Source organism: Coregonus lavaretus (genome assembly GCF_964263955.1).
Source record: "Coregonus lavaretus genome assembly, chromosome: 2".
Lineage (NCBI taxonomy): Eukaryota > Metazoa > Chordata > Actinopteri > Salmoniformes > Salmonidae > Coregonus > Coregonus lavaretus.
Genome location: NC_139989.1, coordinates 58,060,158 through 58,204,336, shown reverse-complemented (window position 1 = coordinate 58,204,336; position 144,179 = coordinate 58,060,158). Strand labels below are relative to the sequence as shown.

The window sequence follows — 144,179 nt, the reverse complement described above, 5'->3', positions numbered from 1 at the left end:
ACGCGGCTGGGAATTTTGTTGATAGAAAATGTTGTGTAGAATTAGGGATTCCCCTTCTTCCTGTTGACGTCCCATTCCCCGTTCATGCCCTAGATAGCCGTCCGTTAGGATCGGGCTTGATCAGGGAAGTCACGGCACCACTTAGGATGTGTACGCAGGGGGGTCATGAGGAGATTATCCAGCTATTTCTGATCGACTCGCCTGCGTATCCGGTGGTGCTGGGAATGCCCTGGTTGAGTATCCATAATCTGTCTATTTCGTGGCAGGAGAGGGCTCTGATGGAGTGGTCTGCCCAGTGTGTGGGTCGATGTTTAGGTGTTTCCGTGGGGGCTACCTCGGTGGAGAGTCCAAACCAGGTGCCCGCATTGCACATTCCCCCCGAGTATGAGGATATGGCTATTGTGTTCAGTAAGTCGAGGGCGACGCAGTTACCTCCTCATAGGCAGGGAGATTGTGCGATAGACCTCCAGGCAGGAGCTGTGCTCCCACAGAGCCATGTGTATCCTCTGTCTCAAGAGGAGAAAAGAGCTATGGAGACTTACATAGACGAATCTCTGAGACAAGGATACATACGGCCATCCACTTCCCCTGCGTCCTCAAGTTTCTTTTTTGTGAAGAAGAAGGATGGAGGGTTACGCCCGTGCATTGATTACCGTAGTCTCAATCAGATCACGGTGAAGTACAGTTATCCACTTCCTCTGATTGCGACCATGACGGAGTCATTGCACGGGGCGTGTTTTTTCACAAAATTGGATCTCAGGAGCGCTTACAACTTGGTGCGCATTAGAGAGGGCGGTGAATGGAAGACAGCGTTTAGTACCACCTCGGGGCATTACGAGTATCTTGTCATGCCATACGGGTTGATGAACGCTCCTTCAGTGTTCCAATCATTCGTGGATGAGATATTCAGGGACATGCAGGGGCAGGGGGTGGTCGTGTACATAGATGACATTCTCGTGTACTCGTCTACCCGAGTCGAGCATGTGGCCCTGGTGCGCCGAGTGTTGAGGAGGCTGTTGGAGCACGACCTGTATGTCAAGGCAGAGAAATGTCTGTTTTTCCAGGAGTCGATCTCCTTTTTGGGTTATCAGTTGTCTGCTTCAGGGGTGAAGATGGAGGTTGACCGGGTGTCAGCCGTGCGTAATTGGCAAACTCCAACCACTGTTAAAGAGGTGCAGCAGTTCTTGGGGTTTGCAAATTACTACCGGAGGTTTATCCGGGGTTTTGGACAGGTGGCAGCTCCCATAACGTCTCTTTTGAAGGGGGGTTCGGTGCGTTTGCAGTGGTCAGCCGAGGCGGACAGGGCTTTTGGGAGGCTGAAGGACCTGTTTACTTCGGCTCCGGTGCTGGCGCATCCGGATCCCTCTTTACCATTTCAGGTAGAGGTGGACGCGTCAGAGGCCGGTATAGGAGCCGTGCTTTCGCAACGGTCCGGCACGCCACCTAAACTCCGCCCCTGTGCCTTTTATTCCAAAAAGCTCAGTCCGGCGGAGCGAAATTATGACGTAGGGGACAGGGAGCTGTTAGCCGTGGTACAGGCCCTAAAGGTGTGGAGGCATTGGCTTGAGGGGGCTCAACACCCTTTACTCATTTTGACTGACCACCGTAATCTGGAGTACATCCGGGCAGCTAGGAGACTGAACCCTCGCCAGGCGCGGTGGAACATGTTTTTGGCCCGGTTCGTATTTAAGATCACGTACATCCCTGGGTCACAGAACGGTAAGGCAGACGCACTGTCTCGGCGGTATGACACGGAGGAGAGGTCCGTGGAGCCCACTCCCATACTGCCGGAGTCTTGTCTGGTGGCACCGGTAGTGTGGGAGGTCGATGCTGAGATCGAGCGGGCGTTGCGCACCGACCCTAGTCCTCCTCAATGCCCGGAGGGTTGGACGTACGTCCCGCTCGAGGTTCGGGATCGATTGATCTATTGGGCTCACACGTCACCCTCTTCAGGACATCCTGGTATTGGCTGGACAGTGCACTGCCTTAGTGCTAAGTACTGGTGGCCCACGTTAGCGAGGGATGTGAGGGTTTATGTCTCCTCCTGCTCGGTGTGCGCCCAGTGTAAGGCGCCTAGACATCTGCCTAGGGGTAAGTTACAACCCCTGCCCGTTCCACAACGACCATGGTCTCACCTCTCGGTGGACTTCGTCACTGACCTTCCCCCCTCGCAGGGGAATACTACTATACTGGTCGTTGTGGACCGGTTCTCTAAGGCCTGTCGTTTGCTCCCTATGCCGGGCCTTCCTACTGCCCTACAGACCGCCGAAGCTCTATTCACCCACGTTTTCCGGCACTACGGGGTACCCGAGGATATTGTGTCTGATCGAGGTCCCCAGTTCACCTCCAGAGTCTGGAGAGCGTTTATGGAGCGTTTGGGGGTCTCGGTGAGCCTCACCTCGGGTTACCATCCTGAGAGTAATGGGCAGGTGGAACGTGTGAACCAGGATGTGGGTAGGTTTCTTAGATCATACTGCCAGGACCGGCCAGAGGAGTGGGCACGTTACGTTCCCTGGGCAGAAATGGCCCAGAATTCCCTACGCCATTCCTCAACTAACCTAACCCCTTTCCAATGTGTGTTAGGTTACCAGCCGGTTCTGGCACCATGGCAGCAGAGCCAGATCGAGGCTCCTGCGGTGGATGAGTGGGTGCGGCGCTCGGAGGAGACGTGGAACGCTGCACACGTCCACCTGCAGCGGGCCCTCCGTCGTCAGAAGGCGAGCGCCGATCTCCACCGCAGTGAGGGGCCGGTGTACGCACCTGGTGATCGAGTCTGGCTCTCTACCAGAAACCTGCCCCTCCGCCTGCCCTGCCGGAAACTGGGTCGGCGGTTTGTGGGGCCGTTTAAAGTCCTGAGAAGATTGAACGAGGTGTTTTACAGATTACAACTACCTATTGAGTATAAGAATATTAACCCCTCGTTCCATGTGTCTCTTCTCAGGCCGGTGGTAGCTGGTCCACTCCAGGAAAATGAAATCAGAGAGACTCCTCCGCCCCCATTGGACATCGAGGGGGCACCGGCGTACTCCGTGCGGTCCATCTTGGATTCGAGACGTCGGATGGGGGGTCTCCAATATCTCGTGGAGTGGGAGGGGTACGGCCCGGAGGAACGGTGCTGGGTGCCGAGGAGAGACATTTTGGACCCGTCTCTCCTGACAGAATTCCACCGTAGTCACCCGACGCGCCCTGCTCCGCGTCCTCCTGGTCGTCCCCGAGGCCGGAGTCGGTGCACGTCTGGAGCCGCGCGTCAAGGGGGGGGTACTGTCACGGTTTCGGCCGAGGCTGCCTCTCTTCCTTGTTCAGGCAGGCTTCGGCGGTCGTCGTCTCCGGAGTACTAGCTGCCACCGTTGTATGTTTCGATGTTCGTTTGGTTTTGTCTTGATGTTGTACACCTGTTTTCGTTTAGCGCTCATTAGTGTCCTATAAGTTCTCGTTGTGTTTGTCAGGTGTTGTGTGTGATTGTCCTCGCTGTCGTGTTTGTGCGCTACTGTTGGTCATCTGTACTTCGTTGTTTTCCTCCTCTGTTTTAGGAGGGTTCTCGCACATGTTTGTGCGCATTTTGGTTTACGCCTATGTGCGTATTCTCTCGTCTCCGGGCTTTTTGGCTCGTGTATTGAGTGAGTTTTCACTAAAGTCTTTTGGACTAAGTTTCTGCGTCCTGCGCCTGATTCCTGCACCACACCCACCTACAGCACCCACTGACAGCAAGTTCTCCCACTTAAAAAGATGAGAGAGGCCTGTAATTTTCCTCATAGGTACACGTCAACTATGACAAACATATTGAGAAAAAAAATCCAGAAAATCACATTGTAGGATTTTTTATGAATTTATTTGCAAATTATGGTGGAAAATAAGTATTTGGTCACCTACAAACAAGCACGATTTCTGGCTCTCACAGACCTGTAACTTCTTCTTTAAGAGGCTCCTCTGTCCTCCACTCGTTACCTGTATTAATGGCACCTGTTTGAACGTGCATTTGGATGATCCAGAAGAGGATTGGGAGAATGTCATATGGTCAGATGAAACCAAAATATAACTTTTTGGTAAAAACTCAACTTGTCGTGTTTGGAGGACAAAGAATGCTGAGTTGCATCCAAAGAACACCATACCTACTGTGAAGCATGGGGGTGGAAACATCATGCTTTGGGGCTGTTTTTCTGCAAAGGGACCAGGACGACTGATCCGTGTAAAGGAAAGAATGAATGGGGCCATGTATCGTGAGATTTTGAGTGAAAACCTCCTTCCATCAGCAAGGGCATTGAAGATGAAACGTGGCTGGGTCTTTCAGCATGACAATGATCCCAAACACACCGCCCGGGCAACGAAGGAGTGGCTTCGTAAGAAGCATTTCAAGGTCCTGGAGTGGCCTAGCCAGTCTCCAGATCTCAACCCCATAGAAAATCTTTGGAGGGAGTTGAAAGTCCGTGTTGCCCAGCGACAGCCCCAAAACATCACTGCTCTAGAGGAGATCTGCATGGAGGAATGGGCCAAAATACCAGCAACAGTGTGTGTAAACCTTGTGAAGACTTACAGAAAACGTTTGACCTGTGTCATTGCCAACAAAGGGTATATAACAAAGTATTGAGAAACTTTTGTTATTGACCAAATAGTCCACCATAATTTGCAAATAAATTCATTAAAAATCCTACAATGTGATTTTCTGGATTTCTTTTCCTCATTTTGTCTGTCATAGTTGACGTGTACCTATGATGAAAATTACAGGCCTCTCTCATCTTTTTAAGTGGGAGAACTTGCACAATTGGTGGCTGAATTGAATTGAATACTTTTTTCCCCCACTGTATATATAGTAACCCAAGAGGAATACAATAAAATACCCAAGAATGGAGCTATATACAGGGAGTACCAGTACCAGGTCAATGTGCAGAGGTACGAGGTAATTGGTAGAGGTAGATATGTACATGAAGGCAGGGTAAAGTGACTAGGCATCAGGATAGATTATAATTCCTCTGACACCGCCTGATATAGAGGTCCTGGATGGCAGGGAGCTCGGCCCCAGTGATGTACTGGGCTGTCAGCACCACCCTCTATAGCGCATTGCAGTCAAGGACGGTGCATTTGCCATACCAAGCGGTGATGCAGCCAGTCAAGATGCTCACGATGGTGCAGCTTTTGAACTTTTTGATGATCCAAATCCCATGCCAAATCTTTTTGCATCCTGAGGGGGAAGATGCGCTGCATGCCCTTTTCACGACTGTGTGGGTGTGTGTGGACTAGTAACCAGGATCCCGGGACTGTCCCGGGACCACTCTTCACATTTCCCGAAAATTAAAAAATTTCCCCCCAATGTCGCACTAATGGAATTCCACAAAATACACAACATGTGCAGCAACAGATTGAACAAATAGCACATTATCCAAACAGGTTGTCGCCTGGAAGCCTTTAACCTAGCGTATTTACTTCACGCAAAGTCGCCATGAAATCAAAGCACACACATAAATGACACTGCAGGACTGCACATGAGACCCGAATGCAGTTTAGAGTTCTCATCAGAACTGAAAATTCGATCCCGGTCCAACCCAAGCCTGGTGAGCTGAAGCCCGAGCCCAACATCACAGAAATCAAATGAGCCCGAACCCGGAAAAAATTGCCAGATTTCTTGAAAATAGCATATTGATTTAAACTCGTGTTGACAGCCATTGGGCCTAGAAAAAGCCCAGAGAGAGGAACGCTCACCTTAGTTATGATTAACTGAATGATGAAAATATAGGCTAATGCAATTGAAGGCATTAATCAAATTCTTGCTTATATTTAAACTCCCAAAGTCATATCCAACTGTTATACTAATTTAAAGCAATAGTTGTGTGAGGTCACCTAGATGATCATTTCAGCACCGTTTTGATTAGGACAGCGCCATAGCGATGCTTTGAGGCAAGCTTTGGGGACTCTTCTAGATAAATCAGTCAATGTCAGATTTGTATTTTAGCTACCATGATATACAAGTGGATTTTGCTCTTCACTCGCGTAGTAGTAGCCTGTCCTACTGCTGACCAAAAGCCTGTGACTTGTCTGATAATCAATGTTATGATGACATGTTATAGGTAGAGTTACGAGATAATTGGTTAGGGGCCACGGAGTCTACATTCCGTTATGTCAAAGGAGATTACTGATGTTTAGGATAGCATGATTGATGGACAGGATATACTGACTTGGGGCAAAGGGTAATAACATTAGAGAAAGGGAGTGCCCATGGAGGGTTACCAGATGTAGGTTAAGGAATGGTAACCAAGAGTATAAAAGATGTGAGATTTGTGTATGTGGGCAGTTCAACTGACAATGGGGCAGTGGTCTAAGGCACTGCATCGCAGTGCTAACTGTGCCACTAGATCCTGGTTTGAATCCAGGCTCTGTCGCAGCCGGCCGCGACCGGGAGACTCATGGGCGGCACACAATTGGCCCAGCGTCGTCCAGGGTAGGGGAGGGAATGGCCGGCGGGGATGTAGCTCAGTTGGTAGAGCATGGCATTTGCAACGCCAGGGTTGTGGGTTCGATTCCCATGGGGGGCCAGTATGAATAAAATAAAATAAAGTAATGTACTCACTAACTGTAAGTCGCTCTGGATAAGAGCGTCTGCTAAATGACTAAAATGTAAATGTAAATGTAAACAGATGCAGTTCAAAGCCAAACTAACAGGTAAGCAGACTTTCATTTTTTTGATTATGTCAAATTCTGCTTATCTGTGGTAAGGCTTAGCTGTAACGGACTTTTAAAATTCTATATTTTAAAAGGGGGACGATGAGTGGTATTGAGTTATGTAAGGGATGTAAGGAGAATATCAAATTGGACTATGACATGGTGTTATGATTCAAAAATAGTGTGTGTTTAAAGTACTGAGTAAAGGCAACAAGTGGACAAACTAATAGGCGCATGGCATCCATGATGTAATAAGTACATCATAAAGAGAGAGTCGATGAATACATTCATGTAAAACAGTACATTATAAAATGAGTGGGCTCAGGTAAACCCTTGATGTTAGCTAGGATTCATCATAAAATGAAATAGAGTGGGTTTTTAGTCCCGTAATGTGTAAAACATTATAAAATAATAGGTTACGGACCTTTTAGATGTGGGAGAACATCATCAAATGAAATAGATGGTGAAATACTCAAAACGGCCAGGAGAGGGAGCCGATGAAATGTAACATATTGAATCATAGCACCAAAATGACATTTAAAGGAAAACAAAATTTTAATACATATCAGGATGGAGATGTTATAAGTGTTTCATTACTAATCATTGCATGTACTAATAACAGTAATGAATGGCCAGCTTAGTAGACCGGTATATACATATTTAAAAAAAAGTAACCACTCTACTCAGTTGGTAGAGCATGGCGCTTGCAACGGCAGGGTTGTGGGTTCGTTTCCCACGGGGGGCCAGTATGAAAATGTATGCACTCACTAACTGTAAGTCGTTCTGGATTAGAGCGTCTGCTAAATGACTAAAATGTAAATGTAAATCAGAGCTTCATTTAATTCGAAGTGAGAGACAGGAAATTACGAAATTATTACAGGCAAATCCCCAGTCAGAATAAGTATTTTGTAAAAGTATTGTAAAGTTAAGTAATTGAATGGGACATAATTGGCTATCTTATGAACGAAGAGCAGAAGGTAATTTGAATCTGAAGGGTGCAAAATAAGTTCTAAAAATTGGTATAATAATTTGATATAAGTTTGGATAAAAGCGTCTGCTAAATGGCATATTATATTATATTATAAGACGTTACGATATACACTGCTCAAAAAAATAAAGGGAACACTTAAACAACACAATGTAACTCCAAGTCAATCACACTTCTGTGAAATCAAACTGTCCACTTAGGAAGCAACACTGATTGTAAGGGATCGGGGGTTGGCAGGGTCTAGACAGAGTCTGACACTTCCCCGATCTACAGAGAGGGGGAGTCATCAGATTCGATCTGGTTCACCTGAGTTCTGAGCACACCTGTCAGTAATTAGTGTAGGATTTAAGGTGTGCTCAGAAGCTCAGTCGGCGCGAGGTATTGTTCCATTGTGACTTGCTAAGCGTTTTGTTCCGAGAGAGAGAGAGAGAGAGAGAGAGTTTGTTGTTTTTGATTACCCGTGTATCCGACCTGTACCTTGTTGTTTGACTCCCCGAATTGCTTAATCCTCTGCTTGTCTACCCCAGTGATTACCGTCCTCTGATCCTGTGCCTGTGCCCTCGACTACGACTAAGCCCGCTCCATTGGTACCTCTGCCTGTCTATGCCTGGCCCGGTTTTGACCACAGCCCGCCCGACCACGATTAAGCTATTCCCTTGTCTGTACTCTAATAAAGCATCGCTATTCTGCGATTGGATCTTACCACTCTGTCCGAGTATTCATTACAGAATACCTCGCCAATACCATGGATCCAGCGGAATTACAGAGGCGATGGGCGATACAGGAGAAACGGATGGATGAACTCCTACAGCTACTCAACGCTGGTGCGGCTGAAGGCATCACCCCGAGCACGGTCAGTCCTCGTCATGCACCTCCGATTTCTCTACCTACAAGGTACGACGGGGAACCTGGCAAATGTCAGGGGTTTCTACTCCAGACGTCCCTGTATATGTCGTATAATCGTACTATGTTTTCCGATGACCGTAGCAGGGTGGATTTCATGATTTCTCTGCTAACGGGAAGAGCACTGGATTGGGCTACTGCGCTTTGGGCAGCTGAGGTCCCCGAGTTGAATGCGGAAGTTCAGTTCAAGAGACTGTTTCAAGAGGTGTTCGACCACCCAGTATCTGGGCGTAGTGTGGGAGACCAACTATGCGAACTTCAGCAGGGCCGTCGCACAGTAGCCGACTACGCTTTAGAGTTCCGTACTATAGCAGCCGGTAGCGGATGGAGCGAGACTGCTTTGCTCACAGTTTTCCGAAGAGGGCTGCGCAAAGAGGTACAGACTGAGTTGGCTTGTCGAGGAGATATCACTGCGCTACATGAGTTTATCAAAATAGCCATCTCTATTGATAATCTTATAGTGCAACACAAGGCATCCACAGTCCGGGAGTCCTCGATCACTGGTCCTATGCAATCGACAGAGCGGAGGAGAGAATCTGAGGAGGAACCTATGCAACTGGAACGGTCACCTCTACAAGGTTCGGTGAGACAACAACGTCGGCAAGACGGACTATGCCTGTATTGTGGTCAGTCGGGTCATTTCGTTCGTCAATGTCCGGTACGACCTAACCGTACACCAGGATATCGCCTCGGAACTGCCAAACCGGTGAGTGAGAATCAAGTTTTGAACATTACATCGAAACAAATGTATGTGCCAGTTACCTTATCTGTCGGAGAGAAAGTGCGCAGGTTGGAAGGACTTATTGATTCCGGAGCGGCTGCCAGCTTTCTGGATATGGGTCTTGCTGAGGAGTTGGGAGTTCAACTTATCCCAATTCAACCTCCCCTGCGAGTCAACGCGCTAGACGGTGAGCCCATGGGCACTGGGTTCATTACGCACCGTACAGAGGTAATCAAGTTACAAGTGGGCTCCATACACCAGGAGAACACGGGAGCCACTAGTTCTCGGCCACCCCTGGCTCGTCCTCCATGATCCGGTCATCTCCTGGAAATCTGGCGATATCACAGCTTGGAGTGAAGTATGTAGGGCAGAGTGCCTCAATTTACCGTGCAAAATGTCTACTGTGGAGGATGCGCAGGGTGCGGTGTCTACTGTGGTCCCTACAGAATACCAGGATTACGCGCAGGTGTTCTCCAAGGAGAGGGCTACCGTGTTACCACCTCATCGGGCCTGGGACTGCGGGATTGATCTGCTATCCGGAGCTACACCTCCTCGTGGAAGAATCTACCCGTTGTCACAGCCGGAACGAGAAGCGATGAGCCAGTATATTGATGAGGCGCTACAGCAAGGGGCCATTCGCCCATCGACGTCTCCCGCCGCATACAGTTTTTTCTTTGTGAAGAAAAAGGATGGCGGACTGCGTCCTTGTATAGACTATCGAGGGTTGAACGATATTACCATCAAAAATCGTTACCCTCTTCCTTTGATTCCAGCAGCCCTTGAACAGGTGGGACAGGCCTCCATGTACAGTAAACTGGACCTCAGGAGTGCGTACAATCTGGTGCGTATTAGAGAGGGGGATGAATGGAAGACCGCCTTCATCACACATCGAGGACACTACGAATATTGTGTCATGCCCTATGGACTTACCAACGCGCCCTCAGTATTCCAGGCGTTCATGAATGACATTTTCAGGGACATGATTGATCGATTTGTTATAGTGTACATTGATGACATCCTAATATATTCTAACTCTCTGAGTGAACATGTGTCCATGTACGACAGGTTCTGGATCGGCTCCTACAACATTCTCTGTTCGTGAAGGCAGAAAAGAGTGAATTCCATGTCACTACGATTTCCTTCCTTGGGGCCATACTCACTCCCGACGGGGTTAAACTGGATGAATCCAAGGTGCAAGCGGTACAAGACTGGCCTCAACCCCAGACGGTGAAGGAGCTCCAGAGGTTCTTAGGGTTTGCCAATTACTATAGACGGTTCGTGCGTAATTTCAGCACAACCGCAGCGCCCCTGTCGGCGATGACCAGCTACAAGGGTCGCGGTCTGAACTGGACGGAGGGGGCAGTACGTGCGTTTGAGACGTTGAAACAACGCTTTACCACCGCTCCTATTCTATGTCAGCCGGACCCTACCTTACCGTTTATCGTGGAAGTGGACGCTTCGGAGGTTGGAGTTGGAGCCGTGTTATCCCAACGCCAAGGTGAGCCGCCTAAATCATGACCCTGTGCTTTCTTTTCAAGGAAACTGAATTCTGCCGAGCAGAACTATGACGTGGGTAATCGGGAATTACTGGCGGTGAAGTTAGCACTGGAGGAGTGGAGACATTGGTTGGAGGGAGCAGAGCATCCGTTCCAAGTGCTCACGGACCACCGCAACCTGGAGTATCTTCACAGTGCCAAACGACTGAACTCCCGACAGGCAAGGTGGTCTTTATTCTTCAACCGTTTCCGATTCACTGTCTCTTATATCCCCGGGTCCAAGAATGGTAAGGCGGACGCGCTTTCCCGACGGTTCGAGCGCACGGAAAGACCCGTGGAGCCAGAACCTATTCTCCCCATGAGTTACCGTGCTGGTCCGGTGAGGTGGGCTATTGATGACACGATTCAGGAGAGCTTACAAGCGGAACCAGCCCCTCCAGAAACCCCGGGGTCTAAGGTGTTTGTGCCAGCTCCTCTTCGACCTCAACTGATGGAATGGTGCCACACGTCGCTGGGATCTGGTCATCCCGGAATCACTCGAACTACACGACTCATCAGCCGAAAATACTGGTGGGATTCCCTCACAGATGACGTCAGAGACTATGTCTTATCCTGTCCAGTATGTGCTCAGTCCAAGGTACCTCGTGCACTACCGGAGGGTAAGCTGATGCCATTGCTAACTCCTCAACGACCATGGTCGCACATTGCTATGGACTTTGTTACCGACCTACCAGAATCAGAGGGCCATACTGTAATTCTCGTGGTCATCGATCGTTTCTCCAAGATGTGCCGGTTAGTACCCATGACCCGTTTGCCTAACGCCACTCAGATGGCTGAGACTATGTTTAACCAGGTGTTCCGGCAGTTTGGTGTCCCGGAGGATATTGTTTCCGACCGGGGACCCCAGTTTGTATCCCGGGTATGGAAGGCCTTCTGCGAACGCTTGGGCATCTCGGTTAGCCTAACCTCCGGATATCATCCCCAGGCCAATGGGCAGACAGAACGGCTCAACCAGGAAATTGGGAAATATCTACGGCAACAATGTTCGCGGCAGCCGCAAGAGTGGAGTCGATTCCTTCCTTGGGTAGAGTATGCTCAGAACTCACTCATTCACACCTCCCTACGCTTAATGCCCTTCCAGTGTGTTCTAGGGTATCAACCCCCCCCTGTTCCCGTGGGATACCGCATCAGGGATGGTACCGGCGGTGGACGAGTGGTTCCGTCGGAGTGCGCAGGTCTGGGAGACGGCCCATCAACATCTCAGTCAAGCCTCACAACAGCAAAAGACCTACGCCGACCGACGCCGGAGACCTACTCCCACTTATCAACCCGGGCAACGAGTGTGGCTGTCTACCCGAGACCTGCGGTTCCGACGGAGCTGCAAGAAGCTCCAACCCAGGTACATTGGTCCTTTCAAAGTTCAGAGACGTATTAACCCTGTCACCTACCGTCTGTTACTCCCTCGACACTACAGGATAAACCCTACGTTCCACGTCTCCCTGTTGAAACCTGTCCATTATAGCCCGATGTATCCACCAATCGCTCAACAACCTACTACACCACCTTTGGAGGATGAACAGGACACCACCTATACAGTCCACGAGATACTGGAGTCAAGACGGAGACGAGGGGGCATCAAATATCTTGTGGACTGGGAGGGATATGGACCTGAGGAACGGTCCTGGGTTCCGGCTAAGGACATACTGGATCCCGCTCTCAAGGCCACTTTCCACGCTGAGCACCCAGATCATCCAAGACCCCGACCCAGAGGAAGACCACCCGGTAGAGGTAGAAGGCCGTCAGGAGCCGGCCCTGGGGAGGGGGATACTGTAAGGGATCGGGGGTTGGCAGGGTCTAGACAGAGTCTGACACTTCCCCGATCTACAGAGAGGGGGAGTCATCAGACTCGATCTGGTTCACCTGAGTTCTGAGCACACCTGTCAGTAATTAGTGTAGGATTTAAGGTGTGCTCAGTCGGCGCGAGGTATTGTTCCATTGTGACTTGCTAAGCGTTTTGTTCCGAGAGAGAGAGAGAGTTTGTTGTTTTTGATTACCCGTGTATCCGACCTGTGCCTTGTTGTTTGACTCCCCGAATTGCTTAATCCTCTGCTTGTCTACCCCAGTGATTACCGTCCTCTGATCCTGTGCCTGTGCCCTCGACTACGACTAAGCCCGCTCCATTGGTACCTCTGCCTGTCTATGCCTGGCCCGGTTTTGACCACAGCCCGCCCGACCACGATTAAGCTATTCCCTTGTCTGTACTCTAATAAAGCATCGCTATTCTGCGATTGGATCTTACCACTCTGTCCGAGTATTCATTACACTGATTGACAATACATTTCACATGCTGTTGTGCAAATGGAATAGACAACAGGTGGAAATTATAGGCAATTAGCAAGACACCCCCAATAAAGAAGTGGTTCTGCAGGTGGTGACCACAGACCACTTCTCAGTTCCTATGCTTCCTGGCTGATGTTTTGGTCACTTTTGAATGCTGGCGGTGCTTTCACTCTAGTGGTAGCATGAGATGGAGTCTACAACCCACACAAGTGGCTCAGGTAGTGCAGCTCGTCCAGGATGGCACATCAATGCGAGCTGTGGCAAGAAGGTTTGCTGTGTCTGTCAGCGTAGTGTCCAGAGCATGGAGGCGCTACCAGGAGACAGGCCAGTACATCAGGAGACGTGGAGGAGGCCGTAGGAGGGCAACAACCCAGCAGCAGGACTGCTACCTCCGCCTTTGTGCAAGGAGGAGCAGGAGGAGCACTGACAGAGCCCTGCAAAATGACCTCCAGCAGGCCACAAATGTGCATGTGTCTGCTCAAACGGTCAGAAACAGACTCCATGAGGGTGGTATGGGGGCCCGACGTCCACAGGTGGGGGTTGTGCTTACAGCCCAACACCGTGCAGGACGTTTGGCATTTGCCAGAGAACACCAAGATTGGCAAATTCGCCACTGGCGCCCTGTGCTCTTCACAGATGAAAGCAGGTTCACACTGAGCACATGTGACAGACGTGACAGAGTCTGGAGACGCCGTAGAGAACGTTCTGCTGCCTGCAACATCCTTCAGCATGACCGGTTTGGCAGTGGGTCAGTCATGGTGTGGGGTGGCATTTCTTTGGGGGGCCGCACAGCCCTCCATGTGCTCGCCAGAGGTAGCCTGATTGCCATTAGGTACCGAGATGAGATCCTCAGACCCCTTGTGAGACCATATGCTGGTGCGGTTGGCCCTGGGTTCCTCCTAATGCAAGACAATGCTAGACCTCATATGGCTGGAGTGTGTCAGCAGTTCCTGCAAGAGGAAGGCATTGATGCTATGGACTGGCCTGCCCGTTCCCCAGACCTGAATCCAATTGAGCACATCTCGGACATCATGTCTCGCTCCATCCACGTTGCACCACAGACTGTCCAGGAGTTGGCGGATGCTTTAGTACAGGTCTGGGAGGAGATCCCTCAGGAGACCATCCACCACCTCATCAAGAGCATGCCCAGGCGTTGTAGGGAGGTCATACAGGCACGTGGAGGCCACACACACTACTGAGCCTCATTTTGACTTGTTTTAAGGACATTACATCAAAGTTGGATCAGCCTGTAGTGTGGTTTTCCACTTTAATTTTGAGGGTGACTCCAAATCCAGACCTCCATGGGTTGATAAATTTGATTTCCATTGATACTTTTTGTGTGATTTTGTTGTCAGCACATTCAACTATGTAAAGAAAAAAGTATTTAATAAGATTATTTCATTCCTTCAGATCTAGGATGTGTTGTTTAAGTGTTCCCTTTATTTTTTTGAGTAGTGTATAACATAACAAGGTCATAGAATATCAAGGAGTGGTAAATAGAGCTTTATGTTATTTTAGAGAGTAGTGGAAAGTCTGTGTTTCCTGGGACAGGCATGGCAGTGTCCTTGGAAATTACAGTCTGTTTTTTGGTTTCGCTGGGAGAATGATTGAGAGGCTGATTTGGGTTGAATGAGGATTGTTAAACTAACGAAAGTATTCTTTGATGTGAGTACCTAGAAGTTTCTAATGTTATATATGTATTAACTTGATCACCCAAACGTAGACGTACGTCATGGGTGGAAAATTAATTAATATGGGGTTTATACGTTTTTACCGTTGTTGGATCATATGATAGAGATAAGATTTAATGATTAAACTGACCATAAGTAATGTGGTTATAGACGTAATGTATAACATAGTACAAAACCAATATAGGGTTCCATTGAACTAATTATCAGGGTAGAGCTAACGTAGTGAAGTGATGGAACTTCATTATGTACCAGAAGTTAAGACTACAAACCATTGTAGTTGGGCTATTTGTGGGACTTATTGTCTTTTCAAAAGGCATCGGTTCCATAGTACTGACTAAAATCTGGGTTTTGGAGTGTAATTCATATGATGGTATGTGTTGCTTGAATGGATACTACAAAGTATTTGGTTTGGTAATGTTGAATGGAAGATTTGTAGCGTGGTGCGTGGTTTAAATAAAAAGACTCACTTATTTAACAGGAATAGCGGTAGTTATTTCTTTTTGGCCGTTGACTAAGGGTTTGCTAAAATAAACGATTGAGAATGGTGGCGTAATGTCTATAAATAAATTGGATATTGATCATATGGATATGCATTCAATATATGATGGTAAACTACAGCAAGTATTTGGTCTTACTTGTAGCCTACGTAGAAAGGATAGCTACCTACATCTGCTATATTCTGATAATGGAGGAGTGATGGTTTCATATGAGATGTGACTACGATCTTAGTTGATTAAATGGAAAATAGAATGTAGTTTACGACACACAGAGAAGTGAATGTCTTAGATTCAAGGGAAGTGAAGCAAGGGAACTTAGAGAATAATAGGAATATCAAACAAACACTAGGGATAATGTAGCTTTGTTAGAAGTATTATGGACATACTATCGTAATAGATAAACTGAACCAACATGAGTTACTACAGCAATTTAGGATGGTTAATGTTGTAGTTTTTAAACCCTATGATAGAGGTAAATGCAGAACGCTGTTTGAGAATGTGTTCTTTTGTGTACTAGTAAAACAAAACAAAATTGAAGAGTCCATGTTTTTTTTTGTCTGCGGGTGTTAATCATTGGGGCTCGCTTAAATGTGAGAAAGCTGTAAGGGTCATAATGGACAAAGATCAGTGGTTGCTGTGGAGAAGGAAGTCATAGGGGGTTGAATGTTTGGTGTGAAAGGGCTAGCTGGTTAGTGGTGCATACTAGTGACGTTTAGAGTGGTGACGTAATTTACTATGTGACTTGGAAGTAGTTGTTTAACTGGCTTTGCCAGGATAGCGGATTGTATGGAGCGACAGGTAATGGTGTTTCGATGATAAATGTCGTTGATATGTGTAGAGGGTCCCTGGTTCGAGCCCAGGTAGGGACAAAAAGCATAACTTTTACATTGATGTGGGTGACCTAGATTACTAGATGAATTGATAACATTATGTGAAAGGGATTGTTTTACCAACACATAGACGATAGTATAACATAGTAATTAAAGTTGCATATCTGTGAATAGATGTTTTGTTAGTTTTGACTATAACTTCACAATAATGTATATTCTGTTGAGGTACCGTTATATGGAAAGGTAGCTATAGCGAATAATAGATATTGTAGAGGGTTTACAAAGTAAGTAAGTTCATTGGGTGATGAGACATGTTGAATTAATGTTGAATTTAATTGTTTGAAAAAAGGTTAAGTAGGTTTATTGGGAGATGTGAAAGGTTGAATTGGATTGCTTAAGTAGCTTGGTATTAAAATAATTATTTCTAGCAAGGTCTATGAAAATATGTTATTAGGTAGTAGTGGTTTGTGGATACAGTTGACTAATGACATGATTTCATAAGAGGGTGACAGGAAGTAGTGATAGTTGGGTTATATTGACATATGTAGGAAGCATTGGGATGATATGAAGAACATGTCTAGATAGTTGAATATGGAACGTTATTTGATGATTGGTAATTATTATTATTACATTATATAGTTTGTTTTAACAACATTGAGTTATGCAGACAGTTCATTAATTCTAAAAACAATAATCTGTTTATGGTATGTTGAACAATGGGATATAGTTTTTACTATTAGGATGATGGATTAAATGATTTTTTTTTGTAAGTTATCAAGAAACAATAGGTTTATATTTTATAACATCAATGCAACAGGTTGCGAGGATTAAATTAATAGAAAGGGGTTATAGGTTTATATTAGAAGGTGTAGTGTACTTAAGGAAACGTGTTATTATCTAGTGTCTTCTAAGTGGGATTTTTTTTTACAGGATTGATGGAAGTCTCCTATAGTATTATGTTAAGGGTAAAGTAGGAGACAACGTATCAAACAATTTTTTTAATAGATGCCTGGGATAAAATATAATGTCTTACTTAAGCGGAGTATGTGATTGTATTGGCTAATGAATGAAATATGACATTTACAGGGGTGACAGGAACAATAGAAGGGGAAACAGATATTTCCTAGGTAGTTGATCAAGTAAACGATAATGGATCATTTAATATGGGATCACATGGAGCAGATTTAGGGGTTCAATGATCATTGTGAGAATTAAAGAGGACATGGTCTGAAGGGTAATCAATTAAACATAATCATTCAAGGAATTTTGAGTGGTTTTCATCTTTTGAGAGATTTTATATAATATTTTTATGGAGTAGTTATGAGGAATGAGATTGATACAAAGGATTATTGATGAGATAGGACTGTGTATACAGTGGGGGAAAAAAGTATTTAGTCAGCCACCAATTGTGCAAGTTCTCCCACTTAAAAAGATGAGAGAGGCCTGTAATTTTCATCATAGGTACACGTCAACTATGTCAGACAAAATGAGAATTTTTTTCTCCAGAAAATCACATTGTAGGATTTTTTTATGAATTTATTTGCAAATTATGGTGGAAAATAAGTATTTGGTCAATAACAAAAGTTTCTCAATACTTTGTTATATACCCTTTGCTGGCAATGACACAGGTCAAACGTTTTCTGTAAGTCTTCACAAGGTTTTCACACACTGTTGCTGGTATTTTGGCCCATTCCTCCATTCATATCTCCTCTAGAGCAGTGATGTTTTGGGGCTGTTGCTGGGCAACGTGGACTTTCAACTCCCTCCAAAGATTTTCTATGGGGTTGAGATCTGGAGACTGGCTAGGCCACTCCAGGACCTTGAAATGCTTCTTACGAAGCCACTCCTTCGTTGCCTGGGCGGTGTGTTTGGGATCATTGTCATGCTGAAAGACCCAGCCACGTTTCATCTTCAATGCCCTTGCTGATGGAAGGAGGTTTTCACTCAAAATCTCACGATACATGGCCCCATTCATTCTTTCCTTTACACGGATCAGTCGTCCTGGTCCCTTTGCAGAAAAACAGCCCCAAAGCATGATGTTTCCACCCCCATGCTTCACAGTAGGTATGGTGTTCTTTGGATGCAACTCAGCATTCTTTGTCCTCCAAACACGACGAGTTGAGTTTTTACCAAAAAGTTATATTTTGGTTTCATCTGACCATATGACATTCTCCCAATCCTCTTCTGGATCATCCAAATGCACTCTAGCAAACTTCAGACGGGTCTGGACATGTACTGGCTTAAGCAGGGGGACACGTCTGGCACTGCAGGATTTGAGTCCCTGGCGGCGTAGTGTGTTACTGATGGTAGGCTTTGTTACTTTGGTCCCAGCTCTCTGCAGGTCATTCACTAGGTCCCCCCGTGTGGTTCTGGGATTTTTGCTCACCGTTCTTGTGATCATTTTGACCCCACGGGGTGAGATCTTGCGTGGAGCCCCAGATCGAGGGAGATTATCAGTGGTCTTGTATGTCTTCCATTTCCTAATAATTGCTCCCACAGTTGATTTCTTCAAACCAAGCTGCTTACCTATTGCAGATTCAGTCTTCCCAGCCTGGTGCAGGTCTACAATTTTGTTTCTGGTGTCCTTTGACAGCTCTTTGGTCTTGGCCATAGTGGAGTTTGGAGTGTGACTGTTTGAGGTTGTGGACAGGTGTCTTTTATACTGATAACAAGTTCAAACAGGTGCCATTAATACAGGTAACGAATGGAGGACAGAGGAGCCTCTTAAAGAAGAAGTTACAGGTCTGTGAGAGCCAGAAATCTTGCTTGTTTGTAGGTGACCAAATACTTATTTTCCACCATAATTTGCAAATAAATTCATTAAAAATCCTACAATGTGATTTTCTGGATTTTTTTCCCTCAATTTGTCTGTCATAGTTGACGTGTACCTATGATGAAAATGACAGGCCTCTCTCATCTTTTTAAGTGGGATAACTTGCACAATTGGTGGCTGACTAAATACTTTTTTCCCCCACTGTATCTATATTATGTTTTGTGTGTAATTATTGGATTATTGATTGTAATTGAATGTTAACAAAATGTATAATTTCTCTTCCAGGAGAAAGGGGATTTCCTTATCTCATTGGAATGTTGCCTAGGGCTAGGGGGAGCAGTTTAGTGAAGTTAGGCAGTATTAGGTCGTAAAAGGGAGCTACCAAATGAAGTAAGGCCTGGCTATTTTTGTTTGTTGTTTTCAATTGGATTTTTCAAATAAAACACAACACACCTAGTATGGGGATCTATTTTCTTATAACTAGATGTGATGCCTAGCTTAGAAAGAATACATTAATGATTAAACATAATAGGTTTGTACTGTACTGATATAGATTGTTTAATATAACAAGCTGTGATTAATATGGGGAACTGTTAGGGGGTAGGATGAGATAAGACTTGTGTCTCACATACACACACACTGCCTCTTTGTTAAACCACTCAAGGACATGTGTTCTGCTACAAAGATGTCTGAGGTTGCTGACTCGAGACAAGTTGTGGAGATAACAACTAATGCCTGGCAACAGTGAAGCGCCAAGGGTCTGGGACCAGCCTGTGCGCCAACGATAGGCTGAGTAAGTCTAAACCACGCTCAGTCTCTACTCTGATAGGCCAGCAGGGAGCGGGAACTATCTCTGTCAGAGTATTTAAAGAAGAACTTATAACAATGGCTCAGTTCTCTGACTGCCCTGCGTGGTTTTTCAGTGGGCCCATATATACGAACATCATATTTACCAATTCAAGTGTTTGCATTAATTAAAATACTAGTCTATTTTAGAAGACGTGTATTGACCTCTTTTTGTTCCTATACCAGATTTGAATTGACGCAACTTAACAATTGGTGACCACCGACGTGATCTGGTAGAGGGACTTCGCTGGGTATTGTCCGGCCCATTGGACATCTCTGTCATTGAACGGTGTGTTTCACAAAGAGTCCGGACTACTAAAAACAGGTAAGCAGACACCTATTGTTATATAACTAAAGTTCTGCACATTTGGCTTTATCCAAATTAATTTTGTGAAACACCTGTCTGATGTAAGTGAACTAAATTATGAATTATTATACGAATTATTATGAGTAGATAAGCACCATATTGTGACATGCAAACCTTTGGTGAATGTGAATGTTAAACCATGGTATTATAGAGTATTGTTCTACCGGCAAGGTCCGTAATTAAGAGGGTACGGCTAGGATCGGGGAAAATACTGAAACCCTCAGGCTAGGACCACCAGGGGTGGGAACTGGGGGTATAGGGAATTATTGGATGAAAAGTGTTGCGCTACTGGCAAGGATCGTAACTACGAGGGTACGGCTAGGATCAGAGGGACACTTACAATTTTAGATAGTGTTGCGCTATCGGCAAGGTCCGTAACTAGTACGGCTAGGATCGTAGGAGCACTTTAAAGTACACTATAGTGTTGCGCTTCGGCAGGGAGTTGTACTTGGGGGTACGGCCCAGATCAGAGGAGCACTTTAAAGTATAGGGTGTCATATGAATGAGAGTGCGAATGATCCCAGTGTAATAAAAGAGTGAATGCGGGTTATTAAAATTAATAAACCTGTATACCTTGATAGAAAACTAATTAGGAGTTAAAGAAGTCTGTAGCTGCTTAAACCGTATAACCCATTAATAATAATTGGGAACATAAAGGTAAAATAATGAATAACTAGTATGACTAAACTGAAACGTTTGAACTGATATAATTGAACTGTAACGTTTGATGTTTGACATAGCATAATACTGGTTTTAAATAATTATGTTGAAGCAATTTGGTTTATTATTTGATTTAACGTTTGATGTTTGACATAGCATAATACTGGTTTTAAATCATTATGGTGAAGCAATTTGGTTTATTATTTGATTTAACGTTTAATGTTTGACATAGCATAATACTGGTTTTAAATAATTAAGTTGAAGCAATTTGGTTTATTATTTAATTTAACGTTTGATGTTTGACCCTGCAAAAATACTGGTTAAATAATTAGACTGAAATAATTTGGTTTATCGTTGAAATATAAATATGCACCGACTTTAACTAATTAGGTGGGAATAATTTGATTTAAATAAATAGATAGACATACTTTAAATAATTAAATAACGGACGAATATTACAAATTAAAATGAAAAACATGACTACCAGTGGAGAAGCGGAAAGAATATTGACGTATGAACTTGCTCACCCGAACGTAGACGTACATAATGGTTGAGAAAGTAGAGAATATTAACATTTGCATTTTTGGTCATTTAGCAGACGCTCTTGTCCAGAGCGACTTGCAGGAGCAATTTGGGTTGGGTGCCTTGCTCGGGGGCACATTGGCAGATTTTTCGTCTGGTCGGCTCGGGGATTGGAACCGGCGACCTCTCGGTTGCTGGCACGGTGCTCTTGGTTACTGGGCTACCTGCTGCCCCATATGAGCCTAAGGTTGTGCCGTTGTTTGATCATGTGATGGGGTTTGATGGGTGATCGGACCATGACTGGTGTGGTTATGGAAGTAATGTATAAATAGTGGAGAGCCAATAGGGGGTTCCATTGAACTATTATGTTTTGTTGGCCATTTCGGTGGCATGGGGTGGGGTCTGTGTGTATGAGTGAATTCAGCGGCTGGTATGGGTGGTGACCGGATACTACTGAGTATTTGGTTTGTTGATGTTGAATGGAAGATTTGTAGCATGGTTGGGGTTAAATAGAAAGACTCACTTATTCAATAGGGAATGGGTGAAGGGAGAGAGAGTTTTTGTGTTGCTGAATGAGGTGAGAGCTAGTGCGGTTTTCATTTGGTGACGTCACTTGCTCTATGAACTGGAAGTATTTACCTTCAAAGCATCGCGGAATGTGTGGGGTGACTGGCAATGTATGTAGAGGGTCCCTGGTTCGAACCCAGGTAGGGACAGTGGGTAAAGCTTTCGCATTGGGGCTATAGACCTAGATTACTACGTGGATTGAGAAATGTGAAAGGTTGAATTAGATAGCTTAAGTAGAAGTATTCTAGAAAGGTCTATGAAAATATGTCAAAAAAAGGTCCCCGCGCCTCCCCCGTTGTGTAGGAAGGAGCAAGGGGAGGGGTGAGAGATAGTTCAAATGATAGGAATATCATTAAATGTATGCTTATCAACGATAGCAAGTATTTGTTTTATTAATTAGGGCCTTATCAGAGAGAACAGTTAAAGAAATTGAATAGCGAACTGAAATGGCGATAGAGCTGTGAAAATTGAGTTGAGGACAAAGGAGAATAATTTATGGCTCTGGTTAGCGGGAGAGAGAAAAAAATAGACAGTCCAGCGAGTTAGATTGAGCTGTAAGATTTCAAGTAGAGGTCTAAATACTTGACTGAAAGGCAGTGCTTTGATAAATTATAATTGTTATTACTTTATTTGATAGGTTGCTTAACACCAGTGGTGTATGCAAATAGTTGGTGAATTCTAGAACAATAATTTATTTTCGTTACGGGGACCAGGGGATGCAAGTAGCTTTAGCTATTATGCTGAGGGAATAGCACCAACCTATAGTGGGTTCTAGATTTGTTAAATAAACAAACGTATATTTTAAACTAAAGTAATGCAATAGGCTACAATTATAACATTATCAGAAAAAGGCACAATTTAATGTGAAATAGTTATTACAATTATTATTAATAGTTATTACAGCTATTATCATTGATCCAGTAATGATAGAAGGATAGTAGAGGAAACGCAAGGGATTAAATCTCATTTAAGGAAAGAAGAAGAGTATGAAGATATATTAGGGAGAAAATACCATTAACTGAGGGATATAAAACATTTAGCTGAAAAAGACAACAGGAATAATTTACCTTACACCCTAATATAGACATTAGACCACACCAGAGGTAGAGATGGCAGGATCACCAGTAGCAATCATGAAGAGAAGGTTCCCAGAAAATAGTGAAGATATTGGTAATATCTCTAACAAATGAGAAAAAGGACCAGAAAGATAGTAACTAAATGGCCAAAGGAGGGAACGTTTGATGTAACTGTGATTATATTGGCTAAAAAATGAAATATGACATTTACAGGGGGGACAGGAACAATAGAAGGGGAGACAGATTTTCCTAGGGGGTTGATCAAATAATTGATAATGGATCATTTGAGATGAGATCACATGTAGCAGATTTAGGGTAATCAATTAAATAATCATTGTATACTCGAGGAATTTTGAGTGGTTTTATGGATTAGTTATGAGGAATTAGATTGATACAAACAATTATTGATGGGTTAGGACTGGGGATATCTGTATCATGTTTTGTGTGTACTACCATCTTTAGATTACTGATGGTAATTGAAGGTTAACAAAATGTATAACCAGGAGAAAGAGATTAGCTTATCTCATTGGAATTTTGCCCAGGGCGAGGGGGAGCAGTAGTGAAGTTAGGCAGTGAGCTACCAAATCAAGTGGGGCCTGGCTATTTGTGGTTGTTGTTTTTCAAATTGGGTTTTTCAAATAAAAAACAACACACCTAGTATGATTGTTATAAAGGGTTGTTATGTTAAAATTAGGCAGTATTTAAAAATAAGGGATGGCAATTGGATGATAAATTACCAATATTACCTAAGTGATTGTTTAGGTAGGTGGTAATATTGACACATGAGCAAAACATATGTCAAAAAGGGGGATGATAAGTAGATGGTAGGATTAAATAATAAATATATACAGTGAGGGAAAAAAGTATTTGATCCCCTGCTGATTTTGTACAATTGCCCACTGACAAAGACATTATCATTCTATAATTTTAATGGTAGGTTTATTTGAACAGTGAGAGACAGAATAACAACAAAAAAATCCAGAAAAATGCATGTCAAAAATGTTATAAATTGATTTGCATTTTAATGAGGGAAATAAGTATTTGACCCCTCTGCAAAACATGACTTAGTACTTGGTGGCAAAACCCTTGTTGGCAATCACAGAGGTCAGACGTTTCTTGTAGTTGGCCACCAGGTTTGCACACATCTCAGGAGGGATTTTGTTCCACTCCTCTTTGCAGATCTTCTCCAAGTCATTAAGGTTTCGAGGCTGACGTTTGGCAACTCGAACCTTCAGCTCCCTCCACATATTTTCTATGGGATTAAGGTCTGGAGACTGGCTAGGCCACTCCAGGACCTTAATGTGCTTCTTCTTGAGTCACTCCTTTGTTGCCTTGGCCGTGTGTTTTGGGTCATTGTCATGCTGGAATACCCATCCACGATCCATTTTCAATGCCCTGGCTGAGGGAAGGAGGTTCTCACCCAAGATTTGACGGTACATGGCCCCGTCCATCGTCCCTTTAATGCGGTGAAGTTGTCCTGTCCCCTTAGCAGAAAAACACCCCCAAAGCATAATGTTTCCACCTCCATGTTTGACGGTGGGGATGGTGTTCTTGTGGTCATAGGCAGCATTCCTCCTCCTCCAAACACGGCGAGTTGAGTTGATGGCAAAGAGCTCGATTTTGGTCTCATCTGACCACAACACTTTCACCCAGTTCTCCTCTGAATCATTCAGATGTTCATTGGCAAACTTCAGACGGGCCTGTATATGTGCTTTTTTGAGCAGGGGGACCTTGCGGGCGCTGCAGGATTTCAGTCCTTCACGGCGTAGTGTGTTACCAATTGTTTTCTTGGTGACTATGGTCCCAGCTGCCTTGAGATCATTGACAAGATCCTCCCGTGTAATTCTGGGCTAATTCCTCACCGTTCTCATGATCATTGCAACTCCACGAGGTGAGATCTTGCATGGAGCCCCAGGCCGAGGGAGATTGACAGGTCTTTTGTGTTTCTTCCATTTTCGAATAATCGCACCAACTGTTGTCACCTTCTCATCAAGCTGCTTGGCGATGGTCTTGTAGCCCATTCCAGCCTTGTATAGGTCTACAATCTTGTCCCTGACATCCTTGGAGAGCTCTTTGGTCTTGGCCATGGTGGAGAGTTTGGAATCTGATTGATTGATTGCTTCTGTGGACAGGTGTCTTTTATACAGGTAACAAGCTGAGATTAGGAGCACTCCCTTTAAGAGTGTGCTCCTAATCTCAGCTCGTTACCTGTATAAAAGACACCTGGGAGCCAGAAATCTTTCTGATTGAGAGGGGGTCAAATACTTATTTCCCTCATTAAAATGCAAATCAATTCATAACATTTTCGACATGCGTTTTTCTGGATTTTTTTGTTGTTATTTTGTCTCTCACTGTTCACATAAACCTACCACTAAAATTATAGACTGATCATGTCTTTGTCAGTGGGCAAACGTACAAAATCAGCAGGGGATCAAATACTTTTTTCCCTCACTGTACAAAGGAGAGGACAAAATACTTAAAAAAAAAAAGATAGATACAGTCTAGAAAAAGAATGCAGTCAGAAATAGAAATTGAGAGCTGAACACGTGTGAAGATAGTTTATTAACCACACCCGTATGTCAGAGGTTTTGTGCCCCAGAGGTAAACTAAAGGAGAAGGTGACCCACTCTATCTAACCACGTGACTCGTGAGCATCCAGTCCCTAAAGAAGAAAAACTGGAAGCAGGCCTGTTGGGAAGGGCCCTATCAGGTTATATTGGTCACTGCCTTTGCCATTAGGCTGCCTAATAGGCTGCCTAAGTATGGTCCCCAATCAGAGACAACGAGCTACAGCTGCCTCTGATTGGGAACCACCCCGGCCAACATAGATCTACACATACTAGATCTAAACATAGAAAATCAACATAGCAAAACACAACACAGAAAATACCCACCTTGCGAGGGGCAGGAACAGGCCGGGCCGGGCTGGCGACGCGCACCACTGGCTTGGTGCGAGGGACAGGAACAGGCCGGACCGGGCTGGCAACGCGCACCACTGGCTTGGTGCGAGGGACAGGAACAGGCCGGACCGGGCTGGCGACGCGCACCACTTGCTTGGTGCGAGGAGCGGGACTGGGTTACTTTATAACCCCCCGCTCCTTCTGCTGCCTAACCAGCTCCTCTCGCCGTGCCTCTACACCTTCCTTCTCTCCTGTAGCGCCTCCCTCTGACCTAATAACTCCTGCTCCCTCTGAACCAATAGCCCCCGTAACATGGTGGCCTCCTCTCCTAACCTGCAGATCCGCCCTGTCGCTGCCTCGTCGTCCACACCGTGTGCCCCCCCCTTGGGGTTGCCTCTCGGGTCTCCGTCGTCGGCACTCCTCTTCCCGTGAGGACTCCTCCGGGAGCCCCCACGAGTTAGGGAACAGACACTCGTCGTCATCCTCCGACTCCTCAGTGTAGTACTGTTCCCACTCCTCTTCCCAAGGTCGTAGGGATTCAATCCGAAACCCAACCGGGTGCAGTGGTCGGGGCTCTTCTCTATCGCCCCCCAACCACCCCTTTAGCCCCCCCCTTCTCGGGCCTCCTCCTCGGCCGGCTTCCGTGTTGCCGTCGTTCCTCTCCTGCCTGGGCATTTACCTTCGCCCATGGCCCTTTCCCCGTGAATATCTCCTCCCATGACCACCATTTGCCCACCTGTGACATCGCTACTCGCTCTTCCTGGGCACGCTGCTTGGTCCTCGTTTGGTGGGATCTTCTGTCACGATCGCTTATAGACGGGACGGACCCAGGCGCAGCGTGATAAGCATACATGTTTATTTAAAGGAATAAACACTCGACAAAACAACAAACGAAACGTGAAGTCCAAGGTAGCACACAAACATACCTAACACGGACCAAGATCCCACAACCCACTAGTGCCAATAGGCTGCCTATGGTCCCCAATCAGAGACAACGAGCTACAGCTGCCTCTGATTGGGAACCACTCCGGCCAACATAGATCTACACATACTAGATCTAAACATAGAAAATCAACATAGCAAAACACAACACAGAAAATACCCACCCTGACTCAACAAATACGAGTCCCCTGAGTCAGGGCGTGACACAAATGTTCACTAACAGGGATATAAACAAATTTGTGCACAAAATTTGAGAGAAATAAGCTTTGTGTATGGAACATTTCTGTTCAAATATTTTTTATTGAACACACACAAGAATGGTGTATAGGTATGAAAGACATGTGTACAGTTCTTATCTAAACATAAGAGAACAGACATGAACAACAAGACCCAGAGTTCTGGAAACAAAACAAATATTACAAAACACGACATACAGAACAGGGACAGGTAGAAAGAAAAAGGGTAGATGCAACCCCCCCACTTATACCCCCCTTTATCCCCCCCCCCTTTTTTCCACCCTATTCCCCTCCCGACTGCTCGAGGGTCGGGGCCAGCAGACGCTGCCCAAAGGTAGATTACAATATGACAATTGAGAGTGCGTTAAAAAGTACAAATTCACAGCGCCGACTGGTCCAAGTAAGAGTGAAAAGGCTGCCAGATTTGATCAAATGTTGATAATTTATTGTTCAGAATATATCTAACTCTTTCTAAGTGTACAGTGCCAATTCGCAGTGCCAATTCGCTGAGCCATAATTTGGTAGAGGGCGCTTCCCTCCTTTTCCAAAACAACAAGATTATTTTTTTTGCCCAAATGAGACTGTAAGAGATGAGTTGTTTTTGGGAGTTGGTTAATCCGTTTAGGGAATCGGACACTCCCAGGATTATCAGAAGCGGTCTATTGAAGTCTCCAGATCTTGAGAGAGGACCCCAAAAATTCCACACCAATAACCATACAGGCTAGAGCATAGGGCAAAGCAGTGGAGTAGTGTACCCTGCTCAGCCTGACATTTATCACACATAGGGGATGTATCAGGAAATATCCTATGCAGTTTAGTTTTGGAATAGTGTAATCTGTGTAATACCTTAAATTGTATGAGACGATGTCTGGAGTTAATGGAGCAGGTGTGGATATACTCCAAGCTATCCTCCCAGTCTGCCACCGAAATATCAGTCCCTAGTTCTTCCTCCCATTTTGCCTTAATGGCATCAGCAGAGGGTGCGCTAACAGTGTATGGAACATTTCTGTGTATGGAACATTTCTGGGATCTTTTATTTCAGCTCATGAAACATGGGACCAACACTTTACCTGTTGCATTTATATTTTTGTTCAGTGTTGTCACGCTCGTGGATAGACGGCTCGGACCAAGGTGCAGCGTGGTAAGCGAACGTTTTAATTCAAAAATGAACAAAGATCAAACAACAAAATACACACAAACGTAAAGTACTGCAGGCTACAAAGCCACTACAACAAACCAAGATCCCACAAACTAAGGTGGGCAAAAGGCTGCCTAAGTATGATCCCCAATCAGAGACAACGATAGACAGCTGCCTCTGATTGGGAACCATACCCGGCCAACAAAGAAATAGACAAACTAGAATGCCCACCCAAATCACACCCTGACCTAACCAAATAGAGAATAAAAGGGATCTCTAAGGTCAGGGCGTGACAGTACCCCCCCCAAAGGTGCGGACTTCGGCCGCAAAACCTGACTCATTAGGGGAGGGTCCGGGTGGGCATCTAGCCTCGGTGGCAGCTCCGGGTGGGCATCTAGCCTCGGTGGCGGCTCCGGTGCGGGACGTAGACCCCACTCCGCTCGCGGATCCGCCATCTTCGGTGGCGACTCTGGTGCAGGGATCGTCGCCGGAAGCTCCGGACCGTAGATCGTCGCCGGAAGCTCCGGACCGTGGATCGTCGCCGGAGGAACCGGACAGTGGATCGTCGCCGGAGGCTCCAGACCGCGGCTCGTCGCCGGAGGCTCCGGACCGCGGCTCGTCGCCGGAGGCTCCGGACCGCGGCTCGTCGCCGGAGGCTCTGGACTGCAGACCGTCGCTGGAGGCATCGGCCCATGGATCGTCACTAGAGGCTTCGTGCCATGGATCATCACTGGAGGCGTCGGGCCATGGATCATCACTGGAGGCGTCGGGCCATGGATCATCACTGGAGGCGTCGGGCCATGAATCATCACTGGAGCCCGGCAAGTGTGGGGCGCTGGCACAGGATGCACTGGGCTGTGAAGGCGCACTGGCGACACAGTGCGTAGAGCCGGCGCAGGATATACTGGGCCGTGGAGGTGCACTGGAGGTCTGGAGCGTAGAGCTGGCACAACCTGTCCTGGCTGGACGCTCACTTTAGCCCGGCAAGTGCGGGGCGCGGGCACAGGACGCACTGGGCTGTGAAGGCGCACTGGCGACACAGTGCGTAGAGGCGGCACAACCTGTCCTGGCTGGACGCTCACTTTAGCCCGGCAAGTACGGGGCGCGGGCACAGGACGCACTGGGCTGTGAAGGCGCACTGGCGACACAGTGCGTAGGACCGGCGCAGGATATACTGGACCGAGGAGGCGTACTGGAGACCAGGAGCGCTGAGCCGGCACAACCCGTCCTGGCTGGACGCTCACTTTAGCCCGGTAAGTGCGGGGCGCGGGCACCAAGCGCACCGGGCTGTGAATGCGCACTGGAGACACAGTGCGTATCACCGCATAACAGGGTGCCTGAACGGTCCCACGCTCCTTAAAGCGAGTGCGGGGAGTTGGCTCTGTTCTGAAACCTGGCTCTGCCAACCACCCCGTGTGCCCCCCCCCCAAAAAAATATATATATTTGGGGCTGCCTCTCGGGCTTCCGTCGTGGTCGTGACTTTCGGAGTCGCCGTTGATCCTCCCTCGCTGCCTCCGTCTGCTCCCATGGAAGGTGATCCCTTCCTGCCTTGGTCTCCTCCTTCGCCCAGGGTCCCTTTCCGACAAATATCTCCTCCCATGTCCAGAATGTCTTCCCCACCTGTGTCCAGGATGTCTGCTCCTCCTGGCCACGCTGCTTGGTCCGTTTGTGGTGGGATCTTCTGTCACGCTCGTGGATTGACGGCTCGGACCAAGGTGCAGCGTGGTAGGCGAACATATTTATTTAATCAAAGAACACCGACAAAACAACAAAATACACACAAACGTAAAGTCTGCAGGCTACAAAGCCACTACACCAAACCAAGATCCCACAAACTAAGGTGGGCAAAAGGCTGCCTAAGTATGATCCCCAATCAGAGACAACGATAGACAGCTGCCTCTGATGGGGAACCATACCCGGCCAACAAAGAAATAGACAAACTAGAATGCCCACCCAAATCACACCCTGACCTAACCAAAATAGAGAATAAAAGGGATCTCTAAGGTCAGGGCGTGACAAGTATAGTAATGATAGAGTAACTTTGATCGCCAATGACGTTGTTATGAATTGCGAAATAGGCCGTTCATAAATTCAAAGCATTATCATATTTAATTCAGCGCATTTCAGCAGAGCGCACTCACGATGTACAGATCGCACCCCATGAAGAATATAGTACAAAAATATAGTACAAAATATAGTACAAAAGTACAAAAAATATAGTTTTTTGTAATCCGTTAATCCATTACGCCCCAACCCTGTAACCATATACCATATATATGAATCATATTGGGTAGCTAATAACACAATAATAACACAATCATGTGGCTATGGATTTTTTTGGGACGATTTGTAATGGCCACATGATCTCTACTTAGCAACTCAACACGTGGACTCCTGATTATTTATTTTGTTTCTTCCATCCAGAGGGAGCGGGCGCGACGGACCACGTGACTAGGGACAAGAACTGTGACTTCCTTTGCTCTTGGGAGCAGGGCGCCTTTGAAAGGAGTGATAGTGGGGGTGGCATTAAGTGTTGCGGAAGATCAGACGAAATGGAAGATTCCTGGTGTCTGTGATGCCTGCTGTTTGGTGCGATGCAGACACGGTGGAGCACGTGGTGAAATGGAGAAGACATTGTCTGGCCTGCTGAGTTTTGATGCAGAGTCTTTTCCCAAAAAGGTCAAGTTCGGATGTGTTAGTTATCCCATGAGAGCTTTTTGTTCAGAAAATACTACGGTATTTTAGGTGCCAAGCTTATAGTCATGTTGCTGCAGTGTGTAGGAGAGAGATTCCTAGATGTGAGAAATGTGCAGGAGGGCATCAGATGAAGGAATGTGTAGTATCGGTGGAGAAAGTTGTGTGTGTAAGCTGTGGGTTGCCCATGGGGCTGGAGATTGGAGGTGTCTGGTGAGAGAAAGGCAGGTTGAGGTCAGAAAGTAGTACAGAAAATGTAATATGCTGAAGAAGTGAAGAGAGTGGTAGAGGAAGATGGGTACATGGTGAGGTTCCTGTGAGTAGGCAGAGACCAATAGAGAGGGATGGGAATAATTCCATTCACTGTGAGAAGTTGTCTGAAGTAGCTGACCTCTGTAGCGCCGACTGTGCTCTTCTCAGGGTTGAGCCGGACTCCTCTCTCGCGGGTCCTTTGCAGCATCGCGCTGAGGTTTCTGTCGTGTTCCTCTTTGGTTCGACCATAGACAAGGATGTCGTCCACAATTGTCACGACTCCGTCGAGGCCTTCATACACCTCGTCGATCTTTCGCTGAAATTCGTCTTGGGCTGAGATAATCCCAAAAGGCAGGCGACGGAACCTGTAGCGTCCAAACGGTGTGTTGAACGTTGTGAGCTTAGATGACTCTTCTGTGAGCTTGATAGCCCAGTAGCCTGATCTGGCGTCCATGACACTGAAGTAGCGTGCGCCCGCTAGCTTGTGTGTGATGCCATCTAGCGTCGGTAAGGGGTAATGGGGGCGTTTGATAGCCTTGTTCAAGTCTCTTGGGTCGAGACATACTCTGAGCTTGCCTGTGCGTGGTTTCTCCACCACCACTAACGCGCTGACCCAATCCGTCGGTTCTGTAACCTTGGTGACGATGTCAGATTGCTCCATGCTCTCCAACTCTTTCTTCAGACGGGCGGGGAGAGCAAGTGGAATCTTTCTCGGTGGGTAGACCACAGGGGTTGCGTCTGGGTCAAGGTGAATGGTACATTCTCCTGGGAATAGTCCTATTCCTGTAAAAACATCAGCAAACTCCTCCATGACATTCTCTATCTCTACTGGTGCTGTCACTGATAAAACTAGCTTGATAAGGTCCATGTCTAAACATGCTTTAAGACCTAGCACTGCAGGTGCTCGAGTGTCAACAACGTAAAAGTCCAACATCATGTCCCTTTCCTTGTATTTGCATTTGAGAGTGCATGTGCCTTTTACTGGGAGCTGTTCACCACCATAACCAGTCAGTCTGCTTGTGGTGGGCTGTAGCTCACACTCAGATGTCAAGCTTCTGTACTTACTCAGAGGAATAATGTTTACTTGTGCACCAGTGTCTAGTTTGAATTTTAGCTCTGTGCCTTGTCTTCCTATCTCAATGTCAGCAAAGGCTTGTTCTGTCTCTGATATCTGACTTTTCTGTGTCACTGAATCAATAAACAGTTCATCAGCATTTGACTCTTTGATTGACATTTCATCTTCACTCACTGTATGTACTGTTTCTCCAAGGTAAACTCTGCACACTTTTGCAAAGTGATTCCATTTCCCACATTTAGTACACTGTTTGCCTTTAGCTGGGCAATTCCCCTGTTCGCCATGCACTTTGTATCCACAATATCCACATGTTTTGGGGCGTTTGGAGTCTGTGTCGCACTGTTTTGGAGTTCTGTCTGTCTCCGTTCAGAAACATGCTCTCTGGGCACTGGAGGTGTGCTTTGATGTCTGCCTGACTGCGTGCACTGCTTGTTCACGTGATGCGCTCGTGCTGCCGCCTGAAATGGTTTTCATCTGAACCTGTGCTAGCTCGTGAGATCTGGCTATGTCGATAGCTTTGACCAGCGTTAGCTCTGATCCAACATTCAAAAGTTTCTCTCTCACTCGCGGTGAGTGTATTCCAAATACAATACGGTCCCTGACCATCTCATCCTTGTTTGCATAATCACAGTCTTTCACAAGCAGATGCAGCTCAGTGACAAACGGTTCAAACGATTCGCTAGCGCCTTGTACTTTCTCATGGAATTTGTACCTAGCGAAAATTGTATTGGTCTTTGGCACAACATATGCTTCAAAACGATCGTAGTATGTTTTCAGTACCTTTGATTCAGCCTCTGTAAGTGTCCATGTGTTGTAAATGTCTCTCCCTTTTTCACCGATCCAGAGGAGCAGGTAGCTGCACTTTTCCTCTTCTCCTCTTTCCTTCAGAGGACCCGTGAACATCAGCTCCACATGCTGTTTGAACTTACGCCATGCATCTGGTAGATTTGTAGACCCCCAATCCTTTCGAGGTGAAGGAACTCCAGCAAAATCCATCTTTTAGTACTTTTACTCTGACACCATGTCTTGTTTTGTATGCTTTGTACAAAATAATAAAATGCAGGACGACAGGATATTTATAAACGTAGCTCTTTATTAACTAGCTATGACTGGCATGTCCATGTGTCTCTGGCCATGATCATCTTTTAGAATGACCTCACCACCTGGGTGGTCTTAACCAATCATAGCACAGTATGATATGACAGTAGAATGCATCCAATTACAATTCTGTATGCTGACACATATGAATATTACAGTCAACTGTACTGCAGAAATGGAACGCAAATCACAGAAAATAGAGGTTGTGGTGGCAGCTGCGCAGAAGTACTTGGGAATTGTGAGGTTTTACTGCAGAAGACTTGCAGGGGGTGTTAAGTGGTAGTGTTCTGTCCTCTTAGACCGTTGGCCTGGAGTATGATTAGATAAGGTTAAATAGTGGAATGGGGTGTATTTTTTTGTTGTTGTGAGAGCTAATAGTTGGCAGGGTACTTTTCCTTTCCCCCCAATGTTGTATTACCGGAAGTTAATGTAGGAAGGATGTGACTGGCCTCACACTCCAGTACAGTAGGTGGAAGTGTATGCACCTAAAAGTTGGATGCGATCCGCCAACCCAGTCTCAAAGAAGAAGAATAAGCAACGCTGAAAAGAGCTCCGCAGAGTGCGCAGAGAAGGTAAGGTACTGTATGTTTATTCTCTGTACAATAGGGCCAGAGTAGGACGCTAGATAACCCTATGTGAGTTATTTAGCTTTCTACAGCATCAAAACAATAGATTAGGCTATTCTAAAATGATTGACACATTTTCATTCTGAAGTAATGCACGTATCAACTGTTTAGTTAGCTGGCGCTGTTTATAACACTTGTAAACTGTTTAATCAAAAGGCTAGCAGCTACATAACTAGCTAGCGTGCAACATGTCAAACAACTGCCAGTTCAGTGACTTGATGTCATGGGCTAAATTGTTGAACTAGCTAATGGCTCTGCTGGTGGTGGCTAGCTGGCATCTTTGTTACAACGTTAGCAAGACCAATCGACATTCTGACCTCAGTTGAGTCATGTTAGCTAGCTTGCCATATCCTCAAATGTATACAAATTAAGATGTAAGACGCATTAGATCAAATCCATGTAACTAGTGTTGGAACAATGTCATGGGTACAACCAGAACTACTGTTTGATACAGTTTACAGTTAGCTAGCTAGTAAACACTAGAATAACTGAACATCTAGCAATGTGTGTACTATGAACTCCATTGTCTGGCTCTCTCTATGTAATTCCAGGCCTCTTCATTGTTGACTTCCCTCTTTACTATGTGACGCGACTAGGGCCTCCTAATACTAGGCCCCTGCTATGTGGTGCCAGCTATTCACTGTGTTGTTACTTGTGTGTCAGTGCTGCCAAAGTCACACACACATTCCTTTATCTCTGGCACTCTGAATAAGGTCACAGCTGAATCAACTGTCAGAGGACTTTTGACCAGTGACCACCAACAGCCCAAGACGACGACGACAACAACAACAACAACAACAACAACAACACATCATTGGTAAGAAAAGAGCATTGTCACTGCTTCCCCTGCCTGCGTTGACCACTGGGTTGACGACTGCATCTCCCTACCTTATCTGGTAGGCATGATGCTCCTATTCATACTTGCTATGGGTTTATGTTTCTCATGTGGATTTTCTTCCCTAACCCGGACGACGCTGGGCCAATTGTGTGCCGCCCATGGGTCTCCTGGTCGCGGCCAGCTGTGACACAGCCCGGGAACGAACCCGGGTCTGTAGTGACGCCTCGCGCCACTCGGGAGGCCTCTCATGTGAACTTGAAGTGGATTGGACCTGATATCATAAGGCACAGAAGCTACGTATAATTGTAGTATTTATTGTAGTAGGCTGCTCCTGTTACTGAAGTGACACTGATCTGAAAAGTCTCTGGTGTTTCTGTAGAGTTTATTCTGTAGATCTAGCCTAACTTGTGTTGTGAGCTGATGTTCTGCTGGTCATAACTAGGTTACTTGTCAACAAGACATCGGATGGAGAGTCTGTGTATCAAATGCTGCCTTTCTGTTTAATCTTTCTTCTCCTAAATGTAGAGATATGTTTGAATTGGGTTTTACTTGTCCCTAGGATATTAACACGTTATATCATATACCCAATCCTTTGTTTACACCATGACGACAGGGTAGAATAATAATGAAGTAAATATTTTGGTCCACAGCAGAATAGAGTAGTAGACCCACCCACATTAGCCTGAGTGCTCTTTTGCCTCTTCCAAGAAACTCTTGCACAATCTTGGCACATGAGACATTTTCAGACCGCAATAACAAAGGGTACTGATTTATGTGGCCATATTTTCATTTCATGGACCCTTCTTGATGTTTTAATGAATGTAGCTTTAGCAAAGAGTTAGTTGAGGTCATTACATTGTCATAATAAGTCAAATAAATTGGCTAATTATGATGGGTTCTGTTGTCACCCTCAAAGATGTAGGCTATGCCTACTACTACGCTTAAACTCTACCATATTACGTTTATACAGGGATGAGCCGAGGATTCATCATAAAATCTATACGCTGTTTGCTATGTTGAAGTTGTATCTGATATGATATGTTGTGCTGGGTTTGCACTAATTTCTGGACTTCTGCTCCTATTAAAGGGATAGTTTGAGATTTAGGCAATTAAGCTATTTCTTCTACTTGCAGTGTCACGGACCCAATGTCTTTATTTGTAAATATAAACTGGGTGGTTCGAGCCCTCAATGCTGATTGTCTGAAAGCCGTGGTATATCAGACCGTATACCACAGATATGATATGACAAAACATCTTTACTGTTCTAATTACGTTGGTAACCAGTTTATAATCGCATTAAAGCACCTTGGGGGTTTGTGGCATATGGCCAATATACCACAGCTAAGGGCTGTATCCTGGCACGCCACGTTGCGTCGTTTGACCATATACCACACCCCTTTGTGCCTGACGATGAATATAATCAAACAGCTCTGTCAAACAGGGATCGCTAGCTAGCTAGCTAGCTACATTGTCAAAACAGCAATCATTACATTAGTTTATTTTCAGTTATCTGCATTTATGCCCTTTGCAAGCATAGTATTGTAAGTATCATAACAACGTCAGCTATTATACGATGAGAGAAATGTTTAAAGGTTGTGGCATAATTTTGTACACTTGTTATGAGCAAACTTACAACGCTAGCTAACTAACGTTACTGTTCTATAGTTCTGCTTTCTAACTTGGCTACTGTTATGTAACGTCTGTGTTTATTTCTACGTTGTTGTTCTTAAATGTTAGGTTTACCATGTTATTGTTCGGAGTTAAGAAATGTTTCCTTTCTGTATTTTCAGTTTAAGAAAAAAAAGCAACTCCTCTCTCTTATGGATTTATTGGGCAACTGTTTATGCTAGCTGTCAAACTGTACACCAGAACACAGTGGGGACAGCATACCCATAGTCAGATGAGCATGCTAGCTGATCCCATAGACTTTCAGTCATTGCACTCATGCTAGTTGGCAATTGCTCCATTAACACTCATTTCCTTCAACTTAATTCAAACTGCACGTAGAGACATACAAATGATATCCGTGAGTTCATCTGACTGGGTAAATTGAAAAATGGATTAGTTGCCAAAATCTCGAACTATAATAATAATATGCCATTTAGCAGACGCTTTTATCCAAAGCGACTTAGTCATGTGTGCATACATTTTTACGTATGGGTGGTCCCGGGGATCGAACCCACTACCCTGGCGTTACAAGCACCATGCTCTACCAATTGAGCTACAGAGAACTATCCCTTAAGACTATTGTCATTGAAATTTGGACTACTATTTACAAAAGCACTACTTCTATATCTATCTATGTGCACATACTGTATCTAGGCTATGTGCCTCTCATGTAGGCTACCCCACCCACTCAATAGTGAGTCAGTTTTGAATGTGTGGGTCTTGTTTTGGGGTTCTGTCTTTGGCAGAGACTGGCAAAGAGTGTCTGTCTGAGTGACATGACCAAGCTGTCTGCAGAAAAGATGGAGGACTCTGTAGATGCGGAGAGTGTCACCAATGGAGGAGGCCTGGTGAACGCAGAGAAAGAGCCAGAAGACACTCTCAGGTACAGAAATCTGGGATGGTCTAACTTCACTTCAATGCTATTTCTGAAACTGGATGGGGGCTGGGGAATTTCTGGAAGTGAGAGGTCTCCTCTCTCGTGTGTATGTTAAAGTGCCAGGGTGTGGGCAGGGTATGTTTCAGTTCTGTCAGATTTGGTCTGTCTTTATTTCTGAGGAGAGTCGAAAACACAATGGGCACGTTTCCCGGACACAGATTACGCCTTCTCCTGGAGTAAAAAGCATGCTCAATCGACAATAGGCTACATTGAAGGTTTTTTTGTTGTTGTGCAGAACTAAGATTAATCTGGGTTTGGGAAACCATCCCTATGGGTAATTTAGTTAGTGTGTGCCTCTAGTTGCCCATGCGTTGTCAGCCAATGTGCCCTCCCCACAGCCCCACAGACCTTTCTGAACTGCTGGCTGCTGGGACCAAAGAGGTTCACGAAAAGGCTGAGAACACCCAGTTTGTCAAGGACTTCCTCAGGGGGCGCATCCGCAAGGAGCTCTTCAAGGTCAGTCTGGAGAATAGAGCAGCCACATAAAAGGACTCCTCAGAGAAAAGTCTTTTCTGAGACTTAGTACAGCTGCATTCACTGTCTGATTTATCCACAGCAGTCCGTTTTAAGGGTTTAGGCATTTTGATCTAACTTTGACATCCTCACTTTGCAAACGCTTTGTAAGATAATACTGTCAAGAATCGTGATGGGTCTTTCAGAACCACTGGTAATGAACAACCACTGTACTGAACAACGATCTCCTGTAAAGCTTTAAAGAACATGAAGTGCTTTGACATACTCACTTTGTGAGTCTTTGCCAGGATGTTGACACACAGTATTTGAGGGACTGTCAAACATGGACTAATGAAAAATATTTGAAAATAAAATGTTTGTTTTGGGGTAAAATTGACCTTTTATTCTCTTCCTGTGTCCCTGCATCTCTCCTCCCCCTCAGCTGGGCGATGTGGCCCTCTACTACACCTACGAAGCCATGGAGGAGGAGATCGAGAGGAACAAGGATCATCCTGACTTCTCCCCGCTCTACTTCCCAGAGCTGAATAGACGTGACGCCCTGGCCCGCGACCTGGACTACTTCTATGGTGAGGACTGGCGGGAGCGGGTCAGCTGCTCGCCAGCCACGCAACGCTACGTGGAACGCATCCACCAGGTGGGTAACCCAGAGGTTAGAGAGGTGGACCGGAAACCGGAAGGTCGCTGGTTCAAGTCCCAGGCTGGACGATTAAAAAAGTGGGGACTGAACTGGCTACTGGAGGGCTGCTGGTTTCAGATTCACATTACCACCATCCACTACCGTTGTGCCTTTATGCAAGGCACTTAATGCCTAAAACTGCTTCATGGGTGCTGCACTGCGGCTGACCCTGTGCTGCTTCAATCCTCTGGTGTATGTGTGGAGTCCAGGGGAGGTTGAGAATAACAGAAGACAGCCAAAAGGCAAGAGCATTGGACAATGAAGTTGTATTTGTATTGTAGGTGGGTCAGGAAGAGCCGGTCTTGCTGGTCGCCCATGCCTACACTCGCTACATGGGCGACCTGTCCGGGGGCCAGGTGCTGAAGAAGGTGGCCCAGCGGGCGCTGAAGCTGCCAGTGACGGGCGAGGGCGTCTACTTCTACCAGTTTGACGGCATCCACAGCGCCAAGGCCTTCAAACAGCTGTACAGGAGCCGGATGAATGAGTTGGAGCTGGACATGGCAACCAAGGACAGGCTGGTGGCGGAGGCCGTGCTGGCCTTTCAGTTCAACATGGAGGTGAGGAAGGGAAGAGAGAGAGACCTTCTGGTGTGGTGGGTCTTCTAGTAAACAGAGACTGCTGCACCTTCTGGGGTGGTGGGTCTTCTAGTAAACAGAGACTGCTGCACCTTCTGGGGTGGTGGGTATTCTAGTAAACAGAGACTGCTGCACCTTCTGGTGTGGTGGGTCTTCTAGTAAACAGAGACTGCTGCACCTTCTGGTGTGGTGGGTCTTCTAGTAAACAGAGACTGCTGCACCTTCTGGGGTGGTGGGTCTTCTAGTAATTCCTTCTAGGTGATGGCTGGAAATATTGCCATCTCATATCTGTGGTTCCTTGAGTGGCGCAGCGGTCTAAGGCACTGCATCGCAGTGCTAGAGGCGTCACTACAGACCCGGGTTCGATCCCGGCTGTATCACAACCGGCCGTGATTGGGAGTACCATAGCGCGGTGCACAATTGGCCCAGCGTCGTCCGGGTTTGGCCGGTGTAGGCCGTCATTGTAAATAAGAATTTGTTCTTAACTGACTCGCCTATTTAAATAAAGGTTAAATAAAAAATTAATTAAAAAATAGACGTTAGCATTAGTTTAGTTTCAGAGGTAGGCCACAGTAGTTTAGTTTCAGAGGTAGGCCACAGTAGTTTAGTTTCAGAGGTAGGCCACAGTAGTTTAGTTTCAGAGGTAGGTCACAGTAGTTTAGTTTCAGAGGTAGGTCACAGTAGTTTAGTTTCAGTGTTAGTTTCATAGATGGACATTTTTCAGTATTGTATCATTAAATGATTACTTAAATCTCAGTAACCAGCCACTGTATTGATCCTGTCTTTGGAGATAAGAGTCTTGTGCCCAGGGAAAATTAGGGTCTTTGGCCAACAGCAGATGGTTGGATTTGTGCTTATCACCGTAACCACTGCCAACTGGTTCTGAGAGTGTAGCCAGACAATGCGCCATCTATTATATTTCAATTTCAGGTGTCCAGATATGATCATTAATTTACTTCCTCGCATCTGGCTTCTGATTACATTACATGGATGTCAGTTGTTGAACTTGATCATATTCTTGTTACGGTTCTGCATCATGGCAAATGGCCATTTATTTTACCAGTGGCACCTCCTTAAGTGAAATATCACTCCTTTGACTCTCCCACCTACCCACCCATAATGTGAAACTTTGTGGTAAATTCTGGGCCATCAGAATTCATCTTACTGTTTCAGTTCAGGGATTGTGTTCATCAGGACACACAATAGCAAACTGTTCCAAAGTGTTGTGCAAAAGAAAACGAAAATAAGCTTTCCTTATTGGACATTTTCAGATGGTACCTCTCTGTTTGACCTTTTTTTCTGTTTCGTGCTGAGTGAACACGAACCAGTTGTTATCCCCTGTCTTTTGTGTGTTTGGTGTCAGGTATTTGATGAGCTAGAGGAGATGGGTAAGGATATCCAGGAGGAGGTCATGGACGCAGGCATGCCCGTTCACGGGGCCCATGGGACCGGAGGAGACCTCAACAAATGCCCCTACTACGCCGCACAAATGGGTACGCTAACACACGACTCCTGTAGGCTCTGTCTGGAAACAGTTATTTGATCCAGAAAACCACCTGAAAGAAAGTTGTTGTGCCATGTTAGCAATACGTGGGCATTTAGAACCAATACCCTTTCCACACTGTCATGCTGGCTTGGATATTTGCTTTTCACATTGTCCTATCCAGCATGACTTCAGCAACTATGGTGGCTTCCTAACCAGGCCAGTGCAGTACAGCTTGGCTTGGCCTGGCTTAGTGGTGTTAAAACTGGTATAAGAGTGTTTCAGATGGTAATGTGGGAAGTTTGCTTACCGTGTTCTTTGTCCTCTGTCTATCTCAGTGGCCGGTGGGGGCTCGGCGTACGTTGGTCAGCTGGCCATGGCCGTCCTCAGACACCCCACAGGCCAGGTCCTATTCGCCGCCTGGGTCGCCGCCCTCGCCGGATTGGCTGCGTGGTACTTCATGTGATCCGACCCCACAGCCAATCGTTGGCTGTCCTGCAGGAAAGAAGTAGGGAAGACAGGAAGAATTGTTTTCTGAACGTTTGGATGAGAACCCATCCATACCCAGACCTTGTAACCCCTCCTCCTCTCCTCTCATTTTCCTCTCACTCTCCCTCCGTCCTGTATCCTCCCAGTATGGTTGGTCATATTTGTAGCTCTTAGTATCATATTAGAGCCATTTTTTTTATTCAATCCTGTTATAGGATTTATTTCTTCTTGAGTTGACATGAGGTGACAATTGATCTTACTTGATTAGATTATAGTGTGATTTGTTGTCAGGTTGAAGTCTCTTTTATAATCCCAAACAATTGTATTATCGAGTGATGCAGTAGAGTTAGAGTGAAAAAACAGCTACCCCGCTATGACAAAAAAGGTTTTGTGGATTTTGACACTTTTAGGTTGCCATGGGGACTTGAAGGACTATATTCTGTTGTCCCCTGGGTGGCCCCACAATCCGTCCATCAAACCAAAATGTCATCTTGAAAATATTAGAGCGGTGAGCCTCAGTGCTTGAAGTGGACTGAATTAGGTGCTGGTACTGAAGAAGTAGAACATTTGAGGTGCTGGCACTCCGTACCGGTGAGCACCAGCCCAACTCAAACACTGCTGAGCTGTATACAGTAAAAGTAACAAGTTCTATGCATATGTTAATATGCAGACCTGGCAAAGTGCAGGAGTGTTTCTGCAGGGCAGACTACTATGTCTTTGCGTGAGTAGGTTGAGAGGCATCTTTTTAAGTTTGTGTTAATGGTTATGGGGGCGATACTCTCTTAGAAGTAGTCCCAAGATTCGGTTACGGACAACACAGGCTAACTGACAGCAAGAGCACACTTTATACAAAGGTCTAGACTTTAAAATGTCTGTCAACGGTTGGCACACATCACAATGTATTATTTTTCTCTTCTCTCAAAATGAATGCAAGCAGAAAATTCCAACCTCCTGTGAAAAGCACACAGACAGTGAGTGAGTGACAGGATGGACACCTTTTAGCTCTCGTGTTTTAGGATGGACGAGCAATATTACTATTAATAATTTCTGAAGTGTATTTTTTGACATCGACGTTACATTCCTTGATTTGTTTGTAGTTTTAACATTGAAGACAACAATTTGCGTTGTATTCTATGCTTTCGCTTGAAGATGAAGAGGTTAAAGGTCAGAATGCTGAATACCAAAGGTCAAGTTGCTGACATCACATGACGTTATCTCGGTTCAATATTTAAACAGGTTCTATGCTGTGTGTTTTCAGGTCTGTGGTTCTCTCCTATCCATCTCTGGTGTATTTGGTAGTCATTGAATCCTTTGCAGGTGTTCGATGACATATTATGTGTTCAGTAGCCCTCCATCTGAGGCGTTGAAGGCCTTTACCAGGTCGTGTTCATTGGGTATCAACAAAACAGAATGAAACAGGGATTATCTGGATTTGTCCAATAAGAAATGTTTGATTTCCATGGCTTAACTTTGTAAAACGTTTTGCCCTAATGAACATGACCCAGGTGTAGTTATGGCTGTCCAGACCAGTCTAGAGCCTCATTACACAGTCATGTACCTGTTGGGTCTCAGGTTCTTAATGGTTTATGTTCATGCAATTATATACATAAGAAATACAATACTTGTCTTATTTGAGTTCAATGTAAATGCTATTTTATCTCTCAATTTTAGTATTTGTTTTCAGGGGATGGAACTGTTGCAATATTTAGAGCATTTTGGAGGAGTTCTGGAATGACCAGACCTGGGTTGTGTTCATTAGGCATTCAACTGAAGAAAATACAAAACAGGGAGGGACTAACTGGACTTGTCCATTTAAAAACACTTTGTTGAACAACTTTCTGAAATGTGTGTCCTAATGAACACGACCCATAATCTCAGGTGTGAGTGTTGTTGGCGATGGACTAACGGAAGTCTAGTGATCTCAGTGAGCGCTTGACAGGCACACGTTGCGTGGCTCTTTCTTGCCTTGTCGGTTGTAACAGAAAGCAAACAGTAACCGTATTATCGAACCCATTAGTCTTGTACAGTACACTGCAAACTCAAATGAACCTTTATCAGTGACTGATGATTTACTACAAATGTCAATGGTCTCATTGTGAAAGAAGAAAATCACAGGAATACATCGTATTGTCTGTAGTAAAATAAATGATTGAATTTCCTGTATACTTTTGTCGTCATTTCATGTGTTGGAGGGGAAGTTGAGACATTTGATCTGTTTGAATACTTCAAACGTTCATCTTTCATTCCTTGTGTCCTTAAGATAGCACAGATCTATTAGTGGTTGGATATGTGTAAGTAATGTTACTTGCACTGATCCAACCGATTCAGATCTGTTATTACTTCAAGGAAGGATGGATATCTTAAGTAATAGACCAGGGTCATTGGCCCGTTCTACAGCTGTACAGTAGTTGAGTATTTCTGTTCTGTGTTCTCCACATCTGGCAGCAATCAGACACTAACATCAAGTCATTAAGATTTCACTTTTATTATAGTATGTTATTATTTTCTCTAACATGTGACACATTGGTACGGTTGCAATATCAACAGCTGTCTATTTACATATGTAACGAGGCAGAATGGGGGTACATGAAAGTGTGTGCTGCTTCGAGTGAATACTCAGATTCAAGAGAGGGGGTTGACGAGGGGCAGAGTAGGAGGACAGAGCAGAGGTCCAGCCACATCTGATCCAACTGGTCCAGTCATACCTATCCTGGATGTCTGGGTTCTCACACACCAAAATGCATCTCCACACACATTACAATTTTTTTTTACCTTAAAATGTAATGGAGAAGGCTATCAGCCAGACAACTTCCTCTTTATCTCACCTTAGCTGTTTCACAGTACTAATGCGGTTATGAGGTTGGTACAACTCGCTGCTGTGGTTCACTAGACAGGAAGCATACAGATCATAGAGGAATCCGAACAAACAGCTGAGTTACTACACATTTCAAAAAATCAGGAGGATTTCAACCAAAACAAAGTTCCTTATTGCATCTGAGGCCTTTTAAATAAAATATTGATTTTCTATGCTTTAGGATTCTTATACACTAAGTGTACAAAACATTAGGAATAACTGCTCTTTCCATGACAGACTGACCAGGTGAAAGCTATTAATTAATGACACTTAAATCCACTCCAATCAGTGTAGATGAAGGGGAGGAGACAGGTTAAAGAAGGATTTTTAAGCATTGAGACATGGATTGTGTATGTGTGCCATTCAGAGGGTGAATGGACAAGACAAAAGATTTAAGTGCCTTTGAACGGTGTATGGTAGTAGGTGCCAGGCGCACCAGTTTGAGTGTGTCAAGAACTGCAGCACTGCTGGGTTTTTCACGCTCAACAGTTTCCCGTGTATATCAAGAATGGTCCACCATCCAAAGGACATCCAGCCAACTTGACACAACTGTGGGAAGCATTGGAGTCAACATGGGCCAGCATCCCTGTGGAATGCGTGACACATTGTAGAGTCCATGCCCGACGAATTGAGGATGTTCTGAGGGCAAAAGTGGGTGCAATTCAATATTAGGCAGGTGTTCCTAATGTTTTGTATATCCATGGGTTTTTTGGCAATCACTGGCAACAGTACATTCCTCAGAGAAGACAGCAGAAAGACCATACTTTATGAGTGACTGCTGCTGCTATCACACGGTTAGGAATCTGATGGACAAAAATCTATGGAATACCCTGTGAAAGTAGCCGCCCCTTTCGCTTTACTTCCGGATCATGTCCCCTAATCTTTTGAATGGGCTTCATGATTATATCGGCACATTTGTTAACAGGCGGTCATTTAAGATACATGTATAATTATATTTGCGTTTGTGGATTAATTTACTTCTAACAAATGCCTTTTATGAAATATTTGTGCTTGAAGACCATTGCGCAACATTTTTGCACAAAAAACTACAAGGCTAAGGGGCAATCACTTCCTGGTAACTTTCATAGCGTAGGCAGCAGGAGTGAGTTAGGACCACATTCTGTTTGAGTCTGTTTCATTCCATTGTCTTCCACTGCTAGGGAACTGATCAAGGACGAAGGTAGATCTGTGAAGGTAGATCTGTGAAAGTAGATCTGGGGTAACCAGTCTAGTCCAGTGCCAGAGTAGGATACAGTAGACATCATCCCTCCAACACTCCCCCATATCTGGTCTCTCCTTATGGCCATGTAGCGGTCTTCTTAGGGCATCCTCTCTCTACATTGGCCACTCGCCTCTCCAATATCTCCTCTCAGTTCCCAGTGGACCTTTTACCTTTCAGTAAAATTAAATAAAAAAGACAAAACAGAATTACTGCATGTGTTTGCAAAACAAGCATAGGACAAACTACTGTACCTCCACCCATTGAAATATAGTCACAGCAGAACATTGATTTGACTGGGGATGTCTTTTCTAGTAATTATATTTCTATGGTTAAACCATTGTGTGTAGGCATGTACACTACATGACCAAAAGTATGTGGACACCTGTTTGTGGAACATCTCATCTCAAAATCATGGGCATTAATATGGAGTTGGTCCCCCCTTTGCTGCTATAACAGCCTCCAGTCTTCTGGGAAAGCTTTCCACTAGATGTTGGAACATTGCTGCGGGGACTTGCTTCCATTCACCCACAAGAGCATTAATAAGGTCGGCAACTGATGTTGGGCGATTAGGCCTGGCTCGCAGTCGGCGTTCCAATTCATCACAAAGGTGTTCGATGGGGTTGAGGTCAGGGCTCTGTGCAAGCCAGTCAAGTTCTTCCACAACGATCTCAACAAACCATTTCTGTATGGACCTCGCTTTGTGCACGGGGGCATTGTCATTCTGAAACAGGACTGGGCCTTCCCCAAACTGTTGCCACAAAGTTGGAAGCACAGAATCATCTAGAATGTAATTGTATGCTGTAGCGTTAAGATTTCCCTTCACTGAAACTAAAAACAGCCCCAGACCATTATTCCTCCTCCACCAAACTTTATAGTTGACACTATGCAGTCGGGTAGGGAGCGTTCTCCTGGCATCCGCCAAATCCAGATTCGTCCGTTGGACTGCCAGATGGTGAAGCGTGATTCATCACTCCAAAGAACGCGTTTCCACTGCTCCAGAGTTCAATCGTGGCGAGCTTTACACCACTCCAGCCGACGCTTGGCATTGCGCATGGTGATCTTAGGCTTGTGTGCAGCTGCTCGGCCATGGAAACTCATTTCATGAAGCTCCTGACGAACAGTTCTTGTGCTGACGTTGCTTCCAGAGGCAGTTTGGAACTCAGTAGTGAATGTTGCAACCGAGGACAGACGATTTTTACACGCTACGCGCTTCAGCACTCGGCAGTCCCATTCTGTGAGCTTGTGTGGCCTACCCCTTCGCGGCTGAGCCGTTGTTGCTCCTAGACGTTTTCCACTTCACAATAACAGCACTTACAGTTGACCGGGGCAGCTCTGGCAGGGCAGAGATTTGACTAACTGACTTGTTGGAAAGGTGGCATCCTATGACGGTGCCACGTTGAAAGTCACTGAGCTCTTCAGTAAGGCCATTCTACTGCCAATGTTTGTCTATGGAGATCGCATGGCTGTGCGCTCTATTTTATACAGCTGTCAGCAACGGGTGTGGCTGAAATAACCGAATCCACTAATTTGAAGGGGTGTCCACATACTTTTGTATGTATGTATGCATGCACCTTTATACAGATGACAGCCACAAATCAGCTGACTGACAAATGGTGTGCCACGAACCAGTGTGTTCCAGAAACAAACTGTGTATCTCACATATGCATGTCCACAAGTGGCAAAGGAGACATCATGACTAGAGTGTCCTACCTGGTTTGTGACTGTCAGGTGGAGCTAAACCATTTTTTTTTTACTTGGTGAAGAAGCCCTACTAGCTGTCTCCTCCCTCCTCTTGCCCTGCCCCAGACTGCTTACCACTGCTGCCCCCACCTGGTCAGAAACATGTACTGCGTGAGCCAAGATTTCACTAATAAAAGCATTATCAGCCTTGATCAGCAGAGCTGGGACCTCAACTAATTGTAAACCAAATGAAGTGACGCAGGTAAGTGTGCAGTCAGTGTGTAGGAACCTAGCGCAGAAAAGTGTGTGTGTGCCACTACCTGCAGTGGTGCTGGTGACACCATTGACAGTCCCCTCCACTTCAGTCTCGTCCTCTGCGTAGCTCATGAGCAGAGCTTTCTGTCTGTCTGTCAGGGTCCTGCACACACACAAGAGTGGAGATGAGCATCTAACATTTGTCAGTAACTTACTACAGACATGTTATCTGAAGGTGTATTGTCAGTAACTTACTACAGAGATGTTATCTAAAGGTGTATTGTCAATAGCTTACTTGGGGACTCGGACTTTGACGTGGACGTAGTGATCTCCGTAACCATAGCCACTGATCCGTGCGATGCCCTTCCCAGAGAGGAGGATCCTCTGGTCGGTCTGGATCCCAGCAGGGATCTACAAGAGGATCCACCAATCACAGTTAGTTACTGGCCATCGATCCATCACTCCTATGTATGTACAGTTGAAGTCAGAAGTTTCCATCCACCTTAGCCAAATACATTTAAACTCAGTTTTTCACAATTCCTGACATTTAATCCTAGTAAAAATTCCCTGTCTTAGGTCAGTTAGGATCACCACTTTATTTTAAGAACGTGAAATGTCAGAATAATAGTGGAGAGTGATTTATTTCAGCTTTTATTTCTTTCATCACATTCCCAGTGGGTCAGGAGTTTACATTCACTCATTTAGTATTTGGTAGCATTGCCTTTAAATTGTTTAACATGGGTCAAACATTTCGGGTAGCCTTCCACAAGCTTCCCACAATAAGTTGGGTAAATTTTGGCCCATTCCTCCTGACAGAGCTGGTGTAACTGAGTCAGGTTTGTAGGCCTCCTTGCTCGCACACGCCTTTTCAGTTCTGCCCAAAAATGTTCTATAGGATTGAGGTCAGGGCTTTGTGATGGCCACTCCAATACCTTGACTTTGTTGTCCTTAAGCCATTTTGCCACAACTTTGGAAGTATGCTTGGGGTCATTGTCAATTTGGAAGACCCATTTGCGACCAAGCTTTAACTTCCTGACTGATGTCTTGAGATGTAGGGCCCCGTGTAGCTCAGTTGGTAGAGCATGGCGCTTGCAACGCCAGGGTTGTGGGTTCGATTCCCACGGGGGGCCAGTATGAAAAAAAATTTATGCACTCACTAACTGTAAGTCGCTCTGGATAAGAGCGTCTGCTAAATGACTAAAATGTAAATGTAATGTTGCTTCAATATATCCACATCATTTTCCTTCCTCATGATGCCCTCTATTTTGTGAAGTGCACCAGTCCCTCCTGCAGCAAAGCACCCCCACAGCATGATGCTGCCACCCCCGTGCTTCACGGTTGGGATGGTGTTCTTCGGCTTTCAAGCACCCCCCTTTTTCCTCCAAACATAACGATGGTCATTATGGCCAAACAGTTCTATTTTTGTTTCATCAGACCAGAGGACATTTCTCCAAAAAGTACGATCTTTGTCCCCATCAGGGACGGCTTGTTCAATAGGGCGATATGGGCGACGCACTGCCAAACGGGAAAAGGAAGGGATTTTTTTTCTAATCAATTATATCACGGCAACAGCAGTTATCAGTGTTCACGTCTGATCTGCCAGCCACTAAATGTCAAATCAGGCTAAAGTCGTGCTTCAAATGGCCCCGCCCGTTTTTGGGGCGATTTCAGTCAAGTTGAAAATCGCCCAGAAGTCTCTCATAGCCTGTCATGTAAAATCTATTTTTTTCACATTTCAAAGCTTTCAATACATTCTCTATGGGTGTCTGTGGGCTTGCACTTACGCGCTTTCGTCATACGTGACGTAACGTTGAACGTAACTAAGACAATGGCGGCTAGAAGCGTCTCTGTTGCGACCTGCAGTGCGGCGTTATTTTATGTTTTTAATTTGTAGACTTAGTTTACAAACATTCTGCCAACCATGGATTTCCAGTGGTTGGTTTTGGACTGATCTTGTTGATCGTGTACATACCCGCTACGAACGGACTAAATAATGAAAACGCTGCTGGCAGCTGAATCCCAATACAGCTGGGAGACTTGGCTGGATGAGTCCCGGACAGAGAAGTGGAGCCGGCCACCTTCACCCTGGTCAGAGCGGACCGCGATCCTGGTAAGAGAGCGACTCTGTACCCCGACATTGAACTGCTTTCTGTGTCATTGCGACCTTACTATCAATTCAATTCAATTTAAGGGCTTTATTGGCATGGGAAACGTGTGTTAACATTGCCAAAGCAAGGGAAGTAGATAGTAAACAAAAGTGAAATAAACAATAAATATTAACAGTAAACATTACACTCAGAAGTTTCAAAAGAATAAAGACATTTCAAATGTCATATTATGTATATATACAGTGTTGTTACAATGTGCAAATAGTTAAAGTACAAATGGGAAAATAAATAAACATAAATATGGGTTGTATTTACAATGGTGTTTGTTCTTCACTGGTTGCCCTTTTCTTGTGGCAACAGGTCACAAATCTTGCAGCTGTGATGGCACACTGTGGTTTTTCACCCAGTAGATAAGGGAGTTTATCAAAATTGGGTTTGTTTTCAAATTCTTTGTGGATCGCTGTAATCTGAGGGAAATATGTGTCTCTAATATGGTCATACATTTGGCAGGAGGTTAGGAAGTGCAGCTCAGTTTCCACCTCATTTTGTGGGCAGTGTGCACATAGCCTGTCTTCTCTTGAGAGCCAGGTCTGCCTACGGCGGCCTTTCTCAATAGCAAGGCTATGGTCACTGAGTCTGTACATAGTCAAAGCTTTCATTAAGTTTGGGTCAGTCACAGTGGTCAGGTATTCTGCCACGGTGTACTCTCTGTTTAGGGCCAAATAGCATTCTAGTTTGCTCTGTTTTTTTGTTTGTTCTTTCCAATGTGTCAAGTAATTCTCTTTTTGTTTTCTCATGATTTGGTTGGGTCTAATTGTGTTGTTGTTGTTGTTGTTGTTGTTGTCCTGGGGCTGTGTGGGGTCTGTTTGTGTTTGTGAACAGAGGCCCAGGACAAGCTTACTTAGGGGACTCTTCTCCAAGTTCATCTCTCTGTAGGTGATGGCTTTGTTATGGAAGGTTTGGGAATCGCTTCCTTTTAAGTGGTTACTATCTGCCCCGTGAGTTCCCCCAATTGTTTGTTACCGTTGTGTACTGTTGATAATCACAAGTTTACTGGAGAACTGAGACCAAGTAGAGACTTTGGACAGGGTGGATATGGTATAATAAAGGCAGTTTATTCAGAGGTAAAGATATCTGGAATCGCGTGCACGGACTCGTGCACGTGTGTAGGTCACCTAAATCATCAGAAAAATTGCCCCTCCTGAGAATTTTTTCAGGAGCCGCCACTGGTCCCCATGTGCAGTTGCAAATCGTAGTCTGGCTTTTTTATGGCGGTTTTGGAGCGGTGACTTCTTCCTTGCTGAGCGACCTTTCAGGTTATGTCGATATAGGACTCGTTTTATAGGGCTCTTATCCAGAGCGACTTACAGTTAGTGAGTGCATACATTTTTCATACTGGCCCCCCGTGGGAATTGAACCCAGGGTTGTGGGTTCAATTCCCACGGGGGGCCAGTATGAAAAATGTATGCACTCACTAACTGTAAGTCGCTCTGGATAAGAGCGTCTGCTAAATGACGTAAATGTAATGTAAATGTTTTACTGTGGATATAGACTTTTGTACCTGTTTCCTCCAGCATCTTCACAAGGTCCTTTGCTGTTGTTCTGGGATTGATTTGCACTTTTCGCACCAAAGTACGTTCATCTCTAGGAGACAGAACGCGTCTCCTTCCTGAGCGGTATGATGGCTGCGTGGTCCCATGGTGTTTATACTTGCGTACTATTGTTTGTACAGATGCACGTGGTACCTTCAGGCATTTGGAAATTGCTCCCAAGCATGAACCAGACTTGTGTAGGTCTACAATTTTATTTCTGAGGTCTTGGATGATTTCTTTTGATTTTCCCATGATGTCAAGCAAAGAGGCACTGAGTTTGAAGGTAGGCCTTGAAATACATCCACAGGTACACCTCCAATTGACTCAAATGATGTCAATTAGCCTATCAGAAGCTTCTAAAGCCATGACATCATTTTCTGGAATTTTCCAAGCTGTTTAAAGGCACAGTCGACTTAGTGTATGTAAACTTCTGACCCACTAGAATTGTGATACAGTGAATTATAAGTGAAATAATCTGTCTGTAAACAATTGTTGGAAAAATTACTTGTGTCATGCACAAAGTAGATGTTCTAACCGACTTGCCAAAACTATAGTTTAACAAGAAATTTGTGGAGCGGTTGAAAACAAGTTTTAATGACTCCAACCTTAGTGTATGTAAACTTCCGACTTCAACTGTATGTATGTATGTATGTACAGTGGGGAGAACAAGTATTTGATACACTGCCGACTTTGCAGGTTTTTCTACTTACAAAGCATGTAGAGGTCTGTAATTTTTATCATAGGTACACTTCAACTGGGAGAGACGGAATCTAAAACAAAAATCCAGAAAATCACATTGTATGATTTTTAAGTAATTAATTTGCATTTTATTGCATGACATAAGTATTTGATACATCAGAAAAGCAGAACTTAATATTTGGTACAGAAACCTTTGTTTGCAATTACAGAGATCATACGTTTCCTGTAGGTCTTGACCAGGTTTGCACACACTGCAGCAGGGATTTTGGCCCACTCCTCCATACAGACCATCTCCAGATCCTTCAGGTTTCGGGGCTGTCGCTGGGCAATACGGACTTTCAGCTCCCTCCAAAGATTTTCTATTGGGTTCAGGTCTGGAGACTGGCTAGGCCACTCCAGGACCTTGAGATGCTTCTTACGGAGCCACTCCTTAGTTGCCCTGGCTGTGTGTTTCGGGTCGTTGTCATGCTGGAAGACCCAGCCACGACCCATCTTCAATGCTCTTACTGAGGGAAGGAGGTTGTTGGCCAAGATCTCGCGATACATGGCCCCATCCATCCTCCCCTCAATACGGTGCAGTCGTCCTGCCCACTTTGCAGAAAAGCATCCCCAAAGAATGATGTTTCCACCTCCATGCTTCACGGTTGGGATGGTGTTCTTGGGGTTGCACTCATCCTTCTTCTTCCTCCAAACACGGCGAGTGGAGTTTAGACTAAAAAGCTCTATATTGTCTCATCAGACCACATGACCTTCTCCCATTCCTCCTCTGGATCATCCAGATAGTCATTGGCAAACTTCAGACGGGCCTGGACATGCGCTGGCTTGAGCAGGGGGACCTTGCGTGCGCTGCAGGATTTTAATCCATGACGGCGTAGTGTGTTACTAATGGTTTTCTTTGAGACTGTGGTCCCAGCTCTCTTCAGGTCATTGACCAGGTCCTGCCGTGTAGTTCTGGGCTGATCCCTCACCTTCCTCATGATCATTGATGCCCCACGAGGTGAGATCTTGCATGGAGCCCCAGACCGAGGGTGATTGACAGTCATCTTGAACTTCTTCCATTTTCTAATAATTGCGCCAACAGTTGTTGCCTTCTCACCAAGCTGCTTGCCTATTGTCCTGTAGCCCATCCCAGCCTTGTGCAGGTCTACAATTGTATCCCTGATGTCCTTACACAGCTCTCTGGTCTTGGCCATTGTGGAGAGATTGGAGTCTGTTTGATTGAGTGTGTGGACAGGTGCAGTTAATACAGGTAATGAGTAGAGAACAGGAGGGCTTCTTAAAGAAAAACAAACAGGTCTGTGAGAGCCGGAATTCTTACTGGTTGGTAGGTGATCAAATACTTATGTCATGCAATAAAATGCAAATTAATTACTTAAAAATCATGCAATGTGATTTTCTGGATTTTTGTTTTAGATTCCGTCTCTCACAGTTGAAGTGTACCTATGATAAAAATTACAGACCTCTACGTGCTTTGTAAGTCGAAATCGGCAGTGTATCAAATACTTGTTCTCCCCACTGTATGTGTGTGTGTCACAGAAAGGTTGGTATGTCTGTGTGACTCTCACCGAGAGGTTGACTGTCTCGTAGAGGCCCTGTGCCCGGGCCGTGCCCCCCAGTACAGCCTGGGCCACAGAGACCATCACATCAGAGTGGATGTCTGCTCCGTCCCGTCTGAACACTGGGCTCTTCTGGACCCGGAACGTGATGAACACCTCCTTCTTCCCCACAGGCATCCTGACCGTCTGACCGTCCTCAACACCTGCAAAGAGACAACACAGCCAGTTAAGCCGGGCGTGCACTACACGACTTTCAATATCCTAACATCGCTGAGCCTCTCACATTAAACCACCGTCTTTCTTACGTAGTGGTGCACACACTACACGATGTGGCACAGACGGGGTCACACACTACAAGATTCTTCACTTGGTCGTGAGGATTCTTCATACCACCACGCTGTCTCACCCCAGAAAATGATGCAATTAGATTGTTAACGTAGCTAGAACAAATCAGCCTCAAACATTTTCAGTCAGACATTCACACCTGCCACACAGAGTTGAAATATCTAGCCAACATTTTGAATTGAATAACATTGCTTGTGAACTTCAGAGCTGTAACGATTTGACACTTTGGTTAAAGGCAAGTACAAACATATACTAGTAGTAGTCATCGCTCCTGCTTGAGAGTCCACACACATTCTGGATGATGCGAAACATCATCATCATCATCTCCTCACTGGCTTCTTATCTGGCGAGCTCACATTGGCTATTGCTGATCACCGTTCTCAAAACATGTCGTTGCACATCTAACACTAGAAGAGTGTTGCCGATAAAATCAAACATGTTTGAAAATATCAGGACGTCTGGGACTGCTTAAAGACGGGATCGGTAGCTCTCATATTGAGTCTCTGACCCGCTCACATTAAACGTGCGTAGGTGATGGCCGCGCGCCCCGAGTAGTCAACGACATGGGGATTTTGTCTCGGATCTCAAAAACTTGTCTGGGACAGCTAAATCAAGGCCAAAATTGTGTAGTGTACACCCGGTTTCAGAGACTGCTTCATCCAGCATTATAGAGTTTTATAGAAGGTTCAACCAGTAGGGACTGCTTCATGCAGCATTATAGAGTTTTATAGAAGTTTCAAACAGTAGGGACTGCTTCATGCAGCATTAGAGTTTTATAGAAGTTTCAAACAGTAGGGACTGCTTCATGCAGCATTATAGAGTTTTATAGAACTTTCAAACAGTATAAGAGCATTATACAAAAGGTCAGTGATCTTATTGAGAAAAGGAAGTGTTCATGTGAGAGATTCAGGATGAGAAGGCTGCTGCTGGGTCTCTCTGTGTGTGTAAGAAAAGGCATACTATTTTTAGATCAAGTATTGTTTTGAAAGATTCAACATACGACTGGGTAGGTATAGGAGTGAGTGAGAGTCAGTGTGTGGGTGTACGTGTCTCTCACCTGCTGGCACAGGCACCGTAACTGTCTTTTTCTGTCTGGTCTGTCCGGTCCCGTGACAGGAGTTACAAGGGGTGGAGATCACAGTGCCTTTCCCACTACAGCGACGGCATGTCGACCGCATCACAAAGGGGCCCGTGTTCACCGTCTCCTGCACAGCGCAAAACACACAAGCACGTGAGACAAGCGCGTGAGACACGAACACATCACGTCACACATCATGTCACCTACCATGCCAGAGCCGTTGCAGTAGTGGCAGTGCACAACCTTGGTGCCCGGCTCGCTCCCTTTGCCTTCACAGCGCTGGCAGCTGGCCTCAGTGTTGAACGCCATCTCTTTGTTGACCCCCTTGGCAGCTTGGGTGAATGTCAGCTCCATGATAAACTGGGAGGAAAGCAGGAACAAGAGATTAATTTTGGATGTCCTTAACAAAAGGTTTACACTCCTAAAAAAAGAATTACTTCCTGCTTTTACTTCCTGGCATGGGCTCACTCAATATGGCCTCACTGAACATTGACTTGATTGAGGAGTCATAACTTCTGTTTGTGCTGTATAGCCAACTCATATGGTCGTTGTCATGCACAGACAGATCTGGGATTAGGCTAGTCGTAACGCCCTCTCCAAACCCCCTGGTTCTAAAAGCAGTAAGGCGTCCCAACAACGTACCTCCTGGGGCTGATCAAATATGGCGTTGAAGTCACCGAAGCCACGGCTTCCGGAGAACTCCCCAAAGATCTTGCGGAACAGTTCCTCTGGGTCCACGCTGCTGGTCTGTCCGCTCCAGTACTGCTGGTGTCCACCACCACCCGCCTGGCTGGCGTCGAACCCTGCCGCCCCGTACGTGTCGTACTGCTTCCTCTTCACCTCGTCACTCAGCACCTGGGGGAGGACAAAGCAGGAAAAAAGATGCACAGTCCTCCAGTAAGATCAGGTAGTTCCATCATGAAGTCAAGTGGTTCTGATGTTTTGTTTATTTGATTAACAGACACTTCAAGAGTGACATCAAATAGTACCAAGAAACCAGTTAGGCAAGTAACTAACTAGTGATTCCACATCAGCTACACAAGTCACAGAAATATTGCTATCCCTTTCACCGCTATCCCTTTAATCTCATTTTAGTTTCTTAAAGGGGAAGCCGGTTTTGAAGAAGAACTTGAGCCAAACCTCATAAGCTTCAGCCAGCTGAGCAAATTTCTCCTTGGCCTTAGGGTCTTCCTTGTTGGTGTCAGGGTGATACTTCTTGGCCATCTGAAGAGAGACAACAACAAACATTCTCCTTCAACAACTGTGGTGACAAAGGATCAATACAGTAAGTCAACACTACACAGGAAGTGGTCACACACACCTGGTAATATGCTTTCTTGATCTCTTTTTGGGTGGCAGTGCGTGGTACCCCCAGCACCGTGTAGAAGTCCTGTTTGTTGGAGGCCGGGGCACTTGTGTGGAAGGACAGTGTGCAGATGACATGGGGAGATTTGACACCTGGAACTACAAAGAAAGGGCATGTGAGTAGATTACACCTGGTGACTTGATTGTGGATTATATATCTATTTTCAAGGTATCTACAGGCCTGTACACTCACACAATTCATCTATAACACTATGCAGGCCTCTATCGATATATCTGGGGACTCAAACTAAATACATTACAAAGATAGCTGCTGTCTGTTATGATCAGCTCTTGGGCCAAGAAGTTTCTAGTTAACGCCAGTTGGCATCTGTAACTACCTAATCAGGGACCATGCAGATACAGCTAGTTCAACGCACTGTGTTTGACTGTACAGTACAGTAGCCATTCCTGACAGTCCGTTCAAGATCATTAGTGCTGTGACCTGACATGACTTTCAATGCAATGGCTATGCAGCTGCAGGCTAGCTACAGTACCAAACACCCCCAGTAATTTGAATGCGTACAAGCTAACTGCTAGCTAGCTATGGGATTACATCCCTCTTCCATGGTATGTCATCATCATCCATGAGCTAACGTTAGTCTGTCTTTCAGTTGCATCGTTAGGAACGTTACCGTGGTGTCAAAAAAACTGATTGCAGACTGTCAGTTGTGTCCAAAAAGGTGCATGGAAACTACGAGAAACGCTAGCATCAAGCTAGCCTAGCTTGCTAGCTAGGCCGTCTATGTGCACCCCCTACCTGACAGCCCTCTCAATGTCAACGCATTCCCCGTGCCCCCACGCATTGCATTGTCTCCCGGCCACATCTTCTGTGCTCCTAAAGTCGACAGACTTCTGGCACCTCCATTAGAAGAAGGGACCAGAGCACAGCAAGCACGACGGTGACCGGAGAACACAGCAACTGTTATCCAGCGTGTGGAGCACCGAGCCGCTGAGGACGCCATCATTACTCCACTGCTGTTACTCAGCAGGGACTGCGCATGTGCAAGTGAAGCGGTGTCACGGACATGCGCAGAAGCGTTGACTGCAATAAATATATTTTTGTTTCAAGATTGATGATTGCCAATTTGAGAGCAAACTAACTTTCACTCTGTTGCAATATCTGCACTTGAGAAACTGTGGATGAGTATTTAAACATTTGTATCCCATGCAGTCCGCTTCTTACTCACGATTAAACATTTAAAACAGAAATATTTGTATTTTACCGTGGTCAATCACAATTGATGTAGCTAAACAGGGATCTGAGTCGATCGTCGATAGTCGCTCACATAGTACAGCGAGTTGTGACAGTGCTGAACTCGAGAACTGTCATCTGAAAAGGAGCGTGCTGCTGAGTGCTCGCGCTGTTAGGAGAGTATCAACAAGACAGAGATACCCGGAAGGCACGAAAGTTAATTTAGGTGACTAGAATGAATCGTTTCAAGACCTCCAAATTCAAAAACACCACCCCGAAGATCGTCAAGAAAGATGTAAGTAATGAGCGTTGAAAGAAAGCCTCGCCAGCATTGGTTCTTAGCAACGGTGAAGAAGACGGAGTGGTGTTTTGGGGAACGTCTGAAAATGTATGGAGGAAATTGAACTTCCTGCATATCTGCAGAAGGCTAAACAATAGTCTACGAAAATCAAGCGCAAACCGCGAAGGCTGCTACAGTGTTAACCATGTGGTTATTGTTATCTAGCTAGCTTTCAGCAGTCTATGCAAATTCCACGTTTGAAATTGACAGTGGTTAGTATTGGGCAGGATTGTCGGATGTTACAGATAGGCTGTGATGCTCATCATCACTGAATGGCCACATTGTTGCGAATTCTTGCTCTCATTGTAACCGGTCACCATTCTACAATGTAGCAGCAATGCTCAGATTTGAGATGTAAAGTGCGCTGTACATACAATACGTATCCCTACGCCATTTAACAAAGCTCCTCTCTGTCAACCAATGACTGTAGGCTGTGAATAAGATACACCGTGGTGGTGTCATGCCGTCAGTCCTGGTGTTCGATACCTGGGAGTGCCTCGCATACCGGTTTTAAAAAACAGGTAGATTGAGTTACACACGTTTGGGCTGTGCTCCAATTTGCACAGACAGCCATTTTTTATTTTATTTTATTTCACCTTTATTTAACCAGGTAACCATTACTACTCTTCCTGTGGACGATTATGTAACCTCCCATTTACATTTACGTCATTTAGCAGACGCTCTTATCCAGAGCGATTTACAAATTGGTGCATTCACATTATAGCCAGTGGGATAACCACTTTACAAAAAAACAAATCTTTTTTTTTTTTTGGGGGGGGGGGGGGTAGAAGGATTACTTTATCATATCCCAGGTATTCCTTAAAGAGGTGGGGTTTCAAATGTCTCCGGAAGGTGGTGAGTGACTCCGCTGTCCTGGCGTCGTGAGGGAGCTTGTTCCACCATTGGGGTGCCAGAGCAGCGAACAGTTTTGACTGGGCTGAGCGGGAACTATGCTTCCGCAGAGGAAGGGGAGCCAGCAGGCCAGAGGTGGATGAACGCAATGCCCTTGTTTGGGTGTAGGGACTGATCAGAGCCTGAAGGTACGGAGGTGCCGTTCCCCTCACAGCTCCATAGGCAAGCACCATGGTCTTGTAACAGATGCGAGCTTCAACTGGAAGCCAGTGGAGTGTGTGGAGGAGCGGGGTGACGTGAGAGAACTTGGGAAGGTTGAACACCAGACGGGCTGCGGCATTCTGGATGAGTTGTAGGGGTTTAATGGCACAGGCAGGGAGCCCAGCCAACAGCGAGTTGCAGTAATCCAGACGGGAGATGACAAGTGCCTGGATTAGGACCTGTGCCGCTTCCTGTGTAAGGCAGGGTCGTACTCTCCGAGTACGGCAGGGTCGTACTCTCCCCACTGCTGTCTTGTGATGACTGGCTGAGACAGTGGAAATGTCTGACATTCTTAATATCAAGTGCATGATTTAGGCATTGTGGAGGATTTCATTTTATAACCTAGTAGATCCTGATGATGCAAGTTGATCTCTGGACTTGCTGTAGCTAAGCCCCTTGATGAAAAATAGTTCTGCCTTGAGGGCTTCTCATGATATCAGCCAGTCACCTCCTACATGCTGTCAGATATAGGCTACCACCTGAACAGCCTTGAGGACTTCTCATGATGCCAGCTAGTCACCTCGTACATGCTGTCAGATGTAGGCTACCACCTGAACAGCCTTGAGGACTTCTCATGATGCCAGCTAGTCACCTCGTACATGCTGTCAGATGTAGGCTACCACCTGAACAATCCCTCTTATTTAGAACCATGGCTTGCCTTTTTTAGCCTGGGCTTTGTCTCTTTATATGTATATATTTATTCAGGTTTAGCCTGGGCTTTGTCACACATTATTGTGTGGGGGGATAGAGAGAAAGAGGAAAATGGGAAATACCCAAGGGCTTGGGCAAGGCTACTGGGGCCGGGGCCTTGGCTGTGGCAGGTCCTGGGACTCAAGTGCAGTCACAGCAGGACTGGGGATTAGTCCAGTCAGCTGTTCAGTCCTCTGCTAAAGCCCCAGAGGCCCTTAGATGTATCTGATGGTGAAGCCACACACCGCTGCTACCAGGTGCTCAGAGCATGTGTGACACCCAACTGCAGTCTCCTCAGAGCTGTATGTGCATGATGACCTACAGTGGTTAGGCCTACAGTGTAAACTACAGTACACTGCTGCACGGTCAAGCAATAGCTGAAGTTCATGACTGGTTTGGCATTGATGAGAGTTAAGTTCCCTTTTATAACAGGCCTACATCATGAGTGACCCCTCTCTGGCTAAAATACAGCTTGAAAAGGGTGCTCTTATAAATAGGTTATGAAAAAGACCATTACTTGGATGATTATTCTCAATGTAGCAAGCCTCCACACAGTCTCACAGTGTGAGTGAGTTTCAGCTGCAGAGTGGATCTCTGATCCTGTTACGAGGACTGCCTCAGAAAAGCAACGCTCAAAGCACCACTTCAAATGGGGAGAGAGAGAAAGCGAGAGTGAGAGAGCTAGAGGGAGAGAGAGGGGTAGAGAGGGAGGGAGAACTCCAAGGAGTGAGTGAGTGTGAATGGGCACCTGGTTCTCTTTATGCCTGGCTGCCTGTGGAGCAGTAATGTGTGTTTCCTGAGAGAGAGAAACTAGCTGTTTTGCTGGGCTGTCAGACGCTGTCTGGGCTGGAAAGTGCTCTCTGTACCTTCCCTGCCGGTGCCCGCAACTGTGTTTAGGCCTATTGTCTGACATGGTTAGTCCATAACGGTTTTGGCAGCAGTGGTATTCAAACACACAGCCCTCCTGCCTCTGCCCTGTTGTTACTGTTGTGAAAATAGGTTTTAGAATAAACATCGCAGGGAGTCGCTTCCACTTCCTTAACATTCTGCTGATTCAACAGGCACGGCAGAGGGTGTGTGTATAAAAACACACCCTCTGATACCGACTTCCTTATTATGACAGTTAGTCTTAATCTTGGGTGTTTGGAGAAGCAGTGTGTGTGTGCTCTGCCTCTGCGTTTAAGGTATCCACAGTTTATTTGGGGATGACTATGAACTGCATTGCACTTCAGCAGTGTGTGTCTGAAAGAGTGTGAGCTGCTGTTCTCTTGTGTGGACTTGTCAAGGGAACGCTTAGGATCCCACTCAGTTGGACAGACTTGCATTTTAAGTGAACAGACAACAACTGAAACATTCTAATGGTTTTCTTGTCATGTATAACAACAATTATGTTCGGCCCTACTCTATTGTATTAGCATAGGTCAGAAATAGCCTACTCATAATGTCCGTTAGACAGTCATCTTTTAGACCACAGTGATCACCTTTGTTTTATCTGATGGCCAGTTCCATCAGTCAGCTTCCTAATGATAGCTCCAGTGTCCCACCACACGTACCCTTAATGCACTGTTAATTACCCCTCTGTGTCCAGGGCTGGATCAGTAATATCCGGGCAGGATCCTTCACCTCTCAGGGGAACCACATCAAATCCAGCCCCAGGCTTGTGGCCTTCAACACTGACCAGGCCGGTAAGGATGAGACTCAGTCGGGACAACTATAGGGCCGACCGGAACCGTACTGTGCTGGCTTGGACATTTTCTTTTCAAAATGTCCGTTCATGCATGGTTCTAGCAACTATGGTGGATGTGGTATCCGTTGGCCCTATAGTGTGATTCAGGCAACAGTGGTATGCGGTTGGGGTTCAACTAAGAATGTTCTGTCTGGTCTCTTATGAGGAGTCATGCTGTCTGTCTCTCTGGTATGTTTACTTGTCTGTCTCTGGTAAGTTTACCTGTCTGTTGAAGCGTGTGTGAGCAGGTATTACCATCACAGAGCAGATATCTCCCATATCTCCCATATCTTGATTCCCATCTGTTTTGTATGAGCAGGCCATATCAGTATGAAAGAGAGACTGTATAGATCACACTGTCTGTGTCTCTCTGTGTGTGTGTGTGTGTGTGTCTCTTTCTCTGTCACCAGGTGGAGGAATGCTCGGCCTCACCTCTGTGGAACCAGGATCTGATGGCAAGTGGACAGTGACTCTGATCCCATGTCATGCTGGTAAGATCCCTCTATCCACTTTTCATCCCTCCTTCACAAGCGCCAGACACTATCCACTCATCACAACGCTCTCATTTCTCTCTCTGTTGTTTTACATTTCTTAAAGCTGCAATATGTAACTTTTTGGGCGACCTGACCAAATCCATATAGAAATGTGTGTTATAGATCTGTCATCTGCATCGAAAGCAAGTCTTAAGAAGCGGTAGATCTGTTCTATGTGCACTATTTCTATGCTTCCCGTTAAGTTTTGTTTTTGCGTCTTTTGCTTCAAACAGCTGAAAATACAATATTTTTGGTTATGTAAAATATATTTCACAGTGGTTTAGATGGTACAATGACTCTGTACACTACACTTGTTTGTTTTGTCACATAATCTGCAATTAAGCAAACTATTAGTATTTTAGCCACCAGGAAATGGCAGAGCGATTTCTGCATAGTGCATCTTTAATGTTTCAAATTCTTACCATGAGTACGTTTCACATAGTCCAGTCCCAGATCAATGAATGTGCTGTCTGTCTTGCCAACTGCTATGTCACGACTTCCGACCGAAGGAGTTAGATAGACAGTACAACCAGATATGGAACTAGGTGTAGCGAACATGAGTCGGGTACATGGTTGCTCATGGTCTCCTGATGAGCTAGCCCTGCCTGCGACTTCAGAAATCATTGTCCCAAAAGGGTTTAACGTGGTTTCTAACGTGAGAGACCAGGGTTCAGATTCCTCCCGTGACACAGGCTATGTTTCAACCTCAACCTTTTTCTAACTCACTCCCTTTTGTCCGTTTTTTTACAAGACCAGTTTCTTAAAAGCCCAGTGCAGTCAAAAATGTGATTTTCCTGTGTTTTATATATATTTCCACACTATGAGGTTGGAATAATACTGTGAAATTATGAAAATTTAGTTTTTAGTGTAAGAGCTGTTTGGAAAGACCACCTGAAATTTCAGCCTGTTTTGGTGGGATGGAGTTTTGTCCTGCCTGGTGACATCACCAGGCGGTAAATTAGTTAATTGACCAATTAGAAAAAGGGTTCCAAACATCTCTGCCAATAACCACTAGTTTTCAGTTTTCCCCTCCTCACATAGACCACTCCCAGACATTCCTAGCAAAATTATTGCTTGAGAAATTGCTATTTGTTTAGAAGCTATTGTTGTTGTTTTTTGTCCATTTTAATTGAACACAATCACAGTAAGGTACTTAATTGTTCCCCAGAAATGATTTGATATTGAGATAAATACTGCTGCATTGGACCTTTTAACTTACAAATTATACTCCTTGTTCCTAAGTGATCACAAGAGGAATGCAAATGCCATTGTTCTGAAATAAACCCTTACACTTGTGACCTAAATCTCTTGTTTGTCCTCCTCTCTCTCTGTCTCTGTCTCTCTCACTCTCTCTCAGATCTGATAACTGATTTGGACTTCTCTCCGTTTGATGATAATCTCCTGGTTACCTGTTCTGCAGATGAAACGGTGAGGCCCTCTCCAACCTCATTCCTCTAAGGCCCTGTCTCTCTGTCCTCATTCCTCTAAGGCCCTGTCTCTCTGTCCTCATTCCTCTGAGGCCCTGTCTCTCTGTCCTCATTCCTCTAAGGCCCTGTCTCTCTGTCCTCATTCCTCTAAGGCCCTGTCTCTCTGTCCTCATTCCTCTAAGGCCCTGTCTCTCTGTCCTCATTCCTCTAAGGCCCTGTCTTCATTTTTTTTAAACGTCCTTCATTCTTTCCTTCCTTCCTCTTGGCCCTTCTCCTAACTATAAGATGAGTGATTGCTTTCTGGAAGGAAAGAGGATCTTGTTATGGTCTCACACTCTCTTGCAGACCGTCTGTTGTATTTTTCCATGGTACATGCACATGAACAGTTGTTTGTGTCTTTAGGCCGGGAACGAGGGCTATGACAGATCTGGATGAAAAAATTAATTGCATTGACTGTTGTTATTATGTGGAAAGAAACCTTTGAAGTCACTCAGAGTCCATCTTACCTCAGAGCTGCTTCCCCACAGGTGCTCAGCCTTAAGAATGTGCTGAGTGTGTGAGTGTGTGTGTGTGCAGACTCAGCAGCAGGGTCTGCCTCAGAGGGCTGAATAAACACATGTACAGCCGCACTGGGCCGTAAGCCTCAGTCCACAGTAAAGTACCCAACATCTGTAGAGGAGCCCTGAGCTCAGCTAGGATACTTTATATTCCCAGCTTTCATCTGCTGCCAAGAAGACATATTGTTTTAGTCACCTTGTTGTGCTGAATAACACACACAGATATCCACACCCACAAACACACATGTATGCGCACACACGCTGTTTTAAGACTTTGTCATCGCTTTAGATAAATCATAGCTAAAGTGGCATCGCTCTGCTTTAGCCATAGAGACAGAAACAGACGCACTCTCTGTGGCAGATGCTGACTTTCAGTTTGATGAACACGCATGCAAATACACACACACACACAGACACCCAGGATTTGAAGGCTCAGCACAGCACAGCCCTGAAACAACAGCATATTATTTATCCCACTAACAGGCCCCAGGTGGCATTTCAAAGCCGCCATTTTACCACCTTATTGCTGGATTAAATTCTGGATCTGCAGCTCTATACCACCTGGTTCTCCAGTCCAGTTGGTCCAGATGTCCATAGTCCTAGTAGTGAGAACATGGTCCAGGTGTCAGTAGTCCTAGTAGTGAGAACATGGTCCAGGTGTCAGTAGTCCTAGTAGTGAGAACATGGTCCAGGTGTCAGTAGTCCTAGTAGTGAGAACATGGTCCAGGTGTCCGTAGTCCTAGTAGTGAGAACATGGTCCAGGTGTCCGTAGTCCTAGTAGTGAGAACATGGTCCAGGTGTCCGTAGTCCTAGTAGTGAGAACATGGTCCAGGTGTCAGTAGTCCTAGTAGTGAGAACATGGTCCAGGTGTCCGTAGTCCTAGTAGTGAGAACATGGTCCAGGTGTCCGTAGTCCTAGTAGTGAGAACATGGTCCAGGTGTCCGTAGTCCTAGTAGTGAGAACATGGTCCAGGTGTCAGTAGTCCTAGTAGTGAGAACATGGTCCAGGTGTCCATAGTCCTAGTAGTGAGAACATGGTCCAGGTGTCAGTAGTCCTAGTAGTGAGAACATGGTCCAGGTGTCCGTAGTCCTAGTAGTGAGAACATGGTCCAGGTGTCAGTAGTCCTAGTAGTGAGAACATGGTCCAGGTGTCAGTAGTCCTAGTAGTGAGAACATGGTCCAGGTGTCAGTAGTCCTAGTAGTGAGAACATGGTCCAGGTGTCAGGAGTCCTAGTAGTAAGAACATGGTCCAGGTGTCCGTAGTCCTAGTAGTGAGAACATGGTCCAGGTGTCCATAGTCCTAGTAGTGAGAACATGGTCCAGGTGTCCATAGTCCTAGTAGTGAGAACATGGTCCAGGTGTCAGTAGTCCTCGTAGTGAGAACATGGTCCAGGTGTCAGTGGTCCTAGTAGTGAGAACATGGTCCAGGTGTCAGTAGTCCTAGTAGTGAGAACATGGTCCAGGTGTCCGTAGTCCTAGTAGTGAGAACATGGTCCAGGTGTCCGTAGTCCTAGTAGTGAGAACATGGTCCAGGTGTCAGTGGTCCTAGTAGTGAGAACATGGTCCAGGTGTCCATAGTCCTAGTAGTGAGAACATGGTCCAGGTGTCAGTGGTCCTAGTAGTGAGAACATGGTCCAGGTGTCAGTAGTCCTAGTAGTGAGAACATGGTCCAGGTGTCAGTGGTCCTAGTAGTGAGAACATGGTCCAGGTGTCAGTAGTCCTAGTAGTGAGAACATGGTCCAGGTGTCAGTGGTCCTAGTAGTGAGAACATGGTCCAGGTGTCCATAGTCCTAGTAGTGAGAACATGGTCCAGGTGTCCATAGTCCTAGTAGTGAGAACATGGTCCAGGTGTCAGTGGTCCTAGTAGTGAGAACATGGTCCAGGTATCAGTGGTCCTAGTAGTGAGAACATGGTCCAGGTGTCAGTGGTCCTAGTAGTGAGAACATGGTCCAGGTGTCAGTGGTCCTAGTAGTGAGAACATGGTCCAGGTGTCCATAGTCCTAGTAGTGAAAGCTCCAATGTTTAACAGTAGGTGGTTGGGTATGGGCATACTGAGTCGGCTGCGGTGGGTTTTAGGGCAAGGCCAGCTGTTTGAAATGAACTCACTGTTCATAAACAATGGGGTTGGGGCTAATAGCATGTCTATACTCTGCCTTTGAATGTTCAGTGTAGCTGGGGTTTGAACGTTCATTGAGTGTAGCTGGGGTTTGAACGTTCATTGAGTGTAGCTGGGGTTTGAACGTTCATTGAGTGTAGCTGGGGTTTGAACGTTCATTCGGTGTAGCTGGGGTGAAGGGATTAGTTTAGGTCATTTCCTTCAATGACCTACTGACATGGAGCAAGATACAAACCTCAAAAGCTTCTCTCTAACATTAGATAGACGTATGCATATGTAACATTTACATGTGTATAATACTGTATTTATATGCATATGTAACATACACTTGCTTCCATTCAGCCACAAGAGCATTAGTGAGGTCGGGCACTGATGTTGGATTATTAGGCCTGGCTCGCAGTCGGTGTTCCAATTCCTCCCAAAGGTGTTCGATGGGGTTGAGGTCAGGGCTCTGTGCAGGCCATTGAAGTTCCACACCGATCTCGACAAACCATTTCTGTATGGACCTCGCTTTGTGTACGGGGGCATTGTCATGCTGAAACAGGAAACGGCCTTCCCCAAACTGTTGCCACAAAGTTGGAAGCACAGAATTGTCTAGAATGTAATTGTATGCTGTAGCATTAAGATTTCCCTTCACTGGAACTAAGGGGCCTAGCCCGAACCATGAAAAACAGCCCCAGACCATTATTCCTCCTCCACCAAACTTTACAGTTGGCACTATGCATTGGGGCATGTAGCGTTCTCCTGGCATCCGCCAAACCCGGATTTGTCCGTCAGACTGCCAGATGGTGAAGCGTGATTCATCACTCCAGAGAACGCGTTTCCACTGCTCCAGAGTCCAATGGCGGCGAGCTTAACACCACTCCAGCCGACGCTTGGCATTGCAGATGGTGATCTTAGGCTTGTGTGCAGCTGCTCGACCATGGAAACCCATTTCTTGAAGCTCCCGATGAACAGTTCTTGTGCTGACGTTTCTTCGAGGCAGTTTGGAACTCGGTAGTGAATGTTGCAAACGAGGACAGACGATTTTTACACGCTACGCGCTTCAGCACTCGGCAGTCCCATTCTGTGAGCTTGTGTGGCCTACCCCTTCGCGGCTGAGCCGTTGTTGCTCCTAGACGTTTCCACTTCACAATAACAGCACTTAAAGGCCATTCTTCTGCCAATGTTTGTCTATGGAGATTGCGTGGCTGTGTGCTCAATTGTATACACCTGTCAGCAATGGGTTTGGCTGAAATAGCCGAATCCACTAATTTGAAGGGGTGTCCACATACTTTTGTATGTCCTTTGGCCACTCTCTTCATGTCTGATTGAGAGCCCATTCACCTGACACTTGTGTGTGTGCACGTGTGTGTGTGTGAGTGTGTGTCTCTCTTATACTCAGCACAACAAGGTCACTAAAAACATGCTTTCTTGGTCCATCCAGGTGAAGCTGTGGCGTGTGTGTGAACCAGAACAGGAGCAGCCCGGGGGGGCGGAGGTGACCCTGTGTCCCGGAGAGGGTCGTCTGGAGCTGGTCTCCTTCCACCCCACCTCCTCTGGCCTGCTGGCTGTAGGCTCCACCAAGACAGCCCAGCTCTGGGACGCCAGCCGCCAAAACTCACCGCTAGCAGGTAGGATACACTGGAGGAGTGGAGGAGAGCAGAGGAGCTATACACCATGCAGGCATGAAAGAATGGACGAATACATGAACACACACTCTCTTATAGACACTGACACATGATTGAAGGAAAGCATGAACACACACAAACAAATGCATGAACGATGAACACACACACTCACAATCACTCACTCACACACAAATAGATCCATACAGTACAAACCCACATCTTCACACAAATATACCAGCAAACAGACCATACACAATCAGTCAGTTTGATCCTTTCACATTTATTTAGTTTCCTTCTGCTCTGTGTCACAGTAATGTTGAACATGTGAGCGAGCAACACTGTCTGTCCATCTATCTTTAGTTCTGCATTGTTTTCTATGTGTATAACATCTCTGTTATTGGTGTATAACATCTCTATGTTATTGGTGTATAAAGTCTCTGTTATTGGTGTATCACATCTCTGTTAATGGTGTATCATGTCTCTATGTTATTGGTGTATAACGTCTCTATGTTATTGGTGTATAACGTCTCTATGTTATTGGTGTATAACGTCTCTATGTTATTGGTGTATAACGTCTCTATGTTATTGGTGTATAACGTCTCTATGTTATTGGTGTATAACGTCTCTATGTTATTGGTGTATAACGTCTCTGTTATTGGTGTATCAGGTCTCTATATTATTGGTGTATCAGGTCTCTATGTTATTGGTGTATAACGTCTCTATGTTATTGGTGTATAACGTCTCTATGTTATTGGTGTATAACGTTGCTATGTTATTGGTGTATAACGTCTCTGTTATTGGTGTATCAGGTCTCTATATTATTGGTGTATCTGGTCTCTATGTTATTGGTGTATAACGTCTCTATGTTATTGGTGTATAACGTCTCTATGTTATTGGTGTATAACGTTTCTCTGTTATTGGTGTATAACGTCGCTATGTTATTGGTGTATAACGTCTCTGTTATTGGTGTATCAGGTCTCTCTGTTATTGGTGTATCACGTCTCTGTTATTGGTGTATCACGTCTCTATTATTGGTGTATCACGTCTCTGTTATTGGTGTATCACGTCTCTGTTATTGGTGTATCACGTCTCTGTTATTGGTGTATCACGTCTCTGTTATTGGTGTATCACGTCTCTGTTATTGGTGTATCACGTCTCTGTTATTGGTGTATCACGTCTCTGTTATTGGTGTATCACGTCTCTGTTATTGGTGTATCACGTCTCTGTTATTGGTGTATCACGTCTCTATTATTGGTGTATCACGTCTCTGTTATTGGTGTATCACGTCTCTGTTATTGGTGTATCACGTCTCTGTTATTGGTGTATCACGTCTCTGTTATTGGTGTATCACGTCTCTGTTATTGGTGTATCACGTCTCTGTTATTGGTGTATCACGTCTCTGTTATTGGTGTATAACCTCTCTGTTATTGGTGTATAACCTCTCTGTTATTGGTGTATAACCTCCCTGTTATTGGTGTATAACGTCTCTGTTATTGGTGTATCACCTCTCTGTTATTGGTGTATCACGTCTCTATTATTGGTGTATCACGTCTCTGTTATTGGTGTATCACGTCTCTGTTATTGGTGTATCACGTCTCTGTTATTGGTGTATCACGTCTCTGTTATTGGTGTATCACGTCTCTGTTATTGGTGTATCACGTCTCTGTTATTGGTGTATCACGTCTCTGTTATTGGTGTATCACGTCTCTGTTATTGGTGTATCACGTCTCTGTTATTGGTGTATCACGTCTCTATTATTGGTGTATCACGTCTCTGTTATTGGTGTATCACGTCTCTGTTATTGGTGTATCACGTCTCTGTTATTGGTGTATCACGTCTCTGTTATTGGTGTATCACGTCTCTGTTATTGGTGTATCACGTCTCTGTTATTGGTGTATCACGTCTCTGTTATTGGTGTATCACGTCTCTGTTATTGGTGTATCACGTCTCTGTTATTGGTGTATAACCTCTCTGTTATTGGTGTATAACCTCTCTGTTATTGGTGTATAACCTCCCTGTTATTGGTGTATAACGTCTCTGTTATTGGTGTATCACCTCTCTGTTATTGGTGTATCACGTCTCTGTTATTGGTGTATAACCTCTCTGTTATTGGTGTATCACGTCTCTGTTATTGGTGTATCACGTCTCTGTTATTGGTGTATCACGTCTCTGTTATTGGTGTATCACGTCTCTGTTATTGGTGTATCACGTCTCTGTTATTGGTGTATCACGTCTCTGTTATTGGTGTATAACCTCTCTGTTATTGGTGTATAACCTCTCTGTTATTGGTGTATAACCTCCCTGTTATTGGTGTATAACGTCTCTGTTATTGGTGTATCACCTCTCTGTTATTGGTGTATCAGGTCTCTATATTATTGGTGTATCAGGTCTCTATGTTATTGGTGTATCTGGTCTCTATGTTATTGGTGTATAACGTTTCTATGTTATTGGTGTATAACGTCTCTATGTTATTGGTGTATAACGTCTCTATGTTATTGGTGTATAACGTCTCTATGTTATTGGTGTATAACGTCTCTATGTTATTGGTGTATAACGTCTCTGTTATTGGTGTATAACGTCTCTGTTATTGGTGTATCAGGTCTCTATATTATTGGTGTATCAGGTCTCTATGTTATTGGTGTATCTGGTCTCTATGTTATTGGTGTATAACGTCTCTATGTTATTGGTGTATAACGTCTCTGTTATTGGTGTATAACGTCTCTGTTATTGGTGTATCAGGTCTCTATATTATTGGTGTATCAGGTCTCTATGTTATTGGTGTATCTGGTCTCTATGTTATTGGTGTATAACGTCTCTATGTTATTGGTGTATAACGTCTCTGTTATTGGTGTATAACGTTGCTATGTTATTGGTGTATAACGTCGCTATGTTATTGGTGTATAACGTCTCTATGTTATTGGTGTATAACGTCTCTGTTATTGGTGTATCAGGTCTCTCTGTTATTGGTGTAAAACGTTTTTCTGTTATTGGTGTATAACCTCTCTGTTATTGGTGTATAACCTCTCTGTTATTGGTGTATAACGTTTCTCTGTTATTGGTGTATAACGTTTCTCTGTTATTGGTGTATAACCTCTCTGTTATTGGTGTATCACGTCTCTGTTATTGGTGTATCACGTCTCTGTTATTGGTGTATCACGTCTCTATTATTGGTGTATCACGTCTCTGTTATTGGTGTATCACGTCTCTGTTATTGGTGTATCACGTCTCTGTTATTGGTGTATCACGTCTCTGTTATTGGTGTATCACGTCTCTGTTATTGGTGTATCACGTCTCTGTTATTGGTGTATCACGTCTCTGTTATTGGTGTATCACGTCTCTGTTATTGGTGTATCACGTCTCTGTTATTGGTGTATCACGTCTCTGTTATTGGTGTATAACCTCTCTGTTATTGGTGTATAACCTCCCTGTTATTGGTGTATAACGTCTCTGTTATTGGTGTATCACGTCTCTGTGTTATTGGTGTATCACGTCTCTCTATGTTGGGGTCATGCGAGGCGGTTTCCTCAGGGTGACTCTGTCTCACTGACAGACAGGCAGTCTATGCTGTCTCTGCTGCTGAAGAGCGGTTGAGGTAACGTCTGTCTCTTCTCAGTCTCCGTGGTTCTCTGGTCTGGTCTGGTCTGGGTGGCCTGGGGCAGTTTGCTTATCCGCTGGCCTTCCACCCAGTCCTGACAGACAGGCCCCACCATGATGGCTGATGCTGCTCACTGCTGCCCCCCACAGGCTGTGCCCTGCCCTTCCATTACTCCCTCACCACCCCTCTCTGACCCCTGACCCTGCTGTTAATGTGGTCTGGGTTCATCAGGGTGAACCTCAACACTTGGGGAGAGTGTGTGTCCCCCGTGTGACGACTTTCTTCACCATTGACAAATGCTGTTGTCATCTATGCCATCTACTGTCGTGTCATCATGACCCATCAATGCTATGCTGTAGCCATAACCAGCCATAGCACCATAACCTCATTATGTCCTGTGTACCATTGATCCAGGTGGTCTTAACTGGGTCAACTGGGTCTGCTTTGGGGTTTCTACAGTCTATGTACTGTTGTTTCATCCTGTGTTTCCCTCTGTGTCCTGTGGTTTGGCTTCACCTGTCCTGTGTCTTGGCTTCACCTGTCCTGTGTCTTGGCTTCACCTGTCCTGTGTCTTGGCCTCACCTGTCCTGTGTCTTGGCTTCACCTGTCCTGTGTTGACTTATGTGCCTCCCTGTGTTGTTTCTACCTGTGCTTTCTTTTCTTTCTGTCTATTCATCCTGAATCTGTTCTTTGTGTGCTTTAGTTGTTCTCCTCTGACCTAGCCTTCTGTGTTGTCCTGTGTTGTTGACCTGTCCTGGGCTGTTGTTGTTTACCTGTGCTGTTGTTCCCTGTCTTGTGTTTACCTGTGCTGTTGACCTCTCTGTGACCTCTCCTTGACTTGGTCTCCCCTGTGATAACCTGTGGGCTGAGCTGACCAGTCTCTTGACCTCTGACCTGTGTGTGTCTGTCTGCAGCTCTGGAGCCGCACGGTGATCAGCTGCAGAGTCTGAGCTGGAAAGAGGATGGCTCCCTGCTGGCTTCCTCCTGCAAGGTGAGTCAGTTCTACATTACATACTGAGACTAGACAGGAACTATTATTATCATGTACAGTACATCTAAATATAGGAGCACAGGAGTTGGATAGAAAAGACAGCAGAAAGTGCATGTTCACACATTGTGATCTGCTTTTCAATGGGATCCTACAATGAAGGTTTGTCAAATAGCAACCTCTGTATCTATCAATGAAGGTTTGTCACATAGAGAGGTTGCTATCTATCATATGTGTTGTATCTTAAATACTTCCCAACTCTCCAGTGGTAAACAACAGCAGCTGAGGTTCACATAATGTGTGTGTTTGACATCTACTACATTGCCGTCGTACTGTGCGGAATCACTGATCTACAAATCAAATCAAATTGTATTGGTTGCGTACATATATTTAGCAGACGTTATTGCAGGTGCAGTGAAATGCTTATGTTCCTAGGTCCAACAGTACATTAATACCGAACAATGCACACAAATACAACAAATAAAAAGAAAGGAATGAAGAAATACCAGGAAGAGCAATGATGTGTATAGACAATATGGACAGTATATGATGTGTATAGACAATATGGACAGTATATGATGTGTATAGACAATATGGACAGTATATGATGTGTATAGGCAGTATGGACAGTATATGATGTGTATAGACAATATGGACAGTATATGATGTGTATAGACAATATGGACAGTATATGATGTGTATAGACAATATGGACAGTATATGATGTGTATGGACAATATGGACAGTATATGATGTGTATGGACAGTATATGATGTGTATAGACAATATGGACAGTATATGATGTGTATAGACAATATGGACAGTATATGATGTGTATAGACAATATGGACAGTATATGATGTGTATGGACAGTATATGATGTGTATGGACAGTATATGATGTGTATGGACAGTATATGATGTGTATAGACAATATGGACAGTATATGATGTGTATAGACAATATGGACAGTATATGATGTGTATAGACAATATGGACAGTATATGATGTGAATGGAAAATATGGACAGTATATTATGTGTATGGACAATATGGACAGTATATGGTGTGTATAGACAATATGGACAGTATATGATGTGTATGGACAATATGGACAGTATATATGATGTGTATGGACAATATGGACAGTATGATGTGTATGGACAGTATATGATGTGTATAGACAATATGGACAGTATATGATGTGTATAGACAATATGGACAGTATATGATGTGTATAGACAATATGGACAGTATATGATGTGTATAGACAATATGGACAGTATATGATGTGTATGGACAATATGGACAGTATATGATGTGTATGGACAATATGGACAGTATATGATGTGTATGGACAGTATATGATGTGTATGGACAGTATATGATGTGTATAGACAATATGGACAGTATATGATGTGTATAGACAATATGGACAGTATATGATGTGTATAGACAATATGGACAGTATATGATGTGTATAGACAATATGGACAGTATATGATGTGTATGGACAATATGGACAGTATATGATGTGTATGGACAATATGGACAGTATATGGTGTGTATAGACAATATGGACAGTATATGATGTGTATAGACAATATGGACAGTATATGATGTTTATGGACAATATGGACAGTATGATGTGTATGGACAGTATATGATGTGTATAGACAATATGGACAGTATATGATGTGTATAGACAATATGGACAGTATATGATGTGTATAGACAATATGGACAGTATATGATGTGTATGGACAATATGGACAGTATATGATGTGTATGGACAATATGGACAGTATATGATGTGTATGGACAATATGGACAGTATATGATGTGTATAGACAATATGGACAGTATATGATGTGTATAGACAATATGGACAGTATATGATGTGTATGGACAATATGGACAGTATGATGTGTATGGACAGTATATGATGTATATGGACAGTATATGATGTATATGGACAGTATATGATGTGTATAGACAATATGGACAGTATATGATGTGTATAGACAATATGGACAGTATATGATGTGTATGGACAATATGGACAGTATATGATGTGTATGGACAGTATATGATGTGTATAGACCATATGGACAGTATATGATGTGTATGGACAATATGGACAGTATATGATGTGTATAGACCATATGGACAGTATATGATGTGTATGGACAGTATATGATGTGTATAGACAATATGGACAGTATATGATGTGTATAGACAATATGGACAGTATATGATGTGTATAGACAATATGGACAGTATATGATGTGTATAGACAATATGGACAGTATATGATGTGTATGGACAATATGGACAGTATATGATGTGTATGGACAATATGGACAGTATATGATGTGTATAGACCATATGGACAGTATATGATGTGTATGGACAATATGGACAGTATATGATGTGTATAGACCATATGGACAGTATATGATGTGTATGGACAATATGGACAGTATATGATGTGTATGGACAGTATATGATGTGTATAGACAATATGGACAGTATATGATGTGTATGGACAATATGGACAGTATGATGTGTATGGACAGTATATGATGTGTATAGACCATATGGACAGTATATGATGTGTATGGACAATATGGACAGTATATGATGTGTATGGACAATATGGACAGTATATGATGTGTATGGACAGTATATGATGTGTATAGACCATATGGACAGTATATGATGTGTATGGACAATATGGACAGTATATGATGTGTATAGACCATATGGACAGTATATGATGTGTATGGACAGTATATGATGTGTATAGACAATATGGACAGTATATGATGTGTATAGACAATATGGACAGTATATGATGTGTATAGACAATATGGACAGTATATGATGTGTATAGACAATATGGACAGTATATGATGTGTATGGACAATATGGACAGTATATGATGTGTATGGACAATATGGACAGTATATGATGTGTATAGACCATATGGACAGTATATGATGTGTATGGACAATATGGACAGTATATGATGTGTATAGACCATATGGACAGTATATGATGTGTATGGACAATATGGACAGTATATGATGTGTATGGACAGTATATGATGTGTATAGACAATATGGACAGTATATGATGTGTATGGACAATATGGACAGTATGATGTGTATGGACAGTATATGATGTGTATAGACCATATGGACAGTATATGATGTGTATGGACAGTATATGATGTATATAAACAATATGGACAGTATATGATGTGTATAGGCAGTATTGACAGTATATGATGTGTATGGACAGGTATATGATGTGTATAGGCAGTATGGACAGTATATGATGTGTATAGACAATATGGACAGTATATGATGTGTATGGACAGTATATGATGTGTATAGACAATATGGACAGTATATGATGTGTATAGACAATATGGACAGTATATGATGTGTATAGACAATATGGACAGTATATGATGTGTATAGACAATATGGACAGTATATGATGTGTATAGACAATATGGACAGTATATGATGTGTATGGACAATATGGACAGTATATGATGTGTATAGACAATATGGACAGTATATGATGTGTATGGACAATATGGACAGTATATGATGTGTATGGACAATATGGACAGTATATGATGTGTATGGACAGTATGGACAGTATATGATGTGTATAGACAATATGGACAGTATATGATGTGTATAGACAATATGGACAGTATATGATGTGTATGGACAGTATGGACAGTATATTATGTGTATAGGCAGTATGGACAGTATATGATGTGTATAGACAATATGGACAGTATATGATGTGTATGGACAGTATATGATGTGTATGGTCAGTATATGAATATAAAAGATGTGTACAGCGGTAGTTATCTAGGATGAGCCTTGACTAGAATACAGTATATACATATGAAGTGGTAAAACAGTATGTAAACATTATTAAATCACCTTGCATACTAAATAACTACTCACTATGTGATCAAGATTAGGGATTCTGCACCTAGACTTGCTCAGGCTGATCCCCTCAAACACACTGAACAGTCAGTTGCTGAATGGCTCTTGCCTATTGCTTCCAAGAGTGTTTCTTGTTATTCGTTAATTTTTTTTGTACTTTTACCCCTTTTTCTCCCCAATTTCGTGATATCCAATTGGTATTTACAGTCTTGTCCCATCGCTGCAACTCCCCTACGGACTCGGGAGAGGCAAAGGTCGAGAGCCATGCGTTCTCCGAAACACGACCCTGCCAAGCCGCACTGCTTTTTGACACACTGCTCGCTTAACCCAGAAGCCAGCCGCACCAATGTGTCTGAGCAAACACCGTCCAGCTGGCGACTGAAGTCAGCTTGCAGGCGCCCGGCCCGCCACAAGGAGTCGCTAGAGGGCGATGGGACAAGGAAATACCGTCCGGCCAAACCCTCCCCTAACCCGGACGACGCTGGGCCAATTGTGCGCCGCCTCATGGGTCTCCCGGCCATGGCCGCCTGGGATCGAACCCAGGTCTGTAGTGATGCCTCAAGCACTGCGATGCAGTGCCTTAGACAGCTGCGCCACTCGGGAGGTCCCCAAGAGTGTTTCTAAAAGCACTGTCAACCTGGGATGCAATACCGTTGTAGCTGTAGTAGCCGCGTCTCACCTGTAGATGCCGCCAACGGAACATCTTATCCCCCAGTTTGCCTGGTTGGCGCTACCAGACATTAAACAGCATCTGTTTTTGCGCCGATCATTCCATCAACGAGTCAACAGGGATGACACTCATTAACCCGGGTGTAGATATTGCACTCTGACTGACCGTGTCCCACTTTTTTTACTGGGTTCTAAACTCAGGGATTGAGAAAGAGAGATGAGATTAGGAAAAATCAGTGATATACTGTAATAGCCAGTTTGTCTAATTGTTTTAGCGTTATAATAGTTTGATCGTGTTGACAGAGGCATGAACTAATGCAAGGGTGCGTGATCCGCACTGAGCAGCCAAGCCTTCCTATTAAGATTAGTTAGTGTGTTAGTTGTCTGGCAAGTTTCTTTCTTTCTTTCTTTCTTTCTGAAAACAGAACGGAACATTGGATGTGTCATTAATTAGGCCTTAACGAGGCAGTGGAGGCAGGGTACGTAACTGTTTCGTGTAGGACGGCATCCATCAGGCCCCCGCATGCAGAAAACCCAAGTGACCCCTAACCCCAACAATGCATACATCCAGGATCATGTTCATTATGCACCAAATGGAAGAAAATAGGCTGAAACAGGGAGGGACTACCTGGACTTGTCCAATAAAAAACCCTTGTTTTTGTTTTCCATTGCAAAATGTTTCGCTATGTTGTTCCCTAATGGAAACGACCCAGGCCTCTTCTCCCCCACTGCCCCTGCCTCTCCCCACCCGACCCCTGCCTCTCCTGGGGAGAAGGGAGCTATAGTAAGGGCCTTACCTCCACCCCCAGCTCCCTGACAGGCTCTGGGAGTTACAGCATTTTTAAAGCAAAGTAAAGAGTGGAGGTGAAAAACACACGCAGGAGGGGACGTCAATCCTCACCTGGCCACAGAGGCCCGTCGCAAGGCCTCAAGAGCGGGTGATTTAGCACCCCAGGAGAGAGGACCTGGGCATGGAGGCATGCGTGGTGCCCCCTCCTGTTGTAAAGGAAATAATAACCATGCTGGAAGGGATTTCCATCGTGTGTGTGTGTGTGTGTGTGTGGTTGAGTAGGGCGTGCCAGAGTGGCGGTAGCTAGGGGTTTATGGGAAGGGGGGCAGAGGGAGAGAGAGAGAGAGGGGAGTTTATGAGTAGAAGTGGAATTGTTTCATGAATAGTTGTAGTTGAACTTGAAGAGTAGGCAGGGGCCTTTTCATCAGCGGGGGTTAACATAACTCATTTTTTAACAGTTCCTGCCTTTGAGGTATGTGCTGTGGCAAATTTCAGTGTACTTTCCTTGTCCTCTCCCTCTCTCTTGCACACTTCAAATCAAATCAAATGTTATTTGTCACATACACGTGTTTAGCAGATGTTATAGCGGGTGTAGCGAAATGCTTGTGCTTCTAGCTCCAACAGTGCAGTAATATCTAACAAGTAATATCTAACAATTTCACAACATATACCCAATACACACAAAACTTGTAAGGAATGGAATTTAAGAATACATATATGGACAAGCAATGACAGAGCGGCATGGACTAAGATACAATAGAATATTATAGAATAGAATACAGTCTATACATATGAGATGAGTAGTGCAAGATATGTAAACATTATTAAAGTGACTAGTGTTCCATTTCTTAAAGTGGCCAGTGATTTCAATAGGCAGCAGCAGCCTCTAATGTGCTAGAGATGGCTATTTAACAGTCTGATGGCCTTGAGATAGAAGCAGTTTTTCATTCTCTCGGTCCCAGCTTTGATGCACCTGTACTGACCTCGCCTTCTGGATGATAGCGGGGTGAACAGGCAGTGGCTCGGGTGGTTGATGTCCTTGATTATCTTTTTGGCCTTCCTGTGACATCGGGTGCTGTATGTGTCTTGTGGCGGGTAGTTTGCCCCCGGTAATGCGTTCGGCAGACCGCACCACCCTCTGGAGAGCCCTGTGGTTGCGGGCGGTGCAGCTGCCGTACCAGGCTGTGATACAGCCCGACAGGATGCTCTCAATTGTGCATCTGTAAAGGTTTGTGAGGGTTTTAGGTGCCAAGCCACATTTCTTCAGCTTCCTGAGGTTGAAGAGGCTCTGTTGCGCCTTCTTCACCACACTGTCTGCATGGGTGGACCATTTCAGTTTGTCGATGATGTGTACGCCAAGGAACTTGAAGCTTTCTACCTTCTCCACTGCGGTCCCGTCAATGTGGATAGTGGGGTGCACCCTCTGCTGTTTCCTGAAGTCCACGATTATGTCCTTTGTTTTGTTGACGTTGAGTGAGAGGTTATTTTCCTGGCACCACACTCCCAGAGCCCTCACCTCCTCCCTGTAGGCGGTCTCGTCATTGTTGGTAATCAAGCCTACTACTGTTGTTTCGTCTGCAAACTTGATGATTGAGTTGGAGGCGTGCTTGGCCACGCAGTCATAGGTGAACAGGTAGTACAGGAGGGGGCTGAGCACGCACCCCTGAGGGGCCCCAGTGTTGAGGATCAGCGAAGTGGAGATGTTGTTTCCTACCTTCACCACCTGGGGGCGGCCCGTCAGGAAGTCCAGGACACAGTTGCACAGGGCGGGGTTCAGACCCAGGGCCTCAAGCTTAATGATGAGCTTGGAGGGTACTATGGTGTTGAATGCTGAGCTATAGTCAATGAACAGCATTCTTACATAGGTATTCCTCTTGTTCAGGTGGGATAGGGCAGTGTGCAGTGTGATGGCGATTGCATCGTCTGTGGATCTATTGGGGTGGTAAGCAAATTGAAGTGGGTCTAGGGTGACAGGTAAGGTAGATGTGTCACATACAGACATTCATAGATAATCTGGTTGGATTCGCTGAGACAGAGAGAGAGCCTTGGGTGGCTTGTGTTCATTAGGCACCAAACATAAAAATGTATATCTTTGATTGAAACAGGGAGGGACTACCTGAACTTGTGCAATAAGAAACGCTAATTTTAGATTTCTGTTGCAAAACATTTTAAAATGTTTCCATAAGGAACATTACCTTTTAGTAGACCAAGCAGGATCAAAACCTACAGAGAAGACAGGCTGTCATATGACTCTGTGTGTTGAACAGTTGTGTGTGTCAGACTGGGTGTCATTTTCCCATGTTTTATTCCCAGTGACCAGAAAGGAGTTGGCCCATCAGTCAGTCAGTAATGGCCCGTGCTCAGACCAGCATTACTCTTGACATGATGATAGTCCTTAGGAGGGCTGCTGCTGGCCTGAGAGAGTGGAGGGGGGTATAAAGCGGGAGAGAGTGAGTGAGAGAGAAAGAGACCGAGCGAGAGAGGCAGAGAGATGGACAGAGAAGAAAGAGAAAAAGCGAAAGACAGAAAAAGAAAGGGAGAAACAGAGTGGAGGAGAAATGTGACACTAGATTAGAGTGTCTGGGTTCCAGAGGTTCTGCCCTCTCTAGGTTGACTGAGACCAGGGGTGTAGTTTAACTCAATGGGCCCTTCAATCTCTCCAATCACCTTCATTAAAGCAAATAGGCCCTGCCAACATGTGTGTTCAATTGGGGCCGGGCTCAACCAAGTGGGTGAACGTAGGGGTGTGCTACGTCAGATGAAGGGAGACTGTGGCCATCCATCCGTCAACGAGTGAGCAGCACTCATCATGACAGGCCTGGGGTGTGTTCATTAGGCGCTAAATGGAAGAAACTACCAATAAGAAACGCTCATTTTCGTTTTCTGTTTCAAAATGTTTTGCTATGGTGTGCTCTAATACATTCTACCCAGATTTAGGGGCCTAGAGACACATATTCCATCAAGGGCTGTAACAGACAGATTTTAAACACTGCAGTTCACCATCTCTATCCTGTTCCATCAATCCTACACCAAAACAGAAACAGTTCCTATACCATTCCTCTCTCACTACCTCTCTGTTTGTCTTCATGTACTGAGCAGCTCCTTTCACTTTCACCCCATGCTGTTGTCTGCAGCAGCAGGCATGAACTCTCTGTGGAGTCCTATAGCTTCTGTTAAAATGGGTTTTTCACAGTGAGCAGATATTCCCCTTTTCTCTTCATATTGGATATACTTTTTATCCAGCTCTGTTTAATAGACACACACACACACACACACTCCCATGATTTAAGAAAAGTTATTAGTTATTATCAGTGTGTGAACCAACTCCTCCTGATGTCACACAGTCTGGACTGTCAGTCACTGGTGATTGACACTGTTTTTTTTGTGGGGAGTTGCCATGGACGACTGGAAAGGGGAGGTTGTTTGTGTGTGTGTGTGTGTGTGTGTGTGTGTGTGTGTGTGTGAAAGCTCTACAGCAGGGTAGAACTCATTAACAGCAGCCTGAGAATGAGGTGAGCTCAATGCTGCTTTGATTAAACAGCTGCACTCTCTGCACACACACACACTTGTGTTTGTGTTAGGGAGAGTGGGCACCCCATCTGTGCATTTATGAGAAAGGGTGGATCGTGCGTGCGTGTGTGCGTGCGTGCCTGTGCGTGCGTGCCTGTGCGTGTTTAAAGCCAATAGGTTATTGTCAGGAGGTTATGAGGGTCTGTTTGACTGTTTGAGTGTGTCTGCATGTGACTGACTCTCATCTAGGTGTTTGCAGCCAGATAGTTTCCCCTCCGGCAGATGACTTTGTTTGTTGTGAGTACACTGAATAGTTCTCTGTTGGCAAGGGTAGTGTGTGTGTGCGGGTGTGTGTACACGGGTGTGTGTCTGTGTGTTTGTAATGTGTTAAGGTCAGTAAGGGCAGTCTCTAGGGGCGACGGTTGATGATCTGTCCACCCTGCCTAGTCTGCTGTGTTTTCCCTGCTGTGTCTGTGTGTGTGTGTGTCGCTCGGATTGGGCCTGGCACTGTGGTCTCTGAGCCCTGGCTGAAGCCTGGGTCACAGAGACCCAAAGCCACAGCCTTAGGCTACACTAACCTCTGGGTGGGCTTCCACCACACACACACACACACACACACACACACAAACACACACACAAACAGAGCTGTAGGATTAGGAAAAGCCCTGTTTGTTATTCCAAGCAGTAAACAGCAAATAAATCCATCATCCAAAGTGGCGACTGCTGGGGGAAAACACACACACACACACACTTTGAACTCGGTCTTTGAAGGCAAGGCCAGGGGAACCCCTTCCTCTCAACAATCCCTTTCTTCAACTTTGATTTCAGCTGGGGTGTGTGTGTGTGTGTGTGTGTGTGTGTCTCACAGAAAGGTTAATGCTGGTCTGCCTGCCTGTCTGCCTGCCTGTCTGCCTGCCTGTCTTCCTGTTTTCTGGTTATGTGTGTCTGTTGGCTATATGTGTGTGTAAGTGCACAGAAACCTGAGTCCTTGTATCAGTCAGTGTCATTGCCGTGATTATTTCTGACATGTAATGATGTCTTAGTGGGGTTTGTGTTTGGTCTAAGGGTTATTATAGTTATTACCTGTTATTATGCTGTGTGTTTCTGTCAGTGGTTGTTAACTGTGATATCTGAGCCCTCTGTCGTGAGTGGCACACACACACACACACACCAGGACAGGAATGTCCCCGGCCACAGCCTGTTCCCATTACACCCCATTTCCTCTCAATCACAGAGAATCCCCACTCTGATTGGTTGGCCTGATTACTGCCGTGTGCTGATGGTCAGTGGGGGTGAAGTGAAGTGGGGGTAGGGTAAAGGGGGGTTGGGGGGGACGCAATAGGACAAGGAGGGGTCACTGGAATACTGCTCTATGATCAGGGCCGCTATTCATAAAGCATCTCCGAGTAGGAGTACTGATTTAGGATCAGTTTTTCATTTTAGATCATAATAAATACCATTATATGGACAGGTAGGACCTGATCCTAGATCAGCATCTCCTACTCTGAGATGTTCTATGGAAAAGGGCTCAGAGGATCAGTCAGATCTGATACATATACAGGGCCCAGAGTTTTACCAGTTCAGACCACATGGTCAGGAACACCTTCTGGCTCCAGTTACATAGTCTGCTGTAACTCCTGGCTCCAGTAATATAGTCCGAGAAGGTTTGAATCCTAAGCAACCTGCATACACATTGTTTGAAGTACAATAGACCAACATAGCTACTGTAGTAGGTCAAAGCTGTGTGCTGGAAAACCTTGGTAGAGCATGGATGGAGTAGGCATTGTGGTGCTCATGTGAATTTCCTTAATTTTATTAGGTACACCCATCTAGTATGGGTTTGGACTTCCCTTTGCCTCCAGCCTGAATTCTTTGGGGCATGGAAACATTGTTGAATTGGTATCAAGGGATCTAACATGTGCCAGGAAAACATTCCCTACACCACCGCCACCAGCCTGTACCGTTGACACCAGGCAGAATGGGGCCATGGACTCATGCTGCTTTACGCAAAATCCTGACTATGCCATCAGCATGACGCAACAGGAACCAGGATTCATCGGACCAGGCAATGTTTTTCCACTCCTCAATTGTCCAGTGCTGGTGATCGCATCCCCACTGGAGCAGCTTCTTCTTGTTTTTAGCTAATAGGAGTGTAACCCGGTGTGGTTGTCTGCTGCAATAGCCCATCTGTGACAAGACCGACGAGTTGTGCGTTCCGAGACGCCGTTCTGCACACCACTGTTGTACTGCGCCGTTATTATTGTACTGCACCGTGAAAAGCCCAGGAGGCCGGCTGTTTCTGAGATACTGGAACCGGTGCGCGCCTTGCACCGACGATCATACCACGCTTAAAGTCGCTTAGGTCATTTGTTTTGCCCACTGAATGCCTCGATGCCTGTCTGCCTGTTTTATATAGCAAGCCACGGTCACGTGACTCATTGTCTGTAGGAGCGAACCATTTTCGTGAACGGGGTGGTGTACCTAATAAACTGGCCAGTGAGTGTATTTTTGTCTGCTGAAATGAAATTGTCAGTCATTTCATGGACTATGGGAAGTTATTTCAAGATGTTATAGTGGTTCACTGTAATCATGCATGGCTTCTACAAATACCAGGATAATGCAGTAATTGCACTATTTAAGGCCATAAACATTTTTTGAAGATTTAGAAGAGTAAGAAGAGGACCAATCAGTTTGGGCTTCTGATTCAAATCTAAAGAACTGTTGAAAAAATATTTGTGGCGTTGATTGTGAGTGCTTCTGTGTCATTTTCCAAGTTACCTCAATATGCATCTTTCCTCTCCTCTTTTCTAGGACAAAAAGCTGCGAGTCTTTGACCCAAGAGCCCAGCTGACACCTGTTCAGGTAAGTCACTCTACTGGACTCCACATCTCCCCTAACCCACACCAACAAACCAGAGCCATCATTCATTTCCATCCATCCAGTGAATGGAGGCTGCTGCTTGTCAGGGCTCATAGAATGAATGAGTAGATTAACAGTGAACAGGGGTGATACAGTGGGGAGAACAAGTATTTGATACACTGCTGATTTTGCAGGTTTTCCTACTTACAAAGCAAGTAGAGGTCTGTAATTTTTATCATAGGTACACTTCAACTGTGAGAGACTGTATCTAAAACAAAAATCCAGAAAATCACATTGTATGATTTTTAAGTAATTAATTTGCATTTTATTGCATTACATAAGTATTTGATACATCAGAAAAGCAGAACTTAATATTTGGTACAGAAACCTTTGTTTGCAATTACAGAGATCATACGTTTCCTGTAGGTCTTGACCAGGTTTACACACACTGCAGCAGGGATTTTGTCCCACAGACCTTCTCCAGATCCTTCAGGTTTCGGGGCTGTTGCTGGGCAATACGGACTTTCAGCTCCCTCCAAAGATTTTCTTTTGGGTTCAGGTCTGGAGACTGGCTAGGCCACTCCAGGAACCTTGAGATGCTTCTTACGGAGCCACTCCTTAGTTGCCCTGGCTGTGTGTTTCGGGTCGTTGTCATGCTGGAAGACCCAGCCACGACCCATCTTCAATGCTCTTACTGAGGGAAGGAGGTTGTTGGCCAAGATCTCGCGATACATGGCCCCATCCCTCCTCCCCTCAATACGGTGCAGTCGTCCTGTCCCCTTTGCAGAAAAGCATCCCCAAAGAATGATGTTTCCACCTCCATGCTTCATGGTTGGGATGGTGTTCTTGGGGTTGTACTCATCCTTCTTCTTCCACCAAACACGGCGAGTGGAGTTTAGCCCAAAAAGCTCTATTTTCTGTCTCATCAGACCACATGACCTTCTCCCATTCCTCCTCTGGATCATCCAGATGGTCATTGGCAAACTTCAGACGGGCCTGGACATGCGCTGGCTTGAGCAGGGGGACCTTGCGTGCGCTGCAGGATTTTAATCCATGACGGCGTAGTGTGTTACTAATGGTTTTCTTTGAGACTGTGGTCCCAGCTCTCTTCAGGTCATTGCCCAGGTCCTGCCGTGTAGTTCTGGGCTGATCCCTCACCTTCCTCATGATCATTGATGCCCCACGAGGTGAGATCTTGCATGGAGCCCCAGACCAAGGGTGATTGACCGTCATCTTGAACTTCTTCCATTTTCTAATAATTGCGCCAACAGTTGTTGCCTTCTCACCAAGCTGCTTGCCTATTGTCCTGTAGCCCATCCCAGCCTTGTGCAGGTCTACAATTTTATCCCTGATGTCCTTACACAGCTCTCTGGTCTTGGCCATTGTGGAGAGGTTGGAGTCTGTTTGATTGAGTGTGTGGACAGGTGTCTTTTATACAGGTAACGAGTTCAAACAGGTGCAGTTAATACAGGTAATGAGTGGAGAACAGGAGGGCTTCTTAAAGAAAAACTAACAGGTCTGTGAGAGCCGGAATTCTTACTGGTTGGTAGGTGATCAAATACTTATGTCATGCAATAAAATGCAAATTAATTACTTAAAAATCATACAATGTGATTTTCTGGATTTTTGTTTTAGATTCCGTCTCTCACAGTTGAAGGGTACCTATGATAAAAATTACAGACCTCTACATGCTTTGTAAGTAGGAAAACCTGCAAAATCGGCAGTGTATCAAATACTTGTTCTCCCCACTGTACATTCTGTATGACTGTGACCTGCAGTGGGAGTAGGACCTGGCTCTCTGTGACTTTGTCTTGGAGGTCAGCGGTCAGCCTGACCCTCTGAGAACTGCCGGACCAGGGATCAGAGGGTTAAAGTGTGTTACTCTGTGTGTCTCTGTGTGACACTTCACTAGATGGAGAACTACAGGCATGGTCAGCTCTCCATCTCTTTCTTCTCTGTGTCGATTTAAAATGGCCGACCTCCAGACCACCATACCCTTCCCTCTGGAAGCTGCCCTGTCAGTCTGTAGGCCTCGCCCCACACTGTGCTGTGGTGGGATGGTGAAGGGTGAAGTTGCCCCTACAAGCTGATCCCAGATCTGTACGTAGGGGAAACTTCACCATGGAGCGTGGTGGGATGTCCTAGTCCCACTGAAAAACATGGTGGCTTTGGCCCAAAGCTCTCACCACTGTCCCTTCTTCCTGATTTATTTAAGTATTGATTCATTAGAACTGTACACAAGCTGGTTACCCGTGGGAACCAAGGGAAACATTATGAATGGTGTTGTTGGAGTTGGTGCGACCGTGAACCTTTGTGACCACTGGTTACTTCCTTACTGGGATTTATTGGAGTTGTTGACGATGGCAATCCTGTCCCAGCTTTTGGCCAACCAATGGTACTCCATCACAACCAGCAGGAATGGGGAACTGAGTGGAATTGAGGAGGGGGCACTCTCTCACACACACACACACACACACACACACACACACACACACACACAGAGGAGGGTTAGCAACATTGAGAAATTATTCTCACACTTTTCGGCGGCGGACGTCAAAGGGACCTCCCAGAGAGATGTCATTAGTGATCTAGTCCCTGTGTTAGGCTCCGTCTGCCATCTGTAAACAGAGACTGGCTGGAAAAACAATAAATGCCGATGCCAGCAGATTAAATATTACACACCGCTCAGCGCCCACCGCCCTGATGTAAATACCTGGAGGACAGCTCACTGCCAAAGAGGGTTTGTGTGTGTGTGTGTGTGTGTGTGTGTGTGTGTAGCTCTGACACCTTTGTGAAAGGATTACTGTTTCAGAGGCCTCTGTGCTGACTTACGTCAGACACCTTGTCAGAAAGGAAGTTGAAAAAAGTTACATATGGATTATTCTGGACGTGGCCTTGGGCTGTGTGTACATGAGTCTCTCTGTCTCTGTCTCTGTCTCTGTCTCTCTGTCTCTCTGTCTCTCTGTCTCTCTGTCTCTCTGTCTCTCTGTCTCTCTGTCTCTCTGTCTCTCTGTCTCTCTGTCTCTCTGTCTCTCTGTCTCTCTGTCTCTCTCTCTCTCTCTCTCTCTCTGTCTCTCTCTGTCTCTCTGTCTCTCTGTCTCTCTGTCTCTCTCTCTGTCTCTCTGTCTCTCTGTCTCTCTGTCTCTCTCTCTGTCTCTCTGTCTCTCTGTCTCTCTGTCTCTCTGTCTCTCTCTCTGTCTCTCTGTCTCTCTGTCTCTCTGTCTCTCTGTCTCTCTGTCTCTCTCTGTCTCTGTCTGTCTCTCTCTGTCTCTGTCTGTCTCTGTCTGTCTCTCTGTGTGTGTAGTTTTTACTGTGAGTGTGTTTGCTGAATCAATGTGAGAGAGGATAACTGGCTCCAGTCCAAATGTTTGAACCCTCCAATACAGTATTTACCTTAGGTGTGTCAGTCAGTCAGAGACTGGAGAACCTTTCTGACAACATCTCCAGCTTTTAAACAACAGGACAGCACTCCAATGGACTACTTCAATTCCCCTCTGTTTGTGGATGCGTTTGGCAATGGAACCATTGTTAGAAATGAACTGCTACTCAAATGACTCAGAATTCCTGCGTTTGGATAAAAACCATTGTGAAACCCAAGCAAAACCTGTTGGAATGTTTTCAGTTTGCTCTTTTAAGGGTTCTTGCTCGTTAGCTTGGATCGGAGTAAGACTTTGTGAAGGGTCCACATGTCTAGAACTCCGGACCCAGGGCTTCGGAACACACACACACACACACACACACACACTCTTACACTCTCATATTCATCAAGAGGACCTGCTAAGTGTGCTATAGTTAAACCAGAAAGCCCCAGCCCCATCATCTCAGCCCCCTTGACAGCTTTCGGATGTCTCTCTGGAGAACGTGAGAAGGAGCGCCACACCCATTAACACCATGTTGGGTGGTAGAGTAGACTTTAACGAGCGGAGCGGTGGTTCATCCTAACATCCTATCATACAGGTGGTGTCCCAAATGGCACCCTATTCTCTTTATAGTGCACTACTTTTGACCAGGGCCCATAGTGCTCAGGTCAGAAGTAGTGCACTATATAGGAGAAAGGGGGCCATTTGGCAGGAACCCGATGAGGCTGGTTATTGGGCCGGATCGAGGGTGTGAATCCATTTAATGTATACATGGGTCTCAGAGTACTGTTAAACACAGCATTACATTACAGTTAACACTTGGAATCTGACAGACATGGTTTCCGACGACGGTTTGGTCTTCGATGTCATTGTGATGCCCCCAGATTGTTTGTTTATGTCAACTTAAAGGGCCAGTGTGATATTAGCAGACAGTTTTTATATTTTAAATGAATGATACTCATTTATTGTTGAAGGATATCCCTTATGAATGCTATCCAAAGCTGATTTTAAGTGGTAACATTTCTCCAGCCCCATCTGAGGTTTATAGCAAATCAAGTGGTGGGGCTACTGTTTTGTTGTTTTTAAATTACACAGTGGGCCTTTAAGATGCATTCCACCAGGGTGTCTGGCTTGTCTTCTGCCCCCACAATGCATTGTAACAACTCTGTCTTGATTTGATGGCAGCGTATTGCCGGCGAGGCCACAATATAAACAGTACTGGTGTCAAAACTGTCTCAACTTTGCCGCACAGTTTATGTCTCGAACCTCATAGATAACTAGGTTTTTATCTTCACGCGAGACTGAACCGTTGTTCCCTCATCAAGTGAGGCCACAGAGCACTGCACCACAATCCGCTGTTGGATATCGGAGGAAAGCCGCCCTGGGTTCAAACACTATTTAAAATAAAATAAAATTGTATTTGTCACATGCACCGAATACAACAGGTGTAGACTTTACCATGAAATGCTTACTTACGAGCCCTTTCCCAACAATGCAAAGTTAAAAAAGTAAGAAAATTAGCAAATAGAAAATACTAACACAATAAATAACAATAACGAGGCTATATACAAATCTTTGTATAAGTCTATTGGTCCAGACAAGCTCAATCTAGCACATAATCTAGTATTTGAAATGATTTCCAATAGTGTTTGATCCCAGGTCTGGAGGAAAGCTGGTAACTATTAAAGGGAGGATCTCCTCTAAAGGAGGTGAGAAGTGATGAAGTGTTTTGACTTCACTAAACAAATCATGTCATCGTTCAACAGGCGTTCAGTGCAGCAGTACCATCCAGGGCTATATCTTGGAGAGGATTTTGGACTGTGTCCTGATTCCACCCCTAGCCAAATCTGGGTGAAGTGGTTGTTAGAGGAGTTTGCTTGCTAAAGCACTGTTGACCGGGCTAGCATTCATTCAGTGCAGTACCATCCAGGGGCATATGGAGCAGATTTTTGACCGTGTCCTGTTCAACCCTAGCCTGGACGCCAAACCTGTTGCTTTAGCCAACTCCTATGTTCATTTGGCATTACAATGACCATATGAGTTTGCAAGATGGCTGAAACAGATCTGGGACCAGGCTACTTCCACCTTAGCCCTGATGCCAAACTTGGGTGTGCTTTAGCCTACTCTTTCTATAGCCTTAACCTTCGTTACGGCAGTTTGCTTGCTTAAGCATAACCATATGGGGAGACCATGCTACATGTAGCTTCTACCCAGCTTGTAGCTACAGTATACCTCAAAGCTGGCCCACCATCTCTCTGGTTCCCACTATGGCCAAGCTGCCAAGTCAAAATGGGCTTTATTCGTGAAAATGTATGAAATCAAAAACGTGTGTTTTGCTCTTAATTTAGGGGTGGTTTAGGCATAAGGTTCAGGGTTAAGTTTAGGATGGACATGATTAAGTTCCCTTATAGGCAGGTGGAGTAAATATATAGGCAGTAATTGTAGCTGTGATTTTTGCTGTACTTACGGGGAAAGAGAGCGAGCTGGGTAATTTAGGCTTTGGACAGGAGGAGACGTATTCAAACTGTGTGTGTGTGTGTGCATGCGCGCATGCATAGTGTACATTTAGATAGCTGGTACGGGTTGTGTTTGTGTGTTGTTCTCAGAATCTCTCCCAGCTGAAACGTGCCGTTTTGATCTTAGGTTGTTTTCCACATAGTCCCTTTCAGACAATTTTTGTGAACTCAGTGTTGTTCACTTCATTTTTTGTGCAGTGACGAAGACTCCAAAGGAACTCAGACCCCTCAATAGAGCCCCCCCGAAGCGAACCGAACTGAGACCATCTCGAGATGTGGTCTGAGTTCGGTTCGCTTGAATTCCACGATCCGGTTCCCTTTTTTAGGGCAGTGTGAACACAAAGCTCCCCAGGTTCAGTTGTTAATTATTCTCGCACCACACACTAGATCAGGGTTTTCCAAACTCGGTCCTATAGGCTAAGAGAGCATCATAAGCTGTTAATTCTATTGTGGGGGTTTGAATAGTGTGAGAAGACCACAACATATTTGGTGAGAATCACCAATATCAATTCTAGCTCTTATTAAAGGGCAGTAGCCTACATTGGGTGTACAATTTTCAATTACAGCATTATTTAATCTGCAGTTATTCTTCTGCTATTAATTCTGTTACCGATAATATTTACATGTTAATAGTATCGTCTGATTACAATTATTATGTCTCATAATTGCAATTCATTAGCTTCCAAAATGTAAGTCCGATGACATGTTCTGATTTAAATGGCTTGTCCTGCACTTTGTAAAATCCCAGAGTGTATTGATTGAATGTTGGAAAAAGATATTGGTTCCTTTCTAAACATAGCAATGTGAATGCAAAGTGGACTGAGTTATTTAGTTTTTTTTAACCCAGAGTTCACTTTAAAGAGGACTGAGATTGGTTCTTTTAAAGAGGATTATATGTGAAAACACCCTTATTTTACATTTGACTACCTTTCCCTGCTTGATATTTATCTGGCTCTGTCTGTATGTCTCCATCTCCCCATGGCTCTGTACTTTCCCTAATCATCCCCAAAATGTACGCCTAGTCTCCCTTCCTAGAGGCATCTACTGACCTCCCTAGCGAGGCCTCTTCCCTGTCCATACTTAGTTACAAGGTGTGCGTGTGTGTGTGTTTTGAAATTACTGAGCTGAAAATACTCCTCATACTTTTGGGCCGGTGCTGGCTGCAGACACAGAGGCTGTGGTCCCTGGCAGGGAAGAGGAGAGAGGGAGACAGCAAAGGGAATAGTTTCTCTGGATTCTTGGGGGCCAGATTCCTCCATTTGGGCTTCTGCTGCTTTGGGTGAAATTAGAGAGGGCCTAGAATGGGTTTTGGAGGAGAGCACGGGCAGGGCAAAGGAGTGAAAACACACCAGTCTATTGCATTACTGAGACTGGACGCTCCCCTCTCTCTACCCTCTCTCCCCTGTTATTTTAAATATACAGGCTTTGTGTGTGTGTGTGTGTGTGTGTGTGTGTGTGTGTGTGTGACTGCTCAGACTATTATTTTTCATTATAGGAGGTGTGTGTGTGTCTGTGTGCATGTGGATCTCGTGGTCATTCAGACTCGCGTTTGTCATGACAGTAAGTCTAAACTAGCAGTGGGCATGGTGAGCTAGCTTCCAGGCAGTGGTATTTATCATTACAGTAAGTCTAAACTAGCAGTGGGCACGGTGAGCTAGCTTCCAGGCAGTGGTATTTATCATTACAGTAAGTCTAAACTAGCAGTGGGCACGGTGAGCTAGCTTCCAGGCAGTGGTATTTATCATTACAGTAAGTCTAAATTAGCAGTGGATATGGTGAGCTAGCTTCCAGGCAGTGGTATTTATCATTACAGTAAGTCTAAACTAGCAGTGGGCACGGTGAGCTAGCTTCCAGGCAGTGGTATTTATCATGACAGTAAGTCTAAACTAGCAGTGGGCACGGTGAGCTAGCTTCCAGGCAGTGGTATTTATCATTACAGTAAGTCTAAACTAGCAGTGGGCATGGTGAGCTAGCTTCCAGGCAGTGGTATTTATCATTACAGTAAGTCTAAACTAGCGGTGGGCACGGTGAGCTAGCTTCCAGGCAGTGGTATTTATCATTACAGTAAGTCTAAACTAGCAGTGGGCACGGTGAGCTAGCTTCCAGGCAGTGGTATTTATCATTACAGTAAGTCTAAACTAGCAGTGGGCACGGTGAGCTAGCTTCCAGGCAGTGTGGACTCTGGCAGCCATGACAATGAGGCTCTGTGGCTGACTGGTGCAAGAGTAACTTATACAGTAGTTGGGCCAGAGGGAAGAGCTGTGAAATAGAAGACGTCGGGTATAGGGAGGGAGGGAGGGAGACCTAGAGGCTAACCAAGAGATTTCACCACTGCTTTTGTCCTCCTTCCATTGTTGTTGTCCTTTGATTATGATGTATTTGGTATTTTATTAGGATCCCCATTAGCTGTTGCGAAAGCAGCAGCTACTCTTCCTGGGGTCCACACAAAGCATGAAACATGACATAATACAGAACATTCATAGACAAGAACAGCTCAAGGACAGAACTACATAAATAAAAAATATGGCACACGTAGCCTGCATACACACAAGATATCTAGGTCAAATAGGGGAGGGTGTTGTGCCGTGAGGTGTTGCTTTATCTGGGGTTTTTTAAACCAGGTTTGATGTTTATTTGAGCAATATGAGATGGGAGTTCCATGCAATAATGACTCTATAATACTATATATTTTCATGAATTTGTTCTGGATTTGGGGACTGTGAAAAGACTCCTGGCGGCATGTCTGGTGGGGTAAGTGTGTGTGTCAGAGCTGTGTGTAAGTTGGCTATGTTTCTTATTTAAAAAAAATAAGTGATTCGGTCAGTCTCTCCTCAACTCTTAGCAAGAGAGACTGGCATGCATAGTATTTATATTAGCGCTCTGATTACAATGACGAGCAAGACGTGTCGCTCTGTTCTGGGACAGCTGCAGCTTAACTAGGTCATTCTTTGCAGCACTTGACCACATGACTGGACAATAATCAAAATAAGACAACTAGAGCCTTCAGGGCTTGCTTTTTGGAGTGTGGTGTCAAAAAAGCAGAGCATCTCTTTATTATGGATAGACATCTCCCCATCTTTACAACCATTAAATCTATATGTTTTGACCATGACAGTTTACAATCTAAGGTAACACCAAGTAATTTAGTCTCCTCAACTTGTTCAACAGCCACACCATTAATTATCAGATTCAGCTGAGGTCTAGAGCTTAGGGAATGATTTGTACCAAATACAATGCTCTTGATTTTAGAGATGTTCAGGACCAGTTTATTACTGGCCAACCATTCCAAAACTGACTGCAATTCCTTGTTAAGGGTTTCAGTGACTTCATTAGCTGTGGTTGCTGACATGTACAGTGCATTTGGAAATTATTCAAGAAAAACCAAGCCATGAGGTCGAAGGAATTGTCCGTAGAGCTCTGAGACAGGATTGTGTCGAGGCACAGATCTGGGGAAGGGGTACCAAAACATTCCTGCAGCATTGAAGGTCCCCGAGAACAGAGTGGCCTCCATCATTCTTACATTGAAGAAGTTTGGAACCACCAAGACTCTTCCTAGAGCTGGCCGCCCAGCCAAACCGAGCAATAGGGGGAGAAGGGCCTTGGTCAGGGAGGTGACCAAGAACCCGATGGTCACTCTGACAGAGCTCCAGAGTTCCTCTGTGGAGATGGGAGAACCTTTCCTGAAGGACAACCATCTCTGCAGTACTCCAGGCCTTTATGGAAGACTGGCCAGACGGAAGACACTCCTCAGTAAAAAGCACATGACAGCCCGCTTGGAGTTTGCCAAAAGGCACCTAAAGGACTCTCAGACCATGAGAAACAAGATTCTCTGGTCTGATGAAACCAAGATTGAACTCTTTGGCCTGAATGCCAAGCGTCACGTCTGGAGGAAACCTGGCACCATCCCTACGGTGAAGCATGGTGGTGGCAGCATCATGCTGTGGGGATGTTTTTCAGCGGCAGGAATTGGGAGACTAGTCAGGATCGAGGGAAAGATTAATGGAGCAAAGTACAGAGAGATCCTTGATGAAAACCTGCTCCAGAGCGCTCAGGACCTCAGAATGTGGTGCCGGAGAAGATGGTTGCCGTTTTACAGCCCTCTAACCAATTGTATTATTATGTGTGTTTTTTCGTGTTATTTGTAATTTATTATGTACATAATATTTCTGCCATCATCTCTTACAACCAAAAAGAGCTTCTGGATATCAGGACAGCGTATTGGACAAATCTTTTTTCTTCATCTTTTTTTCTTCGCGTGAAGGGTATCCTACAGACAGGCCCAAATCTCTGTCATTCGCATGAGAAAGAGACAGAGATATCGTGGGTGTAGCTCGGAGTGCCTTGTAAGGATCCGACGGCGAGCGAGTAAACTGCCTCTTCCATCAATCCTATTAGCCAATGTTCAATCATTTGAAAATAAATTAGATGACCTAAGATTACGGTTATCCTACCAACAGGACATTAAAAACTGTAATATCTTATGTTTCACCGAGTCGTGGCTGAACGACCAGCTGACGGGATATAGGCTACATCGGCAGGATAGAACGGCTGACTCCAGTAAGACAAGGGGTGGCGGTCTGTGTATATTTTTAAACAACAGCTGGTGCACAAAATCAAATACTAAGGAAGTCTTGAGGTTTTGCTCGCCTGAGGTAGAGTATCTTATGATAAGCTGTAGACCACACTATTTACCAAGAGAGTTTTCATCTATATTTTTCATAGCTGTTTATTTACCACCACAAACCAATGCTGGCATTAAGATTGCACTCAATGAGCTGTATAAGGCCATTAGTAAACAGGAAAATGCTCATTCAGAGGCAGCGCTCCTAGTGGCTGGGGACTTTAATGCAGGGAAACTTAAATCCGTTCTACCTAATTTCTACCAGCATATTAAATGTGCAACCAGAGGAAAAAAAACTCTAGACCACCTTTACGCCACACACAGAGACACATACAAAGCTCTCCCTCGCCCTCCATTTGGCAAATCTGACCATAACCCTATCCTCCTGATTCCTGCTTATAAGCAAAAACTAAAGCAGAAAGCACCAGTGACTCAGTTAATGAAAAAGTGGTCAGATGACGCAGATGCTAAGCTACAGGTGCTAGGACAGACTGGAACATGTTCCGGGATTCTTCAGATAACATTGAGGAGTACACCACATCAGTCACTGGCTTCATCAATAAGTGCATCGATGACGTCGTCCCCACAGTGACCGTACGTACATACCCCAACCAGAAGCCATGGATTACAGGCAACATCCGCACTGAGCTAAAGGGTAGAGCTGCCGCTTTCAAGGAGCAGGACTCTAACCCGGACGCTTATAAGAAATCCCGCTATGCACTCAGACGAACCATCAAACAGGCAAAGAGTCAATACAGGACTAAGATTGAATCGTACTACACCGGCTCTGACGCTCGTCGGATGTGGCAGGGCTTAAAAACTATTACAGACTACAAAGGGAAGCACAGCTGCGAGCTGCCCAGTGACACAAGCCTACCAGACGAGCTAAATCACTTCTATGCTCGCTTCAAGACAAGCAACACTGAAGCATGCATGAGAGCATCAGCTGTTCCGGATGACTATGTGATCACGCTCTCCGTAGCCGATGTGAGTAAGACTGTTAAGCAGGTCAACATTCACAAGGCCGCAGGGCCAGACGGATTACCAGGACGTGTACTCCGAGCATGCGCTGACCAACTGGCAAGTGTCTTCACTGACATTTTCAACATGTCCCTAACTGAGTCTGTAATACCAACATGTTTCAAGCAGACCACCATAGTCCCTGTGCCCAAGAACACTAAGATAACCTGCCTAAATGACTACCAACCCGTAGCACTCACGTCTGTAGCCATGAAGTGCTTTGAAAGGCTGGTCATGGCTCACATCAACACCATTATCCCAGAAACCCTAGACCCACCCTAATTTGCATACCGCCCAACAGATCCACAGATGATGCAATCTCTATTGCACTCCACACTGCCCTTTCCCACCTGGACAAGAGGAACACCTTTGTGAGAATGCTATTCATTGACTACAGCTCAGCGTTCAACACCATAGTGCCCTCAAAGCTCATCACTAAGCTAAGGACCCTGGGACTAAACACCTCCTTCTGCAACTGGATCCTGGACTTCCTAACGGGCTGCCCCAGGTGGTAAGGGTAGGAAACAACACATCTTCCACGCTGATCCTCAACACGGGGGCCCCTCAGGGGTGCGTGCTCAGTCCCCTCCTGTACTCCCTGTTCACCCATGACTGCATGGCCAGGCACGACTCCAACACCATCATTAAGTTTGCAGACGACACAACAGTGGTAGGCCTGATCACCGACAATGATGAGACAGCCTATAGGGAGGAGGTCAGAGACCTGGCCGTGTGGTGCCAGGATAACAACCTCTCCCTCAACATGATCAAGACAAAGGAGATGATTGTGGACTACAGGGAAAAGAAAGAGGACTGAGCACGCCCCCATTCTCATCAACGGGGCTGTAGTGGAACAGGTTGAGAGCTTCAAGTTCCTTGGTGTCCACATCACCAACAAACTATCATGGTCCAACCACACCGTTGTGAAGAGGGCACGACAAAGCCTATTCCCCCTCTGGAGACTGAAAAGATTTGGCAACATCGAGAGCATCCTGACTGGTTTCATCACTGCCTGGAATGGCAACTGCTCGGCCTCCGACCGCAAGGCACTACAGAGGGTAGTGCGTACGGCCCAGTACATCACTGGGGCCAAGCTTCCAGCCATCCAGGACCTTTATACCAGGCGGTGTCAGAGGAAGGCCCTAAAATTTGTCAAAGACTCCAGCCACCCTAGTCATAGACTGTTCTCTCTGCTTCTGCACGGTAAGCGGTACCGGAGTGCCAAGTCTAGGTTCAAAAGGCTTCTGAACAGCTTCTACCCCCAAGCCATAAGACTCCTGAACAGCAAATCATGGCTACCCGGACTATTTGCATTGCCCCCCCCACCTCACCCCACCCCATCCCCCTCTTTTACGCTGCCGCTACTCTGTTTATTATTTATGCATAGTCACTTTAACTCTACCCAGATGTACATATTACCTCAATTACCTCGACTAACTGGTGCCCCCTCACATTGACTCTGTACCGGTACCCCCTGTATATAGCCTCCCTACTGTTATTTTATTTTTTACTAATATATTTTTTTAACTGCGTTGTTGGTTAAGGGCTTGTAAGTAAGCATTTCACTGTAATATCTACACCTGTTGTATTCGGCGCATGTGGCAAATAAAATTTGATTCGATTTGAACAACCCTAAGCACACAGCCAAGACAATGCAGGAGTGGCTTCGGGACAAGTCTCTGAATGTCCTTGAGTGGCCCAGCCAGAGCCCGGACTTGAACACCATCGAACATCTCTGGAGAGACCTGAAAATAGCTTTGCAGCGACGCTCCCCATCCAACCTGACAGAGCTTGAAAGGATCTGCAGAGAAGAATGGGAGAAACTCCCCAAATACAGGTGTGCCAAGCTTGTAGCGTCATACCAAAGAAGACTCGAGGCTGTCATCGCTGCCAAAGGTGCTTTAACAAAGTACTGAGTGAAGGGTCTGAATGCTTATGTGAATGTGATATTTAAGTTAATACTTTTTTTATAAATTTGCAAAAATGTCTAAAAACCAGTTTTTGCTTTGTCATTATGGGGTATTGTGTGTAGGTTGATGAGGGGAAAAAACTATGTAATACATTTTACAATAAGGCTGTAACATAACAAAATGTGGAGGAAGTGAAGGGGTCGTAATACTTTCTGAATGCACTGTATATGGTTGAATCATCAGCATACACATCAAATCAAACTTTATTTGTCACATGCGCCGAATACAACAGGTGAAAACCTTACCGTTAAATGCTTACTTACAAGCCCTTAACCAACAATGCAGTTCAAGAAAGAATTAAGAAAATAATTAGCATTAAACCCTACTATAGAGTGCCAGGCCAGCATTAAACCCTACTATAGAGTGCCAGCCAGCATTAAACCCTACTATAGAGTGCCAGCCAGCATTAAACCCTACTATAGAGTGCCAGGCCAGCATTAAACCCTACTATAGAGTGCCAGACCAGCATTAAACCCTACTATAGAGTGCCAGACCAGCGTTAAACCCTACTATAGAGTGCCAGGCCAGCATTAAACCCTACTATAGAGTGCCAGCCAGCATTAAACCCTACTATAGAGTGCCAGCCAGCATTAAACCCTACTATAGAGTGCCAGACCAGCATTAAACCCTACTATAGAGTGCCAGCCAGCATTAAACCCTACTATAGAGTGCCAGCCTGCATTAAACCCTACTATAGAGTGCCAGGCCAGCATTAAACCCTACTATAGAGTGCCAGACCAGCGTTAAACCCTACTATAGAGTGCCAGGCCAGCATTAAACCCTACTATAGAGTGCCAGCCTGCATTAAACCCTACTATAGAGTGCCAGCCTGCATTAAACCCTACTATAGAGTGCCAGGCCAGCATTAAACCCTACTATAGAGTGCCAGGCCAGCATTAAACCCTACTATAGAGTGCCAGACCAGCATTAAACCCTACTATAGAGTGCCAGGCCAGCATTAAGTCTTATCTCTGTGGCTCCATTCTCCCACATTGTACTGTACTACATGTTTATTGATTGCTGTCTGTGTTATCTTGTTGAACTGTACTATCTATGAGCCTATAATCCAGAAATGGAAAACCTGAGGTCAAAGTGCTATTGAGGAGAAGCCGATCTCTGGGTAGGTAGACTGTGGGATAGTTCAGCCATGACATATTTACAACGCACACGTTTACAATGGGAGAAGAGGAATCAGTCTTGGACACTCAGTCCACTTATTAAAACCTGTTTGTTTTCAGACAAAGTTCACAGTTAACAAGGTTGCTATAGTAACCATCTAGCCACTTCTGAATTGAAATTTAACAGCGATGGCCCAAGTCCAGCGGACAGCGTGATTGGGTATATTAAAGACCACTGTTAGAAACATGGTTAGATTGATTCCTTGTGTAATGGGGAATGTGTGTAAGCTCTGAGTACGAGCTATGACATTTTCTTGGATAGTTTGCATTCTGTACTTTATGGATGTTTTATTTGGTGTTTCACAATGTTGACGTAATATCACATGATGTGTTGGTGTTAGACGTTCTCTGACACTAAACACTTTTTATTCTCCAGGAAGTATCAACATCTCATTCTTTGGCAGTGCTGAAAGAGGGTTTGTGTGAGAATAAATTATTTGGGTGAAGAAAAAAAGGAAAACCTGTGTAAAAATATTTAGACCTTTTTAAGGAATCAGAACCCTCTAAAGAACCTGAACTATAACAATTATAATGCTATTCAAATTAACATGGATGTGTGTGTGCGCGTTTGTGTGTGTGTCCTTGTGAACCATTGTTTTATTGCTACATCCTCCGCACTCATGACCTGGACCCAGATCTGTTAATGCTGCCAAGGGAGTTGGCTGTGCTGCACTAACAGATCTGGGACCAGGCTACCACGCTCGTCCTGAAGAGTGAAATCGAAATCGAAAGAGATGCGCATTTCACTTTACTTTTTCTGTCCTTGAATCTGAACTAGCACCTGTACATGTGACCCTTATGATTGATGCTCCCGACCCCACACTTCACCTCCCTCTTCCCTCCATGTAATCCTATATGACATGGTTTATACTGACATTTTAACCATGCTGCATTCTGGACAAAAAGCACATCTTATTTTGTGAGGTCACCTTTTGAGCGTTTGAAGCATTTGTAGCGTTTAGTTTTAATGTGTGTGCAGTCATAACTCATAACTACCTGTCCCCCTTTGCCCTGTCTCTCTTTGTCTCTCCATGCCCTCCTTCACCCCCTGTCCTTTGCCCTGTCTCTCGCTGTCTCTCCATGCCGTCCTGTTCCCCCCTTACCTCTCACCCTTACTCACTCTCTCACTCTCTCGCTCTCTCTCCCCCCATGGGGCTCCAGACTGGGTCCAGCAGGGCCTGCTAATGGCTAGCGGCTAACTCTACCCAGATGTTGCCCCATTCATTCCCCCTCTCCCTCCCTCCATCATTTTTTTTTTTACTGCCTACTGTAGCTCCCTGTATTACTGCCTGGCCCGCGTCACAAATGGCACCCTATTCCCTATATAGTGCACTACTTTTGACCGGGGGCGGTACTCTGGTCAAAATGTGTGCACTATATAGGGAATAGGGTGCCATTTGGGACAGAGTCTTCCCTACTGCCTTTCCTCCAGTGTCAGTTCTGGTTTTAAAGGATCTAGCTTGTATGGAAGAAATGACGTCTAACGAGGATGGGATTTTACTGTCCTAAATAGTTCCTGGACAGAGTCATATAATAATATCATATGGTTATTCCATTTATCCCTGTGCTGAAGCCTGCTATTATTTCTAGATTCTATGACAGGTTCCTCCCCCTGGAATTAAATACAGAATGTTCACTACTGTGCTTTGTGTGCAAGACATTTTGGAAAGTTTGGAAACTTGGGTGTGGTGAATCTCACCCACCTGTTAGACTTGTTAATTTTCTGAGAGTGTGTATGTGTTTTGTTTTGTTTGTTTCTATGAGATCATGACCTGTGTGTGGGTGTGTGTCTATGAGATTGTGTTTGTGTGTCAGTTAGTGTATTTGCAGGGGGGTGAGCTAATCAGCTAATGAATATGGGAGGATCCTGGTCCCAACAGAGAGGAGCTCTGTTGGAGAGGGAGGACAGTGCCTTGCAAAAGTATTCATCCCCCTTGGTGTTTTTCCTATTTTGTTGCATTACAACCTGTAATTTAAATTGATTTTTATTTGGATTTTATGTAATGGAGATACACAAAATAGTCCAAATTGGTGAAGTGAAATGAAAAAAATAACTTGTTTCACAAAATTCAAAAAAATAAATAACGGAAAAGTGGTGCGTGCATACAGTTGAAGTCGGAAGTTTACATACACCTTCGCCAAATACATTTAAACTCAGTTTTTCACAATTCCTGACATTTAATCCTAGTAAAGATTCTCTGTCTTAGGTCAGTTAGGATCACCACTTTATTTTAAGGTTGTGAAATGTCAGAATTATAGTAGAGAGAATGATTTATTTCAGCTTTTATTTCTTTCATCACATTCCCAGTGGGTCAGAAGTTTACATACACTCAATTAGTATTTGGTAGCATTGCCTTTAAATTGTTTAACTTGGGTCAAACGTTTCGGGTAGCCTTCCACAAGCTTCCCACAATAAGTTGGGTGAATTTTGGCCCATTCCTCCCGACAGAGCTAGTGTAACTGAGTCAGGTTTGTAGGCCTCCTTGCTCGCACACGCTTTTTCAGTTCTGCCCTCAAATGTTCTATAGGATTGAGGTCAGGGCTTTGTGATGGCCACTCCAATACCTTGACTTTGTTGTCCTTAAGCCATTTTGCCACAACTTTGGAAGTATGCTTGGGGTCATTGTCCATTTGGAAGACCCATTTGCGACCAAGCTTTAACTTCCTGACTGACGTCTTGAGATATTGCTTCAATATATCCACATAATTTTCCTTCCTCATGATGCCATCTATTTTGTGAAGTGCACCAGTCCCTCCTGCAGCAAAGAACCCCCACAGCATGCTTCACGGTTGGGATGGTGTTCTTCGGCTTGCAAGCAACTCCCTTGCTCCTCCCAACATAACGATGGTCATTATGGCCAAACAGTTCTATTTTTGTTTCATCAGACCAGAGGACATTTCTCCAAAAAGTACGATCTTTGTCCCCATGTGCAGTTGCAAACCGTAGTCTGGCTTTTTTATGGCGGTTTTGGAGCAGTGGCTTCTTCCTTGCTGAGCGGCCTTTCAGGTTACGTCGATATAGGACTCGTTTTACTGTGGATATAGATACTTTTGTACCTGTTTCCTACAGCATCTTCACAAGGTCCTTTGCTGTTGTTCTGGGATTTATTTGCACTTTTCGCACCAAAGTACGTTCATCTCTAGGAGACAGAACGCGTCTCCTTCCTGAGCGGTATGACGGTTGCGTGGTCCCATGGTGATTATACTTGCGTACTATTGTTTGTACAGATGAACGTGGTACCTTCAGGCGTTTGGAACATACAGTTGAAGTCGGAAGTTTACGTACACTTAGGTTGGAGTCATTAAAACTTGTTTTTTCAACCACTCCACAAATGTCTTGTTAACAAACTATAGTTTTGGCAAGTCGGTTAGGACATCTACTTTGTGCATGACACAAGTAATTTTTCCAACAATTGTTTAGACAGATTATTTCACTTATAATTCACTGTATCACAATTCCAGTGGGTCAGAAGTTTACATACACTAAGTTGACTGTGCCTTTAAACAGCTTGGAAAATTCCAGAAAATGTTGTCATGGCTTTAGAAGCTTCTGATAGGCTAATTGACATCATTTGAGTCAATTGGAGGTGTACCTGTGGATGTATTTCAAGGCCTACCTTCAAACTCAGTGCCTCTTTGCTTGACATCATGGGAAAATCAAAAGAAATCAGCCAAGACCTCAGAAAAAATATAGTAGACCTCCACAAGTCTGGTTCATCCTTGGGAGCAATTTCCAAATGCCTGAAGGTACCGCGTTCATTTGTACAAACAATAGTACGCAAGTATAAACACCATGGGACCATGCAGCCGTCATACCGCTCAGGAAGGAGACGCGTTCTGTCTCCTAGAGATGAACGTACTTTGGTGCGAAAAGTGCAAATCAATCCCAGAACAACAGCAAAGGACCTTGTGAGGATGCTGGAGGAAACAGGTACAAAAGTATCTATATCAACAGTAAAACGAGTCCTATATCAACATAACCTGAAAGGCCGCTCAGCAAAGAAGAAGCCACTGCTCCAAAACCGCCATAAAAAAGCCAGACTACGGTTTGTAACTGCACATGGGGACAAAGATCGTACTTTTTGGAGAAATGTCCTCTGGTCTGATGAAACAAAAATAGAACTGTTTGGCCATAATGACCATTGTTATGTTGGGAGGAGAAAGGGAGTTGCTTGCAAGCCGAAGAACACCATCCCAACCGTGAAGCACGGGGGTGGCAGCATCATGCTGTGGGGGTGCTTTGCTGCAGGAGGGACTGGTGCATTTCACAAAATAGATGGCATCATGAGGAACGAAAATGATATGGATATATTGAAGCAACATCTCAAGACATCAGTCAGGAAGTTAAAGCTTGGTCACAAATGGGTCTTCCAAATGGACAATGACCACAAGCATACTTTCAAAGTCAAGGTATTGGAGTGGCCATCACAAAGCCCTGACCTCAATCCTATAGAAAATGTGTGGGCAGAACTGAAAAAACGTGTGCGAGCAAGGAGGCCTACAAACCTGACTCAGTTAAACCAGCTCTGTCAGGAGGAATAGGCCAAAATTCACCCATCTTATTGTGGGAAGCTTGTGGAAGGCTACCCGAAACGTTTGACCCAAGTTAGACAATTTAAAGGCAATGTTACCAAATACTAATTGAGTGTATGTAAACTTCTGACCAACTGGGAATGTGATGAAAGAAATAAAAGCTGAAATAAATCATTTTCTCTACTATTATTCTGACATTTCACATTCTTAAAATAAAGTGGTGATCCTAACTGACCTAAGACAGGGAGGTTTTACTAGGATTAAATGTCAGGAATTGTGAAAAACAGAGTTTAAATGTATTTGGCTAAGGTGTATGTAAACTTCCGACTTAAACTGTATTCACCCCCTTTGCTATGATGCCCCTAAATAAGATCTGGTGCAACCAATTACCTTCAGAAGTCACATAATTAGTTAGATTGCACACAGGTGGACTTTATTTAAGTGTCATATGATCTGTCACATGATCTCAGTATATATACACCTGTTCTGAAAGTCCCCAGAGTCTGCAACACCACTAAGCAAGGGGCACCACTAAGCAAGCGGCACCATGAAGACCAAAGAGCTCTCCAAACAGGTCAGGGACAAAGTTGTGGAGAAGTACAGATCAGGGTTGGGTAATAAAAAACTATCTGAAACTTTGAACATCCCACGGAGCAACATTAAATCCATTATTTAAAATGATTGAAAGAATATGGCACCACAACAAACCTGCCAAGAGAGGGCCGCCCACCAAAACTCACGGACCAGGGAAGGAGGGCATTAATCAGAGAGGCAACAAAGAGACCAAAGATAACCTCTGATGTCACCCCGCTCCTCCGCACACTCCACTGGCTTCCAGTTGAAGCTCGCATCTACTACAAAACCATGGTACTTGCCTACGGAGCTGTGAGGGGAACGGCACCTCCTTACCTTCAGGCTCTGATCAGACCCAACACCCAAACGAGGGCACTACGTTCATCCACCTCTGGCCTGCTAGCCCCCCTACATCTACGGAAGCTCAGCCCAGTCAAAGCTATTCGCTGCTCTGGCACCCCAATGGTGGAACAAGCTCCCCCACGACGCCAGGACAGCGGAGTCACTGACCACCTTCCGGAGACACTTGAAACCCTACCTCTTTAAGGAATACCTGGAATAGTATAACAGTAATCCTTCTACCCCGCGCCCCCCCCCCCATAAAATAAAGGGAGTGGTTGTCCCACTGGCTATCCTAAGTTGAATGCATCAATTTGTAAGTCGCTCTGGATAAGAGCGTCTGCTAAATGACTTAAATGTTAAAATGTTAAATAACCCTGAAGGAGCTGCAAAGCTCCACAGCGGAGATTGGAGTATCTGTCCATAGGACCACTTTAAGCCGTACACTCCACAGAGCTGGGCTTTACGGAAGAGTGGCCAGAAAAAGCCATTGCTTAAAGAAATAAATAAGCAAACACGTTTAGTGGCGCAGTGGTCTAAGGCACTGCATCGCAGTGCTAGCTGTGCCACTAGAGATCCTGGTTCGAATCCAGACTCTGTCGTAGCCGGCCGTGACCGGGAGACCCATGGGGCGGCGCACAATTGGCCCAATTGGCCCAGCGTCGTCCAGGTAGGGGAGGGAATGGCCGGCAGGGTTGTAGCTCAGTTGGTAGAGCATGGCGTTTGCAACGCCAGGGTTGTGGGTTTGATTCCCACAGGGGACCAGTATGAAAAAAATGTAATAATGTATGCACTCACTAACTGTAAGTCGCTCTGGATAAGAGCGTCTGCTAAATGACTAAAAATGTAAAATGTAAATGTAAAATGTTCGCCAAAAGGTATGTGGAAGACTCCCCAAACATATGGAAGAAGGTACTCTGGTCAGATGAGACTATAATTGAGCTTTTTGGCCATCAAGGAAAACGCTATGTCTGGTGCAAATCCAACACCTCTCATCACCCCGAGAACACCATCCCCACAGCTAAGCATGGGGGTGGCAGCATCATGTGGGAATGTTTTTCATCGGCAGGGACTGGGAAACTGGTCAGAATTGAAGGAATGATGGATGGCACTAAATACAGGGAAATTCTTGAGGGAAACCTGTTTCAGTCTTCCAGAGATTTGAGACTGGGACGGAGCTTCACCTTCCACGTGAGTGTTTTAAAGGGAAAACATTTAAATGTCTTGGAATGGCCTAGTCAAAGCCCAGACCTCAATCCAATTGAGAATCTGTGTTGTGACTATAAGATTGCTCTACACCAGCAGAACCCATCCGTCTTGAAGGAGCTGGAGCAGTTTTGTCTTGAAGAATGGGCAAAAATCCCAGTGGCAAGATGTGCCAAGCTTATAGAGACATACCCCAAGAGACTTGCAGCTTTGGCTCTACAAAATATTGACTTTGGGGGGGTGAATAGTTATGCATGCTCAAGTTTTCTGTTTTTTCGTCTTATTTCTTGTTTGTTTCACAATAAAAAATATTTTGTATCTTCAAAGTGGTAGGCTTGTTGTGTAAATCAAATGATACAAACCCCCATAAAATCCATTTTAATTCCAGGTTGTAAGTCAACAAAATAGAAAAAATGCCAAGGGGGGTGAATACTTTCGCAAGCCACTGTAACAGAATGGAGTGCCAGGAGAGGGTTGAAGGGTTTCCAGCTGGTTAAGCTAATGAACAGAGGTGTGTGTGTGTGTGTGTGTTTTTCAGTGAGCTTATGGTAGTGAAGTTTTCTTTTTTGGAGCAGTGAGGCAAGTGGAAGTGTGTGCATGTGTGTGTTAGCCAGCTGGCACAGAAAGACGGAGAGAGCGTTCGCAGCTCGATTCTGACTACAACATGTGTGTGTTGTTTGGGAGCGGAGAGCTCATTAATGCTCTTGCAGCCCCGGGACCGTCAGTTTCCAGCTAATTAAGCCCAGCGCGCAACACGTGAGCGACACCTGGAGCCAAGATGGCAGAGGCAGAGCCACACTGAGCCATGCTTTACTGGGTTGGGTCTGAAATTAGACCCCTTTTCCTAGATGGAGAATAGGTTGCCGTTTAGGACATACCCATGGTGTATCCTGGGTAGTTCTGGGGAGATGGCACTTCTCTCTCTATTCCCTCTCTGAAGGGATGCTGGGGAGAGGTGGATGGTGTGATCCTTGTGTTGAAAGAACTCAGCTCACATGGGATGTTGCTGTTGTTTTGGAGGGGAATTTCTTTCTTGTCATTATGTCTTATTAATGTGGTAATGTATGTGTTCAACATCACCTAATGTCAACATTAACCTTGGTTTCACTTTTGCTTCATCTGTGATTTAACCACATTCCTTATAATTGTTCTCCCTGAATGTGTTTTTGAAACATTTGTGTTTAAAGTCATTGCTTCATCCTTCATATCCAAACTACAGATCACATCTGATGCTGTTTTATAATATTGACCCTGTTGTTACTGGAGCTGTTGAGACAACACAGAGTGGCCTAGTGGTGCTGATCTAGAATCAGTTTTGCCATCATCTGGACAGGGAGAACCTGATCCTAGATCAGCACTCCTACTCTGAGATGCTGTATGAATACGGGCCCAGAAACCATTTAGCCTCTGTCAGTCTTTCCATCAACAGTGAGACCAGACCAGGTTGTGTGTACTGGGTAGGACTAGGTGTGTCTGGGACTGGGTTCCTTGTTGATCTTCTCTCCCCTGTGTTTTGTCAGTAATGAGGCATTACACTGGTGGTTTATTTGTGAAGTGTGTGGGTTTGGGGAATGCATGGAGCCGGTGGTAGCCGTCTCTCTGTGTGTGTGAACTGGTGTGTGTGTTTGTGAGTTCTGACTTTTATGGTTTAGGTAGGTGTTTTTTGTCTTGTGTCAACGTTTTAGCTCATCACAGAGTTAAACACACTCTAACATGCGAGCACACACACACACACAAACATACACACCATTGGTGACCCTTGCTTTTCTTAGGATTGGAATTTGATCTAAATCACGGTGATGGTAAACCGATACTGACAGGCAAGTGGAATACCGAGCACCTCAGAGAGTTAAACTGACATAAGAGATCTAAGTCACTGGGCCTCAGAGAGGAGCTGGGAGCCGACCCCATGGTGGAGCTAGGAGCAGGGCCCCGCGGCGTGCTAAGAGCAGGCCCCAGGACGCAGCTGAGATCGACCTTAGTGGACCTTAAGGAAATGAACCGTAGAGCGAGGTTGCTCAATGCTCACCGAGTATGTTAGCTAGCCGGGTCGTATTCATTAAGCACAAACGGACTGAAAGAGGGAGGGACTACCTGAATTTGTCCATTTAATAAATGCAATTATTTGAGTTGTGCTACAATATGCCCTAATGAATATGACCCTGACCTTCTATGGACCAACCAATGGTGGTGTTTCAATGAAGCTAGCCTGTATTCCTTCCTCATCAGCCTGCTGTTTTCTACATAACACACGCTAGTCAGTGAGTGTATAACACGTGCTAGTGTAATAATAACAGTCCTGGTGGTTAACTACCTACCAGCATGGCCAGGACAGGCCTGTGAAATTCAGAGCGACACAGCCACAGCAGACACCAGCCTCCAGCCACAGCAGCCTTTAGCCTCCAGCCTTCAGCCCACACAATGCTGACCCTTTGTCTTGATTATTGGGCCTCTGTTCTCCCCTACGTGTGTGTGAGGGGGAGGTGTGTGTGTGTGTGTGTCTGAAGTGGTGAGTTATCCAGACTCAGCACACACACACACTAATGATTTATTTTTCGTCTTCTGTGGTGCGGTGTTGCCATCTGTGTAACACTGTCCGGGGGTTTGGGGGATTCGTTTCAGCGCCACTCATCACGTAACGGTGGTGAGTTCCGCGGAGCTCGCAGATCCAAAGCTCTGTTTCCCCTCAGCCTTATATAAATAACAGTTAATGTAGTGGCTTTGATTGGCCATTTTAGAAGAATGTGATGCAGCTGGTAGATATTACATTGCTGTTACTGGAGTTGGACACAGGTGTGTAACGTGTATACAGACAGTAGGCCTACCTATATTGGTGTCAATGGTGGATGCTCTAACCCAAGCGCCTAACTTGTCCCCCTGAATATTAGAAAGAAACAAAATTGTCCCCCTCAATAATATGTCCCCCCCCCCCCATATAACATGCCCCCCTAATGATGAAGTAAAACCTACGCCCTTGCTCTAACCACTGGGCCTGTCATCCAATCACTTTACACTCGTGGGAATTGGCCTATATGGATAGTGCTTAATTGTACATTTTCTTATGGAAGAAATATGGAATGCATAACCATGGTAGTAATCAAAAGGGAACAATTTGGAGATTATGGGCAAATTATTAGACTAAAGGCGAGGTCAAAACAGTTAATCTGACACAAGACTGAATCCAAACATTACACTGTTGATTTTATGTGCATTTTACATTTACTGTACTATTTGCTGCATTTGTTGATAACGAAATCTGAAAATACTTTGGATACATTCAGTAACATGATAAGAATATTCATGGAACATTTGGGGTAGGTTCAACATAAGACAAAGCAATGACAAGGGTTTGAGTAAGAGGTCTAACTGGTGTCTCCAAGTGGAAAGGTCGATACCTAGTCAGTTGCATTCAACTGAAATGTGTCTTCCACATTTAACCCAACCCCTCTAAATCAGAGAGGTGAGGGAGGCTGCCTTAATCAACATCATCGGCGCCCAGGGAGCAGTTGTTGTTGGGGTTAACTCTCTTGCTCAAGGGCAGAACGGCAGGTTTTTACCTTGTCGGCTCGGGGATTCGATCCAGCAACCTTCTGGTTACTGGCCCAACGCTCCTACCCGCCAGGCTACCTGCCTCCAGACCTCTCCAAAGTGTGCACAGTTCCTACGTAATTTCAATGCACTTTTATGACTCAAAGAAGAGTCTTCAACTATAAGGTACTATTTTTATCTCTCCTAGCTGTGCCGTTGAGGAATTAGAGCAAGCAGACTTGTAGTTGTTTTGTTTGGAACACAGCCCTGCATCCCAGCCATCACACAATTGCTGTTGTTGTTTACGCATTCCAAAAACTGTCCATTATAAATCGCAATCTGGTCAGGTGGGCATAATTTGAAAGCATGTTCTATTGCCAACATGGCTAGCTAAGTTACAAAATACTATCTTACAATGTTAGGCTTTCACAGGGCAATTCAGAGAAGCAGATCGTAATTTTGGAGTGAATTCAGATGCATGTTCTCCACCAAATGTCTTCACAATAGACAAACAGGCTCATTCTGTTCAGAATAAGCCAGGGTATGACGCCATGTCATCTTGTAACTGTACATCAAGCATAGTGATCATAAACGTTGACACTGTACAGTATATTATATGAGTTTTATGATATGGAGATGTGAAGTGTACATTTGGACTAACAGGTGCTTGGCTTGCTTGTATGACATCAAAGCGGTATTCATTATAATCCTCAATGTCTCATCTTTCAAAATACATCGATTTACAGGATTTCTCTCACTCAGACAACAAAAAATTAGCAAAAGTTGTCTAATTAGCGGGAGGGATGGGGGCAACTTCTTGTCCCGCTCGGTGCTCAAGTTCAGAACTGCTGTCAGTCAAAACGAATACTGCGCTGTGAAGTGGAGACCTTGAGCTCTAACGTCATGTATAGCATGTTACTGTACAGCCACTGCGTTCCAATTTAGGTGCTTATCAGTGTCCAGATCTGCTATTTTTAATCCGTATACGAGTACAGGTGTGAAGAGTTCAAGAGAGGACAATAATCCCAGAATGCTTTATTCCTATGTACAGGAATGGAGGGAAAGATTGGAACGGAGGAGGGTGGTTTGTGAAATCTGGCTGACACATGGCGGGCAAGTCAACAACACCACTGATTCCCTCTCAAACCAACGCCAAATTAGATCATCTCACGCTAATTGAGTCTGTGAAGACGAGGAGTCCTGTGACAATTTGCGGTTCATCACTCCGAGAGCTGAGGAAAAGTCCCTTCTCACTTCCCCTCTCAAGTTGAGAGTTAGGGTAATTTGGCGTTCAAAGGGTTCCATCATAGTTGACACCTTGATGGTGTTCTGGAGCTTGGTAGGGTGGTTTCCATGCTGGAGATTGAGCTGTTTGTTGGTGTAGTGGGATTCAGGCTATTAATCACTGTGTCTGTCAGTGAACTGGTGAACGCCCGCCATGGGTCAACACTGTGGGGTCCGGGGAGTGATCGTGATACCCAATGTATTACAGTAGAGGAGCGGACAAACATCTCAATGTAGTGTAGTGTAGTGTAGGGTCTGCTTGTGGAGGAGTGGACACACATCTCAGTGGACACAGACGTCAATTCAAAGTCTATTTTTTATTTACATTTGTTTGAGTTGTCAGCTAACGTGAATTCAACTTGAAATCAACAAAACATTTCACTGTGACATTGGATTTAGGTTAAAAGTTGGATAAAAAACCAAAAACCAGCAGACACTAGGCCCTCCATGGAATGAGTTTGACACCCCTGCACTATCTTTTTATAGATGTGACCCACTATATGTTTATACATACATGTAGGCTACAATACCTCGGCCTGGTGCATCCGTGTTTCAGAAGCAGAGCTCCCATTGTACATGCAGCTGGCCCCTATACAGTACAATGTAGACCTGGGTTCAAATGCTTGTTGAAATCTTTCAAATACTTTCAGCATTTGCTCTAGTCACCCCGAAGTGCCAATTGGGCGGGGTTTACACTTTTGGGACTTTTCTATTGGTTTCATTAGGCCAGGCGATCTCAATCAAGCCCAGATACAGTATTTTACATGATTTCAAATAGTATTTGAACCCAGGTCTGTTCACAAGGGAAGCTCCCAGTGCAGATGCTGCAGGCCCTTATACAGTACAATGTGACTTTTGAAGATAAAGACTTTCTTTATGTTGTTACGGGGGAACTAATGCCAGCTAACTGTAACCATCGCAATTATGACAGAGCTGTAAATGACAAAAGGCATTAGGAGTGCAGGCCAGGGACGGGCTTGTTTTTGTCTTAAGTTACCATAACCTCTCTCTCTCTCTCAATTCTCAATTCAAAGGGCTTTATTGGCATGGGAAACATATGTTTACATTGCCAAAGCAAGTGAAATAGATAATAAACAAAAGTGAAATAAACAATAAAAAATGAACAGTAAACTTTACACTCACAAAAGTTCGAAAGGAATGGAGACATTTCAGATGTGATATTATGGCTATATACAGTGTTGTAAGCATGTGCAAGTAGGTAAACTACAAAGGGAAAATAAATAAACATAAATATGGGTTGTATTTACAATGGTGTTTGTTCTTCACTGGTTGCCCTTTTCTTGTGGCAACAGGTCACAAATCTTGCTGCTGTTTATCAAAATTGGATTTGTTTTCAAATTCTTTGTGGGTCTGTGTAATCTGAGGGAAATATGTGTCTCTAATATGGTCATACATTTGGCAGGAGGTTAGGAAGTGCAGCTCAGTTTCCACCTCATTTTGTGGGCAGTGGGCACACAGCCTGTCTTCTCTTGAGAGCTAGGTCTGCCTACGGCGGCCTCTCTCAATAGCAAGGCTATGCTCACTGAGTCTGTACATAGTCAAAGCCTTCCTTAATTTTGGGTCAGTCACAGTGGTTAGGTATTCTGCCACTGTGTAATCTCTGTTTAGGGCCAAATGGCATTCTAGTTTGCTCTGTTTTTTTGTTAATTCTTTCCAATGTGTCAAGTAATTATCTTTTTGTTTTCTCATGATTTGGTTGGGTCTAATTGTGTTTCTGTCCTGGGGCTCTGTTTATGTTTCTGAACAGAGCCCCAGCACCAGCTTACTTAGGGGACTCTTCTCCAGGTTCATCTCTCTGTAGGTGATGGCTTTGTTATGGAAGGTTTGGGAATCGCTTCCTTTTAGGTGGTTGTAGAATTTTCTGGATTTTGATAATTAGCGGGTATCAGCCTAATTCTGCTCTGCATGCATTATTTTGTGTTTTACATTGTACGCAGAGGATATTTTTGCAGAATTTTGCATGCAGTCTCAATTTGGTGTTTGTCCCATTTTGTGAATTCTTGGTTGGTGAGCGGAGCCCAGACCTCACAACCATAAAGGGCAATGGGTTCTATAACTGATTCAAGTATTTTTTGCCAGATCCTAATTGGTATGTCGAATCTTATGTTCCTTTTGATGGCATAGAAGGCCCTTCTTGCCTTGTCTCTCAGATCGTTCACAGCTTTGTGGAAGTTACCTGTGCCGCTGATGTTTAGGCTGAGGTATGTATAGTTTATTGTGTCCTCTAAGGCAACGATGTCTATGTGGAATTTGTATTTGTGGTCCTGGAAACTGGACCTTTTTTGGTACACCATTATTTTTGTCTTACTGAGATTTACTGTCAGGGCCCAGGTCTGACATAATCTGTGCAGAAGATCTAGGTGCTGCTGTAGGCCCTACTTGGTTGAGGACAGAAGCACCAGATCATCAGCAAACAGTAGACATTTGACTTCAGATTCTAGTAGGGTGAGGCTGGGTGCTGCAGACTAGTGCCCTCGCCAATTCATTGATATATGTTGAAGAGGGTGGGGCTTAAGCTGCATCCCTGTCTCACCCCACGGCCCTGTGGAAAGAAACGTGTGCTTAGTGAGTTAGAGGGGTAGTAGACTAGTGCTTAGTGAGTTAGAGGGATAGTAGACTAGTGCTTAGTGAGTTAGAGGGATAGTAGACTAGTGCTTAGTGAGTTAGGGGTAGTAGACTAGTGCTTAGTGAGTTAGAGGGGTAGTAGACTAGTGCTTAGTGAGTTAGAGGGGTAGTAGACTAGTGCTTAGTGAGTTAGAGGGGTAGTAGACTAGTGCTTAGTGAGTTAGAAGGATAGTAGACTAGTGCTTAGTGAGTTAGAGGGGTAGTAGACTAGTGCTTAGTGAGTTAGAGGGGTAGTAGACTAGTGCTTAGTGAGTTAGAGGGGTAGTAGACTAGTGCTTAGTGAGTTAGAGGGGTAGTAGACTAGTGCTTAGTGAGTTAGAGGGGTAGTAGACTAGTGCTTAGTGAGTTAGAGGGGTAGTAGACTAGTGCTTAGTGAGTTAGAAGGATAGTAGACTAGTGCTTAGTGAGTTAGAAGGATAGTAGACTAGTGCTTAGTGAGTTAGAAGGATAGTAGACTAGAGCTTAGTGAGTTAGAGGGGTAGTAGACTAGTGCTTAGTGAGTTAGAGGGGTAGTAGACTAGTGCTTAGTGAGTTAGAGAGGTAGTAGACTAGTGCTTAGTGAGTTAGAGGGGTAGTAGACTAGTGCTTAGTGAGTTAGAAGGATAGTAGACTAGTGCTTAGTGAGTTAGAGGGGTAGTAGACTAGTGCTTAGTGAGTTAGAGGGGTAGTAGACTAGTGCTTAGTGAGTTAGAGGGGTAGTAGACTAGTGCTTAGTGAGTTAGAGGGGTAGTAGACTAGTGCTTAGTGAGTTAGAAGGATAGTAGACTAGTGCTTAGTGAGTTAGAGGGGTAGTAGACTAGTGCTTAGTGAGTTAGAGGGGTAGTAGACTAGTGCTTAGTGAGTTAGAAGGATAGTAGACTAGTGCTTAGTGAGTTAGAGGGGTAGTAGACTAGTGCTTAGTGAGTTAGAGGGGTAGTAGACTAGTGCTTAGTGAGTTAGAAGGATAGTAGACTAGTGCTTAGTGAGTTAGAGGGGTAGTAGACTAGTGCTTAGTGAGTTAGAGAGGTAGGGGAATTTTGCCAATTTTAACTGCACACTTGTTGTTGTTGTGTACATGGATTTTATGATGTCGTATGTTTTTTCTGTCTCTCTCTCTCTCTGTGTGTTCTCAGTGTGCAGATCCATCCCCTGGCCTCTAAAGTATTTGTCTTTCTCTCATTGTTGTTAGATGCATGTATCCTATGCTTACTCTTACTGTAAAACAGACAGACACTAACAATGTCAACGTGTCTCAACCGGTCTGTTATCTCTGTCAGTGTTTCAGAACAAACATACAGAACACACAGACAGACACTAACAATGTCAACGTGTCTCAACCGGTCTGTTATCTCTGTCAGTGTTTCAGAACAGACATACAGAACACACAGACAGACACTAACAATGTCAACGTGTCTCAACCGGTCTGTCATCTCTGTCAGTTTTTCAGAACAGACATACAGAACACACAGACCATTTCACAACAACATACATCATCTTATAACAGTTGACGTTTCGTCATCCATTGTGGAGTGTATGTGTGTGTGTATCCGTGTGCAATGTCAACTTAAGTCTTCAATACATGAAAAACCTTCTAGAACTGTCCAGTGACTGGACTACAACTATTTTTCTCTTTGTGAAACATATACAGGATGTTGTCGACAAATCCCCCTCCAGTAGGCTCTGTCTTGGTGTTAGGTGATATCTCCCTCCAGTGGGTTCTGTCTTGGTGTTAGGTGTTATCTCCCGCCAGTGGGCTCTGTCTTGGTGTTGGGTGATATCTCCCGCCAGTGGGCTCTGTCTTGGTGTTAGGTGATATCTCCCGCCAGTGGGCTCTGTCTTGGTGTTAGGTGTTATCTCCCGCCAGTGGGCTCTGTCTTGGTATTAGGTGTTATCTCCCTCCAGTGGGTTCTGTCTTGGTGTTAGGTGTTATCTCCCGCCAGTGGGCTCTGTCTTGGTGTTAGGTGTTATCTCCCGCCAGTGGGCTCTGTCTTGGTGTTAGGTGATATCTCCCGCCAGTGGGCTCTGTCTTGGTGTTAGGTGATATCTCCCGCCAGTGGGCTCTGTCTTGGTGTTAGGTGATATCTCTCTCCAGTGGGCTCTGTCGTGATGTTAGGTGATTTTCTGTTGCTGAGCTGTGATGTCCAGTATTCCCTGGAGAACTGTCCCAGAGGGAGAAGCGAGCCAGCTGGGGGTGTAGTGAGCCATGCTGTGTCCCCAGGCCCCAGGCTGACCACATCACAGTACTTCCTGGTCAGACTCCTAGCTGACTGGCTGGTTCGCCAACTGCTGTGGGCACTCAGGCACAATTAGCACCGTGGCTAAATAATCACAGCCTTCCTCCCCACTTCTGTGTTTTATATCACTTCACACTGCAGTTAAAGTGATTTGTAGGCCTGGGCAAATATCACAAAGAGACGTTGATTTCACCAGCTCCACTGGGGCAATGCTGTTGCATTTTACATTTTAGTAATTTAGCAGACACTCTTATCCAGAGCCACAGTACTTCTTGGTACTGGTCCCCCGTGGGAAACGAACCCACAACCCTGTCGTTGCAAGCACCATGCTCTACCAACTGAGCCACATGGGGCTGTTAGCCCTAGACTCTTTCTCATTAGTCTTTACTCGATTCCTCACATCCTCTCTTCTAGACTTTTTCTCAAAAGGTATTGGACCTTGGATCTTCTACTCCAATGCGTTTTGAGAAGGAGGCGAGGAGAGAGGAATTTGGAAAGAGCCCAAGGGAGTTTGGGAAGGAACAGCACTAGAGTTTGGACCTCTAGTGGAATGGATTGGAGAAAGTCTCTAAAAGTGGGTTTCATATCTCCTGCCAGAGTCATAATATAACCTGTGAGATTGGTGGTTTGTCCATTTCCCACCATTCCCCTTGTGACCGCTTGGCTTCATCTCACAGGTGCAGGATGATTTGAGAATATGAAAACGTATTTTTCCTTATCTTTCTCAAAGGTATTTATATCCGCTTAGCAGATGTGCTGACTGTAACTACCCCTCCTAAAGTAGCCGTCCAAAATAAGCAAATGAAAACAAGTGCTCCGTTTCTGAGTCCGTCAAAGTATTTTATTCCTGAGTCACCATGAGTCATTAGAACAGAACTCAGAAAGGCCTGGCTATCAGACTCACTAATGGTTTTTGCACCCTGTGTGATTTCCTCAGCAAACAGCTCGTACCGTATTAGATTACCCTCCGCTCCGTCAAATACTTTATTAGCGCACCACGACCGGACGTTCCTTTCCTAGCACCGACTGGGACGATATGTTCTTCTTGGCAGTGGTCGTGCGCGGGCCATTGTCACCTGACGCTTGTCCCGGAAACCCACGGGACAAGGCCAGTTTACCATAAAAGGACATTGGCGAAAACCTAAATCGGCTGCCCTTTAGCCAGGCTTTCTAGACGTGTCTGTGTGTCTGTCTGATGGAGGGACCTGCAGACACACAGAGCGACCTGGCCTCTGAGACTATTTCTGAAAGTTGCCTCATCTGCGTCGAGAAAAATCACGTGGCACCAATTTGAAGAGGGGAGGGTCACGCGTTAAGCACCCTATCCCACCAGTATAGGTTATCCAGGGGGGGATGAGGGGTAGGAGGAGGGGGTGTTTGGTTTGTGTATCTGGGAGGATGCATGTACTGAAAAGCAAGAATGTACTCACAGTGATGTAGACTTATAGGAAATAAACAAAACACCTGATTTGGAATCGGCAGTACTTGACATTTAATGGAACTCACATAGAACTTCATTGTTTATTTACCTTCTTTAAAGATCGTGGGTAAACAGATGAGGAAGAGGGGGATGATATCCTCCAGGAAATAAAAGAGAGTAGCGAAGGAGGGTTTTGAAGACGAGTGCCAGCTACTGAAAGCCTACACCGGTGAGAAAGCCGGGGCTCAGAGCGCCTGCTGCAGTTCAGCACGGAGGCAGTTGGACCGTCTGTCTATGTAACCTCCATTTTGCTGTCTGTATTTTTAGCCACGGGTTTGTGGACAAACCACAGGGCCTATACAGCCCCAGCCTGCACATTACACATTCAGCAGACCTTATGACCTTCCCTGAATCTGTCCTTATTGAACAGACCTTATGACCTGCCATGTACAGTGGGGGAAAAAAGTATTTAGTCAGCCACCAATTGTGCACGTTCTCCCACTTAAAAAGATGAGAGAGGCCTGTAATTTTCATCATAGGTACACGTCAACTATGACAGACAAAATGCGAGAAAAAAAATCCAGAAAATCACATTGTAGGATTTTTAATGAATTTATTTGCAAATTATGGTGGAAAATAAGTATTTGGTCAATAACAAAAGTTTCTCAATACTTTGTTATATACCCTTTGTTGGCAATGACACAGGTCAAACGTTTTCTGTAAGTCTTCACAAGGTTTTCACACACTGTTGCTGGTATTTTGGCCCATTCCTCCATGCAGATCTCCTCTAGAGCAGTGATGTTTTGGGGCTGTCGCTGGGCAACACGGACTTTCAACTCCCTCCAAAGATTTTCTATGGGGTTGAGATCTGGAGACTGGCTAGGCCACTCCAGGACCTTGAAATGCTTATTTTACGAAGCCACTCCTTCGTTGCCCGGGCGGTGTGTTTGGGATCATTGTCATGCTGAAAGACCCAGCCACATTTCATCTTCAAATACCAGCAACAGTGTGTGAAAACCTTGTGAAGACTTACAGAAAACGTTTGACCTGTGTCATTGCCAACAAAGGGTATATAACAAAGTATTGAGAAACTTTTGTTATTGACCAACGCAGGGTTTTTATTTAGTCAGTGGTTTGGCGCCGGTGTGAATGAGTGAATCGTGGTAATATCTGGGGCACATCTGCACTTGCATCCCATGGGCCGGTATAAAGGTGTTAATAATAATAATAATATGCCATTTAGCAGACGCTTTTATCCAAAGCGACTTACAGTCATGCGTGCATACATTTTTGTGTATGGGTGGTCCCGGGGATCGAACCCACTACCTTGGCGTTACAAGCGCCGTGCTCTACCAGCTGAGCTACAGAGGACCACCCTATAATAGATTTTCTTCTTTCGGGTTCACAACAATTTTTATATGGCAGATATAAAGTGTGTGTGTGGGATGACACTGGGATATCCTCTGCTTACATCATGAGTAGGCTACCAAGGACTTTCTATCACTATCATTCCTCTTCTCCCCAATCCCCCTCTCCATCCATCCTCTCTTCCTCTCCTCTCCTCCACATACTTTTTCCCAGGAAGGCTGTGGGAATGCAGTCCGGGGGTAACAAACAACTGGGAGGGAAAACCCTTCTGGATATCCCATTCACGCTGGATACTATATTTATCCTAGCAACACACACACAAACACACACACACACACACACATTGCATCATTCAGGGCCATATCACTATTCCCCTGATGGCAGCCTACAGCCATGGCCCACAGCCCTCGTACTGTCTCTATGGTTCATATCAACTGGGTTTTTTCCATCTCTTTAGTATTTGTAACTTTCACTCCTAGAAAGACAGGGGAGAGAGAGGTGGAGAGAATGTCCTGAAGACAAGGGCAGACAAATGTAGTGACTAAAAGGTGGGGGGAGCGGTGTCACTGGCTGGGTTTTAGATGGGCTCCTTGGCCGCAGAGACAACATTTTTCTATTTTAAAGCAAATGTTCTGCAGTTATACACATTTTCCCATGGGGCAGAGAGAATATATTCAGTTTTAAAGCAAATATCCTGCAGTTATACACTTTTTGCCACGGTTTATGCCTTGTTCTTATGCTTTCTGAGTGACTCAAACATTATAACAAAATCAATGGGGGCCATGCCATGCCATTTTTGGAATTTCAGATTCTCCCTGACTGTTTAGTTTTGCAATGGCGGCCACGATTTAAATGCATATAGGGGAAACACTGTCTAGATATTTTAAGCAGTAAGATAAAGGGTATTTTGTGAGGTCTTTTTCTGAGGTAAATTTCTTAAAAGATTTGAAGCTGAGATTTGAAGCTCAAGTTTGTGTAACCAAACACTCACATGTGTATTAGTATGTCAGGGTGGTTTGACCCAACTGTGTACGACGAGGTCAAAACTCAAGTCACTGCTGTTTCAGCTGCACCCCGCAATCATCTAGGATTTAGGCTTGTAATAGATATGTATCGTTGTTCTGATGCTTACCGCTGATTTTAATTTCAGAAGAAGAAGGAAAGGCAGAGAAAAGAAGGGAATGAGAGGTAGAGAAGAAGAAGGAAAGAAGGATCTATGGGTTCTAGAGTTTGAGGAGAGACAAAGTGAGGGAGGGAACTGGAAGATGTTTCCAATTAATGGTTGAAAAAGTGGTGGTAAGCAGGAAAGGAAATGAAAGGATAAAATGGCTGGTTTGATTTTCATGTTTTTTCTTCCTCTCATTTTCCCCAGTTTCCCTCGCTCTGTCCCTCCTGTCCTATTTTCCCCAGTTTCCCTCGCTCTGTCCCTCCTGTCCTATTTTCCCCAGTTTCCCTCGCTCTGTCCCTCCTGTCCTATTTTCCCCAGTTTCCCTCGCTCTGTCCCTCCTGTCCTATTTTCCCCAGTTTCCCTCGCTCTGTCCCTCCTGTCCTATTTTCCCCAGTTTCCCTCGCTCTGTCCCTCCTGTCCTATTTTCCCCAGTTTCCCTCGCTCTGTCCCTCCTGTCCTATTTTCCCCAGTTTCCCTCGCTCTGTCCCTCCTGTCCTATTTTCACCAGTTTCCCTCGCTCTGTCCCTCCTGTCCTATTTTCCCCAGTTTCTTGGGGAAATGGGGTACAAGAAAGTCAAATAGTTAGTGAAATAACTAATTGCCTGTACATGAAAAGAAAAAAAGTGGAATGAGTCTGTTTAAGGATAGATGATGAAAAGAAAAGCGGTTGAAGGTTATTGATTAAAGGAGAGGGAGAATGAAGGAAAAGAGGGATGGCTCCATTAGAGGAGGGGAGGAGAGGGGAAATGAGGAGCAGGTTGACGGTTGGAGGGATGAAGGATGGCTCCATTAGAGGAGAGGAAGAGAGGGGAAATGAGGAGCAGGTTGACGGTTGGAGGGATGAAGGATGGCTCCATTAGAGGAGGGGAAGAGGGGGGAAATGAGGAGCAGGTTGACGGTTGGAGGGATGAGGGATGGCTCCATTAGAGGAGGGGAAGAGAGGGGAAATGAGGAGCAGGTTGATGGTTAGAGGGATGAAGTAGTGCAGCTGGGGTATGGTATGTCTGACTCTTGACAGTACAGCTGACATGGGTTCAAGTAGTATTTGTTTTCTTTCAAATACTTTGGCTGAGCTTGCTTTTTTTTCCACCTTTATTTAACCAGGTAAGCCAGTTGAGAACAAGTTCTCATTTACAACTGCGACCTGGCCAAGATAAAGCAAAGCAGTGCGATAAAAACAACAACACAGAGTTACATATGGGGTAAAACAAAACATAAAGTCTAAAATACAACAGAAAATATATATACAGTGTGTGCAAATATAGCAAGTTATGGTAGTAAGGCAATAAATAGGCTATAGTGCAAAATAATTACAATTTAGTATTAACACTGGAGTGATAGATGTGCAGAAGATGATGTGCAAATAGAGATACTGGGGTGCAAATTAGCAAATAAATAACAATATGGGGATGAGGTAATTGGGTGGGCTAATTTCAGATGGGCTGTGTACAGGTGCAGTGATCGGTAAGGTGCTCTGACAACTGATGCTTAAAGTTAGTGAGGGAGATAAGAGTCTCCAGCTTCAGAGATTTTTGCAATTTCGTTCCAGTCATTGGCAGCAGAGAACTGGAAGGAATGGCGGCCAAAGAAGGTGTTGGCTTTGGGGATGACCAGTGAGATATACCTGCTGGAGCGCATACTACGGGTGGGTGTTGCTATGGTGACCAATGAGCTAAGATAAGGCGGGGATTTGCCTAGCAGTGATTTATAGATGGCCTGGAGCCAGTGGGTTTGGCGACGAATATGTAGTGAGGACCAGCCAACAAGAGCGTACAGGGCACAGTGGTGGGTAGTATATGGGGCTTTGGTGACAAAACGGATGGCACTGTGATAGACTACATCCAATTTGCTGAGTAGAGTGTTGGAGGCTATTTTGTAAATGACATCGCCGAAGTCAAGGATCGGTAGGATAGTCAGTTTTACGAGGGCATGTGTCACACCCTGGTTCTGGGACTCATTATGTTGAGCCAGGGTGTGTTCATTCTATGTGTTCTGTTTTCTAGGTTTGACTGAGTGACTCCCAATCAGAGGCAACGAGTGTCAGCTGTTTGCTGGTTGTCTCTGATTGGGAGCCATATTTAACTGTCTGTGTTTCACTTTGGGTTTGTGGGTTTTTGTTCCGTGTTCGGTCATTGTCACCGTGGACTTCACGAGTCGTGTTTTGTTTTGTTTAGAAACTTTAACTAATTAAAGTCATGTTTGTTTCTCACGCTGCGCCTTGGTCTACTCACTCATACGACGATCGTGACAGCATGTTTGGCAGCATGAGTGAAGGAGGCTTTGTTTGCGAAATAGGAAGCCGATTCTAGATTTAACTTTGGATTGGAGATTCTTAATGTGAGTCTGGAAGGAGAGTTTACAGTCTAACCAGACACCTAGGTATTTGTAGTTGTCCACATACTCTAGGTCAGACCCGTCGAGAGTAGTGATTCTAGTCGGGTGGGCGGGTGCCAGCAGCGTTCGATTGAAGAGCATGCATTTAGTTTTACTAGTGTTTAAGAGCAGTTGGAGGCTACTGAAGGAGTGTTGTATGGCATTGAAGCTTGTTTGGAGGTTTGTTAACACAGTGTCCAATGAAGGGCCAGATGTATACAAAATGGTGTCGTCTGCGTAGAGGTGGATCTGAGAGTCACCAGCAGCAAGAGCGACATCATTGATATACACAGAGAAAAGAGTCGGCCCAAGAATTGATCCCTGTGGCACCCCCATAGAGACTATGGCACAAGGGAGCAATGGGAATAGTTCCAAAGGAGCAAACCCCACCCATCTGCAAACCCTGTCCAACTCCATGTAGGCTCAATAAAATGTTCAATAGTATTTGAAAGAAAACAAATAGTATTTGAACCCAGGTCTGGAATTCAGTAGTTCTGGTCGCTGGTCTGTCTATAGGCAGAGGCAGTAATCAGGCTCCAATTCCACCACAGCATCAGCTCTGTGCAGCAAACCAGACCAGGCAGGGGGACACAGAGTCCCTTTTATCAGAACACTGGGCAGTTTGATTAGCTAGGTCTGGAAGGAATGCCTGGTCTGTCAGCACTGCAGGAGGCATTTTTAACGGTTGTCACTTGTTACCACAGCCACAAAGTCAAAATTGGCTTTATCGTGAAAATTATTGATAACAAACATTTAATTTAAGGTTAGGCATAAGGTTAGCAGTGTGGTTAAGGTTATGCTTAAGGTTAGGTTTAAAATTCAGATTTTTAGAAATACTCAGGGTTTAGACATAATTATAACTTTGTGGCTGTGGTAACTAGTGACAACCATTATTAACCACTCAAAGGGGTCATGAGGTTTTAGAGAGATTTTTTTAAACTGTAATTTTATTTATTGGAGAGAAAAAATGTATGGAGAGGATAAATGAATAACAAAGATTAATGAATACATTTATTTTAATAGAGCTTGATGAAGGAACAAAGGGGAGATTTCTATCAATGATCGACTTCCCTCGTTATCATTAGTTCTACAACCATCACGGCAATGTGACATTAAAGTTATATGATCTATAAATTATATCAAAGTCATATGATCTATAGGAAAAATAAGCACCAGGAGAAAGCCAGGTTAAACAATTTCTACAGGACTGGTACTCATGATAACATACTTATGGCCCCAGTGAGCACATGGAAATAGAGAGGGAACGGGAGAGGGGGAGGGAGGGAGGGAGAATGCAATCGTTCCCATATGTGCGCACAGACACCTGATACACTGTCCTGGTGGGTGAGACAACATTCTCTCTGAGTGACACAGATGTGCTCTCCGTCTGGTTAAGCTGGGCTCGTTGATACATAAGGAGAATGGGAGTGAGAAGGCTCCTGTGTTTTTATTGGGAGAGGGACATTAAATAGATCCATAAATCCATAATATTCTGAGCTAGATGCTGACTGGGTCTTTTTGGGAGACGTCTTCTGTCTGGTCTCAGTGTCTAATAGGATTACCACTCGTCATTGTAAATCACCTCAGTTTTTATTCCTGTCTTGTTATTACAGTATCATCCATTTTGGGGGGGTTATCTCCACTTTCCCTCCCTCACTTAGAGAGAAATAGGCCACACACACACACACACACACAGACACACACACACACACCCACACACACACACACACACTCTGACTGAGAGTTCTTACTGTTGTCCTACCTGTAGAGACCAGTCTTTCCTCTCTTTTCATAATTCTACATTTTGTCACCAACACCTGTATTATTATTATTATTATTATTCACCTCACAATTTAATGATGTCATTTCCTGTCACTTCCAAAGTGCCTCTCCTGTTGGATTGGTCCGTCTGTGACCCCAAATGACCCCATCGTTGAGGCAGGTGTGCCCTGTCTTCCTCTCTTCCTCTCTACGTCCCCCTTCAGACCCTCCAAGTCACGCACCATCACTCTCTCCTTCTTTTCTCCCTCTCTTCCTGAGAGTTGATTCCTAAAACCCAGAGCTCTGTGTTTCTCTTTGTTCTGCTGCTAAGGAAAACATACCACTCATTCCTCATGTATGTACGTGTGAAAGAAAAATGTGTGGTGTGTGTGGGGTAGCAGGCTGGGCCCAGGTGTTGGGAGTGTGGATGGGCGATCGTGAGCAGTGGGAGAGGGCGGAGGACACACACACGCACACACACACACGCACACAGCCCGAGGCCCAGATGCTGTGTCCTCTGTAGGGCCTGTGGTGTCAGCAGTAGACCTGCTCTCTGTAGGCCCTGTGGTGTCAGCAGTAGACCTGCTCTCTGTAGACCCTGTGGTGTCAGCAGTAGACCTGCTCTCTGTAGACCCTGTGGTGTCAGCAGTAGACCTGCTCTCTGTAGGCCCTGTGGTGTCAGCAGTAGACCTGCTCTCTGTAGACCCTGTGGTGTCAGCAGTAGACCTGCTCTCTGTAGGCCCTGTGGTGTCAGCAGTAGACCTGCTCTCTGTAGACCCTGTGGTGTCAGCAGTAGACCTGCTCTCTGTAGACCCTTTGGTGTCAGCAGTAGACCTGCTCTCTGTAGGCTGAGCTGAGTGACCGCCAGGCCCCCTACCCTCCATCTGAAACACTGTTTATTTGGGAGAGGGGAGAGAGGAGGGAGACTGGGGAGAAAGGGGGAGCTCCATAGTCTGATGGATACCCTGGCACCCCTGGCCTCTGAGTGTCCCCCTCCCTACACACACACACAGCTGCACCACCACCACCGCTGCTGAATTATGACATCATCACCATGTCTCTGAGACGCTACGAGGCATGCGTGCCATCGGATCTAGTATGGACTATGGGCACAGTGACATCATCAACGTCAGACCGTTACATCTATGGCTAGCGTGTGTGTGTATGCACAGTGTTCTGTTTGATATTACTGCCGTTAATTTGCTTTCAATCCTGGAGCTGTCTGTTGAAAGCTGCTGTAATGGTAAATCACATTGGCTGTGTCTCAAATTGCACACTGTTCTCTGCACTGCTTTTGACCAGAGCCCAAGGGCCTCTGGTCAAAAGTAGTGCACTACGTAAGGAATAGGGTGCCATTTGGGATGCAGATATTTTCTACAGGTCAGACGGAGGGTAATTTCGGCACCTAGAATGGAATCTTGCGTGTACGTAGCTCTTTCACGAGAGCCTAGACACAGGGTGATAGCTGGGTGAGATTGATGGACAAACTCCATCGGTCATTTAGGTCAAGGGACGTCTTTTTAGATTTGATGTAAGGCATATGTTGCCAAGGCGATATCTTTAGGCCTATTCTCTTTTTAGCAGTTTGTGACTTTAACCGAGGAAAATGAGAAAAGAGATCATGACAGTGCCGTGTGTGTGTGGGTGTGTATCTGTGTGCATGCTCGTGTGCCTGTGTGTGTGTGTGTCCTCTTGGCAGTGCGTCATTGTCCGACCATGCTCCATTGGGCCTGTTCCCCAGCTCAGGCCTGGGAGGATCCTAAACTACACTGAGTGAAAAACAAGCAGTAGTAGTTAGCGAAGAGGGAGGCAAAGCCATCCACCCCTGAGCACTTTCATTTTCAATTACTAAGTAATTTAGTTACTGTGGGACTTTGACATGGAGTGGCTGTGCGTCAGTTATTACAACAACAACTGATAGTGCTGATAGATAATACCTTAATTCTGTTGACTGTTCTCCTGTGCCATATTAAAGCAACTTGTATCTTCCTCTGGTGCACAATGGCTGCCAGTAAGAATGAGGGCCAACACTGCTGCTTTCAGAAAACACTGCCCTAAGGTTATGGCAACATTCAACACCAACCAAGGGAAGGTACTGTACAAGTCGTTCTGAGTTTGGCCAGAGTCCCAACTTCATGTTTTATTGACCCTGTCATCCACAGAGTAGAAGAGATGGCTATAGAACACAAAGGATTCTCCCCCTCGTCTGTTTATTCCATGCTTGGCTCTATCTCTCCTTCCCTCTCCTTTTTTGATCCATTGCTTCTATGATCTCTCCATTCGTTCTGAGCCCCTCCCCGTACAGACATTCCTATCTGTCATAATATTCACCCAGAAGAAGCGTATGAGACACACACACACACACACCGTACCCACCAGCCCCTCCACACACACCGTACCCACCAGCCCCTCCACACACCGTACCCACCAGCCCTTCCACACACACCGTACCCACCAGCCCCTCCACACACACCGTACCCACCAGCCCCTCCACACACACCGTACCCACCAGCCCCTCCACACACACCGTACCCACCAGCCCCTCCACACACACCGTACCCACCAGCCCCTCCACACACACCGTACCCACCAGCCCCTCCACACACACCGTACCCACCAGCCCCTCCACACACAACGTACCCACCAGCCCCTCCACACACAACGTACCCACCAGCCCCTCCACACACACCGTACCCACCAGCCCCTCCACACACACCGTACCCACCAGCCCCTCCACACACACCGTACCCACCAGCCCCTCCACACACACCGTACCCACCAGCCCCTCCACACACACCGTACCCACCAGCCCCTCCACACACACCGTACCCACCAACCCCTCCACACACACCGTACCCACCAGCCCCTCCACACACCGTACCCACCAGCCCCTCCACACACACCGTACCCACCAGCCCCTCCACACACACCGTACCCACCAGCCCCTCCACACACACCGTACCCACCAGCCCCTCCACACACCGTACCCACCAGCCCCTCCACACACACCGTACCCACCAGCCCCTCCACACACACCGTACCCACCAGCCCCTCCACACACACCGTACCCACCAGCCCCTCCACACACACCGTACCCACCAGCCCCTCCACACACACCGTACCCACCAGCCCCTCCACACACACCGTACCCACCAGCCCCTCCACACACACCGTACCCACCAGCCCCTCCACACACACCGTACCCACCAGCCCCTCCACACACACCGTACCCACCAACCCCTCCACACACACCGTACCCACCAGCCCCTCCACACACACCGTACCCACCAGCCCCTCCACACACCGTACCCACCAGCCCTTCCACACACACCGTACCCACCAGCCCCTCCACACACACCGTACCCACCAGCCCCTCCACACACACCGTACCCACCAGCCCCTCCACACACACCGTACCCACCAACCCCTCCAAACACACCGTACCCACCAGCCCCTCCACACACACCGTACCCACCAGCCCCTCCACACACACCTTATAAGTACAAGTACTGTACCTAAATAAGGCATTGCCAAGGTACTGTACCATCTGAAAAATCCCCCTTTCATTGTGGCTGTGGTGTTTATCTTAGTAAGGAGTTATTATCAACTCTGTCTTTGTTTGGTGTCCACGTTGCTTAAGAAATATCTGGCTTGGTATATGTTCAATAATCCTCCAGTGAATGGAGTTATTTGGACCCCTACCAAGAGCCCAACACTGCTAAGTTCTCCATATACAGTGGGGGAAAAAAGTATTTAGTCAGCCACCAATTGTGCAAGTTCTCCCACTTAAAAAGATGAGAGAGGCCTGTAATTTTCATCATAGGTACACGTCAACTATGACAGACAAATTGAGATTGTTTTTCTCCAGAAAATCACATTTTAGGATTTTTTATGAATTTATTTGCAAATTATCAGTAACACACTACGCCGCCAGGGACTCAAATTCTGCAGTGCCAGACGTGTCCCCCTGCTTAAGCCAGTACATGTCCAGGCCCGTCTGAAGTTTGCTAGAGTGCATTTGGATGATCCAGAAGAGGATTGGGAGAATGTCAAATGGTCAGATGAAACCAAAATAGAACTTTTTGGTAAAAACTCAACTCGTCGTGTTTGGAGGACAAATAATGCTGAGTTGCATCCAAAGAACACCATACCTACTGTGAAGCATGGGGGTGGAAACATCATGCTTTGGGGCTGTTTTTCTGCAAAGGGACCAGGACAACTGAACCGTGTAAAGGAAAGAATGAATGGGGTCATGTATCGTGAGATTTTGAGTGAAAACCTCCTTCCATCAGCAAGGGCATTGAAGATGAAACGTGGCTGGGTCTTTCAGCATGACAATGATCCCAAACACACTGCCCGGGCAACGAAGGAGTGGCTTCGTAAGAAGCATTTCAAGGTCCTGGAGTGGCCTAGCCAGTCTCCAGATCTCAACCCCATAGAAAATCTTTGGAGGGAGTTGAAAGTCTGTGTTGCCCAGCGACAGCCCCAAAACATCACTGCTCTAGAGGAGAGCTGCATGGAGGAATGGGCCAAAATACCAGCAACAGTGTGTGAAAACCTTGTGAAGACTTACAGAAAACGTTTGACCTGTGTCATTGCCAACAAAGGCTATATAACAAAGTATTGAGAAACTTTTGTTATTGACCAAATACTTATTTTCCACCATAATTTGCAAAAAAATTCATTAAAAATCCTACAATGTGATTTTCTGGATTTTCTTTCTCATTTTGTCTGTCATAGTTGACGTGTACCTATGATGAAAATTACAGGCCTCTCTCATCTTTTTAAGTGGGAGAACTTGCACAATTGGTGGCTGACTAAATAATTTTTTTCCCCACTGTACCTCACAGATGGTGTTGGATACAAGGCCTGGTATGCTGCTCCGAGATATATTTCCCCTCCCAGAGATCTCTTACAGTACAATACATCTGAGGATTTCCTTTAAAGAACACTTTATTGAAGTGTGTGTGTGTTCTCATGTGTGAAGCATATGTAGCAAATTCTACACGCTTCACAGTCAGGTGTAATAAATTTAACTTTAACCTCGAGTGTGGCCCAAACACACAGTCAAACCTGTAACCATGATGATGATCTATGCACCATGCTACATTGATTTGGACAGGAAGATAGTAGGAGCAGAAGCAGCTACACACACACACACACACACACAGCCTTGGCCTGGTGTGTTGAACTGGCTCAAGTCCTTTGTTTTGGTTTGGTTGTATACAGTGTGTTGAGTGGTGTGATGGCCCAGGGGAGAGGGAGAGGCCCGACTAGGATTCCTTTCCATTGAAATCAATAGAGAACACATTTCCAAAGTCTAATTAACATCCACCTCCCTGTACCGACCTATCCCCTCGCAAGGCCTTGAGCTTCTAGAATCGGTCAATTATGACATTTCTTTACATGTTGAATTACTCTGCAACCAACCAGATCTATAAATGGTTGAAGGATTGTGTGTGCACATTAGTGTGTTTTGACTATTTGATTGGATGTGTGTGTGTGTACTTCTCTCTTTGAGTGTGTGTGTCATTTGTCCTCCATATGTAACCAGTGGAGGAAGAGCCATGGAGAAAAGAAAGAAGTGAAGCGTTTAGATGAAGAAGTAAAGATGAACCAGACCTGTTTCTATCCCCTCAGCTCTTCATCCCCAAACCACGAGGCTGGGAGTGTGGTGAGGAAGACGTCAGAGAGGAAGAGCGGAGAGGGGGAAGAGCGGAGAGGGGGAAGAGAGGAGGGGAAGAGAGGAGGGGAAGAGAGGAGGGGAAGTGGGCTTGTAATTAGACCTGATAGGGCCCATATTTGTGATGGGTCCCACCCTGCACATGTGGAGAGCTCTTTGAGCTCATTTTCACGCCCATTTTCTTTAACCTGTTGGTTCAGTCTCATATGTGATGGATGGCCTTGGGGACTGCCTCACATTTTAAAATGGGGATGTTCCCACTTGCCATTTCCCACAGTGAGGCCTGGCCTGGCCTGCCACTCTAACTTTAATCTAGAAGCTCTGCACTACACGGCTGGTCGGATTTTCCCCCAGGTTTGTTTTTTCTCTCCTCCATTTGCACCCCCTGTTTTCTTCAACCTGTTGGTTCAGTCTCATACATGACAAATAGCCTTGGGATTCAACCATTTTCTTGGATGGGGGGTTCCCGCAGTTCACAGTGAGAGGCCTTGTCACTCTAACTACACGGCAGCTCGGGTTTTCCCCGTGTTTGTTTTTCCTCTGCCTGCAACGAGCCGATTTAATGTCGCTGTGCAAGCGCCGAGCGGTGACTACCCTGTTTAGAGACGTCACCACACACAGCACACACACGTGTAAACCCTCTCCTTATTGTTGCACAGCTGTGGTGTCACGCTCCTCCAAGGGTTGGCACAGCGACAGACGGGTGGTAGAAATGACAACAGTAATTTGGGGGGACAAGGCCGGCGGCCTGCTCTGTGGAAACTGTGCCTGTTCCACTGAGCCTGTTAACTCAAAGCCCAGAGGAGGCTCTCAGTGTAACTGGAGTACAGTACACACACAAACACACACACGCAGGCAGATATGGGAAGACACACACATACATGGATGAGCACACACACGCACAGACAAAGGCCTGCATTCATGCATAGGGGCCTCTGAGAAGGTCTGTGTTTTTCAGCCTTAAAGATCTGTAGACGTACAGTGGGGAGAACAAGTATTTGATACACTGCCGATTTTGCAGGTTTTCCTACTTACAAAGCATGTAGAGGTCTGTCATTTTTATCATAGGTACACTTCAACTGTGAGAGACGGAATCTAAAACAAAACTCCAGAAAATCACATTGTATGATTTTTAAGTAATTAATTAGCATTTTATTGCATGACATAAGTATTTGATCACCTACCAACCAGTAAGAATTCCGGCTCTCACAGACCTGTTAGTTTTTCTTTAAGAAGCACTCCTGTTCTCCACTCATTACCTGTATTAACTGCACCTGTTTGAACTCGTTACCTGTATAAAAGACACCTGTCCACACACTCAATCAAACAGACTCCAACCTCTCCACAAAGGCCAAGACCAGAGAGCTGTGTAAGGACATCAGGGATAAAATTGTAGACCTGCACAAGGCTGAGATGGGCTACAGGACAATAGGCAAGCAGCTTGGTGAGAAGGCAACAACTGTTGCCGCAATTATTAGAAAATTGAAGAAGTTCAAGATGACGGTCAATCACCCTCGGTCTGGGGCTCCATGCAATATCTCACCTTGTGGGGCATCAATGATCATGAGGAAGGTGAGGGATCAGCCCAGAACTACACGGCAGGACCTGGTCAATGACCTGAAGAGAGCTGGGACCACAGTCTCAAAGAAAACCATTAGTAACACACTACGCCGTCATGGATTAAAATCCTGCAGCGCACGCAAGGTCCCCCTGCTCAAGCCAGCGCATGTCCAGGCCCGTCTGAAGTTTGCCAATGACCATCTGGATGATCCAGAGGAGGAATGGGAGAAGGTCATGTGGTCTGATGAGACAGAAAATAGAGCTTTTTGGGCTAAACTCCACTCGCCGTGTTTGGAGGAAGAAGAAGGATGAGTACAACCCCAAGAACACCATCCCAACCGTGAAGCATGGAGGTGGAAACATCATTCTTTGGGGATGCTTTTCTGCAAAGGGGACAGGACGACTGCACCGTATTGAGGGGAGGATGGATGGGGCCATGTATCGCGAGATCTTGGCCAACATCCTCCTTCCCTCAGTAAGAGCATTGAAGATGGGTCGTGGCTGGGTCTTCCAGCATGACAACGACCCGAAACACACAGCCAGGGCAACTAAGGAGTAAGAAGCATCTCAAGGTCCTGGAGTGGCCTAGCCAGTCTCCAGACCTGAACCCAATAGAAAATCTTTGGAGGGAGCTGAAAGTCTGTATTGCCCAGCGACAGCCCCGAAACCTGAAGGATCTGGAGAAGGTCTGTATGGAGGAGTGGGCCAAAATCCCTGCTGCAGTGTGTGCAAACCTGGTCAAGACCTACAGGAAACGTATGATCTCTGTAATTGCAAAAAAAGGTTTCTGTACCAAATATTAAGTTCTGCTTTTCTGATGTATCAAATACTTATGTCATGCAATAAAATGCAAATTAATTACTTAAAAATCATACAATGTGATTTTCTTAATTTTTGTTTTAGATTCCGTCTCTCACCATTGAAGTGTACCTATGATAAAAATTACAGACCTCTACATGCTTTGTAAGTAGGAAAACCTGCAAAATCGGCTATAGCTTCTATATCGTTAGGCCAACCTAACCTCAGTTGTTAGTCACCCTTCCATTTCCCTGACCCCATATCAGGGGAGCAGCAACCCTGAATAACATTCTAACAACGTTTCAACTGAAGTTCTTTAGGCATATATGTTGTGACACCTACTGTAACGTTAAACTAACCTCCGTTGTTAGTCACCCTTCCTCTTCACTGTATCAGTGTCAAGGGAGCAGGAACCATGTCTAACATTTTCACAACATTGTTGTGACACCTAAGCTACTGTACCGTTAAGCAAAAGCTAACCTCAGTTGTTAGTCATCCTTCCTCTTCCCTGACCCTGTATCAGTTTCAGGGCAGCAGCACCCCTGTCTAACATTGTCTATTGTTGCAACAATGTTGTTTTAACGTTCTAACAAGGTTGTTTTGACACCAATTTCCATGGTAGAAGTGTTTCAGTAACATAGAGACAGTCATAGCAGTAATAGAACCTGGTCTCGGGGGCAGAAGTCACCTAGTCTGGTTTATCAACAATAACAAGCCATTCATTCATTCATTCATTATTTCATTGGGACAACACCCGGTTTGTCCTTTGTGGATCTCTCACAAGCAGGACTAGAGAACAGTCTCTTGTTTTCCCCTCCACTTTGGATGAGTCAATCTGTCAGTCACTCTGTCGTCACTGTCCACTCCAGGCTGTCCTCCTTTGAGATGACGTCTCATCACTCTGAGATGACGTCTCATCACTTTGAGATGATGTCTCATTGTTAGTCATTATCTTTATGTTGATCTCACACACCATCCTTCCCTGTCAACAACACGTACAGTACCATTCAAAAGTTTGGACACACCTACTCACTCCAGGGTTTTTCTTTATTTGTACTATTTTCTACAATGTAGAATAATAGTGAAGATATTAAAACTATGAAATAACACAAATGGAATCATGTAGTAACCAAAAAAGTGTTAAACAAGGTAGGGGTGGTATAAAGAAGATAGCCCTATTTGGTAAAATACCAAGTCCATATTATGGCAAGAACAGCTCAAATAAGCAAAGAGAAATGACAGTCCATCATTATTTTAAGACATCAAGAACTTTGAAAGTTTCTTCAAGTGTGGTCGCAAATACCATCAAGCGCTATGATGAAACTGGCTCTCATGAGGACCGCCACAGGAAAGGAAGACCCAGTGTTACCTCTGCAGCAGAGGATAAGTTCATTAGAGTTAACTGCACCTCAGATTGCAGCCCTAATAAATGCTTTACAGAGTAACAAGTAACAGACACTGTGTGAATCAGGCCTTAATGGTCAAATTGCTGCAAAGAAACTACTAAAGGACACCAATAAGAAGAAGAGACTTGCTTGGGCCAAGAAACAAGAGCAATGGACATTAGACCGGTGATAATCTGTCCTACGTAGAGTAGGTGAACGGATGATCTCCGCATGTGTGGTTCCCATCGTGAAGCATGGAGGAGGAGGTGTGATGGTGTGGGGGTGCTTTGCTGGTGACACTGTCTGTGATTTATTTAGAATTCAAGGCACACTTAACCAGCATGGCTACCACAGCATTCTGCAGCAATACGCCATCCCATCTGGTTTGCGCTTAGTGGGAATATAATTTGTTTTTCAACCGGACAATGACCCAAAACACACCTCCAGGCTGTGTAAGGGCTATTTGACCAAGGAGAGTGATGGCGTGCTGCATCAGATGACCTGGCCTCTACAATCACCCGACCTCAACTCAATTGAGATGGTTTGGGATGAGTTAGACCGCAGAGTGAAGGAAAAGCAGCCAACAAGTGCTCAGCATATGTGGGAACTCCTTCAAGACTGTTGGAAAGGCAATTCCTCGTGAAGCTGGTTGAGAGAATGCCAAGAGTGTGCAAAGCTGTCATCAAGACAAAATGTGGCTACTTTGAAGAATCTAAAATATATTTTGATTTGTTTAACACTTTTTTTGGTTATTTCATAGTGTTGATGTCTTCACTATTATTCTACAATGTAGAACATAGTAAAAATAAAGAAAAACCCTTTTTAGGTAGGTGTGTCCAAACTTTTGAATGGTACTGTATATGTGCAAGACGTATAGCGGTAAATGCACAACAGCATAATGGTAACAACTATTATCTTTACCTCTACTACTGTAACTATGATGTCTTTACCTCTAATACTGTAACTATGATGTCTTCACCTCTAATACTGTAACTATGATGTCTTTACCTCTAATACTGTAACTATGATGTCTTTACCTCTAATACTGTCACTATGATGTCTTTACCTCTAATACTGTCACTATGATGTCTTTACCTCTAATACTGTCACTATGATGTCTTTACCTCTAATACTGTCACTATGATGTCTTCACCTCTAATACTGTAACTATGATGTCTTCACCTCTAATACTGTAACTATGATGTCTTTACCTCTAATACTGTAACTATGATGTCTTTACCTCTAATACTGTAACTATGATGTCTTTACCTCTAATACTGTAACTATGATGTCTTTACCTCTAATACTGTAACTATGATGTCTTTACCTCTAATACTGTAACTATGATGTCTTTACCTCTAATACTGTCACTATGATGTCTTTACCTCTAATACTGTAACTATGATATCTTTACCTCTAATACTGTAACTATGATTTCTTTACCTCTAATACTGTAACTATGATGTCTTTACCTCTAATACTGTAACTATGATGTCTTTACCTCTAATACTGTAACTATGATGTCTTTACCTCTAATACTGTAACTATGATGTCTTTACCTCTAATACTGTAACTATGATGTCTTTACCTCTAATACTGTAACTATGATGTCTTTACCTCTAATACTGTAACTATGATGTCTTTACCTCTAATACTGTAACTATGATGTCTTTACCTCTAATACTGTAACTATGATGTCTTTACCTCTAATACTGTCACTGTGATGTATTCATCTCTACTACTTTAACTATGATGTCCATGAGGTTTCTGAGTCATATTGCTATAAAACATCATGACTCTTAACCATAACATGTTGCTCAATGTGTCTCTCCCTCATAGCCTCTCTGTCTGTGACCTTAACCTAACCCAGGTATTCAGTCTAACTCTGTGTCCTCCTGTGTGTCTCTACAGAGTGCCCAGGGACTTCAGAGTAACAAGGACTCTCGAATCCTCTGGGTCAAGGACTCTGACCACATACTGACCACCGGCTTCGATCAGGTGACAACATTACTACACACAGTTTTAAGTGTGTGTGTGATTTTGTTTGTGTGTTTTGACATGATTGTATGTTCAGATGCATAGTTGTGTGTGTGTGTGCGCGTGTACGTGCGTGTGGGCTTGTGTTTGCCCATGTGTGTGTTATAAAGTGGATTTATTAAATTCTACATGATTGTATGTTCAGATGCGTGGTCGGGAGGTGAGACTGTGGGACAGCAGGAAGCTGGGATCCTCTCTGGGCTCTGCCAACCTGGGCACCTCCAACGGGTGAGTACACAGTGACCCTGCTGTTTGTCTGGCTGTATGTGTCTGTGTGTGTTGGGAGTGTGTGTGTGTGTGGGCCTTGCCATAGGCCTGCTCTGTGTGCGTGTGTGTGTGCGTGCGCACAGGCACATGCATATATAAGTATGTGTTGGAGTGTGCAGAAGCAGGCCCCCCACCCAATTTGCCACGGATGAGAGCTGGACATCTATGATATGTAGTGTGTTCACAGTGTGTGTGAGTCTTCATGTTCAGTGTACATTTACTGTCCAGCCTGTTGTGGTATGTGCACAAACTGCACTTTAGCCTATGCCGGATGCGTGTGGCTTGGATCTAGGCCCCTACTTGTTTAAGGCTGCGTCCCAAATGGCACCCTATATTCCCTATGTAGTACACTATTTTTGACCAGGGCCCATAGGGCTCTATATGGAATAGAGTGCCATTTAGGACACACCCTTAGAATGCTGAGATGTCGGACCCCCCAGACTTATGACGGTACCTCTCTACATTCCGAGCATTTCCTGGTTCCTGTCCCAAACAGAGGAGCCCCTCTTCCTTTCCTCTGTCCTCTCAGAGACAAGTGTGTCTGTCTGGGCAGGGGACGGGGTGAGGGGTTATAGGTCATAGTAGCAGTGCGCGCACACGCACGCATGCTCACGTGTCTGCAAGAAAGCACACACACAGACTAGTATGATATGTCACTCGCTGGAGGAGCAGGGAAAGCCAGAATAGGAATGAACTGTTCCCCATGGTGTGATAAACACACACACATTGGCCCCCAGCCTCCCTCAATCCCTCCTCTGACCTCTCCAAATCCTCTGCTCCCTGCGTTTATTTTTCCAAATGCCGATGCTGAGGACCGGAGGAGAGAGGGAGCGTGTCTGGGCTCCGGAGGGAGAGAGGGAACGAGGGAGGAAGGAGGAGGGGTGCTAGAGTACCTCTGTCACAGTGTTCTTCTGTGTGTGTGTGTGAGAGAGAGAGAGAGAGAGAGAGAGAGGTTTGTGAGGGGGACAGAGAGAGGTGTTTGTGCTGCTTCGTTGCTGTGTTGTGCCACTGCTATGGTAGCAAGGGTATTGGTTCTGATCCTTGGGTCAGTTCTTCAGGACTGGAGTTTGTCTGGTTACCCAGGCCCAACCTGTCACAAAGTAACTGTACTGTGGAGGTGGATGAGGGGTGTGTGCGCAAGCGTGCGGGTGTGTGTTTATGGATGGGGTGAGTTTGAGATGTGTGAACTGTGAAGCACTTTTACAGGGACAGTTATAGCTGTGACATTGTTACAGTTTTTTTTACTGGTTCAGAGGGCTAGCACACAACACAGAGAGACGTTCTCCATTCTCCTCAGAATGCCACTGATCGGAATATTCCTGATCTGTGTTTTTGTGAGAGTCGTTTGGGAGTTTACACAGCAAGAGGTCTATCCATCTTTCCAGCCCCTCTCTTTCCGTCTCCCTCCCTCCGTCCCTCCCTCCCTCCTTTGCGCTCTCCCTCTCTCCGTTCCTCCCTCCATCCATTCTTCCATCCACCTCTCTCCCTCCCTCTCTCCCTACCTCCCTCCTCCTGCCATTCCCACTTAGCAACTCATCTCCAGTTCTCCTCCATTTGCTGTCAGTTTGAATGAAAAAGATATCAGCCTTCCTGTAAGCCTCTGGATGTCTGGAATCTCCTTGTGGTGGTCTGATGGTCTCCTCAGGTATTGACTGTAGAAATCAAATATATTTTCGGCTCTCCAAATCAGCTCTATAGTGAACACTCAAATTTCATAAAGTGGTATGCTAAATGTGTTTTGGTAAGTAAAATGTAGCCCTTTTTTTCCAAAGCTGTTTTGAGGGCCTGTAGCAGCCTACAGTGACCACAAGTGGTGGACGTCAGCTCTTTTACAATTTTTCCTGGGCTTCTAAATATCACAATCAAATACTATTTCAGAAGTTATTTTGGTATAAGCACATTTGTCTTTATTGAGGTGTCAAAAACCTGTTAGAAATGGAGTTAGGAATGTGTTTTTTTCCACTAAAACGCTGTTTCCCGGAGGTACTGAACACACAATCATTAACTGGGAGCTTGTTATGAGGTATGTGTGTTTGTCTCCTAGTCTCTTATTTTCTTCTTTAGGGCGAGAAATGTCTGTTTGCTCAGCCTCTGTCAACTGACTGTGTGGGTGTGGTGGGCCTAGGAGACTAGGAGAGCAACCACCTGTGTGAAGAATCAGTCATTGGTGTGAGGAGCTCTACTCCTTCTCATCTGGTTACAAGCTGCCACTGCACATTCTCCCTGTCTGTTCTCAATTCAATTCAATTTCAATTTAAGGGCTTTATTGGCATGGGAAACGTATGTTAACATTGCCAAAGCAAGTGAAGTAGATAGTAAACAAAAGTGAAATAAACAATAAATATTAACAGTAAGCATTACAGTTCTCTCTCTCTCTCTCTCTCTCTCTCTCTCTCTCTCTCTCTTTGTCAACACATTCTCACTGTCTATCTGACAGACATCAGAAACACCATCTCTTTATTTTTGTTTTTGTCCATAGGAAAAATATGTCTATAACTGTTGCTAATACTTTTGATTGAACATAATGGACTTAAGTCAGACATTTGGAATGGACATAATTGTAGCATCCCTTGACCCTTGACCTTTAGCTCAACTGACCTGCCATCTTGGAAAAGCCCCACTCTTATTGCTTCAACATGTCCATTTATAGCCTAGCAGCTAGCCCAATAGCTTCCCAGTGATTTGACTGATGGTCATGGTTGAGTGCTCTCGTTTGTGGGAGGGGTCCAGTTGCTGTCTCAGTCAGTTGGCTGTCATTCCCAAGGCCACTTCCCCTCCAGATGCTACTAGCCCACATCTGATAGAAAACAGATACCCATATAGCCAATCAGTAGACTGGACAGACTGGCTTAGATGTCTTGTTTCTCTCGCTTTCTCTCTGCCTGTCTCTCTTTCTCTCTGTCTGTCTCTCTCTTTCTCTCTGTCTGTCTCTCTCTTTCTCTCTGTCTGTCTCTCTCTTTCTCTCTGTCTGTCTCTCTCTTTCTCTCTGTCTGTCTCTCTCTTTCTCTCGTTCTTTCTCTCGTTCTCCCTCTGTCTGTCTGTCTGTCTGTCTCGCTCTTTCTCTCTCCCTCTGCCTTCTCCCTCTCTTTCCCTCTCTCAACCCCCCCTTCCCTTTCGCCATACATCTCACCCTCCATCCTCCTATTCCAGGCCTCTCTGTGCTCCCTGTCCAAACTTCTCTTTCAAACCCAAGTCTCCGTTTCTCTCTCAAGCTAATCTCCTACAAACATCCCCTATGACCTCAAACTCAATTCTGGACCTGGAAGCCAGTTCCGCTGCGTTTTTTCATTGTTCCCCTCTAATCAGGGACTGATTTAGACCTGGCACACCAGGTGGGTGTAATTAATTATCAGGTAGAACAGAAAACCAGCAGGCTCCTGACCTCATAGGGTAAGAGTTGCATACCCCTGCCCTATGGCCTTCATGACTGTTTAAATGAGTTGTAGCTTGATCGCTACCAGTCCTCTCTCTTTTCTGTTCTCATGGTGTATAGTTTTCTGGGTCTAACTCCCCAACATGGCATCACTTCAGAAATGGAAGAAAACGGGGCAAAACGGGAAGGTACTATGTGAACCTATCCAATAACACACTTCTTTTAGTTTTCCGTTGCACAAGGTTTCGCTACAGTGTGCACTAATGAATACAACCATGGTGTATGTGGTGACTTCAGTCTGTTTTGGCTCCAAGCGCAACACATTGAGTGCGTCATCATTATTCATTGTTATTAATTGTTTATTGATTGTTATGATCTGTTTATAGATGGTTGATAACAGGGCTGTGGGGGAGATGGGTCATTGTTTGTCTGTTATTATAAATCTCTATGCAGGCTGTTGGCTGTGATATACACCACTAGCAAGAGGGGAAACCTAGTGTGGGGCTGTACTGTTGCGCATGATGCGACACACGCATGCACAAACATCCCCTATGACCCTCAAACTCAATTCTGGACCTGGAAGCCAGTTCCGCTGCGTTTTTTCATTGTTCCCCTCTAATCAGGGACTGATTTAGACCTGGCACACCAGGTGGGTGTAATTAATTATCAGGTAGAACAGAAAACCAGCAGGCTCCTGACCTCATAGGGTAAGAGTTGAATACCCCTGCCCTATGGCCTTCATGACTGTTTAAATGAGTTGTAGCTTGATCGCTACCAGTCCTCTCTCTTTTCTGTTCTCATGGTGTATAGTTTTCTGGATCTAACTCCCCAACATGGCATCACTTCGGGTCTAACTCTCCAACATGACACTTAAGGGCACAGCTCTGGGTCATGTTCAGTAGGCACCAAATGGAAGAAAACGGTACAAAACAGAATGAAAAGGGGAGGTACTATGTGAGCATGTCCAATAAGAAATGCATTTTCTTTTTCATGTTGCAAAACGTTTTGGTACATTTGCCTTAATGAACACAACCCTGAGTCTGTAGGATGATGAACGTACTCTACCCAACCACACTACTGTGTTGATTCTGAAACCAATCCTGGAAACCAGAGTCAAATATCCTAACAGTGTATTTATTGGGCCTGAGATTCAGATAAAGAGGGATTTGTCCTTTATTTATTTTTACCACGACTGCTTTTCATTTAATGTACTGTGCTTAATGGGTGTAATCCAAGCATCGCGCTGGCTACTATCAGGTTGGCTGTGTTGTGTCACAGTTCGGTAGGACTGTTTGCTTTAGAAAATCATGGTGTAGACATACTCTCTCTCTCTCTCTCTCTCTCTCTCTCTCTCTCTCTCTCTTTCTCTCGCTCTCTCTTTCTCTCGCTCTCTCTCTCTCTCTCCCTCTCCCTCTCTTTCACTTCGCTTTCTCTCTCTTTCTCTCTCTCTCTTTCTCTCTCTCTCTCTCTCTTTCTCTCTCTCTCTCTCTCTTTCTCTCTCTCTCTCTCTTTCTCTCTCTCTCTCTCTCTCTCTCTCTTGTTCTCGCTTTCTCTCTCTTTCTCTCTCTCTTTCTCTCTCTTGTTCTCGCTTTCTCTCTCTTTCTCTCTCTCTTTCTCTCTCTCTCTCTTTCTCTCTCTCTCTTTCTCTCTCGCTCTTTCTCTTTCTCTCTCTCTTTCTCTCTTTCACTTTTCTCTCTTTCACTTCTATCTCTTTCTCTCTTTCACTTCTCTCTCTCTTTCTCTCTCTCTCTTGCTACTCCATTTAAGCTAGCTTTTGGGGAATAGAACTTGGACGAGGAATGATGTAGGGAAATGAGTTGGAGAAAAAGGAGATTGGAGAAACTGGGGTTGGTTTGTGGGTGATGAGCATGAGAGGGTTCTGGGTGTTTTTACTGCTAGAAGAAGGCAGCCATTAGAGCCATTTTCAAGTCAGTGATCAGATTTCTATCAGGAGTGGAGCGTTTAGCATCGTGCTCTTGCTCTCTTCTTGTCCCCCTTTCTTTTCCCCTAAAGTTTCTCTCTCTCTCTCTCTCTTTCACTCTCTTTGTCCATCTCGCTCTCTCTCTCTCTTTGTCCATCTCTCTCTTGCTCTCTCTCTCTCTCTCTCTCTCTCTCTCTCTCTCTCTCTCTCTCTCTCTCTTTCCATAAAGGTAATTATAAGGACTTTAATAGGACCTTCTGGCCCGGTTGCAATCAGTGAATTTTACAATTGGACTCAATTACAACCAGCTTGTTCAGTAAAACTGCATGGCGACGTCATGGCGATTACCTGGGCTAGCTGCGTTTCCTGTCAGCTTCCTGTTACACACACACACCCACAAGCTGGGTTAGGGGATTGTTGGTACAGGGTTAACTAGGGTAGTGCTGTAATGATGCGTAGTGCCTGCACTATATATGAACTGGTAAATGTGCCATTCAGCTGACAGGGTGATCAGCGAGGGTCATTTGGTATGGATGCAGCATGACTGAACTGACTAAACACAGCCAGGGTTTTAGATTTCTTCATTGTCTGCAGTCACTGGGAATGTTCTGCTCCTCTCGGCACACACACATTATCTTGCCTACACATATGCACACACACACACACACACACACACACAGACGAAGACGGAGACAGGGGCACAGACACACACACACACACACACACACACAGACGGCGACAGGGCCACAGACACACACACACAGAGAGAGACAGAGGCTGTACCTGGAGAGCTGACCTAAGTGTTTTCTTAACCAAGTCACAGGTTATTTAAAGGCCTCTTCCTCCGAGGCAGCAGTGCTGAGAGACTTCTCTGTCAGAGCTGTATGTGTGTGTGGTGGGGGGTTTAAGTCTGGTTTTGGGGGTGGGGGTCTCAGGCTGGGCTTTGGTTTAGTTGGTCTAAGTGTGATAGATGAAGGGGTCTTATAGAAGTGAGGGTCGGTGGTTGGTTGAAGGTTTGGGTTTGATTATGGGTCTAGTTGTGGCTTGGATGAAGGGGGTATTATAGAAGTCATTGTTGGGGGTGGGAGAAGTTGGAGTGGTGGTATTTTGGGCGGGGATGCCAGACCTATCCTGGCCAGCTTTGAGGTGACAACAATGGGACTAGCCCTCCTCCGGTTTGCACCTTTCCCCTCTTCCTTGCTCTGTGTGTGTGCCGGGGTCATTCCTGAGACCATGGCCCTAGTCGCTGTGTGTCTAATGTATGTTGGCCGGTGTCGTGCCTGAGACTGTGTGACTCTGTCTACAGTGTGTTTGTGTGAGCATCGTGTGTTATCCGGGGTCGGGCACCCGGTGTAATCGATCCAAACTCAGAGACCCTCTCTCTCTCTACAATAAAGGATACCCTCTCTCTCTCTACCATAAAGGAGCCCATCTCTCTTTACCATAAAGGAGACCCTCTCTCTCTCTACCATAAAGGAGACCATCTCTCTCTACCATAAAGGAGATCATCTCTCTCTCTACCATAAAGGAGACCCGCTCTCTCTCTACCATAAAGGAGACCCTCTCTCTCTCTACCATAAAGGAGACCATTTCTCTCTCTACCATAAAGGAGACCCTCTCTCTTTACCATAAAGGAGACCCTCTCTCTCTCTACCATAAAGGAGACCATCTCTCTCTACCATAAAGGAGACCCTCTCTCTCTACCATAAAGGAGATCATCTCTCTCTCTACCATAAAGGAGTCCATCTCTCTCTACCATAAAGGAGACCATCTCTCTCTACCATAAAGGAGAGAACAGTCCTCTCTCTACCATAAAGGAGACCCTCTCTCTCTACCATAAAGGAGAGAACAGTCCTCTCTCTCTACCATAAAGGAGAGAACAGTCCTCTCTCTACCATAAAGGAGAGAACAGTCCTCTCTCTACCATAAAGGAGAGAACAGTCCTCTCTCTACCATAAAGGAGAGAACAGTCCTCTCTCTACCATAAAGGAGAGAACAGTCCTCTCTCTACCATAAAGGAGAGAACAGTCCTCTCTCTACCATAAAGGAGAGAACAGTCCACCCTTCTTCCCCCTCGGCTCGAATGCTAAAATCAAACACAGATGAAGTGCTGCTCTGAGGATTAGGGACAGATGCTCCAAACAAGAGCAGGCAAGAAGTTGAGAAAAGGTTGTGTTTATGTTAGGCCTGTGTTGGCCCAACAGTAGTTTTATATTTTTTTGAGTTCTGGCTAGTGGAGAGGGGTTTACTCAGAAAATCACGGTCCAAAACTCACGGTTGTGGTCAAAAGGTTGGTGAGCAGACCGGGGCCGGTGAGCTCAAGGTTAGGTTTTATAAATCCCAGGTGGGGGGTTGCGGGAGGAGGGGTGGGAGACGTGACCACTCGCTCCGTCAGAGGAACCTGAACTCGAACGTGGTCCAGGCATTCTGACAGTTGAAATGCGGTCTGTGGAGTCTGCTAGTCATTTGGGATTTTAGCATACGCTCGGCTGGAGGGGTGGGTGGGGGGTTTAGGACAGGAATAGAGGAGAGGGAGGGAGGTTAGGGGGTTCTGAAATCCCCCTCATTTTTTAAAGACGTTTATGGGCTTTTCAGTGGAAACTCGTGTGCTGATCCTCGAACTACCCCAAACTACCCCCTCCTTCCCCCAACCTCCCCACTGCAGTGTCCACCCCCCTCAACCTTCCTCCTCTCCCCATGTGCTAGACCAAGAGAATGAAAAGTCAATTATTATTCCAGAGCTTGAGTAAGCCTTCAACATGCACACCTTCTCTTTTACCTGGCCACCTCTCCCTCCCCCCCTCCCTTCCTCCCTAACTCCCTCCCTCCCTCTCTAACTCCCTTCCTCCCTAACTCCCTCCCTCCTCCTGAATTCAGGTTCTTTCTGGGATTTAAATTAAGTCTCTTTTAGAGAACCAGAGTAATGGAGTTTCACCGCCGTTATAAAAATAAAGAGGAAATATGCGACCGGGCGGCTGGCAGGGTTAAATCGCTAATATAATTCTCGGAGGGGTTTGATTTCATCCCGCAGGTATTTGCACAGCGTCCCTAGGATAAAGAAGGAGCTCTTTTGTGTGAACTTGCCACAGAAGGAAAAATAAGAAAATGCCCCTCCTCCCTCCCTGCCTCCATCCCTCCCCACATCCCTCCCTCCCTCCATCCCTCTATCCCTCCCTCCCTCCATCCCTCCCTCCCCACATCCCTCCCTCCCCACATCCCTCCCCACATCCCTCCCTCCCCACATCCCTCCCTCCCTCCCCACATCCCTCCCTCCCTCCCCACATCCCTCCCTCCCTCCCCACATCCCTCCCCCCTCCCCACATCCCTCCCTCCCCACATCCCTCCCTCCCTCCATCCCTCCATCCCTCCATCCCTCCCCACATCCCTCCATCCCTCCATCCCTCCATCCCTCCATCCCGCCATCCCTCCATCCCTCCTTTACCTTTGAGGCTATATTTTCTTTTATGGTTTGGATTATGATTCCTCACAGATGGTGCAGTTGGAAGCATTGGTTTCATGGCAGCTAATATCCTGACGTGGCAGTTTAAAATGGCTTAATGCCGTGAAGGTAATTGGTTATAAATGACTCACACACTGGCTGGATCTGGGAGGCTGCTCTGGGCTCTCCTAGCAGGTCTGTGTCTGTTTCTTACTGTCTGGATCTGGGAGGCTGCTCTGGCCTCTCCTAGCAGGTCTGTGTCTGTTTCTTACTGTCTGGTTCCTGGAGGCTGCTCTGGGCTCTCCTAGCAGGTCTGTGTCTTTCTTACTGGCTGGGGCCTGGTTGAACTCATACAGTAGAAAATAAGATATTTCTCTATTAGATTATCTGGTGATTGTATTTCTAGCTCCCGACTCCTCAGAGTTTCCCCAACATGGCTGACACAATTAATGATGGTCACCGTGGCACGCCACAATTCACCGGGGGAATCGGATAAAAGCAGTCAGACTGCTCCAAACTCTAATTCACATATAAGCGATTGTACTTAGTCATCCCACGTCTCTCCAATATAAATGAACCTTTAAACTCACAATCACTTTCAGGCACCGTGCCATACTAATGGAATAGTTATTTTCCATCCTCTCCTCTATCCCAAGTCCATTTCAGCACTCTCCTCTACTCTTTCCTTCCTCCCTCTCTCCTCTACTCTTTCCTTCCTCCCTCTCTCCTCTACTCTTTCCTTCCTCCCTCTCTCCTCTACTCTTTCCTTCCTCCCTCTCTCCTCTACTCTTTCCTTCCTCCCTCTCTCCTCTACTCTTTCCTTCCTCCCTCTCTCCTCTACTCTTTCCTTCCTCCCTCTCTCCTCTACTCTTTCCTTCCTCCCTCTCTCCTCTACTCTTTCCTTCCTCCCTCTCTCCTCTACTCTTTCCTTCCTCCCTCTCTCCTCTACTCTTTCCTTCCTCCCTCTCTCCTCTACTCTTTCCTTCCTCCCTCTCTCCTCTACTCTTTCCTTCCTCCCTCTCTCCTCTACTCTTTCCTTCCTCCCTCTCTCCTCTACTCTTTCCTTCCTCCCTCTCTCCTCTACTCTTTCCTTCCTCCCTCTCTCCTCTACTCTTTCCTTCCTCCCTCTCTCCTCTACTCTTTCCTTCCTCCCTCTCTCCTCTACTC

At 45.2% G+C, this 144,179-nt stretch overlaps 3 protein-coding genes across 5 annotated transcripts; 2 read left to right on the top strand and 1 right to left on the bottom strand.

Annotated features, from left to right (window-relative positions):
* The first annotated feature begins 33,768 nt into the window (after positions 1-33,768).
* On the top strand, positions 33,769-43,193 carry LOC311103883 (heme oxygenase 2-like). 2 transcript variants are annotated; one of them, XM_084145513.1, is made up of 8 exons: positions 33,769-33,836; positions 34,604-34,707; positions 37,143-37,279; positions 37,672-37,789; positions 38,229-38,441; positions 38,765-39,040; positions 40,422-40,551; positions 40,880-43,193. In XM_084145513.1, exons 3-8 carry the CDS (start codon positions 37,173-37,175, stop codon positions 41,005-41,007), a joined length of 972 nt encoding a protein of 323 aa, XP_084001639.1. In that variant the 5' UTR covers positions 33,769-33,836; positions 34,604-34,707; positions 37,143-37,172; the 3' UTR covers positions 41,008-43,193. The 2 variants fall into 2 exon arrangements, with proteins under 2 accessions (XP_084001639.1, XP_084001640.1); XM_084145514.1 differs by having other exon boundaries at positions 33,835-33,899.
* A 303-nt stretch (positions 43,194-43,496) lies between these two features.
* On the bottom strand, positions 43,497-56,752 carry LOC311143900 (dnaJ homolog subfamily A member 3, mitochondrial-like). Of its 2 annotated transcripts, XM_084179772.1 has the most exons (10): positions 56,542-56,752; positions 55,741-55,883; positions 55,560-55,643; positions 55,062-55,274; positions 54,627-54,779; positions 54,399-54,546; positions 53,006-53,199; positions 47,337-47,452; positions 47,107-47,204; positions 43,497-45,276 (listed from the first exon to the last, which is right to left on the bottom strand). In XM_084179772.1, exons 1-10 carry the CDS (start codon positions 56,747-56,749, stop codon positions 45,254-45,256), a joined length of 1,380 nt encoding a protein of 459 aa, XP_084035898.1. In that variant the 5' UTR covers positions 56,750-56,752; the 3' UTR covers positions 43,497-45,253. The 2 variants fall into 2 exon arrangements, with proteins under 2 accessions (XP_084035898.1, XP_084035899.1); XM_084179773.1 differs by lacking the exons at positions 43,497-45,276; positions 47,107-47,204; positions 47,337-47,452 and adding an exon at positions 51,551-52,650.
* Positions 56,753-57,111: 359 nt separating this feature from the next.
* On the top strand, positions 57,112-134,244 carry LOC311139825 (coronin-7-like; the record flags this gene model as incomplete). The annotated part of the gene is made up of 9 exons (XM_084174801.1): positions 57,112-57,271; positions 60,708-60,804; positions 61,256-61,336; positions 62,736-62,806; positions 66,904-67,090; positions 71,597-71,673; positions 83,426-83,476; positions 133,887-133,973; positions 134,158-134,244. Exons 1-9 carry the CDS (start codon positions 57,212-57,214, stop codon positions 134,242-134,244), a joined length of 798 nt encoding a protein of 265 aa, XP_084030927.1. The 5' UTR covers positions 57,112-57,211.
* Between the last annotated feature and the right edge of the window lie 9,935 nt (positions 134,245-144,179).

Excerpts from the sequence above, each read along its gene's own strand:
- LOC311103883 (XM_084145513.1), top strand. The coding sequence starts at position 37,173 with ATGACCAAGCTGTCTGCAGAAAAGATGGAGGACTCTGTAGATGCGGAG. Across the intron at positions 37,280-37,671 it reads GAGCCAGAAGACACTCTCAG|CCCCACAGACCTTTCTGAAC; the intron begins GTACAGAAATCT and ends CCCTCCCCACAG. Across the intron at positions 39,041-40,421 it reads CCTTTCAGTTCAACATGGAG|GTATTTGATGAGCTAGAGGA; the intron begins GTGAGGAAGGGA and ends GTTTGGTGTCAG.
- LOC311143900 (XM_084179772.1), bottom strand. The coding sequence starts at position 56,749 with ATGATGGCGTCCTCAGCGGCTCGGTGCTCCACACGCTGGATAACAGTT. Across the intron at positions 55,644-55,740 it reads TCAAGAAAGCATATTACCAG|ATGGCCAAGAAGTATCACCC; the intron begins GTGTGTGTGACC and ends GTCTCTCTTCAG. Across the intron at positions 54,547-54,626 it reads ACTGCAACGGCTCTGGCATG|GAGACGGTGAACACGGGCCC; the intron begins GTAGGTGACATG and ends TGCGCTGTGCAG.